Source organism: Geotrypetes seraphini, chromosome 4 (assembly GCF_902459505.1).
Source record: "Geotrypetes seraphini chromosome 4, aGeoSer1.1, whole genome shotgun sequence".
NCBI lineage: Eukaryota > Metazoa > Chordata > Amphibia > Gymnophiona > Dermophiidae > Geotrypetes > Geotrypetes seraphini.
Window position 1 is genome coordinate 141,810,430 of NC_047087.1, and position 123,883 is coordinate 141,934,312.

Genomic DNA, 123,883 nt, shown 5'->3' on the forward strand with positions numbered 1-123,883 from the left:
AGATTTCACAGTTCAGGTCAGATGTCTGTCTCCCTATGCTTCTCCTATCTGTTTGTGGAGATCGGTCCACCTTTTGGGCTAGGGAGCGTTTTGTAAATATGTTCTCCATGTTATGGGGGTAATTCTGAGCTTCTTTGAAGCCTATGTTGACAGTTAATAGTGCTGTTTGTTTTGAGCAGAACCCTTGTCTAGCCTGTCATTGCAGGTGCCTCTACTTCACAGATGGTAGTGCCTCTATGCTTGGGAATGGACTGATGGGAGGAGCTAAGCTAGCCTGTGATGTACCCTAGAGGTGGAGTTAAAAACTTATAATTCTCTTCTGCAGCCCATGTGGGTAAAAGGAAATAACCCTATGGTCTAGAATGTCTCACTTATCTACTGGAAAAGAGCTTACCAAGGTAAGTACATAATCTCCTTCTACATGATTTAATATTCCTGGCTTTGGGGTAAAGGGAGTGATTCTTCTTTAAGAGATTGTTAGTACCAAGAATATAGGGTGAGTTGGGGGGAGAAATAAATATAAGATGTAAATCATTTCAAGGTTTATTAGTGTGGTGATATTGTTAAACATTACCTTGTGTTCCTAAATATAATAATTAAAAAAAAAAAAGCTGTGGCCATGGATCCAAGTGCTTGTGTGTCTACTCTATAAGATGAATTATTTGGTGGCTCAGGTATAGTCAAACCTCGGTTTCCGAGTAATGCGGTTTGCGAGTGTTTTGCAAGATGAGCAAAACACTCCTGCAAACTTCTCGGAAGTTCATGAGAATCTTGGAGAGTGGGAGCCAGAAGGCCTTAAGCATGCGCAGATGCACAAGGCCCTGCAGCAACCCAGCAGAGATCAGCGGCAGGCTCTTTTGGCACCAGCACGTCCTGTGGGTTGGTGCTGCGTGCTGGTGTCCTGTCCGCTCAAGGTAAGGGTTTGGGCCACGGGGGGTGGGGAGGGCGAAGCCAGTTCCCGGGGGGTGGGAGCAGGGTCTTTTTTGTGATGTGGAACAAATCATCCGAGTTTCCCTTACTTTGTATAGGAAACTCACTTTGATACACGAGCACTTTGGTTTACGAGCATGCTTCTGGAACAAATGATGCTCGCAAGCCAAGGTTCCACTGTATTTAATTTTTTTATGATTTCATAGTTTGAATTTTTAGATATGTTTTATATTCATGATGGTGCTCTAAGTTTTAGTGCAGTTTTCTCCTTCATCAACAGTGTCTGCATGCCTTCAGCTTATAACAATTCCAGTGCTGCTGCTGGTTTGTCACCAGTTAAAAGCAAGAAGAGAAATAGTCCAGCAGTAAAAAAAGGTTCACCAGGAAAATATGTTTGTAGCTTCAGTCCCTGGTAGGATATGCCCTCCCTTGTCATCTCTAGGGGATTATTTTTTTCTTGCTAGGGGTTACTTGGGGGGACATTCTACTGGGGATAATTTGCTGCTTAGTAAGGGCTATGTACTGGGTAAAAAATATATTCAACCGTTGGTTGCAGGACTCCCCACCCACTATCTGGTACTGGAGAAATAAATTTCACCTCTTAATGGATTCCATGTTGCAGCATTTCTCTAGACACAGGCCTAAGGCCTTTTTGGTCCTCTAGACACTCTATCCCCATGCTAAAAAGTCAAATTTTAAATAGACTATAGAAACCAGCGGTTCCTTTGTTACCTTCTGTCAATCACTAAGTGGATGGGTTGGGGGGGGATTGGAGGGAGAAGAAGGGATGGACAAACTGTGAGATAATTTTGTAAGCTGAGTCTGGGTTGTAAGAACCAACACCTGGACTCAAATTGTTTTGCCTGTTTGTATCTTTTGGGATTTGGGTCACTGTTAATATAAACCTTTATAGCAGTGTATATGTGCTTGACTTGTTCATTTGAATAAATCATTTAAAAAGAAAAAAAAGTCTCACCATGAGCTTGACCCTGGTTCGTGGATGGGCAAGTCTGCCTATCCAGATCCAGGCATGCCAGAATCCAACTACTTGGTAAGGTAGCCCCTTTAATTCAGCAGAAGAGACTAGGAGTAAACCTCACATAAGATCTTTCAGAGTGCCAGAGAAAACACAGGCTCAGTCCCCTTTAACAGAGCAAACAGCAGTTTAGAGACTGGCCAAAAGGGGAGCCATAGAGAGCCTTGTCCCACTCCAAAGCCATATAAGTTTAGGCAGGGTTCTCAGAGATATAAGAATGAGCTCTTCACAGAACAGGAGGGATGGAGACTGAAAGACCAGCCAGCTGGCCTGAGACCCAGCAAAGCATAAGGACCTGCCTTGGAGCAGAAACCAGCCAAAGCCAAAGCAGGACATTGAAATTTTAGAGCTGGAAGAGATGATTCAGAGGCCGGACACAGAACGCTTCAGCCCAGTTAAATGCATGGAGGTGTTAGAGGAGCTGACACCTGAAGGTGAGCAATTGGAACTTATGGAAACCTGTTGAGACAAAGGGTATTGCTGTGTTTGCTAAAACCCCAACTATAACAAACTTATTAATAAACTCAATCACATATCCCATTCAACCTATATTAAAACTTCTGGGAATAATGATAGACAGATACTGCACAATGCAATCACAAATCAACAAAACAATACAGAAATCATTTGCAGTCATGAGAAACCTAAGGCTAGATCAAAAATTATTCGACAGAAAACAATTCCAGCTCATGGTCCAGTCCCTAGTCCTAGGTCTCCTTAACTACTGCAACATCCTATATCTCCCCTACCCCGCAACAATGATAAAACAACTACAAACAGTACGAAACACAGCCCTGAGACTAATCTATTCACTAAGAAAACACAACCACATCACCGAGGCATATCTCGACTCACACTAGCCCCAATTCAAACAAGAATTCTATTTAAATTCTACTGTCTATTTAAATCCATAAATGGTGACAGCCCAGCCTACTTGAACAATCCAAACTACCACAACCAGACACAGGAGAACCCAGACACCATTCACATACCCTCCAATCAGAGCCATCAAACGGAAAAAACTGTACGATGGCCTACTAGCCACACAGGCAGCAAAACTAGACCACCAACTCTTCAATCTACTAATCATAACCCCAGACTACAAAACTTTCAGAAAAGAAATAAAAACCTTACTATTCAAAAAATCCATGGAGACTGACACCGTATGAAACATTTCAATCTTCTGAAGCAACCTCTGGACAGGTCTAGAAATCCTGTTCTGTAATCTGCCTTGAACTGCAAGGTAATGGCGGAATAAAAATCACTAATGTAATGTAATGTATGCTAAAGAAGACTCACCTGTATGCAAAGAATAAGACAAGAAAGTCCCTATGAACTAAAAGAAAATCCACAGATCTTTGCTTAAGTTTGTTTCTGAATTTTTTCTTCTTTTTTTTTTTCTCCCTTCTGAGACCAAGGCTGGCTCATGAACTGTGCAACTATTGAAGGACAGATAGGGCTGTGGCTAGGACTGTTTAAGAGTGGTTGGACTAGGGTTACCAGACATCCGGATTTCCATGGACATATCCTCTTTTATGAGGCCATGTCCGGCGGTCCGGACAGCTTTTCAAAACCCGGCGCTTTGACTGGGTTTTGAAAAGCTTCCTCCACATTGTGTCAGGCAGGAGGGCATGTGCAGATGCCCTCCTGCCTGATGGGAGCAGGCAGCAGGGGGTGGGACTAGGGTGTTAACAGGACAGGGATGGGTGGAACTGGGAAGGCCTGGGGGGGCGGGTCTAGGGGGTCTGGATTTTACTAATGTAAAATCTGGCAACCCTAGTTTGGACTGTTTAAAGTGTTTTACCCAGGAATTTTTCTTAAAACTGGGAACAAAACTATATTGGACTACAGGATACATCCAGAGGACTGTATGGAAATTAGTGATTTCTTTTCTGGATTGTACTTAATTACAATTTTTTGTTTTCTTCTATTTGAAGGATGCTGGAAAGCGGAGGCTGTTGTGGGGCTAAAGCATGGCATCTATCTCCCTGAGGGAAAGCCAGTGTAAGACTAGGGCACTGCTGAATTTCCAAATCAACTTTGATTATATATTTTTTTATGTACCAGAATGCTTGTTTCTTACATGTTTCTTTTTGCACATGTTTTTACCTTATGTTTTGGAAATAACTACTTACCTTTTTTGGAGGCTTAAGCAATAAAAAAAACCTTGCTTAAACCAAAGCTATTTGACTCTGAGCTTTAATACTGTGTGCTGGGTTGTCTGGAAAGTGGTGTGGCTTCTGTTAGAGCCAGCACCCCCTTGTAGGGCTATCCCCTATTCAGGAAGCACACCAAGAAAGGATTAGTGCCACCTAGAGGGTTGTTTGCACTGTTACCTTTGTGAACCCTGGCTGGCAACAAGCTGTACCTAAGCTTCCCACTCAAAAGTCAAGAGTTGAGGAGAAACAGGGCTTGGCATGCTACCAAAGCACATACACTCAGTCCTCACTGAACTTTAACTCCACCAAACTGCAGAACAGAGGATTTAAGACAGAGAAAATAAAACCTACCCTTGCAAGAAACTATGGCTGAAAGCATTTTAATGGTAATAATTTGGTTTTATATAACACTTTACAGCAAGTGGGATCCCAAAGTGCTCTAAAAATATTTCAGCTCAGCAGCATTCATATAGACACCCCTGGGGTGGATGACAATGTAAACCATTTCAATACGACGAGCCACTTGTATATTATTGTTGTTACCCATTCCAGTTAAGTAAAACAAGACAAACAGATGTAGAAATAACAGCCAGCATCAAGAAAATCTTGCCAGTGGTAAGACTGAAATGCAGACATCCTCAAGCTCAAACCATCAGAACTTTTATCTTTTAAAGATTTGTGCTCTCTGCTGTCATGTTTATATTCTTAGAGTACAATGCAATATGAAAATAGGAAGTATCCAATAATGCCTAAGAGAAAGGAAGAAAGTGCTGTATGCAAGAGAATTACATATACCTGATGGGAGAGGATATCTGATGACTTATGTGACAGGAGGGTAGCAAAAATCAAACAGTGCTCTGTCTATCTCATAACCCTCAAGAATGTATAAGTGAAAAGGAAGAGAGGTAGAGCACTAACAGAGGTCTTGTGTCGGAGAAATCTGGCATAGAAGAGAAAGGGGAAGTATATTTCTAATATTTATTCAGCATATCAAAAGATATGGCATAAAACATACAAAAAGCCCTAGCCAAAACTTCTCTCATGAGAATTCAAAATCTTAATTGAGTATTAAAAGCCATCTCATTAAACTAAAACATTAGCTATTGCTTTTTAATGAAGGACTTCCCTATTATTATTTATATTTTTACCAACTCAGGGGGGTCTTCTATTAAAGATTAGGGCATGTTACCTGCAGAGCACACTTTATTCCTATGGGCCCTGATACAGATAACGTGCTGGAAAGACCCCCCCTAAATCTTTAATTTACAGAGAAAGAGAAATTATATATTTTGGTTTCAGCGGGAAGTTTTTATTTAATATCCAATTCTTAATTGCCATGTGGTTGGTTATCTGTGATGGACTTAAAATAATTTTTATATCCAGTTGGTGTAAGGACAGGGGGGGGGGACAAATGATTAAAAGCTGTAATTATGGTCAGGATCTATAATAACTATGCATTATAAAATCTCTTACAAGAGAGCCAATGACCCACTTTATGACATAATACTCATGTCCTCCTGGTTAATGATTAGTAAATTGACAGGTATTTGACACACTTGTTTTATCAAGAATTTCCCTTGCCTTACCCTTGTTTCTATTTTGAGAATTATTGGCAGTCTAGCTGACTGAAGCTTTCTTCGTGTCCTCTACCTACTTCATGAAGTGTTTTATGAACTGGTGCAATATTACTATTTTTCAGGCATCCAACATTCTCTTTTCTGTACAATATTTAAATGTTTATTACCTTAAACCCTGTAATAATAATCCACTGGAACACAAAATGTATCCTTCAATTTTCAAATTCCTCATCCCACCAACAAAAAATCACAATGCAGTCTGTTTAAAAATATCTTTATATGTATCCCAGCATATGCCATTGAAATATAGAGTTATGAGTAGTGGAACTCCTCCCCATGTGATCTTTTGGGACCAATCAGCAGCAAACTTGCAGCATCCACAGAAATAAGGTGCCAAGTCTCTTCTTTGGAGATAAGAAGAGACTGGACTGGTGACACTCCTCTACTATTTCTTGAATGACTAAGCTGCATCCTCCAGTGTGGTATAGAAATAATATAAAACAACTTCAAAATAAACTCCAGAGTTATAGCTAATAACGCTTTATCTGCCTCCTTTCCTGTCGCCGCTGCTTTTTCTCGTTGGGCTCCTGGCTGGCTGCAGAAGAATCAGCAGTGAACCAAGGTCCTAGCACATTGATCCAGAGGAGGTATAGTGCCCGTCCTGGAGCCTGCAATAGCAAGGAAAGAATAAATCTTAGTGCCTGTACAACTTTTCTAGACTAATATTCACACTTAAAATAATATACATTTATAAAAAAACACTCATGAAGCATGCCATCAGTTGTATTTGGCAAGTGAGCATGCTCCTCATTGAAATGCCTCCTTCTTCTATCACCTCAGGCATATGCCTGGAACCAAAACATAACATCTAAAAATCAGACCTCAATCCTCAATTTTTTTTAATGTCATTATGAGAGAAACAAAAATTAAGTTCCATGTCTAGCACGTGCAGTTCCTAAAAGCTATGTATATTGTATTAATTTTGTTTTTATTAATCATGACTAGCAGCATAGGTTACAGGCTGACCAAATTTCAGACTTGGCACCACAACTGACAGATGTTGGCTGAAAATGCCTGTGCATTTACAGCAGAAACCAAAATCATAGGCCCAACTTGCTTCTTCCCTGGACCACCCACCAATCCCACTCTCTGTACACCCTCTCCTAGACCTATCTTTTAAAAACCTGGTAGTTCAGTGGCCTCTTTAGGGCTGGAGCATCCCAAACTGCTCCTGTCCCCACTGGCTGCAGTGTGAAAACTATGGCAGCACCTAAGACTGACACAGCCACAATTTTGAAATTGGAAATAGCATGAGCAGGAAGTTGTTCTTGCTCATGCCATTCCTGCTTCCAAAATGGCAGCTGCCATTTTCGTAACTCAACCAGCAGGGGCAGGAGCAACTCAGGATTAGAGAATGACATGGGGACAAAGTTTGTCTCCATCCCCGACCCTGCAGGCTCCATCTCTTTCCTCGTCCTATCCCCACAAGCTTTGTTCTTGTTCCCGTGGACTCTGTCCTCATATGCACAAGCCTCGAACTTATGGTGTTATATTTAAATATTTTAAATTAAAGTATAAAAGGGATAATATTCTGTAGAGATGTTCATGAGGGGCCACTGAAAAGTTCTCAGCCCAACCAACAAAGTGAAAAATCACCGGACAGGTGTATAGCCCTTTATGGAGACTGTTCCAGCTTTGTTGGTTGGGCTGAGAACTTTTCAGCAGCACTTCATATATATCACAAATAGAAATAGATTCAGTTCCCTATGAGCAGTAGCGTACCAAGGGGGGAGAGGGGCGGTCCGTCCCGGGTGCAAGCCCTGAAGGGGTGCTCCCGGCCTTGGTGTTCAGTCCCCTCCCCGAAGTACCGCTCGCCCCCCTGGCATTCCCGCACCACCTACATAGCAGCACGCAGCGGGATGGCGATCCCTGCGCTGCTTCCTCCGCCGCGGTCCCGCCCCTCCTCTGATGTCAGTTGGGAAAAGAAAGGGAGAGATGGTGGACCCTGGGGTGGTAGGGAAGGAAGGAGGGATGCTGGATGAAAGGGTAGTGAAGAAAAGATGGATCTGTGGAGGGAGACGAAAAAAGGAAAGATCTCCTCCTGGGGAGGGAAGGGAAACAGGGAGGACAGAGATGGCAGATGGATGGTTAGCATGCAGAAAGAAGGAAGAAGGAGACCCTGGCAAGCAAGTTATCAGAAGACAACCAGAGCCTTGGACCAACAAGATTTGAAAAATAACCAGACAACAAAAGGTAGAAAAACTAATTTTATTTTCTGTTTTGTGATTACAATATGTCAGATTTGAAATGTGTATCCTGCCAGAGCTGGTGTTAGACCGCAAATGTGAGCTAGGATTTAACAGAAAGAGGAAAAGTCCCTTTTGTTTCTTTATTTTACTTACACCACAGCGCTAGTGTGGTTAGGAGAAGCCAAAGGGGGGTGAAAAAGCTATAAAATAAACCCACCAGGATGTTTGGAAAAAAACCCCAAAAAACCCCCAATTGGACAGAAAAGTTGAATCGGAAAAACCAATTCAATAATCGAATCGAAAAAAACTTTTTTTTCTTGAATCGGGCAGCACTAGTTTGCGCTACTGTCTTAGACTTTAGGACCTGGGATTGGGGAGAGATAGCATCCTCAGTACTTTATAATGCAAGTGAAACAAGGATTTGGTCAGACTTTTGAAGAGTAGACTTCAGAAGGTGGTGGTGAACGGTACCCCATCTGAAGCATCGGACATGATCAGTGGAGTGCCGCAGGGCTCGGTCCTGGGCCCGATTCTATTTAACTTATTCATAAGAGATATGACGCAAGGACTTAGAGGAAGGGTATCACTGTTCGCCGACAACGCCAAACTTTGCAACATAGTAGGCAAAAGCTTATTACCTGATAATATGACACACGACCTACTGTTGCTGGAACAATGGTCAACTACTTGGCAGCTAGGCTTCAATGCTAAAAAATGCAAGATAATGCACCTGGGTAAGAGAAACCCGCGTAGAACTTATGTACTAAATGGTGAGACCTTGGTTAGGACCACGGCGGAACGCGACCTAGGGGTGATCATTAGTGAGGACATGAAGGTTGCCAATCAAGTAGAGAAGGCTTCCTCCAGGGCAAGACAAATGATGGGGTGTATCCGCAGAGGTTTCATCAGCAGGAGACCTGAAGTTATGATGCTGTTGTACAGAGCCATGGTGAGGCCTCACTTGGAGTACTGTGTTCAGTTTTGGAGACCACACTACCGAAAGGACGTGCTGAGGATCGAGTCGGTTCAGCGAACGGCCACCAGGATGGTATTGGGGCTCAAGGATCTCACGTATGAAGAAAGATTAAAAAAATTGCGGCTGTACTCACTTGAGGAAAGAAGAGAACGGGGAGATATGATTGAAACATATAAGTACATCACGGGACACATCAAGTCAGAAGATGATATCTTCTGGCTCATGGGACCCTCGACCACCAGAGGGCATCCGCTGAAAATCAAGGGAGGGAAGTTTCATGACGACTCCAGGAAGTACTTCTTCACCGAAAGAGTAGTGGATCATTGGAACAGACTCCCACTCCAGGTGATAAAGGCCAGCAGCGTGACGGATTTTAAGAGAAAATGGGATACTCACGTGGGATCTTTAAGGGAGTAAATTCAGGGGAGGGGATACTTGGAATGGGCAGACTTGGTGGGCTATAGCCCTTTTCTGCTGCTTTTTTCTATGCTTCTAAGAAAAATATTGTATAGGCCGGGGACATGAGACAGCAAGAAACGGGAACTTTTCTTCCTTCTATTTTTGTGAATGGCAAGGCTGAGGATGTCAGAGAGTTCAGTTAAAATATGTGCTTTATAAGAAAATATAATAATGTGTTTTATAAAGTTTATAAGCATTGCTGGCCTACCCGGTGAAGTGTTCCTAATGGTGGTAGTGGTGGCAGCGTGTTAATGTGTTGAGTGGAAGAGGTGGTTTGGGAAATTCTGCCGAGAAAACTCCGGGCCCATTTCCACTCCACTCAACTGGTTCACACACTGAGTGGGTCTTTGGGTGTTGTGCCTGGGTAGTTGTCTTGGGATCTCTTCCAGTGGTTTGTCAGTATCTCCTTGTGGTCCAAGGAAGGAAACTTTGTTAACCTTAGCATTGACCTTCAGAATATGTTTGTAACAGTGCTGCTTGTGTGGCATTAGGCTATGTAGTGATCAAAAGAAAAAACCAGACCTTTGCACATTTTTGGACTATATGGTGGGTGTATGAGGAGATTCACATTTCCTGTACAGCTAAGTCCTTGTGAAGTTACGTTGTTCTTTCTGTATTTGACATCTAGCAAGGTCTCTGTTTGGAAGGAAAAATCTAAGCTTAAAAATGAAGTGGCCAGAAGTTATGGTAAAAGCAGATAGCGTTGCTGATTTTAAGAAAGGTTTGGACAAATTCCTGGAGGAAAAGTCCATAGTCTGTTATTAAGACATGGGGGAAGTGTCTGCTTGCCCTGGATCGGTAGCATGGAATGATGCTACTCTTTGGGTTTTGACCAGGTACTAGTGACCTGGATTGGTTACCATGAGAATGGGCTACTGGGCATGATGGACCATTGGTCTGACCCAGTTAGGCTATTCTTATGTTATGTTCTCATCTGTAGAGGCCTTTGTTTTCACTTCTTATTTTAATGTATTTTTTTTCTGGGAACTTATCAGTGTTTTTTAGAATGGGAACAAAAATGGAAGAGAATTAATGTGTGTGGAATGGGGGGGGGGTTACTAATTTCTTCAGCTAAATAATTCAATCCACCTCAACCAGACATAGGAGAACTCACGCACCATTCACACACCCTCCAACCAAAATCGTCAAAAGAAAAAAAACTGTTCGACAACCTCCTAACACTCGACCCCCCAACTCTACAACCTATTGACCTTGACCACAGACTACAAAACCTTCAAAAAAGAAATAAAAACCCTTCTATTCAAAAAACACATAAAACCGAACTAACACAATCAGAACTGTCCCAAGTATCACCTGCAACTACTCCATATGTACTTCTGATGTCATGACAATTCAGACATAATTTATGTTATGTTTGGAATAATGGTTACATATATGAGGTTCAATAAAAGAAAATTTTCAGTGCCTGTTTCTATTATGACCATTTATTTTTCATGGTTATTACAAAAAATATTTTTTTACATGGAGGGAGGTGTCAAAAAAATGATGGGCCCCGGGTGCCACATACCCTAGGTACGCCACTGCCTATGAGTGTTTTTACATCACCTGGGAAAGTAAATGGACTGTCTTACAGACGGTTATAGAAAAGAATCTAAACTGTGTAGTGGATGAACAGGAAAATAAGTGTTTATTAAATGTTAGAAATGTTCATTCATGCCAGCAACAATGGATGAATCTGTTGCAGTAACAGTAAGATGGTTGAGCAGCTAAGCACATAATAGAAGGACATTGCAGGTGAAAGACAAGACACAAACGATGTAATTTAACAGTAATTCATTGAAATCCAAAAGCAGCTTCTGCAGTTTTTTAAATCATTGAATTCAGTTGCCAATTGTCTAAGATGTGTTAAGTTTTTACATATTGGTACTAGTCTCAAGTTTTTAGAGAATGACACAGGAACGAAGTTTTTTCCTGTTCCCGTGTCCCAATCGCTGTCCCATCCCCGTGTCATTCTCTACGCAGGATGCACCTGCTCCAAAAAAGCCGTTGGACCACCAGGCTTTTTTAATAGTAAGCTTGTGAAAGGATGGCCATAGAGAGTTGAGTTTTCTTTTGGAAGTGAGGAGTCTGCCTCAGGAGGAGGGGTGGTGGAAGTTGTGGGGGGCAGGGTCCACGGTTTCCATTTCAGTCAAAAACAAGTGATATTCCATTTCAGCTGGAACCAAAACCATTGGTTTCAGTCAGCCTCTAGCATAGGGTCAAACTGAGTACCGTATTTTCACGTAGATAACGCGCACCCGTGTAAAACGCGCACATGGGTATAGCGCACGAAAAACACAAATTTATGTACAGAAATTTTTATATACCGCGCACACCCGTATACCGCGCATGCTGCCTGACTCTCCCGTCGCCGCCCGACTCTCCTCTGGCCACCCCGACTCTCCTTTCGCCCGCCCCGACTCTCCTCTGGCCACCCCGACTCTCCTTTCGCCCGCCCCGACTCTCCTCTCCCCCTTGAAGTCCTGTCCCCACCCTGAAAGCCTGATGCCCCCCCCCCGACGTCCGATTCACCCCCCCCCCCGCAGGACCGCTCGCACCCCCACCCCGAAGGACCGCTCGCTCGCACTCCCACCCGCACCCCCACCCTGAAGGACCGCTCGCACTCCCACAGCCTCCCGACCCCCCCCCATCATGTAGAAGCTCCTACCGGTGTCCTGCTGCTTCCTCTTGGCGGTCCCGACTCCCCGACACTATCGGGGCAAGAGGGAGCTCAAACCCTCTTTCCCCCCGACTCCCCGACACGATCGGGGCAAAAGGGAGCCCAAGCCCTCTTACCCCGCCGACTCCCCAACTCCCTGACAATATCGGGCCAGGAGGGAGCCCAAGTCCTCCTGGCCCTGGCGACCCCACCCCGCTAGTTGTTCGGGCCAGGAGGGAGCCCAAACCCTCCTGGCCACGGCGACCCCCTACCCCCACTACATTACGGGCAGGAGGGATCCTAGGCCCTCCTGCCCTCGACGCAAACCCCCCTCCCCCCAACGACCGCCCCCCCCCAAGAACCTCCGACCGCCCCCCCAGCCGACCCGCGACCCCTCTGGCTGACCCCCACGACACCCCCACCCCCTTCCCCGTACCTTTGTGTAGTTGGCCGGACAGACGGGAGCCAAACCCGCCTGTCTGGCAGGCAGCCAACGATGGAATGAGGCTGGATTGGCCCATCCATCCCAAAGCTCCGCCTACTGGTGTGGCCTAAGGCACCTGGGCCAATCAGAATAGGCCCGGGAGCCTTAGGTCCCTCCTGGGGGCGGGGCCTTGGGCACATGGTCGGGTTGAGCCCATGTGCCTCAGGCCCCACCAACAATAAAACCATCCTTCTGGTTGAGTGGGTGGGGGTGGCGTTGAAGGACACTTGGGACAGGAAACTGGAGGCTTCGGTTAAGTCATTTGAGGTAGCAGCTCCGACTCTGCAGGCGGTGGTGTGTAGTTCATATGTGGGTAGGGCCTGTCTACGCTGGGTTCAACATATGGCAGATGACTTGGGGGAGGCTGGTGCTGCCATGCTGTCAGTTTCCGGATGTGGCGGATAAGCATCTTGAAGATGAGAGGGATTGGAGGAAACGCATAAAGAAACTTGTGTGTCCAATCCAGAAGAAAACACATCAGGTTCCAGGCGTTGGGGAAAATACTACCTGGAGCAAAATTGAAGCAACGTGTGATTGTGGGGGGAAGCAAACAGGTCTATCTGAGGAGTCCCCCAAAGAAAAAATATGTGAAGCAGTACTGCAGAGTTGAGCATCCACTCGTGTGGCTGAAGAAACCTGCAGAAGCTGTCTGCAAAAGAATATCGCTTCCCTTGAATGCATAGTGCTTTCAAAAATATATTGTGAGCAATTGCCCAGTTCCAAGTCTTCTGGAACTCTTGACAAAGGAGAGAACCCGTGTCTCCTTGCTTGTTTATGTATGTAATACATTGCAACCTGAACGTCTGTGGTAATTAGGAGGACGTAGTTAGTCACAATGTGCTGAAATGTTTCAAGAGCATCGTAGATTGCTCTGAATTCCAAAAGATATAGATAGAAAAAAATTGGTTCATTAGATTAGCAACTTTAAGTGCGAATATCGTCCAGATAAACCCAGCAAGCATGGTCAGAACCTTCTGATGTGGAGATGTGTGGAGCAAAAATCCCCTGGAAAGCAAGAAAGAGCTCATCTAGCACTGCAGAGACTGTCAAAGTGTAAAGTGTTGAGACAATGGGTTGCGAGCTTGAGACCACTGACATGCAATGTCTATTGAGGAGTCTTGAGATGAAGTCTCTAAAATGGAGTAACATGCATCGTGGAGGCCATGTGACCCAGGAGTACCATTAGATGTCTGGCCAAGATTGATGGGAGAAGATAAGTCTGCTCGCAAGCAATGCTGCTTGAATCAATGCTGAAGGAGAAACTGCCTGAAATAAAAGCTCTGATAAATCGCAGTGTAAAAAGATTAAAGTTGGGATGTTGGAAAAATATTTCAAATCCCCAGTGCTGAAAGAAGAAAATTGTGAATGGAGTCATTGTGAGGACCCATTACGAGGTTGGATCATTGATGAGTCAATCATCCAGCCAGAGAAAACCCGGAGACCCTGTCTGCAACGCTGTTGCCACTACAACTAGGCCCTCAATGACTATTCTGGAAGAGGATGCAAGGCCAAAAGGCAGGACTCTATATTGATAATGGGGCTGTGCTATCAGAAATCTGAGTAATTTCCAGAAGTTCGGAAGCACTGGAATATGAGAAGAAACTTCTTTTCAGATCTAGGCAGCAAAGCCAGTCATTGTGATCTGAGAGAGAAGATAAAGTTATCAGAGGCATCATATGAAACTTGTTTTCCCCTTAGTGGAAATTTGTTCAGACTCCTGAGGTCTAAAATTGGCCTTAGACCTCCCTTCCCTTTTGGAATGAGGAAATACCAGAAGTAAAAACACCAGTTCCTCTGCAGAGATGAAAACTCTTTGAGAAGAAGAAAAGGTACCATCTCCTGAAGAAGAAGAGTCGACTTGAAAAGAGACTCTCTTGGGAGGTCTGGAGACATAGTGATTAAGTGAAGAGAAAGTCACTCTCGAAAAAGTTTTTTGTTTTTTTTAAAATGTAGTGGCCTCCTCCGCCTCTACAGTCACTCCCAAACCTCTGGGCTTTTGGAATCAAAAAGACGATGGAGTAAAAGTCTGGCGAATGTTCATTAAGGAACAGATGTAGGGAGAAAGACTTAAAGCAAATGGATGTCTTCTAAAAAGCACTCTATAAACATTGATGGAACAGTGGAAGACATGTTGAAAGAAAAAACATCTGGTTGATTCCTTCTTTGAAGATAAACAGTGGAAGGTTCTAATATGGCAGGAATCCAATTTGCAAGCTCTACACCCCCGTTTCATGTATAATTGTATCGAAACAACAGGAAAGAGCCACCTTAGTTACAGGCTTTTTATGCTCCAAGGTGGAATCCTGAAGCAGTTGCAAATCGTTTGATGCATGTCAAGTTGCTTGCTGAATACCATATGGAGGAATCTAACTTTACAGACTCTATCCCCATGTTAGATTCCTCCTTAGACCATGGCTAAGTGAATCCAGCCCGATACATTCTAGGTCAGGGAAAGAATCGAGAGATATGATGAAGTTCATTAAATGTTGAGAAGGAAGGTATCCATCAAAAGAAGGCAATTTCCAACAAGATGCTTCACATAGCAGGAGATATAGAAATTGTGATTTGGCACTCTGATCGCCAAGATGGAATATTGGTACAAGGGACAGCCAAATGTACCCATAGTGCGCCTTTCACACGCTAGTGGCACTGAGGCATAGAGTCTCGATGGAGTACATTTTTTTAAAAATCAACTCTACCACTAATGACTGGTATTTATATTAAAGGTCAAAGTTTCTGGGAGCCCCCATAATGGTAAGGGACATTTCCCAGCTCTCATGAAAAGAGTATCCCTCTCAAAAGACCTTTAGAATCCAGATGTGGTTATCAGTTTCCAATGGGGATAATACAATTGGAGCTGAGTCTGAGTGATTGAGGAAGAGGCTGAGAAAGAGGAACAACGAGAAGTTTTTTAGGAGGTTGATCACAATCTAAGTCCCTCAAGTATTCAGCACTGTAGACAGAATCAGCTTCTAGGTCGAGTGATAGCTCTTTCCTAATAAATATAGTGACAAGTCTTTCAGAAGAAGATTTAGCTGATGGTGGATAGTTGAGTGGAAACTTTGTTGTAGACTCAGAGAAGTCCTCAACTGAATCAGATGGTAAGTCTGAGAGATATGAAGGCCTCGATGAAGAAGTGCATTGAGAAAATCGATGCTTACTTTGGTCCCGGTCCCATGCTAGAAAGATGTATGATACGAAGCTGTTGTTCTCTTTGAAGTACATGAGGGAGCAATGTTTTCTCTTTGAAGCATTCGAGGAGGAACGATGCTCATTGGATTGTTGATGAAGAAATGTTTGTTTGTTTGGTTTGGGAAAAGACCAAGAATCGCTTTAGTATCATTACAAAGACCAATTGTGGAAGGGGGGGTAAATTTTCCAAATTTTTATAGGTATCATCAAGCCTATATTTTAAGACAGGGTATGTATTGGATCCTCCCAGATCTCATGGAAAATGTACCAGATTGGCTGTATTTAGAATGGCAACTCCTGTTCCCTTTATATCCAGAACATCTAATTACCATAACAATGCCTAGGAGATATAAAGATAACAGAATCTTTTTAGATACATGGAAAACATTGAGATACATAAGTAACCTATCACCAGAACCAATAGCTAAATCTCTAAATCAATCAATATGGGTAAACTCCAGGATCAGAATTGGCGGATTTAAAATCGTCTGGAAACAATGGATAAATGCAGGAATAAGAACATTGAATGATGTCATATCAGAAGGTTCCTTACTTAGTTTTTCACAATTGCAAAATAAATTTGGACTAAATAAAACACAATATTTTAAATGGATGCAATTGAAGCAAGCCATTCAGGTAGGGTTCCCTGAATGGAAAGATCTTAATACCCAATATAGTTTGCAAGTTTTATGTTTCCAGGCGGATTTCTTGGGACACCAAGCCGCAAAATGGTATAAATTAATATATGGATTTCTAAATAAAAAAAAGAAAACTGGACTTAAGGATATTTGGAGCATTGAGATTGGACAGACAATTTCTGCATCTCAATGGCCAAGATTCTGGTCCTGGAGATTAAGATTAACAAAGTCAGCATCTATGAGTCAAACATGGATATTTTTATTACATAGAGTGTTATGGACCCCGACGCGCTTGCAAAAAATAGATAATACTAGATCTAATAGATGCTGGCATTGTAAAATAGAAGTAGGGACATTAGATCATTTAATTTTTTTTTGTCCTTGCATAAAAGCCTTTTGGAATTTAATTTGGCCCCAAATTAACATATTACTAGAAAATCATATTGGTCTCTCATATGATACCATATTATTTGGTACTGCAATGAGAACACAAAGTCCAATATCAGCAAACAATAACAAATTGCTTTTAATATTGACAGGAGTTGCCATGCAGCAAATCACACAAAATTGGAAGAATTATACCAAGCTAAATTATACATTCTGGTGGAACTCGGTGTGTCACATTTACAAAATGGAGAAAATATTGGCATTACAACAAGGAAATATAAAAAATTTTAAGAAAATATGGGATCCATTGACAAAATATTCTAAAGATCAGATATCTTAACACATTGATAATAATAATATAGGGTTAGGGAGGGAAATATAGAAATTAATATGAGAAAAAATGAAAAAACAAATAACAGGGGAAAGGGATTCAATATATATGATATGATATTGTACATACAACTATAATTATTATAAATTAAATATTATGCTATTCATTTATTGTAAGAATGAAAATTTTATAAATAAAAATTAAAAAAAAAAAAAAAAAAAAAAAGAAGAAATGGACCAGTGGTAAGAGGATCGATACCTAGACATGGCATGTCGATGTCGCTCGGAAGAAACCACCTGCAGTACCTCAGGACCTGGTAGCCCTGTACTTAGGTTGGACCAGTACCAAGGGAGTCGATACTGGAGTAAGCAGTTTACATGCATCACCCAAGTCCCTTCAGAATAGCACATCAAGCGGTACTCAGAAGGAAAGCACCAATATCTCTGGCTTATCTGCTGGTACCATCGTTGCCATGGCTTGCCTCAAAGAGGGTAACCTCAATAAGGATGCACACCTTGAGGTTGAGGCAAGTCAGAAGGTGGTCATCGCTGCTTGGTCAGCATCAAAAGACTCGATGCAAAGTGACTTGCGACACCGATTGGGAAGCTGGCGGCCTCTGAACTGGCTTACCAGACGGAACGATGTCTCTCAACACCAGTGTTGATGACTTCGACGACGAAGGTTTCTGGTCAATGCCCAAGCCGGACCTGAACAATCTTTCCTGTTGAAGTTTCTTGAACATTTCTGCAGGGTAGTACAGCAAGCACAAGTGCCACCCAGTGGTCTGGGCAAAGGGACTTGAAACACCAACTGTCGGGAAAAGAGGTTGGCCTTGGGCACCTGCAACACTCTTTTTCATTTTTTAGCCCATTAGTGGCCTGAAAATGGTTGAAAAGACCGCATCAGCCAAATCGATGGTTGAGGAAAGATGAAGGTCTTGGCAGCTGAAGCCCCTTAGAAACAAAAGAGGAAAAAATGTTCCTCTTCTTTTCTTTTAAAAAGAAGTAAACAAACACAAATTAAGAAAAAAAAATGCGTGAGCGGGAAGGCAAATGGCAAAAACTGAACAACGTTCAGAGACATGACTTCTTAGCTCCGCGTCAGGCGGGAAGGCACTCGTGCATGCGTAGTGCAGGCAGTTTACAAAATCTCTCAAGTTCTTAAAGTGGTGATGCATTTTTAAAGCTGTCTGTACCGGTGCTCCGTGGATGATGTCACCCACAGGTGAGTATATGCTGCCTGCTTGTCCTGGGATAACTACATGGTTCTGCAAGCGATCTTGAAAGGTGAAGAAAACATTGTGGATTGCCCATAACTCCAGTAGGTTGATTTGTAGGGTTTTCTCGTAAGGAGACCAGAGCCCCTGAGTGCTGAGGTCTTTGAGGTGAGCCCCCTAGCCGAGAAGTGAAGCATCTGTTGTAAGGACTTTCTGGAGGGAAGGAGACTGGAATAGTAAGCCTCTGGAGATATTGGATGGAGTGAGCCACCACTGAAGGGACTACTGAAGTTCTGGAATTACCTGAATGTATGCAGAAAGGAGGTCTGAAACCTGAATCCATTGGGAGGAGAGAGTCCACTGTGGTGTTCTTAGATAGAAGCATATAAACAGAACTATGTAAACGGTGGGTGCCATGTGACCCAGAAGGCATAACATCTGCCATGCCTTGAAATGTGTTCAGGAGGAGACTGTCTGACACACGTGTAGCAGATTATCAAGACTCTGTTGAGGAACAAAAGCACAAACCTGAGTGATGTCTAAGACAGCTCCTATGAATTTCAGTTTTTGAGCAAGATAAAGCTGTGATTTCAGGTTGTTCACTACAAATCCCAGGAGTTCCAAGAGATGAATTGTAGAAGTGGTAGCCTGGTGAGCCAGATTCAGTGAGGATGCTTTGCCTAACCATTTTTCTAAGTCTGCGTAGACAAGAAAACCATAAGAGTGCAAGGTTGCAGCCACCACTATTAGACACTTGGTGAATACTCTTGGTACAAAGGCAAGGCCAAAAGGTTGTATTGGAAGTGTCAAGCCCCTACTTGAAAGCGAAGATACTTTCTGTGGGCTGGTATCTGTGGGCTGGTAATATTGAAATGTTGAGTGTAGGCTTCTTTCAAATCATAAGAACATAAGCCGTGCCTCTGCTGGGTCAGACCTGAGGTCCATCATGCCCAGCAGTCCGCTCACACGGCGGCCCATCAGGTCCAGGACCTCTATACTAGCCCTCTATCTATATCCTTCTATCCCCTTTTCCTTCAGAAAATTGTCCAATCCCTTCTTGAACTCCAATACCGTACCCTGTCCTATCACTCCCTCTGGAAGCGCGTCCCAGGTGTCCACCACCCGTTGGGTGAAGAAGAACTTCCTAGCATTGGTTCTGAATCTGTCCCCTTTTAATTTTTCGGAATGCCCTCTAGAGAGCAAAGCCAATCACTCTTCTCTAGCAGGGGTAACAGAATTTCTAGAGAAACCATGCAAAACTTCTTCACTAAATATTTGTTGAGAGAATTATAAGGTTATAAAGTGAGGTTATAAAATTTGCAGATGACACCAAACTCTGCAGCAGGGTTAGAACCACGGAAGACTGTGAGGACCTCCAAAGGGACCTAACAAAACTGGAAAAATGGGCAAAAAATGGCAAATGAGCTTTAACATAGAGAAATGCAAGGTCATGCATGTAGGGAAAAAGAACCTGATGTTCAGCTACAAAATGGGGGGATCATTGCTAAGGGTAAGTAACCTTGAAAGAGACTTGGGTGTGTTGGTGGATACAACACTGAAGGCATCGGCACAATGTGCGGCAGCTTCAAAGAAAGCAAACAGAATGTTGGGTATCATCAAAAAGGGTATCAGGACCAAGACAAAGCAAGTCATCATGCCACTGTATCGTGCAATGGTGCACCCCCATCTGGAGTACTGTGTCCAGTACTGGTCACCGTACCTCAAGAAAGACATGGCAATACTTGAGGGAGTCCAGAGAAGAGCAACTAAGTTGGTAAGAGGTATGGAAAACCTTTCATACACTAATAGGTTAGATAAGCTGGGGCTTTTCTCACTGGAAAAGCGGAGACTTAGAGGAGACATGATAGAAACCTTCAAAATCTTGAAAGGCATAGAGAAGGTAGACAGGGACAGATTCTTCAGACTGAGGGGAGCCACAAATACAAGGGGGCACTTGGAGAAATTGAAAGGGGACAGGTTTAGAACAAATGCTAGGAAGTTCTTCTTTACTCAGAGGGTGGTGGACACATGGAACGCACTCCCTGAGGCTGTGGTAGGGCAGGGCACGTTACAGGGGTTCAAAGAAGGTTTGGATAAATACCTACAGGATGAGGGGTACAGATAGACATAGAGATAGGTACAGGAAAGACAGGGACACTTAACAGGTCATGGACCTGATGGGCCGCCGCGGGTGCAGGCTGCTGGGCGCGATGGACCTCTGGTCTGATCCGGCGGAGGCAACTCTTATGTTCTGATCTCTGGTCTTTTTCGGGATTTACTGTAACTGATTGTATTGCACCGAGCTGAAGAAGGGCTGAGGGCTCCTGGTGAAGAAGAAATTTCTGGAGGGAGTTGAAAGTAGACTCTTTTGGAGGGTGGGTCAGAGGTATTTTCAGACAATGGAGGGCATATTCTTGAGAAACCAACTGAAGAACCCATCCGTCTGATATGATATGGGTCCAACGTTGATAAAAATGGTAGATCCGATCCCCTATTGGCAATTCTGCTGGGTGGGGGAGGAGAGAGAGAGAGAGACTTTGCCAATTGGTGAAGGATATAGGGAAGGATGGACTGCAGCAAGGGTATGCAGGTGACTTCAGGTTCACTTGATGCCTTTTGATCCAAGTGGAGAGCAGAGTTAAATCATTCAAGCAGGGGTTCTTTCAAGGCCTCAAGCAACCTGGGCCCTCAGGTGGGACCATAGCTACTCGACCTGGCCAATGAAAGTATGCCAGGCCCCTCATTCTTTCCAGTGGGAGGCAGACTGTCTTTCTTCTGCAATGAGTGGATCCACATCACCTCAGATCAGTGAGTTCTTGACTCTGGAGGTTGTGAAGAGGAGTTCATCTGTCTGGTTTCGCATGCCTTTATGACCTCTTCACTGTGCCTCAGCTCTAAAGCACCAGGCTGTCACTCTTACCCTTCAGCATCTCTGTGATCTAGGAGTGGTGGAACCTGGACAGACACTTTATTTCATGGTTCAGAAGAAGGGCATTTCCTTTCAACCCACCCTGGACCTCAATGGAGGCAGCTATTTGTCTGTAAGTCCAGTACTTCCAGATGGAAACACTTTGCTCTATCATCGCCTTGGTGCAGCTGGGAGAATTCTTGACTTCCCTGGACCTCATGGAGGCCTATCCTCACTTCCCCACTGCAGATCATCACAAGAGAGAGATACCTGCATTTGTGTATGTGTTAGGGCAGCATTTTCAGTTTTGGGTTTTGCCCTTTGGCTTGATTAAGGCATTTTTTCCCAAGGTGATAGGTTTAGTAGCTGTACACCTCTGGTGTCAGGGATTTATTATTTAAACTGACTCGGCTACCTCACAGGTCATTTCCCTCTTGGAATCTCTGGGTTGGGTAGTGAACCAGCCCAAGAACCATCTGGCCCTGTTTCAATCCCTGGAGTATTTTGGTGTCCGCTTTGATATGGTTTCCTTCCAGAGGAGTGGGTGGAGAAGCTCTGGGCACAGTTGCGCTGATTGTGTAATCTCTGAGCCCCCAGTTTGTGATTACTTGCAGTTCTTGAGTTCCATGGCTAGTATGCTAGAGGTGTTGGCTTGGGCAAGGGCTCCTATGCGCCCAGTTCAGGAGACCCTGTTGTCCTGATCGGCTCTGGCCTCACAGGATTTCCACTGTCCTTTGTTATCCAATGTGAGGCTCAGTCTAGCCTGGAGGGACAGTCCAGTTCATCTGCTGAAGGGGGTTCCTCTAGATTCCCTGCAATGGCTTCTGGTCACCACAAATGGAAATTTCCTCAGTTAGGAAGTTCACTGCTTGGGTCAGGAGGGGCGCAAGGTACACAGTCAAGCGAGGAGGCGTTCTGGTGCCATCAATCACCTGGAATCCCAGGCAATCTGCTTAGCACTTTGGGAATTTCAGTCACTCTTGAGGGAAACTGATCAGTGTGTTGTCAGCCACTGCTACAGCGGTGGCATACATAAACATGCAGAGCGATTCCAGGTGAAACAGTGGCCCTAGAGTCAATATGTCAGTCAGTGGGCAAAGAACCATTTGTAGGCCTTTTCAGCAGTCCACACTGAAGGCATGGACAAAGTATAGGCAGAAATTCTCAGTTGCTCCCTCCTGGAGCTGGGTCAACAGGCCTTTCATCTTATTCTGGATCACTGTGAACCGCAACAGTTCACCTTGATAGCAACCAGGATCAGTACAAAGGTGAAGTATTTCTTCAATTGACAGAGGGAGCTGGCTTCTGAGGAAATAGATGGTCTACATCAACCATGGTTGTTAGAGGAACAGCCTCTGAAAGGCTCTCTCTTGCACAGGATTTACGCATCATTCTCATATAGTACTAGATGTAGGAGTATTAGATGGCTTCACAGACTGTGGTATGTGGTTCTCCAGTGCCTCTGGTGGAGGATCCTCTTCCACTGTCCTGGGGTTCAGGTGAACTGTGGCAGCTAAAGGTTTACCCTGGTGTTTCGGCAGTAGGCGAGGGGGGGGGGGGGGGAAACTTGCTCGGACCTGTGGGGTTTTTGTTCCTTCAGTCCCATAGTTTAACACAGGGTCTTGGACATTTTGGGGGCAGCTTGATGTGTTTGGGGCGCTGTGTGGGGCCTTTGCCTGCCTCTTTGGGACCGGCCCGACCTTTGATGAATAGCTACAAGAGTGTGTCCCACCTGGCCAGGAATTTGATGCTCGGTACTGGTTTGTGACTCATCTGGCCAGGGCCCGGGTGTCTGACCATACCAGGGACCTCTGGGTCCAACGTTCCAGAGGCAATCCTGCCCATGTGTACTCCCAGTTGGATTATCTCCTTATTGATAAGCAGTTGTTTGCTAAAACTACCAGGACGGAGATAACCGAAGCTGCTGTCTTTGATTATGCGCTCGTAGTGCTTATTTTGATTGTAGCCCTTACTCACAAGGCTTCGTTTTGGAAATTTTCCCCTCATTTGTATGCTGACCTGGATTTTCGAGTGTTTCTGATATCTCGGTGGGTGGATTACCAGACCTTAAATGACACTCCTGATGTGGGACCGGTGACCTTCTGGGCTGCTTCTAAAGCGGTATTGTGTGGCCATATCATTGCCTACACTGCAGCTAAACGGCGAGAGCGGGAGGGTGAACTTCTACAGCTGACCCAGCAACTACATACTTATAGGAGGGCGCATATTACTTCATTATCTGAAGTGGACCGTCTCGCATACAAAACCCTTCGAAGTAAAATAGAGGCCTTGCTCAATTTGCACATGGAGCATTCACTTTCCTATCACAGGTATCAACTTTATAGATGGGGGAGCTAGACCTGGAAGCTTCTAGCTAATCTTGTCCACCCTTTCAAAAAATGTCAACTTATCATGGCAATTCGCGATACCCAGGGGATCCGCTATGATGGGGAGCAGCAGATTGCTGAGCAGTTCGTCCGGTTTTACCGAACACTATTTACTGGTAGGCCTTTGGATTGGTCCGCTCTGGATGAATTCTTTAAGGGGCTGGGGATGCCTTGTTTAGAGGTAGCACAGGCAGCATCTTTGAGTGCCCCGATCACGGGCCCGGAGATGCTAATGACCATTAAATCTCTCAAATTAGCCAAGGCACCCGGCCTTGATGGTTTAGGCCCGAAATATTACCGGATCCTTCAGGATCTGATAGCAGAACCTCTCAGTGCCATGTGTAACGCAGTGGCATCTGGGGGAGGAGCATATCCGGATAATCTTGCTCATGTAGTGCTGATCCCTAAGCCGGGCAAAAATCCCGAATTGGTGGGTTCCTTCAGGCCTATCTCCCTTTTTGACCAGGATATTAAGTTACAGGCCATGACTCTGGCGCGACGCCTGAATTGCTTTCTTTCTGGTCTTATTCACACGGATCAGATGGGTTTTGTGCCCGGGAGATACGCCTCGATGAGCTTGCTGAAAGTCTTGGGTGCCATTTACGTCGGAGTTGGGAAAGGTGGCCAGTCAGCTGTGGCGGGGTTCGATATGGAGAAGGCTTTTGACAGCATTTCTTGGGACTATCTTTTTTGGGTGCTGGATTGGGGAGGTTTTTCGGGGAACTTTCTGGCTCGGATAACTGCTCTCTATAATGACCCCAAAGCTTGGCTTTTGATCAATGGGGGGCTCATGAATGCTTTTGGGCTACAGCGGGGTATGCGGCAGGGTTGCCTTCTCTCCCCCCTTCTCCTTCTCTTGGCCATAGAGCCTCTGGCTCTCAAGATCCGGCAGGCAGAAGCTATCCAGGGGATTTGGGGGGGGGGGGGTCATGAATGCAAAATTTGTCTCTTTGCAGATGATATCTTACTGTTCTTGGAAAACATTTCGGTCCATCTACCTAGGGCCTTGGAGGTGATCCGCGCCTTTGGGGCCCTATCTGGGCTGCAAGTTAATTGCAGTAAGTCAGAGCTCTTGTTGCTGGGCCCTCAGAATCTTGGCATGCTTTGGTACCCATTTCTCCTTCACATAAACCCATGCGTTATCTAGGCATCTATTTAAGTACTAGTCCATCTACCCTCTACAATGCCAATGTCCTCCGCCCTCTTGAGACTATTGAGAAATTATGTCTAGCCTGGAAGGATCTTTTATTGGGGCTCTTGGGTCGTGCTGCCCTTGTGAAGATGGTTCTGGTCCCCAAGCTGTTGTACCCCCTTCAGACTATGCCCCTTTAGCTGCATCAGCGGGATGAGCTGCGTTTCTGATTGGTTATCTCTCGGTTTCTCTGAAAGTCTAGAGCTCCTCGGATTGGAGCGCTTAAGCTCTCCTTAGATAAGAAACTGGGTGGCATCAATATTCCTGATATCCGTTTCTATAATGTGGCAGCGCTTATGCGCTGGATTTATGAAGGGTACATGGGGCACATTCGGTATTTCCCCCCGGAAAGGGCGATGGACTGGAGTCAACCCTTTACTTTTCTTAATCTGCTTCATTTTCAGTCCGATCCTTCCAAACGTTATCGGACCTGTTTTCATCTTTTGTTGCCTCTACAACGGGCTTGGCAGTGGTGGTGCAGACAGGGTCTTAGTACCGCGGTATCTCCTTTCTTGCAGCTGGAGGGGAACTCCCAGTTTTCCCTGGGATGGGGTTGCTTGGTGTTTCGGGACTAGGCGTCACAGGGCTGTGTAACTATGGAGCATGTTATGGATCTCTACCCTACTGCCTTTCCTTCTTTCCAACAGGTTCGAGATCGTTGGAATATCCCTTCTCGATCTTTATTCGCTTATCTCCAGCTTCGTCACTACTGGGATGCTGAGTGCCACGAACATCTGGGAGCGTGGGTTAAGGGCCCGCTGGACAGCTGCTTTTCCGTTACTCCACCTCCATTTAATACTCTGTTCTACTGGTACCGCCTTTTGAAATCCTCTATCCCTGTCGGTCCTGGGAGCACTACGGGCGCACTGGGAGGCAGATCTGGGCCAGACCATATCAGAGCTCCAATTCCTTGAGTGCTTTACAACCTTATATGATTTCACGAAATCCGCTGATTTTCATTAACTTCAATACAAAATCTTTCACAGGGCCTATATCACCCGCATGAAGGAGGCTCGTATAGGGCTGTGGGATAGTGACCTTTGTGTTAAATGTCAGTGCTTATCAGGCACCTACCTTCATTTCTTTCTTGAATGTTCTAAACTGACCATCTGGGGGTGGGGCTGTGTTGTGGAATGGGATTATGGCACCCTCTTACTGGGTTTTCAGGGACCCCTTCAGGAACAGGGTCTGACCCTACCATAGTGTAGAGTCCTGTATAATGCCATCCTTTTGGTTAAAAAGTTGATTCTGACATACTGGGTTACAGCAGATACTATTCTGGAGGCCCAATGGAAGAGTAGACTTCAAGAATTGGCTCAATTTGAGATTAGGGCTTACACTAGGTCCTCTCACTTATCTAAGCAGCATTATGTTACCTTGTGGGAGCGATTGCCTGATCTGGTGGCCTGAGTGACCTTTGGTATGTTTACCTTCCGCTTATCCGACTCCCAGGCCATCTTTCAAGCTCTCCTTCATTGCGTGGGTGCTTCAGAGGTAGGGGGTTAGGAGAGGTTGGGTCTACGTAGGGTGCGTGAGGGATTGCGAGTTGTGGTTGTTGGTGTGTCTGAGTATGAGAGAATTGGGTGTAAATGATGTCCGAGTGCTAGGGGGCTTACTTAAAATTAGTGGTTGGGGTCTGGGCTTGTTTGTCATGAGAGAGTTATATTGCCTGCTGCCCCTGTCCTTTGATGTTCACCCTGGATCGGTTCCTCCTTGCTAAGATTCCTTGCGAGGGCTCTATCTGGGGGCTTGGGTGTTTTTTCTGGCTTTTGCTGTACATGATTGTTTTTGTGTTTTCACCTTTGCCTTGTACAGTGCCCTTTGTGGCTCTTTCCACTTATAATAAACATAAGTTTAAAAACAAAAAACCTCCATAAACCATAAAAGCATCACTAGATGGAGGAGGGTGAGAGGAAGGAAAAGTGTCTTTGGAGCAGGGTAAGGAAATAAAGGAAGGGAAATCCGCGAAGCGATAAGACAAAAAGTTGAAAAGAACAAACAGAGCAATAGGGTGAAAAGATGGAAGCAACACAGGGGAGATGAGGGTTTGGCAGGGCTCAGTAGTGTCACCAAGAAGCTGATAAGGTTTGGCAGCTTCAGTCACAGGTGGGTGAAGCTCTTGGTAAAATAAAGAAAAGGCAAGAAAAGCCAGGAATTTCTGCAGCAAGAGATAGGATGGAGAGGAAACTACATTCCCTGACTGGAATGCCCTCCCAAGGAAATGGTAGAGAGGAAAACGGTGAGGGAATTATAAAAAGTGTGGGATGAATACAGAAGATCGCCAATCAAAAAATGAAGGATATAAACTGAAGATCTAAGGCCGGTACTAGGCGCAGACTTGCACGGTCTGTGTCCTGTATATGGCAATTGGATTTGGAAGGGCTGGAGAGGACTTCCACGGGAACTCCAGTAATTTGGAACATTAGGACATTGCTCGGAAGATTTTTATGGTCTGTATCCCACAAGAAAGATGATTTGGATAGGCTGGAGTGAGCGTCAACGACAACTCCAGTAGTTGGTACCTAAGGACTGTACCGAGTGGACTTTACAGTCAATGACCCAGAAATATCAAAGATAAAAGACAATTAATTTAATTGTGAATTTATAATGGGCAGACTGGATGGACCATTCAGGTCCTTTATCTGCTGTGATTTACTATGCTCCTAAGGTGCCTAAGATTCTGCATCTGTACAGAATGGGAAAGGAAGGACAGCAGCAGGAGAAGAGACAGTGATAGGACAGAGGTCTATAAAATACTGAATGGAAAGGGAAGATGTGAATCGCTTGTTTACTCTTTCCAAAAATACTAAGGCTAGGGGGCATGCGATGAAGCTACTAAGTAGTAGATTTAAAACAGACCAGAGAAAATATTTCTTCACACAACATGTAATTAAACTCTGGAATTTGTTGCCTGAAAATGTGGTGAAATCAGTTAGCTTAGCAGGGTTCAAAAAGGTTTGGATAATTTCCTAAAAGAGAAATCCATAGACCATTATTGAGATGGCTTGGGGAAATCCAGTTTATTCCTAGGATAAGCAGCATAAAATCTATTTTACTACTTGGAATCTAGCTAGGTACTTAGGATCTGGGTTGGCCATGATTAGAAACAGGATGCTAGGATTGAAGGACCTTCGGTCTGTCCCAGTATGGCAGTTCTTATGTTCTCTTGGCACTTGTGATAGGGATGGAAATGGATTGGGGCTAAGAGGTATCACCAGAAGAACCACAAAGGATGGATTCATAAGCTCCTTTGACTATTTTGCTCTCATCTTACATTGATCTGCACTTTGTTCTATGCACATACTCAGAAAGATAGATACAAACAGCTTGTTATAAGAGTGCAAGGTTATATCTTTGGTAAACTTAAATGATAGTAACAAAGAGCAACCAATAACTTACCAAGAGCCAGAAATACCAGACATAGAGAGAGAAACAGCTCAGCACCTCGACTATAGCCGTCAGTAAAATCACATCTTTCAGGTGCCTGCAGCATAAGATAGGAAAAGGAAGGGTCATTGGGAGTAACAAAGATTGGAAGACAGCCTGAACTCTTGTGCTGCCACATTTCATGTAGATTCAGTAAGAAATGAGGACAGCTAGACACAGAGTGGAAACTCCAAAAACAGCCCCTCCATCGTCTTGTACTAGATCCTCCATTGCCCCAGGGTACATTAGATAGATTGTGAGCTCACTCGAATAGACAGGGAACATGCTAGAAGTACCTGTATGTAAACCACTTTGAATGTGGTTGTAAAACTACAAAAAGACAGTATACAAGTCCCAATCTCTTTCCCCTTTCCTTGAAGGAAATACAGAAGGCCAGGGTTCTAATGGACTAAAACATACAGAATATGACTTTTTTATACAAAGATTCTTCAGTTTATTGCAGAGATGAACAAACTGTGATCTAAAAGGTACCTCCAGCCCATAGTCACCCTTCATCTTACCCCATTGTCTTTTACTTCCATTTGACTTCTGGGAGAAAGGTAGACTATCAGTACATGCTCTAAGGTAGGGGTGGGCAACTCCGGTCCTCGAGGGCCACAATCCAGTCGGGTTTTCAGGATTTCCCCATGAGATCTATTTGCATGCACTGCTTTCAATGCATATTCATTGGGGAAATCCTGAAAACCCGACTGGATTACGGCCCTCGAGAACTGGAGTTGCCCACCCCTGCTCTAAGGCAAGGATGGGTGACCTGTGTCCCGCAAGACTATGGGAAGTATACATAGAAAACAGCCTGCACAAACATCACCAGTGTTTTGGTGATCTTAAGGACTATATTTTGAAAATATTTTCAGAATAGCTGGAACCTAGTGAAGAACTATGCATAGTTACAAAGATCTCATTAAACTTTTAAATTAATGACATACAGTAAATATAAGGTAATGGACCATTGTGGTAATACTTATGTTCGTTCATTCAGTCACATGAAATATTGTTGGCTGTGAATTATATGACGCTCATTTTCTATGTGTGGCCCACTAGAGATAATACTACCATCTATAACTGTCCACCTCTGCTCTAAGGTCACACAAGCCTATGCATGAAAAAAAAAAATGAAATTGGAAGCAGCTAAATGCAAGGAGGTAGCATGGGAGCCTTGCTGCAACTGTAGCCTATAGTGCACATTCCTGAAGGACATCTACAGGAAAGATGCAGTTCTAGGCTAGGGTTATCAGACGTCTGGATTTCCCTGGACATATCCTCCTTTTGAGGACATGTCTGGGGGTCCAGATGGCTTTTCAAAACCCGGCACTTTGTCCAGGTTTTGAAAAGCCTCCTCAAATCGCGTCGGCCAGGGAGGAAGTCTGTGCATACGCGGACTTCTTCCTTGCCCGATAAGAGCAGGCAATGGGGGGCGGGGCTAGGGCAGGACTGGGGGCGGGATTAAGGTGTTACAGGGCAGGGATGGGCTGACCTGGGCAGGCCTGGGGCGGATCTAGGGGGGGTCTGGATTTTCCGATTGGAAAATCTGGCAACCCTATTTCAGGCTCACCTCTAAGCTAGAGAATGACACAGGGAAAAAAATCTGTCCCCATCACTGCCCCATCACCGGATCACTGTCCCCTTCACCGCCCTGTCTCCGCCGTCCCCTTCCCGCAGCATCCTCCGTTCCCTTTCGCCACCTCACCACCCTTCAGGGGCCCTAGAATCTCCCTCCCTCCCCCTTACCTTCACGGTGTAAAAAAACTTAAGGGAGGGAAAGCGCGCGGCCCCTTCCCTCCCTCCCTACCACTGGTCAAATCTATCTCCTCCCTCCTTTCCTCCCCCTTACCTTCATGACGCTTTAGAAAAGAAACTGATGCTGGCGAAGCCTGCCTGTGCCACCCTGCAGTCGCGCGTGTGTGGGCGGAAGCTTCTCCTCTGACAATTGTCATTTTATAAACAAAAATAAAACAGAGCAAGGTTCAACAAAACCCATCTCCCCTCCCTTTCACAAATATCCCCTTCACTATTGTGAAAACTGAACAAACCAAATTACTCTACTACAGAATTCTACACAGAAAAATCAAGCTTACAGAATACTTTAATCACACATGGCAAGAATAATGTTAGGGGAGTGCAACTAGGGCAACTGCCCCCTGGTCAAGAGAGAGCCCTAAGCCAGCTGGAAGCTAAAGAAGCACAGCCTGGACTTTGCGGTCCCCAGTTATGTCTAATACCTGCTCTAGCAGGATACATATTTCAAATCTGAAATATTCTAATCACAAAATATAAAATAATTTTATTTTTTTTCTTTTTGTTCTTCAAATCACATTGGTCTCAGGCTTTGGTTTTAGGTTCCTTCTGTCTTCATTGTGGCGTGGCTGGCTCCTAAAGGTAAAATAGGCGCAATAGGAGCTGGGGAGAAGATGTCGAGTTTGACATAGGCACAATTTTTTTTACCACAGGAGTAAGACTTTTCACTGCTCGAACGGGGCAGTAAAAGATCTTGTCCCCATTCCCGTGGGACGGTGATGGTCTTGTCCTCATTCTCGCGGTAAACCAGTTGCAAATGTCTTCATTCCTGCAGATTTACTGTGTTGACCCGCGGTTTACCACTGTAAACGGTCCCTGTGTCATTCTCTACTCTAAGCCACAGCCTGATGAAGAGTCATTTGCTGTTGGTGAAAAAACTCACACGACCATGGGGCTAAGAAATCAAAATAAAACAAAAACATACCACAAAATTGAAAAAAGAGCTTACTTATTATGGAACAAATACATGTTTCCCCTTTCCTCCATTCATTGGGAGGTAGGGAGGGCATATAGACTTCTTTCCTCCTTGCACTTTCCCCAATCCTCTGAGGATGTGGCCCTTTGGCTCAAATAAATGAGGATATGGCAAGCCGTCCTAAGATGGATAGTATAAAAGGTATTTGGTTGATATATGCAAAAATAAAAAACAAAACAGTCACCTACTTTCTGATTGTTCTTGGGTTTACTAGCTAGAAATAAAATTGATAGATAAGGAAACACCCATATTAAAGAGTATGTAAGAAAATTTTGTAAGTGATATAGAAATAAAGGATATAGCCAAGTAAAAACCAGAAAAACCAAATTAGAAATGGATAGTGAGAAAATCATAGGAATAATATACATATAATTACATAATTTGCTGGTTAAGCAGGATTTAGGAAAAGATTTAAGTGCATAAACATCTGTAGAGGTAAAGAATTAAAAAGACTTCAAATTCCTGCCTTTGGTTCTCTGACCAAATGGACTGCTTCCCCTCCCTTCTTGTGAGCTAGCTTTCGACGTCGTCCATCATGATATCCTAATCTTTCAACTCTCTGAAATAGGCATAAGTTCCACAGTCCTAGACTGGTTCTCGAAATTCCTACGCTTACGCTCCTACACCATTAACATAAACATTACCTCATCCCCTCCCTGGAAGCCAATATGTGGAGTCCCGCTAGGCTCACCCCTCTCTCCTATCCTTTTCAATATTTACATGTCCTCTTTGAAACTCCTTCATCTATCCCCCCTGGAAACTCTCTACACCTATGCTGACGATAGCCTCATCCTCCTTGAGATCGACTCGAACCTCACTAACCTCGCCGAGAACATAGCCGCATGTATAATGAACCTTCAATCCTGGGCACATTCTGTACAAATGAAATTGAACGAGTCCAAAACAAAACTACTTTGGCTCGACCCAATATTAGGTCATTTACCCACCTCCATCCCATTATTTTCCGGCTCCACTCTTCAGCTTGAGTTTTCAAGTAAAGTCCTTGGCATCATCATAGACTCCTCTCTCTCCTTCAATGACCACCTCAACTTCTTAGTAAAAAAATGCTTCTTTAATCTTCATATGCTGAGGAAAGTGAGATCGTACTTTCATCATTCTCACTTCGTCGTCCTTGTTCAATCCACCATCCTCTCTAGACTGGATTATTGCAACTCCATTTATTTAAGCCTAACTAAAAAAAACACTCCATAGACTTCAGCTAATCCAGAACGCCGCGGCCAAGCTTATTTTTGCTAAAGGCAAGTTCGACCACGTCTCCCCACTCCTGTCCAAACTTCACTGGTTCCCAGTTCACTCCAGAGTTCTCTTTAAATGTGCCTGTTTAGCTTTCAAGATCCTACATGGCATCCTCCCCCTCCCGTTATCCCTCTCTTCTGGAACTCCTCTAACCCTAATTCCACTAGATCCTCCCAAAAACTGAAACTATCATTCCCCTCTGCAAAAGGTATATCACGCGTAGGAAAACTAGGAACATCCCTCCCCTTTAGAACCACAGAACTCTGGAACAACCTCACATCCCCGCTCAGAATTTCAAGCTCCCTCCAATCCTTCCACAAACACCTGAAAACTTGGCTCTTTTCAAAAATCTAACACCTCCCGCTCTTTGGCACCCTGTCCCTCTTTATCTTCCTAGCTCCTTTCCTATAACCCTTCATTGTAGCTCCTTTTCAACCTAACCCTGTAAACCGTGCCGAGCTCTACGCTTGTGGAGATGGCGCGGTATACAAACCTAAGGTTTAGTTTAGTTTAGTTTAGATAAACCTTAGTTTCCCGCCGTTCACAGCTTTGTGTTTAAACCTTCCCTATGTGCTCTTAACAATCATTTAGGTAACTAAGGGCTAGATTCACTAACTTCATGGATCCGATCCGATCCATGAGCGATACGATCCATGAGGTGGCTGGGTCCCTGATTCACAAAGCGTTCCCACGCAAATTATGCCGATCGGAGGCACGTCCCAAACTGGCCACATGGATTGCTGAAGAGCGATCCCGATACATGCGCAGACCATCTTCTTTGCCTGTAGATGGTCTGCGCATGTGCTATTGTTGTGAACAAAATTGCTTTATTATTTTTTAACTTTTATTTTTACTCGCAAGCCTGTGGTTTTAACCTGCGGTTTTAAAGTGGGGCTGCACTGCAGCGTGTTCTAGAACAGAACACGCTACACAGATCCCTTGCACTGGAGATGATGGCAGCTGACGCGCCCATTTCTTTTGCTTCTGGTCCCTATTGATTTAAATTAAAGAATGGGTGGTTCGATTAATGTACAAACACGGGGCAGAGAGTTGGGCAGCAAGAGCTGGAGAGTCGGGGCAGAGAGCAGGGCGGCAAGAGCTGGAGAGTGGGGGCAGAGAGCAGGGTTTTTGCACAAGCTACTGGTCCTCAGCAGTTGCTTCTTCTTTGATCGGCCAGCCCAGCCAGTGTGCCTTCTTTAGTTTAGTGAATCATGTCCTTTCTACTTTGTATGCTGTTTCCCCTCATTTGCATGCGCGGATCAGATCGAATTGGGAAGAAGGTTAGTGAATCGGGTCGAGGTCGTAAAGTGGTCGATAAACTGATTGGAGCACGATCGGTAAGCTTAGTGAATCTAGCCTAAAAGTTTTACTTATTTAATAATGTTTTTATGAATGAATGTATGAATGAAACTTGGGATCACAAGAAATGAAAGGCTTATGCATCTGGGGCAATCAAGCCTAAAGCCCCTTCCTGGATACAGGCCAGCTGGCCGGAAGTATGCAACTCTCCCGCATAAGGCCCCACCCATAAGAAGGGACTTAAACAACCTAGGCCAATCAGAGCCTCAGGCCCCTCCACGGTGCATCCCAGGATGTACTGGGGAGGGGAAGGCCTGCTATTTTGAAGAGATGGGCCAGCTGGCCGGAGGGAGTAGGCATCCCTCCGGCCAGCCATCTGAAAAATAAGGTAAGGGGGGACATCGGAGGCATGGGGAGGGGGTTGCGTGGCAGTGGGAGAGCGTGGGTAACTCTCCTGTTGCAGAAGGGGAGTTGAGGGGCTTTCGGTTGAGCATCTCTCCCGCTGAGGGGGTGTGTGTGTCAGTTGGCAGCGGGAGACACTGGGCAGTTCTCCCTCTGCTGGGGGGTGGTGTCGGTTGGCAGCAGGAGAGACATCATCTCTCCTGCTGCCAAAGAAGGCTATAATGCATAGTGAAAACACACATCACAAGATGCACTTATAATAGTGCTGTCACTGTACCAGCACCAATCGCTGATTTTTGTTGTGAAAAGCCAACGCTGCTCTTGGAGAATGGCTCGGCGATTTTTAAGAATCCAGAGTACTCATTTCAATGTTGAAGAGCCCATTTGCATGGTAGTGTTGGAGACTGCTTGAAAGCTCGCTAAAGACCGAGATAAGCCGTTTTGATAATCCACCGCTAAAATGCATGCAGACTAAACCATCAGAAACCAGTTTAGCGACAGTGTTAAAGTTTTGAGAATCTGGCCTTTAATCTTTGGTTTACCAATATGAGAACAAACAGAGATAACCCATATCTAGACAACTTACACCAATCTGAGGGTATGTGGTCAAGTTCACATTAAGAAGAATTCATATCCCTAATGTGGGGTTTTTTTTGGTTTTTTAAAAGAAATCAATGAAGACTAAGAATATTCTAATGCCTCTATATCACTCGATGGTGCGACCTCTCCTGAGTATCGCTTCAGTTCTGGTTTCCTTTTCTCAAAAAAGATATAGCGGCACTAGAAAAGTTTCAAAGAAGAGCAACCAAAAAGATAAGGAGATGGAACTCCTCTTGTATGAGTAAGTACTAAAGAGGTTAGGGCTCTTCAGCTTGGAAAAGAGACGGCTGAGGGGAGATATGATTGAAGTCTACAAAATTCTGAGTGGTGTAGAACAGGTACAAGTGGATTGATTTTTTACTGCATCAAGATTTAGAAAGACTAGGGACCCTCAATGAAGTTACAGAGTAACTTTAAAACCAATAGATGAAAATATTTTTTCACTCAGAGAATAACTAAGCTCTGGAATGCGTTGCCAGAGGATATGGTGAGAGCTGTTAATGTAACTGGTTTTAAAAAAAGGTTTGGACAAGTTCCTGAAGGAAAAGTCTGTAGTCTGCTGTTGAGACTTGACAGGGGAAGCCACAGCTTGCCTTGGATCGGTGACATGGGATGCTGCTACTATTTGGGTTTTTGCCAGGTACTTGCAACTTGGATTGGCCTCCGTGAAGACAGGATACTAGGCTAGATGGAGCACTATGGGGCCGCCGAGCAGAAGCACCTTCTTCCAGCCCAGTGAGGAAAGGGGAAGGAGCACCGGACCATCCCCCTAACTGCATCAGACTGCAACACACACCAGATGCCGAACCTGCCCACCACGTCACAGCTTCGGCCCTTTTAAGGGGCCACCGAGCAGATGGGCCTATCCCGCTGGTGGGCCACACCAAAGGGCTCTGTGCCTGGCCCTTCGTGTGGACTTCAAATGAAGTTCGCCTGGACCTTGATGCTTCATAGAATCAATCCTAAATCGCCCCTACCAGGCAGACCCAGCATGTGGCCAGAGAGAAGCAGTTCCTTCACCGCCATGTTCTCTTAGTGGCCCATAAGGGGCCAAACAGCAAAATACCGCACCCCAGACCAGCACAGAGAGGAAGAAAGGAACCCAGAACAGCATCCCTCTTCTCACCAACCACCAGATCTCCTGCCATCACCAAACTCACCATATGTATTACCAGTATACTATTGGTAATCCCAGTGATCACAGGCCAGGGGAGATACGGCAACATAAGAAAGGCATACAGGCAGAACACTACCATGGGACATCACAATCCCCCACCTCGACACAAATACATCTACATCCACCTTAAACACAGAACTAATCAACGCAAGATTACATTACATTACATTACATTAGTGATTTCTATTCCGCTTGTGCCTTGCGGTTCTAAGCGGATTACAAGTTAGAAGACTGGACATTTCCAGTAGCATTGCAGTACATGTAATCAAGAATGTGTTAAGTTACAATTGTTATTCTGGACTTTTCCAGGAGACATTGATAGCAGATAGTAGATAGTGATAGGTTGTTTAGACGAATAGAGATAATATTGTCCGGATTCTGTTGTTTAGACGAATAGAGATAATACTGTCCGGATTCAAGGTATTGCTGGTGGTGGTGTTATGGTAATCATGAGAGCATTTTCTAAAACTTTTGTGAGGTTATGATGATGGGAAGTGTTTTTTGAAGAGATGAGTTTTGATTTCTTTAGTTCTATTGATTTGGTCAGTAGATTGGTGATGGTAGTATCGATCTTTGCTGCCTGTGTCGCTAAAAGGCTGTCATATAGTTTCTTTCGTCGTGTTCCTTTGAGAGGGGGGTGAGTGAATAGGCTCTGAGTTCTCCTTAATCTGTGTGAGAGGTTACGGTGTAGTCTGTTGTTTAGGTAGCTGGGTGCTGTTCCATCAATAAACAACAACAAAAAAACTCATACGAGACTTCCTATATGATCACAAGTATGACATACTTCTCATCACGGAAACATGGCTATCTGACAATGACAGAGTTCCGTTAAGGCCACTATGCCTCGATATTACCAAGCCTTCACACATCTTAAACAAAACAAAAAGGGGGCAGAGTTGCAGCCATAATAAAATCTCAACTAAGCCCCCAAGTCCTAGACCAATCTACCTTTAATGGACTAGAATGCCTGACCTTCTCCATTGGCCAAGATGAGAAGAGCATATTTGTCCTGATCTAGAGCCCCACACTCACCAACCAATAACCTAGAAGACCTACTTGCACTAATAGGAAAACTAATCCTTTCCCACAGCCACATATGGATCCTAGGAGATTTCAACTTTCTTGAATTTCCCAAGCTTACATCCAATCCAGCACAAATTTATAAAAGCAACTATCCAGATTTACTGACCAAAATATTTGGTGAATTGGATAGATGGGAAGGCTTGACCCTAAACTGGATTGGATGTATTTCAGCTATTAAAATGGTAGTTTTGCAACAGTTATTGTATGTGTTTATGGCTCTTCTAATTATAATATCAAAGGAATTTTTTTGATTACATACAAGATAGATATTTAGCTATATATGGTAAAACAGGCCTCACAGAGTATGTCACTCCTTGCTATATCAAACCAGAATGTAAGGAGTGATGAGGTGCCTCATTTCCAATTATATTACAAGGCAGCTTTGCTACAGGAGATAGCAGTATGGGTAGCATGTATGAAGAAGCCTTGGTTACCAACTCTGCAGAGTTTCTTGAAAGATATTTCCCTGTGGAGATTGCCATGGGCTCCCTTGCGAGAGATACGAGTCTGGCTGTGCCAGGCAAATCCATATTTGAAAGCAATTTTGTCAACCTGGTATACATGAGTATTTTCACCAGACTTCTCTTTGCATGACACAGGGCTGGGCTGTGAGAAGAGAGGAGCCTATCAAGAGACAGTGGGTTGTGAAGGGCTTAAGCACCCTGGGACAACTATGGGAGGATGATCATGTGGTAACCTTTGAGTATCTCCAGGAGGAATATGGTCTCCAGGCTAAAGACCTCTACTACTATACCCAATTTCGTTTATCAGAAAGCAATCTTCCACCTGGGAGAGACAATGCTGGAGAAGGAACTGCTGATAGGCACAGGAAAAGGAGATAGCTCCCTTCTGTACAAAGCATTACATTAGTCAACAAAAAAAAGTTTTTCTTTGCTACTGAGAACTTAAGAAGTGTTCTTAGTTAATTTAATGACGCTGATTTCAGATCTGTAATTGAAATTCAGCTAGCATGTCAGGTTTCTGAGATACACACACTACTGATTTTTTTAGACAATTTGCCTTATCGGCACAATATTGCAAGTATGAACTGTGTTAAGAAGTTTACTCTGAAAACAAACACGAAGACAATAAGAACACATATTACAGCATATATTTATGCCTCAACTCACACAAAAGTGATGTCAGCATGTTTAAAGATGTTTGTGACACTTGCTTTTACGCTTGTACCGTACATTTGTCTCTATTTACAAGAACCAACAATAGTCTTCCATCATACTGGGACTGAACTTTCCCTGATATCTGCTTTCCATCACCTTGATATCTTGATGATATCTTTCCCCGTGCTCATTGATGACATCACCAAGATTGGGTGGGAAGTTGAGGTGAGAATGTAAGTAGAACATTTAAGTGACATTCTTGCACCCATTAGCTGATATGCTGTCAGCATGTTCTCTACAAGCTCAGCATAATCCTCTGATCTGAGATTACCAAGAAAATTCTGAACCAGCACGAATGCCACCCAAGCTGCTAATTCAGCTGGGTTCAGCTTCTGTTGAAACGCATCATCAAGGATCAGTTCATGGATTTTGGGTCCAACAAAAACACTTTCTTTGATTTTGGCTTCACTTTTCTCGAAACCAAACGTATTTCTTAGGTGCTGAAACGCATCACCATTTTTGTCCATTACCTTGACAAAATTTTTCAGCAGACTCAGTTTTATGTGAAGTACTGGAAGATAAGATTTTCTCATGATGTACTAATGGCAGGTGCTTTACATTATATCTGCCAGGTACGGATTCATCTCAGTTTGGTCATTGTCTCTGCCTATAGTGGTTGGCATCATCACTACTGTTCCAAAAATACAAAAAGCACATGTATTTGGTATACCCCAGTTGCAGACCCAGAAGGAGTGACACAACTTTGAGATCACCACAGAGGTTCCACTGGTGATCTGCACAGCGTGTAAGTTTTAAAAGTGGTTCCATTGACTCGTATGTTCCTTCAACCCAACTGCATGAGCAACAGGAACAGATGGCTTCTGGTTTCCATTGTGTAAAAGTTCCGCTTTAAGGCTTGCTTTGCTTGAATCAATGAATAGTCTCCATTCGTCAGAAACATGTTCATATCCCAGTTTCACCCCAGTCTGTAATTCTGGGAAAATCTCTACAAATCCTTTTTTGATGTTCAGCTCCTCGAAAGGGGTAGTCACACCTCACTAGAATACATGCTAGCTTCTGTCAACGATGAACTTCACCCTCACCCACTGGGCATCCTGCTCCTATACCGCCCACCTACCCCTAGGAACAATTCCTCCGAACTCGTCCTTGAGACCATAACAAACGCCTTCCTCAAGTTCCAAAGATTACTGATCATTGGAGACATCAATCTCCACCTAGACGACATCACCAGCAAGGATACGATTGAACTTATTAGCTTCCTCACCTCCCTTGGCCTCCCCCCCTGCACCATCCCCAACCCACGAAAAGGGGCACACACTAGACCTCATTAGCTTCCTCGATCTTATCGCTCACAAGACGTCAGTTGACGACACTCGCTGGGAACATGTCCCCTGGTCTGACCACTTCCTCGGGCTTTCTGTCTCCCCATCTTTATGTCGCACCTTGGAGTTCCTGGATGAAGCTTTCTCCACTTGATTGGCAGTCTTCATGTCTTCGCTAATGATCACCCCCAAGTCACGTTCTGCTACAGTCCTTGCTAGGATCTCACCATTTAGGGTGTAATTCCTGCATGGATTTTTGCCGCCAAAGTGCATGACCTTGCATTTTTTGGCATTGAAACTTAGTTGCCAAGTCTTTGACCAATGCTCCAGCAAGAGTAGGTCCTGCATCATACTGTCGGGCATTGAGCTTTTGTCAGGCACTGTGCTTTCATCTGTTGTGCGGTTGCTTACTATGTTGCATAGTTTGGCGTCATCGGCGAATAATGTAATTTTACCTCGAAGCCCCTCAGCCAAGTCTCTTATGAAGATGTTAAATAGGATCGGGCCCAAGACCGAGCCCTGTGGCACTCCGCTGACCACCTCAGTCGTATCGGAGAGGGTACCGTTTACCACTACCCTCTGAAGTCTACCTCTAAGCCAGTCCCTAACCCATGCGGTTAATGTTTCACCCAGTCCCATCGAATCCATCTTGCTCAAAACCTGCGGTGTGGGACGCTATCATACACTTTGCTGAAGTCCAAGTACACGACGTCCAGGGACTCCTCTATATCCAGCGTTCTTGTTACCCAGTCAAAGAAGCTGATCAGATTTGATTGGCAGGACTTTCCCTTCATAAAACCATGTTGATGGGGATCTCGTAGATTCTCCTCGTTCAGGATCGTATCCAATTGGCGTTTGATTAATGTTTCCATAAGTTTACTCACTATCGATGTGAGACTCACCAGTCTATAATTCTCAGCCTCCGTCCTGCATCCCTTTTTGTGGAATGGAATGACGTTAGCCATTTTCCAATCCATCGGGACTCTTCCTGTACTTAGGGAAAGATTGAAGAGCACGGATAACGGTTCCGCCAGGATGTCACTCAACTCCCTGAGCACCCTGGGGTGTAGTTTGTTCACCTTGAGTCTTGATAACTCTTCATAGACACTGCTGGGCTTAAACTCGAAATTTAGAAACGGGTCTTCCAAGTTTTCCCTCGTCGGCAGCTGAGGGCCGGATCCCGGCGCCTCGCAAGTGAAGACCGAGCAGAAGTATTCATTTAAAAGTTTGGCTTTGTTGGAGTCCAATTCTACATAGTTCCTGTCAGATTTCCTAAGGCGTACTATCCCATCTGTGTTTCTTTTTCTGTCACTAATATACCGGAAGAAGGATTTATCGCCCTTCTTGATGTTCTTTGCAAGGTTCTCCTCCATTCGGAGTTTGGCCTCCCTGACTGCCGTTTTGACCGCTTTTGACTTTCCAGATAGTCTTCCTTGGATTCTCGCTTCCCTGATTGTTTGTAGAGGATGAACGCTCTTTTCTTCTTTTTTATGAGGTCTGAGATCTCCGCAGAGAACCACTGTGGTCTAATGTTTCTTCGCTGTTTACTTACTGATTTTGACGTAGCGGTTGGCTGCTTCGTGTAAGGTTGATTTCAGAGTTGACCACATTACCTCTACATTATCTGTTTCGGCATGGTTTTGCAGTGTCCGATAGACGAAATCTCCCATGCTTTTGAAGTTTATGCCCTTAAAGTTGAGGACCTTGGTTGATGTGCTTGACTTAGTGAAACCTTTCCTGAGGTTGAACCATATCATGTTGTGGTCACTGGAGGCCAATGTATCGCCTACCAAGACCTCTATGACACTTTCTCCGTTGGTAAATATTAGGTCTAGTATCGCCCGATCCCTAGTGAGCTCTAATACCATTTGTCTGAATCTTGCTCCCTTTATAAAGGTTAATAGCTTCCTGCTGCCACTGGTCGTAGCGGAAAGATTGTTCCAATCCACATCAGGCATATTGAAGTCTCCTAACAATACTGTGTCTCCACGCAAAGTGATATTCTCAATGTCTTCGACTAATTCTATATCCATGTCCTCCTGTTGTCTTGGAGGTCTGTATACTACACCAAGATACAGGCATTTGTCCTTCCCCCTAGCCAAATTCACACAGAGGGATTCCCCGATGTACTTGACATCTGCGATTTTGGTAACTTTGATGCCCTCTTTAGTGTATAGTGCTACCCCTCCTTCCATTTTGCCCTCTCTGTCCCGCTGAATTAAGTTGTATCCCGTTATAGCAATATCCCACCCATGGGAGTCCGTGAACCAAGTCTCGGATATCGCCACCACATCTAGTTCGGCGTTCCTCATTTCCGTCTCTTAATTCCAGAATCTTATTGCCCAAACTGTGGGCATTAACGTACATAGCCCTCCATACCTTATGTTTGCTATGTCTCTGTGTAGATATTCCTGCTTGAGCTAATTGGACTCCTATAATACTGTTTGCAATGTGTGTACTTACCTCTGACTCGGAAATGCAGTGTATAACCTCGGACTCAGAAATGGATTGGCAACTTACCTCGCCAAGTTGGTTACTTGCGCCAGCACGTAAATGGGTACCCTCCCCCAACTTACCTAGTTTAAAGCCCTACGAAGTAGGCGAGCTAGTCGGTGTCCAAAGACGTTCTTTCCCCTTCTGGTCAGGTGAAGTCCGTCAGGTCCCTGTAGTCCTTGCAGCGCCTCTCCATGGTTCAGGAATCCGAAGTTCATCTCCCTGTACCATCCGTGCAGCCAGTCGTTTGTCCTCTGGATACGATCCTCCCTGGCTCTCCCCTTGCCTCTCACTGGGAGGATCGAGGAGAAGACCACCTGCGCTTCTATCCTCCTCAACTTCTCACCCAGGGCTCCAAAGTCTACAGATATGTTCTCCGTGGTGTTCCTGGTAGTGTCGTTCGTTTCAACGTGGATGAGAAGCATGGGGAAGTGGTCATGTGGCTTGATAAGTCTGTCTAGGCAGGCGGTTACATCTCGGATCCTAGCTACTGGCAGACAGCAAACCTCTCTTGATTGCATATCTGGTCTGCAAATTGGTCCCTCTGTGCCCCTCAGCAGGGAATCCCCAATGACTACCACTCTGCGCTTCTTTGGGGGGAGCTGATCTGAGATGAGGAGGCTGATGACAAGGCACTCACCTCAATCGGAGCTGAGCGTTTTTTAGAGAGCCTTGAGATCTGCAGGACTTGGCTCACTGCTGAAGTGACCTGAGGACCTGAAGAGGTAGGAAAGGCTTCTTAGTCGGCTTTCCCACTGGCTGCGACACCGAGGTGGAGTTCAGCGACACCGAGTGCGATGCCGACATGAGTGATGTGACGTAGACTTTGGTGTGGATTCCGATGCTAGAACCGATCTCCCTCCATACCGGACCCGAACAGCAAACGTTGTTGGATTTGACGATTCTTGAGGGTCCTCTTCTGAAGGGAAGAACGGGTGAACGATTCAGCTCTGTGGTCTGGCCCCAAACACTGGAGGCACCAGTGATGTGGGTCAGTGAGGGAAATAGGGCAAGCACACTGTTTGCACTTTTTAAACCCCATTTGTGGATGGGACATGGATGGAAAAATGGCCTCGGCAAAATCGGAAGTCGAGGCTTGAAGTGTGGAAAAGGCCCTGCCGGACCGCGACAGTGAAAAAGTAAAAACATTTTTTTACTTTAAACTAACTAAAAAAAAAACCAAACAAAAATTGACAAAAAAGTCAGAAAAAAAGCCACGTGAGCGGGAAGGCAGTGAAAAAATTCCAACGACCGTTGAAAAGCGACTTCTTAGCTCTGCGGAAACTAAGAAACCATGTGCCCATGTCGGGCAGGAAGGCACTCTCGCATGCATGGTGCGGACTATCGAGAATTTTCCAAATTCTTAAAGTGACAAAGCACTTTTAAAGTGTCCGTACCGGGGCTCCATCGGTGACATCACCCATCAGTGAGAATATGCTACCTGTTTGTCCTGGGATAAAGGCATCTTCTTCCGTTTCCCATTCAGCCACTGTGTTAATCCGGAATAGCAGACAGAGCAGCACATATGAGGTGCCCACGCTTTATCTTGGTCGCCGACTTTTCAGCCAAAATAATGCTTGTATGCATTTTTAAGTCTGCTGGACAGATTCTTTCGCTGATCTTGTGCAGTAAATTGTCCGCAGATAACAGAAATTATCAGGATGGTTAACACAATCTCACCTGTTTATTTATTTAAAAATTTCTATACCACATATTGACTATGTGGTTTACAAATTACATACACAGGCTCTATGGCCTGAATATCTAGTAGTCTGCTCACAGTGGTTTGCGCTCAGGAAGCTTTGTCTAGATATCGCACAGGAGAGTCCACAAACCAATCTATTAGAGGTCTGGTGAATTCCAACTTGTAGCTGCACTGGATGATATCTAGAACCCAGCGGTCAGATGAAATCTGGACCCAGGCCTGCAGAAAGTCTGAGAGTTGGCCCCCTATTTTGAGAGGGATTGCATCCAACCTAGAGTCATTGCGATTTCTTGATAGATGCGACGGCATGGGATGCTGAAAACTAGTTGCATCTGAGTCTGGAAAACCTCTGCCTATAATTCTGGGAAAATTTCATGGAAGAGTAGCTGGAATACTACCGAGTTCATCTGGAGCCACAAAAAGTAGAATGACCTGAGCACCTAGAGCAGGGGTACCCAAAGGTCGAACGCGATCGACCAGTAGATCACAAAGGCAACGCGAGTCAATCGATAGACTCGCGTTTCCTTTGTGTTCTCCCCGTTCCCTGACACTGTAACAGTCCAGATTGCAGAAGTGTCGGGCACACCAGCCTTCCCCCCTCCCCCCGAAGTCAATTCTGACGTCAAGAGGAAGTTACGGGCCAGCCAATCACTGCCTGCATCGGGGAGCAGAGGAATTCTGCAGCAACGGCAGCTTGGAGAGGGGCCTGTTCCCAGATGACGATGGCGGGCTGAGTTCAAGTTGCTGAGTGATAGTGCAGTAGCAGTGGAGGATATTTTTTATGTTTGGGGCTGTTGTAGAGGGAGGTATGTGTTTGGGTTGAAAGGGAAGTTTTGAGAGTGATGAGTCAGTTGCTGGGGCTTCATTTTATCAGGTGGGGCATTTTGATGGCGGTAGGGCAGTGGTGGGGAATAATTTCAGAGTGGGAGCAATTTGGAGGGTGGAAGATGAGAGAACAGGGAGAAACAGCAGAAAGGAGGACTTGCCTAACTGCTATGTACAGTATGCATGCAAGTGTCTGTGATATAGGACCTGGAACTGCTTCTCCCTTTGAAATGCACTGAACCTTTTTTTTTTTTTTGGGGGGGAGGGCTTATTTCATTGGAACCCTAGGTCTGCTTTGGCCCATTTTCAAAATCAATGTATCTTTTTATAATTTTTCCCAAATGCCAAATTTTATCCTATTCTGTTAAACTTTCAGTTATTTTGCCCTCAGGCAAAGAGAGAGACTTTCTCAACCCCTTTTGTACAATTCTTTCCAACTTCTATTGGGTTGGAAAGAATAAGGAGGGAAAAAAAGTTTATTGTAAATGACTGTGGTGGAAGCTCCAATTTAGCCTCGGCTTGGGGAGACAGAAAGACAGACAGGGAGACAGAAAGACAGGGACAGAAAGACAGTCAGGGAGACAGAAAGAAAAAAGGGGGGGGGGACAGAGAGGCAGAAAGAAAGAGACAGAGAGAAAGAAAGGGGGGCAGGGAGAGAGAAAGAAAGGGGAGTGGGCAGGGAGAGAGGAAGAAAAAGTTGAGGGAGGAAATGGAGTATGGCAAGGGACAGACAGGCAGGGAGAGAGGAAGAAAAAGTTGGACAGTCAAAAGAAGAAAGTGCAACCAGACTCATGAAATCACCAGACAACAAAGGTAGGAAAAATGATTTTATTTTCAATTTAGTGATCAAAATATGTCCGTTTTGAGAATTTATATCTGCTGTTTATATTTTGCAATAGCGTTTTTTAGCGCAGGGAGCCTATGAACAAAGAGCAGTGCAGGGCATTCAGCGCAGCTCCCTGTGCTAAAAACCACTATTGCGGATTATTTAAAAGGGAGGGGGTATATTTGTCTATTTTTGTATAGTTGTTACATTGCATAAAGTCATCTGCTTTGACCTCTTTGAAAAAACCCCAGAATATAAATGATAATTAACATTTTCTCTGCGTACAGTGTGCTTTGCAGTTTTTAAAATTTTATTGTTGGTAGATCATTTTGACTTGGTCATTTTAAAAGTAGCTTGCAAGACCAAAAAGTGTGGGCACCCCTGCCCTAGAGGTTCTGGGTCTGCTATCAGGCAAAGTCTCGGGTCAACGGTCTACTACACAAGTCATAAGATCATCCAGACCCTTTCCAAATAACAGCTGCCCCTTAAAAGGGTGTCTGCTGAGAGTAACTTTAGAGGTGGAATCTCCAGCCCATTGTTTGATCCAGAGCATTCTGCATGCAGAGAATGAATAAGACGATGTTTTACTCAAGCAAACAATGTCATAGAGAGCATTTGCCACATAATCCACTCCAGACAAAAGGAGCTGAGGTACGGACTTCTTGCCCTCGCGAGTACGTAGCCTGGACAGATAGACACACAAGGCTGCTTTGACTCCCAAAGCCAAGTCTCAAAAAGCAATGCATTCCATAATGTTGGTGCAACCACAGAGAATATGGATTTATGAGAAGTGTCATAGACTATATCACATAGCGAGGGAAGTTTCAAGTTTATTCGTGGCTTGATATACCGACCATCACAAGTATCTGGGCAGTTTACAATATTAAAAGTTAAAAAGGTCTAATATTATTTGTGATTTGGGTGGGGTAAAATAAAAAGAGGGTAAACCTAAAACTATAACGAATTAGGACTGATTAGAGACGAGGGGGATAGGGAAGTTTTAATTACAATGATAAATAAAATAAAAGGAAGGATAGGGGGAAGGAGAATAACGAGAGGGAAATAGGGGTGTCACTTCTTAAAAGCTTTCCCCTCCCCCCCTGCTTATTGATAGGAATCTTTAAAAAGAATGTTTTGAGATTTGTTTTAAATTTACTTAAGAAATTTTCATTGCAAAGATGAAATGGAATTGCATTCCATAGTGAGGGAGCGACTACTGAGAAAATGGAATTTCTGGTATAGTATAGGTCCTTGATTGAAGGCACTGTCAATAGGTTTTGATTCATAGATCTGAGAACCCTAGAAGGAGTATGTGGAATAATATATTTATCTAGAAAAACAGGAAGGTGAGAAGTCTTGATTTTAAAAGTTAGAAGGAGAATTTTGTATGTAGTTCAGTGAGAGACTGATAACCAGTGTAACTCTCAGAAAAGTGGGGTGATATGATCATATTTTTTGGCTTTAAAAATAAGTTTGATTGCGGTGTTTTGAACAGTTGTAATCTACGGATTTATTTTTGAGTGATACCGTGGTAGAGAGAGAATTGCAGTAGTCTATGTGTGAAATGATTAGAGAATGAATTAAAATTTGGATTGAAGAGGGTTCGAGAACAGAAGTTATGGAGCGGATTAGACGAAGTTTGTAGAAGCAATTTTTGGTCACGGAACCGATTTGATCATGATAAGTAAGATCTTTATCTAAGATAACTCCTAGTAATTTGAGTTTGGATTCTATCTGGAGGGGAATTGAATCAATAGATATTTGTCCAGTTAAGGAGTCTTTATTTTTGTAGGGGAAGAGTATCCCTCGTGATTTAGCTATGTTTAATGATAGTCTGTTAATTCGGAGACAAGAGCTGATTTTGTAGAGTTTGAGATTGATTTCGGCCGGGTTGAGTGGATGAAGGAGTTGAATATCATCAGCATAAGCAAATGGAGTGAATCCGATAGATTGAACTAGTGTTAAAAGAGGGGCTAGGAAAATAATAAATAGTAGGTACACTGTAAGCTTGAATGATTGGGGCAGAGGAGGTTCCTTTAGAGTGGACTTGAAAGTTCTAAAAGCAAAGTAAGAAGAGAACCAGAGGAGAACTGAATCAGTTATTCCGCTATCTTTAAGACAATTGAGGAGTAAGTCATGGTTGATTGTGTCAAAGGCTGCCGATAGATCAAGGGAGATAAGAAACATTGATTAGTGGATCTTAAAAGACCTAGTTGTAGAGTAAGGTATGATTTACTAAGACATGGCTCTTGCAACTTTGAGGGACCCCTCTGGAGAATCCCACTGTTTTATGACTAAGACATTAATGTCCGGATGCCAGGAAAATGTATTAGACTGAACCCTCATGAGAGAGGATGAAAAAGATGGAACTAGCTGAGAATCTAATGCAACTCCCGAAGGGACTCGGAAATGAGATCCAGCAGAGCCATGGGCTTAAAGAAGTGCAGGACCATAGGATCATCCCCAGGATCCTTAGCCACCAGAGAATCCAAAGCACCAGACTTCAGGCCTGCGTCCCCCGAAATAGCATCCTGAGACATAAGGGAACAGTGAGAGACCCATCATCATCTGTGTCCCCATCTCTGAGGCCTTGAGTAGTGAAAAGACTGAGAGGTAAATGCATCCAGTGGGACCAAGTCCTCCCATTCTGCTCCTGCTGTCGTGTGGAGGGTTGCTTGACTTTGGAAGATCAATTTGTTGTTGGGGATTTTTTTTGCGTTTATTCTGTGCATGTGTCCATCGCTATCACCAGCGAAAGGTACATGCAAATTTTCCAAATCTTCACTACTCACCACCAACCTTATTTGCATGAGTGTTTTTTGGAGAATGGCTCGCTTTTTTTTTATATCATCACTATAATGGCTGCAACAGCAGCCCATCGGTTTTTAACATGTATTTTTGAGAATCTAGCCCATAGTGTTAGACATGCCGAAAAGTAGAAAGCATGCCAATAATGCTGCCTGCTTTCCACAGCCCTAACGAGCTGCTTATATATTGAGGCTACAAATCAAGTCCAGTTTTTGCCACCTGGGATTTATTAAACCCTTGTCATATCTAGATATACAAACATATACATTAACACACACTAGATATAAAGCATGTACAATAATTCTGTTTAAAGTATGTATGTCTGTTTAAAAACAGGTATTAGGCTCTCTGACTAATGCAGGCTCTGAGCCTTTGGAAGTATGGAGTCCAAGAGAGCAGTTCCTGCTCACCTGGGCTGGTGTGGACACTCACTCTGCCATCCCTTGTTCCATATTCAAATCAATTCCACCATCAGTCAGGTTACCATCTTCAGCAAATGATGGCTGTGCCATGGCACGCATCGAACGGTAACTTGCACCATAGATAACTAAGCTAAACATAAGAACAGCCTGTGAGAAAAAGGACAAAGGTGATTAGTTATGGTGTGTAATCATTTGGTTTCTTCCATAATTATACTATTCCTCTTATCTGGTACCCATAAATGTACCAGTCTCGCTTTGCACACAGCCACATGAACACATATCTATTTATATTAAAAAGAGGGCGGGGGGGAACAAAGGAGATCAGTCACAGCTATACTTGCATCCAAAATCTACACAAATACAAGTACAAATAAAAGAACACATAGCTTGTGCCATGCAAAATACATCAGATATTATCAAACCAACATGAAGGTTCATTCATCCAATTGCAATTTCAGAAGTAGTAGTAGAATATGCCTGCGATATATACATATATTGGCATTTTATACCTGTACAGTGTCACTTATATTAATTGTAATTACCCTGAAAAGCAAATCGGCTAGGAAGAGGTTAATATATACAGGAACAGAATGTATCTAAATAGCAGATGAAGTTTAATGTGTACTAGTGCAAAGTGATGCACATAATGAACCTATAGTTAAAATTATTGTTCATAATACTGGGCGCTGTATTAACAGTTATTTCTCAGTTAAAGGATTACGGATGGAGGCATTGTGGAGAAAGCACAGTTACTTACCGTAACAGGTGTTATCCAGGGACAGCAGGCAGATATTCTTGACTGATGGGTGACGGCACCGACGGAGCCCCGGTACGGACAATTTTAGAGTGATTGCACTCTAAGAACTTGGAAAGTTCTAGTAGGCCGCACCGCGCACGCACGAGTGCCTTCCCGCCCGACAGAGGCGCGCGGTCCCCAGTTAGGATAAGCCAGCTAAGAAGCCAACCCGGGGAGGTGGGTGGGACGCAAGAATATCTGCCTGCTGTCCCTGGATAACACCTGTTACGGTAAGTAACTGTGCTTTATCCCAGGACAAGCAGGCAGCATATTCTTGACTGATGGGTGACCTCCAAGCTAACAAAAAGAGGGATGGTGGGAAGGTTGGCCATTAGGAAAACAAATTTTGCAAAACAGATTGGCCGAAGTGTCCATCCCGTCTGGAGAAAGTGTCCAGACAATAATGAGATGTAAAAGTATGAACTCCTCAGTCTGCAAGGCTTGCAGATTTCCTCAATAGGAGTGGAACGGAGGAAAGCTACAGATGCTGCCATGGCTCGGACTCTATGGGCCGTGACAGAACCTTCCAGTGTCAGTCCGGTCTGAGCATAACAGAATGAAATGCACGCTGCCAGCCAATTAGACAACGTACGTTTAGAAACAGGACGTCCCAATTTATTCGGATCAAAGGACAGAAAGAGTTGGGGAGATGATCTGTGGGGCTTAGTACGGTCTAAATAGTAAGCCAGAGCCCTCTTACAGTCCAAAGTATGTAGAGCCTGCTCTCCAGAATGAGAGTGAGGTTTCGGAAAGAAGACAGGCAGAACAATGGATTGGTTGAGATGGAATTCAGAGACAACCTTCGGGAGAAACTTTGGATGTGTACGCAGAACCACCTTGTCATGATGAAAGACCGTAAAAGGTGGATCCGCCACTAGTGCATGTAGCTCACTGACCCTCCTGGCAGAGGTAAGAGCAATAAGGAAAAGAACCTTCCAAGTGAGGAACTTGAAAGAAGCGGTAGCCAAGGGTTCAAATGGAGGCTTCATTAAAGCGGAAAGAACTACATTGAGATCCCAGATAACAGGAGGGGCTTTAAGAGGTGGTTTCATATTAAAAAGACCCCGCATGAACCTGGATACCAAGGGATGAGCTGAGAGGAGTTTTCCATGGACTGGCTCATGAAAAGCCGCTATAGCACTGAGATGGACTCTGATTGAAGTGGACTTGAGGCCAGAGTCTGACAAAGAAAGAAGATAATCCAACAAGGTCTCCACTGCAAGGGCAGTGGGATTATAATGACGAAGAAGACACCAGGAAGAAAATCGTGCCCACTTCTGATGGTAACATTGAAGAGTGGCCGGTTTCCTGGAGGCATCCAGAATTGAACGAACAGGCTGAGACAAAAGCGTATCATGAGAAGACAGCCCGAGAGATACCAAGCTGTCAGGTGCAGAGACTGTAGGTTGGGATGTAGAAGGGTTTTCTGATGCTGTGTAAGCAGAGAAGGATACAGAGGCAGAAGAAAAGCTTCCCTGGAACTGAGTTGAAGTAGAAGGGAGAACCAATGTTGCCTGGGCCACCTCGGAGCAATCAGAATCATGGTTGCTCGATCCCTCTTGAGCTTGAACAAGGTTCTCAACATGAGAGGTAGAGGAGGGAAAGCGTACAGGAACAGATTGGACCAGTCGAGGAGAAATGCATCCGCTGCCAGACGGTGAGGAGAGTAGAGTCTGGAGCAGAAAAGGGGCAGCTGGTGATTGTGAGGAGCTGCAAAGAGGTCTATCTGAGGAGTGCCCCATTGAGCGAAGATTGATTGTAGAGTTACAGGATCGAGTGTCCACTTGTGAGGCTGGAGAATTCTGCTGAGCTTGTCTGCTAAGGAATTCTTCTCTCCCTGAATGTAAATAGCTTTCAGGAATAGATGGTGATTTATGGCCCAAGTCCAGATCTTCTGGGCTTCCTGGCATAAGAGGCGGGAGCCCGTTCCACCCTGTTTGTTGATGTAGTACATCGCAACTTGATTGTCTGTGCACAACAGGACAACTTGAGGAAAGAGAAGATGCTGGAAGGCCTTGAGGGCATAAAACATCGCTCTGAGTTCCAGGAAATTGATGTGATGCTTCTTTTCCTGGGCTGTCCAAAGGCCTTGAGTTTGGAACTCGTTCAAATGAGCTCCCCATGCATAAGGAGAGGCATCGGTGGTGATGACTAGTTGATGAGGAGGTTGATGGAACAGAAGACCTCTGGATAGATTTGAGTATACCAACCACCATTGTAGAGACTGACGAAGAGATGACGTCACAGATATGCGACGTGAGCAAGGATCCGTCGCTTGGGACCATTGAGTAGCAAGGGTCCATTGAGGAGTGCGTAGGTGAAGACGTGCGAGGGGTGTGACATGAACTGTGGACGCCATGTGACCCAAAAGAATCATCATTTGCTTTGCTGAGATGGAACGCTGTGGAAGCACCTGCTGACATAGAGATTGAAGCGTTTGAAGACGGTTGGATGGCAGGAACGCTCTCATGAGGACTGTGTCCAAGACAGCTCCTATGAATTGAAGTCTCTGAGTGGGGATGAGATGAGATTTGGGTAGATTGATCTCGAACCCCAGAAGTTGAAGAAACCTGATGGTTTGGTTGGTGGCCAGGAGAACAGTCTGAGACGTATTGGCCTTGATTAACCAGTCGTCCAGGTAAGGAAAGACCTGAAGGTGGTGAGATCGTAGAAAGGCAGCCACCACAATCAGACATTTGGTGAACACTCTCGGAGAGGAGGCAAGACCGAAGGGCAGCACCTTGTATTGGTAATGACAACGATTGATCATGAAGCGTAGGTACTGTCTGGAGGCCAGATTGACCGGTATATGAGTGTATGCTTCTTTGAGATCGAGGGAACATAGCCAGTCGCCTTGATTTAGAAGAGGATAAAGAGTGGCCAGAGAAAGCATTTTGAACTTTTCTTTGACCAAACATTTGTTGAGATCGCGGAGATCTAGAATGGGTCTGAGATCTCCTGTTTTTTTGGGGACTAAAAAGTAACGGGAGTAGAATCCCTGCCCCTTTTGATCTAGAGGAACCTCCTCTATGGCGTTCAGAAGGAGGAGGGATTGCACCTCCTGGAGAAGAAGGAAAGACTGAGGAGTGTGCAAAGCAGACTCTTTTGGTTGACTTGGAGGAGGTAGAGTCTGAAAGTTGAGAGAGTAGCCGTGGTGGATGATGTTCAGGACCCACTGATCTGACGTGATAAGTTCCCAACGGCTTATGAAATAAGTAAGGCGTCCTCCTATAGGCTGTGGAAGGTGGGTAGAAGGAACAAGACTGGCTATGTTCTGGAGAACCAAGTCAAAAGGATTGTGTAGACTTTTGTGAAGGTGTAGGTTTTACCTGCTGCTGTTGTTGAGGCTGTCTAGCAGCTGGTCGTTGTTGTCTCTGACGTCTAGGGTGTTGTGCAGCTTGAGGCAGAGGACGAGCCACAAATCTACGTTGGTAGGAAGATTGTGGACGAAAAGGCCTGGTTGGTGGAGGCTTCTTAGTTTTAAGAAGCGTGTCCCATCTGGTCTCATGAGCCGATAGTTTCTGAGTAGTGGAGTCCATGGAATCTCCAAACAGCTCATCCCCCAAGCAGGGTGCATTGGCTAGCCGATCCTGGTGATTGACGTCGAGTTCTGAAACTCGAAGCCAGGCTAGCCGTCGCATGGCCACTGACATGGCTGTGGCTCTGGAGGTCAGCTCGAAGGTGTCATAAATGGATCTGACCATAAACTTACGAAGCTGTAAGAGAGAGGAACAAGTTTGGTGAAAAGCAGACTTTTTCCGATCAGGAAGATATTTCTCAAAAGCAGTGAGATTTTGAATCAGCTGCTTAAGATAGAAAGAGAAATGAAAGGCGTAATTTCCTGACCGATTGGCCAACATTGCATTTTGGTATAGCCTTTTTCCAAACTTATCCATGGATTTGCCCTCTCTGCCAGGAGGGACTGAAGCATATACACTAGCTCCCTTGGACTTTTTTAAGGTGGACTCAACCAAAAGGGACTCATGAGGCAATTGGGGTTTGTCAAACCCAGGAATAGGAATGACCTTATACAAGGAATCCAATTTTCGGGGAGCCCCAGGAATAGTTAAGGGAGATTCCAGATTCTTATAAAAAGTCTCTCTCAAGATGTCATGGAGAGGTAACTTAAGGTATTCCTTTGGAGGCTGGTCAAAATCCAAAGCATCTAGAAAAGCCTTGGATTTCTTTGACTCAGCCTCCAAAGGAATGGAGAGAGAGTCACACATTTCCTTTAAAAAGGAAGAAAAAGAAGACACTTCTGGTCTAGAGGAGGGTCCTAAAGCAGACTGGTCCTCATCACCAGAAGAGCATTCTCCCTCAGAAAGAATAGGATCCTCTGAGTCACCCCATAAGTCAGGATCCCGAACCTGAAAACTCCTGTCTCGAGACTCCGGTGTGGAAGGCTCTAAATGACGGGATTTGCGAAGAGACTTCCCTGACCTGCCTGACTCGGTACCGGGAGATGTCACTGTACGTACCGGAGCTGAAGTCTGTACGGCTTGATGGTGAGCTCTCGGCTCCGGTGCAAGAATCGGCATGGACACCGAGGAAACAGATTGTACCGGTACCGACAAAGTGGACGTCGATAAAATAGGACGGTCCACTATCGGTACCGGTGGCTCAGACCGAACTGGTACCGGCAAGTTCGGTGCCAGGAACGAAGGCAGGAGGTGCTGCAATTGTTCTTTGAGTTGCGCCTGTAGAACAGCAGCTATACGGTCCTCGAGGGAAGGCACCGGTACCATTTTTTTCTTTAATGGTACCTGCGGTGCCGCTCTACGCCCCGAGGATGAAGACCCCGATGTAGAGGGGCTCACCTCTATTGGGGCGGAGCGCTTCCGTGGGCGCCTCAAGGTCGGCAGGATTGGGCTCGCTGCCATCGAGACCGGAGGACGCTCCAACGGGGAAGGCTTCTTAGCCTGCTTACCTGCAGGAGTCGACACCGACGCGGTATCGCGTGGTGTCGATGAAGTGGGAGCCGACTGCGCCGGTGCCGATGTCGGTGCCGGTGTAGAATCAGACATTTCGGCACCAAACAGTAATTTCTGTTGAATTTCTCTATTTTTAAGAGTTCTCTTTTTTAAAGTAGCACAGCGGGTGCAGGTAGACGCTCGATGGTCGGGACCAAGACACTGGAGACACCAATTATGAGGATCAGTTAGTGAAATTGGTCGTGCACACCGCTGGCACTTTTTGAAGCCGGGTTGAGGGGGCATGAATGTAAAGACGGCTTCAGCCAAATCGAAGGCCGAGGCCTCGATGGTGGCTAAAGGCCCCGCCGGGGCAAAACCGAAAAAGAAGGAAAAAAACAATTGGGTTTTTTGTTTGTTTGTTTTTTAAAACAAAGAAAATAAAGAAAAAAGGAAAGGAAATAATATTTCCTCAATAAGTTTACGCGAGCGGGAAGTTACACAAAAATTCTCTCACAACGGCCGTTGAAAGAGACGCGTCTTCTTAGCTCCGCGGAAACTAAGAAACTGGGGACCGCGCGCCTCTGTCGGGCGGGAAGGCACTCGCGCGTGCGCGGCCTACTAGAACTTTCCAAGTTCTTAGAGTGCAATCACTCTAAAATTGTCCGTACCGGGGCTCCGTCGGTGCCGTCACCCATCAGTCAAGAATATGCTGCCTGCTTGTCCTGGGATAATACAGTATATTAAAATCTTAATCTTCTCAGTGTGCAGTTAGGAATTATTTAGAAAGGAAATTAAAATAAAACTGAAAACCACAGTACATCAGCAGTGTAGAAGTTTCCTTAATGCCCAGGCATCTAAAATCTGGTTCTTTGTGCCTGATTCTATAAACAGCGCCTAACCACACCTAACTTGTAGGCTGTCATTTACTATGCTATTGTAACTTGCAGAAGCCAGTCCACACTAGGCATCCTTTATAAAATCACACCTAGCAGCACCTAGGCATCCTTAGGTGTCGGTAGGCATTGCCGAGGTAGGCACCAGTATGTATTAAACTAGGTTTTATCTGCCTGATTTATCTGACATTCAAACTTGAGAAAAGATAAAACTTGGGCCTCAGTAAGTTATTTCATTGTCCTTCTCTTTTTTATTTCAGTACTCTGCTTTTCGGCAGTCAGTTTAGGCAATAATGTAGTCCTTAAAGTCTCTGGGCTAGATTCACTAAAGTCCACAAAAGTCCTATTCGTGTCCTATCCGTTTCCGAGTCACTCTGGCTGATCGATTCAGTAAAGCTTGTCCAAGCAAATGATCACATCGTAAACACGCTCCCACGTCTCGCTGTAACATCGATTGACGCGCGTGCGCACTGTCTCCTTGTTGGTTTGAAGCACATAACGCATGCACTAGCTCTTTAGGACTTCAATGCATAGAAATGGGGCGGGGTTTAATCACGGATGTCATTGGCGGACTCTGAATGCACCTACAGTAAAGCATTGTTGTGAGTGAGCAGTGGAATTCTTCAAGTTGGTTCTTTTTTTACGGATCGATCTCGAAGTTTATTGCACACTTCCAAACAGCTTAACATTTTTCTCAGGAAAAGAACTGTTAAGTTGCTAGAAGGCACAACAGTTAACAGCAGTTGAATGTGCTGGGATCATGCGCTGTTATATACAGCCTACGAATCTTTCTGCCGTGAAGCACAAAGCAACCAAAGGCAACCCCGTGACATCATATGCACGTGACAATCTAGCTGGAAGAAGGGGGGAGGGATAGCTGGCCCTTAAAAGTTATTTTTGATTTTTTTAAAAATTTGGCATTGATATAAGAAATGTATAATGTGCAAGGAGAGCATGGGGTTAATCCGTGATTTTCTCGCCATGCGCATTCCAAATCTGATATTCACTTGCTATACGCATTTTCAAAAAATCAAAAAATATTTCTATCGCTTATGTATATATTTAAAGTTTAGATATATTTTGGATTTTTTGCGGGGTACATATATTTTTTATGGGATTCTTAACATGCACGGGGCAGTTGCTAGGCAGGAATAGTTGACAAGGATGTAAAGCGACTAGTCCTCAGCAGTCAAAACTTTTTGGAATGGAAAGGCCAGTCAGTTTGGATGAAATAGTTTCATAAATCGAAGCCTTAAGAAATTTACATGCCTTTTTACTCATTTACATGCGCAGATCGAATCGGGTGCGGATGGTGTCTGGAGGAAGGTTAGTGAATTGAGCCGTAGTAGGAAAGGGAGCGCGAACCGAGCGGTACATGATCGGTTTGCTTAGTGAATCTAGCCCTCTGTTGGGATTTTATATAAAAAGTGTTTTAATCTAGATTAGTATTATAGGTTGCATTTCAAAGCTTAAGGTAAGATCAGATTCGGGCACAGATAACAGTTGAGGAAAGTTTTGTTTAGTGTTTAACTCCTACCCACCCTGGCCTGATCTCAGATTTATAGCCCTTGAACCAATTATAAGGCTAAAAAAAGTAATTAGCTAATCTCTATTAAGAGCAAATTATTAACTAAGAAATAGTCTAAGAAATCCTTGATTGGTAACCTACCAATTACAGCATTACAAAATAATAATAAAATGTCCTGAACTCTTTGGGGAGGACAGGATAGAAAACAAATTAAATAAATAAAAATTAAACATTACCATGACCTAACATATAACTAGCAATCTTAGGGGACCTTAGTGCACATACTCCAACTCCCGTAACAACTTATAAGAACATAAGAATAGCCTTACTGGGTCAGACCAATGGTCCATCTAGTCCAGTAACCCGTTTTCACGGTAGCGAATCCAGGTCACTAGCACCTGGCAAAAACCCAAAGAGTAGCAACATTCCATGCTACCGATCCAGTGCAAGCAGTGGTTTCCCCCCGTGTCTGTCTCAATAAAAGACTATGGACTTTTACTCCAGGAAATTGTCTAAACCTTTCCTAAACCAGCTGCGCTATCCGCTCTTACCACAATCTCTGACAATGCGTTCCAGAGCTCAACTATTCTCTGAGTGAAAAAATATTTCTGTCAGCATAGCTATTGCTAGCAATCAGCATTTTCAGTTGGCATAACTAATGTCAACAAAGGCCTATGGGAAATTTTATCAATCTGACTCTGGCATGTGAATGCAGATAGACCCTGAGGATAGGGAGATGGTTTCAAGTAGCCCTGATTAAATCATGATTAGCTAAAAGGTGTTAATGTCTGATTAAGAGGGTGCTTAGGACAATGGGTCCAGGTGCACAGATAACTAAAGTTAATCAGAAACTATTGTCAGAGACATACTGGAAATACATATATGACTTCAGCCTACTATTCGTCTGTCTAGCACAAGTTTACTAAGGAGGGGAAGATTTAACTTCTATTGAAGCTCAATAGTTTCTATATTCAGAATAAGATTCCAAGCTATAAAAGCCTCCGCTCTGCAACACACATCGCTCTCTTTCTCTGTCTATCTCTTCAAGTTTCAAGTTTATTAGGATTTTATATACCGCCTATCAAGGTTATCTAAGCGGTTTTTACAATCAGGTACTCAAGCATTTTTCCCTCTCTGTCCCGGTGGGCTTACAATCTATCTAACGTACCTGGGGCTATGGAGGATTAAGTGACTTGCCCAGGGTCACAAGGAGTAGCGCGGGGTTTGAACCCACAACCCCAGGGTGCTGAGGCTGTAGATCCAACCACTGCACCACACACTCTGTCTATCCTTCTCTTTATCTATGGAACCCGAAGCTTAGACCATCACCCCATCTCCCTTTCTCTCTCTCTCTCTCTCTGGCTCTCCCTAGAGCTTCAGACTCTCTGTCTCTTTGCCTCTGAACTCTGTAAAGCAGGGAAACTGCTTTGCTCTCTCCTTAATTGTAATGCCTATGAACACTACTTTCCTGTAAGCCTATTTCTATAATATATTCTTTATGCAATCACCTCTGGCTGTGTTTCTTATTTGATTCTACTCCTGGTGAATCTTCTGTGAGGGAACTGAACCTGGGACCTGGCGTTTGTAAGGGCGCCTCTCACGTAACCCACCAACCTAACATTGTGGAGGGACCCGACACTTACAATCCTTACATTTTGGGGGCTTGTCTCGGTCCTTCCTGACGATTTCATTTGGGTAAGTAGAATTCAATTTTTTTTTCCTTGTATGCACTGTGCAATAGGATTATTGGCTGCCTAAGACAAGGTGAGAGATGGTATTTTCCACTCAAAAGACATTGTGCAGTATAGACAGAGTGAGATAAAAATCAAAAGACCTTGGAAAATCCTTAGATTGATTGTACTTTAGACTGGATGACACACTGGTAAAAAGTTCCAGTAATATTGTGGGGTTTTATACTTGGTGAGATTTTACTTTGTATTTTTGATTGATAGACAGAGTGAGATAGAAATCAAAAGACCTTCTGGAACCCTTAAATTGTTTTAGACTGGTTGACACATTTGTGAAAAGTTCCAGTAATATTTTGGGTTTTATATTTGGTGAGATTTTACTATCAAAAGTCTTTGTAGTTTACCTGTGCCAGTTTGCATTTTATGCTTTGCTAGAGGGTGTTGCATGTAAGAATATTTGAGCTGCTCTGAAGAAAAGCATGGTCCAAAATTCATACAGTCACTCAATTTAGACACGCTATACTAATAACTTTTACTTTTTTACCTTGTGCTTTTAATTCTATTTCTTGTCAGTCTCTGCCTGGTGAAAGGCCCAGTGCACACTGGACTGGAACAGGCAGCTGGCATCTCTCCTCTTCTAACAGACTTCTTATATTTTTTCCTGCTAAACTTCTGCCTGTAAATTTCAGGTAATAACCTTTGCGTTTAAAGTGTGGGCAAGTGTGGGCATAAGTGTATTATTTATGCCAATGACTCTTGCCTAACACGCTTTACCTCGTTTTTCTACCTATTAACTAAAGTCTCCCTCCTTCATCAGTGGGAACATTTCAATCTCAAAGGCTACACACAGACAGAGATGAGCAAGGCCCACGTACCAAGGCAGACTGCAGCCTCAAATATGAACCCTTTTGATTTTCAAGAACTCACAGATATTGTACACAAATATTTGGACAAGAAGGGGGGTCCATATGAGGGTAATTTTCCATACCAATTTGTAAAGATGGGCATCGAACAACTATTTCACTGCACCTCTTTGCAAGTACTTAGAACTCTTTCACCCCTGCCAATCGATACACTAGAGCAGTTTGCATATAGGGTGTGGGTAATACACGCTGTACTTAAAGAGAATGAACACTGGCCTATTTCTTCAGATTATGGTCAGAGAGAACATAAGGAATTTCTATTAGAATTATTATCCCCCGAGATTACTAAACACCTTCTGTTGAGGACCCTAAAACTACCCCTTTTGACACTTTACTGCTCAGGATTGGGTCTGTATGGAAGACCCAGCCAGCTCAAATTATCTCAGTATCAGAAGCTAGGAGGTGGCGTGCTGAGGGAGCACCCCAATACAAGAAAACACCACACACAGGAAATAGAGGGCATGGCAGAGGTAGTTACAGAAATGCCTCCACTTACATTCCTTTCCATGAACTCAAAGACCAAAAGGAAAGATTAGAAAAAGAAAAAATTAAATGGGAACAGGATCGTCACACAATGCAGATAGAATTGGACAGAGTAAAAAGTGATTTAACAGCTAGGAACGACAGTGCTAGTGCATAGGGATGTCCTGACTTTCTGTTTCCAAATGCCAAGGTGACTCAAACCTTCACAGCCCTGCCAGACTCCTATCGCTTTCCTGTGGACTCACTTTTGGAGATGCAGGATAAGGGAAAGAAGTCAGACTCAGAATTCAGCTTGAGGTATGTGGCACCTTTGATATTGGACACTTGCAGCTGCCCCAATGTTAATACTACCATAGAGGATCAGGATAAATTAACTTTAACAGGTGCCAGAATCAGTTTTACAGTTAGAGCGCCTCCTACTGGAGATCAGAAAAATATGGAAATTTGTGAGATTCAGGGTCTAAATGACAAAGCTTCAAAGTGTGTGTCTATCCCACAAAAGGAACAAATGAAAGACATTGTAGAAACTACTGCCAGCATGAGTGAGAATACAGGCAAAGAAATAGTTGAGGTGGCTGGTCTTGCATTGAGTACAGGAATTCTAAATGCTTCTAAACCTTTGGTTCATGAGGTTATTCCTGTGCAGTTAGCCACACAGTGTAGCATGCTAGTGCAGCAGCATGATCATAGTGTAACTCACTCAGAGGCTGCAGATGTTTCTGTTTGGGCACAAGATTGTGGGAAAAGGTACACTGAAATTTTGTTTGAGGCCGAAGATCCTCAACCACAAACACAGCATCCAGTACTTCCTCCAGCAACAGAACTGGTGCCTAAGATGGAGAAGAAGGGCCTGAGTGGACCTATCTCTTTAGCATATGGCTCTACAGCTTGGTCAGATGCTAAACCAGAGGGCTCTGTTAGGCTCACTATACACTCTCAGGCCCTAAATAAGGTTTCAAAGCCTGTAGCACCAGTGGCAGCCTCTTACTCTGACATTACTGTGAAATTTAACCCTAAATGTACATTTTTCTCTGTCCTAGACATAACTAATGATTTTCAGAATTTGACCCTTGCTTCTGAATGCCAGGACACGACAGTGCAGACAAAAGAAGACAAATCTAGCCTGCACCTAACTTCTGCACCGCAGTGCCCACTCCTCCGAGTGTAGTGGGACCCAGATGGCAGACATGTGGTCCAGGTCGGCCTGAATGGAACATGGATGAAGTTTGCTTTAAGTGACCTTGAGGATTCTGCTAATTTAACATGTTTGTTTTTTTTTCTTTTTCTTAGCAGCAGTTCGGATATATACATAGCCATCCCAGACCAGTTTTGGCACAAAGATATTTCTAGTGTTTTCCAAGGATCCTCTTTATCACTGCAGAGATAAAGACGTTCCAAGGAAGATATCGGGAGCCCCTCTCCAACAGGGCACCTGATCACAGTTACACCCCTCCCCCAATCCAGCAGGGGAGAACACTTTGAAAGAAGCAATGCTAACGGCTCACCGAGACCAGCAGCAGTATTGGGAGCCCCTCTCCAGCAGGGCACCTGATCAGTTACACCCCTCCCCCGATCCAGCAGGGAAGAACACTTTGAAAGAAGCGATGCTAACGGCTCACCGAGACCAGCAGCAGTATTGGGAGCCCCTCTTCAGCAGGGCACCTGATCAGTTACACCCCTCCCCCGATCCAGCAGGGGAGAACACTTTAAATATATATTTTTTTATTTCTCTTGATACTTATTTTTTATCTCTATTTTTTATTTATTTTATTTATTTATTTGTAATTCTATCTTTAAATTTATTTATTCATTACTTAGTGGAATATTCATTTCTATCTCTATCTTTATATTTTATCTTTATTTTTCATAAATTGTCTCTTCAGGTACTTTAGTTAGATTGTGAGCCTTTGGGACAGTTAGGGAATTTCCAAGTACCCATCTTATTTTTTTTGTTTTTTTTATTGTATCTTTTAATGCATTCATTTTTGTAAACCGCTTAGAAACCTCAAGCTTTATGCCTTTTCTGAATATGAGATGGTTATGATATGCATTCTCTCTCTCTCAGAGGTTTCAGTAGGCGATATTCTGGCGGAGAAACAATAAACCTCAGTGGTTTCACTGCGGAGATCTCGGACTTCGTTAAAAAGAAGAAAAAAGCATTTATCTCCTGCAAACAATCAGGAAAAAAGGAGACAAAAGAAGACTATCTGGCCAAGTCTAAAGCTGTCAAAACAGCAGTCAGAGAGGCCAAACTCCAAATAGAAGAGAATCTAGCAAAGAACATTAAGAAGGGGGATAAATCCTTCTTCAGGTATATTAGTGACAGAAAAAGAAACACAGATGGGATAGTACGCCTTAGGAAACCAGACGGAAATTATGTAGAATCGGATTCCGATAAAGCTGAACTACTAAATGAATACTTCTGCTCAGTGTTTACCTGCAAGGTGCCGGGGTCCGGTCCACAGTTGCAGACAAGGGAAAGCTCGGAAGACCCATTTTGGAATTTCGAGTTTACGCCCGGCAGCGTCTACTGTGAACTATCAAGACTCAAAGTGAACAAAGCTATGGGACCAGACAATCTACACCCCAGGATGCTTAGAGAATTGAGTGATGTCCTGGCGGAACCGTTATCCGCGCTCTTCAATCTTTCCCTAAGTACATGAAGAGTCCTGTTGGACTGGAAAACAGCTAACATCATTCCACTCCACAAAAAGGGATGCTGCGAATTACAGACCGACGAGTCTCATATCAATAGTGAGTAAACTTATGGAAACACTAATTAAACATAAATAAGATACGATCCTGAACAAGGAGAATCTACGTGATCCCCATCAACATGGATTTACAAAGGGAAGGTCCTGCCAATCCAATCTAATCAGCTTCTTTGACTGGGTAACAAGAAAGCTGGATATGGGGGAATCCCTGGACGTCGTGTACCTGGACTTCAGTAAAGCTTTTGATAGCGTCCCACACTGCAGGTTATTGAGGAAGATGAGTTAGATGGGATTAGGTGAAATATTAACTGCATGGGTCAAAGACTGGCTAAGCGGTAGACTTCAGAGGATGGTGGTAAACGGTACCCTCTCCTAAACGTCGGAGGTGATCAGTGGAGTGCCGCAGGGCTCGGTCTTGGGCCCGATCCTATTTAACATTTTCGTAAGAGACCTGACTCGGGGGCTTCAAGGTAAAATAACATTATTCGCCGATGACGCCAAACTATGCAACATAGTAGGCAAAAGCACATTGCCTGACAGTATGACGCGGGACCTACTCTTACTGGAACATTGGTCCTTGACTTGGCAATTAAGCTTCAATGTCAAAAAGTGTAAGGTCATGCACCTTGGCAGCAGAAATCCGTGCAGAACTTGCACCCTAAATGGCGAGACCTTAGCTAGGACTGCAGCAGAACGAGACTTAGGAGTGATCATTAGTGAAGACATGAAAACTGCCATTCAAGTGGAGAAAGCTTCATCCAAGGCTAGACAAATGATGGGTTGTATCCATAGAAGTTTCATCAGCTGGAAGCCCAAAGTCATAATGCCGTTGTACAGATCCATGGTGAGACCTCATCTGGAATATTGTGTACAATTCTGGAGGCCACATTACCAAAAAGATGTGCTGAGAGCTGAATCGGTTCAGCGAATGGCCACCAGGATGTCTCAGGACTCAAGGATCTCCCGTATGAGGAAAGGCTGAGTAAATTGCAGCTATACTCGCTAGAGGAACGTAGAGAGAGGGGAGACATGATTGAGACATTCAAATATATCATGGGCCGTATCGAGGTGGAAGATGATATCTTTTTTCTTAAAGGATCCACGGCCACAAGAGGGCATCCGCTGAAAATCAGGGGTGGGAAATTTCATGGCGACACCAGAAAGTATTTCTTCACCGAAAGGGTAGTTGATCATTGGAATGATCTTCCACTGCAGATAACTGAGGCCAGCAGCGTGCCAGACTTTAAGAAAATATGGGATTGGCATGTGGGATCTCTTAGGGGAAGAAGTTAGGGGGGTGGGTCATTAGAGTGGGCAGACTTGATGGGCCGTGGCACTTTTCTGCCGTCATTTTCTATGTTTCTATATCAAATTGGAGAGGGGGGTTGCACTATATATTAAAGAGGGAATTGAATCAAACAAAATAAACATTCTGCAGTGCAGAAATCAAACATTTCTATCCATATGGATTCAAATTCCATGTGTGAAGGGAAGGAATATACAAGTCTGATCATACTACCCTCCCCCCTCCCCAGGACAGAATGAGCAGACAGATGAAGAAATGTTTTCAGAGATTAGGAAAGCTGGCAAATTGGGTTAACAGTATAATAATGGGTGATTTCAATTACCCACCATCTTAAGGAGAGAGTACGAATAATCACCACACCCCAAAACACATACTCTATTTATAAACTAAGGAGCCCTCTCAATAGATCTCTCCCCAAAAAGCAAGAACAGAAAGTAAAGAACAAAGGACAAAAAACACAGGAGTTGAGAAAAAAAATCCTCAGTTAATCTTCATAGGTAACCCCCCTCCAAAAAAAAAAACCCACAAAAACCCCTCTATTTAAAAGTCCAAAATTCTCAAAAAAACAAACAAAACCAACTCACACTCAATAATGCAGCATTGTACTAGGCAGAAAAACTCCACTATCAGAGATAATTAGGTCCATATCAAACATTCAGACACCATAGTTCACATTTCATAGTAGCATTGAAAAGGAAAATTTAGCTGCAATCCACGCTCTCAAAACTTGCCCCTTTCAAAAGATTGACCATTCAGGTACTGTAGTTTGCCTGCATTCAAAAAAGGCCATCCATTCAATCTGGGCATTCAAGCCCATAGGCTGTACAGAACAACAGATAAATTCATTGCTGTTCCTTTTGTCTAAGAAGCCGCCGCCAATAATCTCCTCTCCTAATAGATTGTGGACAATACTCTAAAGCACGGGTGTCAAAGTCCCTTCTCGAGGGCCTCAATCCAGTCTGGTTTTCAGGATTTCCCTAATGAATATGCATGAGATCTATTTGCAACCAACAAAAAGAAAACCCAACAAAGTCTGCAGTAAGCAATACACAAACCAAAACAAAGAAAAACTGTAGACAAATATACAAGAATACAGGCTAAATTTATTATAACAAAATTATGAATGCGGTTAGTATTACCTCCTTAAACCAAACCAAAGGACCCGACACAGTCCGTGTTTCGGTTAACACGCCTTCATCAGGGGTCCTAATAAACCAAAATAGAACAACTCAAAATGTGCATAAGGAATAAAAATATATATAAAACATATAAAACAGAAATGCATATGATATGTGAAATGTATGGATATGTGAAAATAAAGTGTGCAAAAAATATATCACAAAACATTAAGCCAGAAACCAACCTAAGTGACAAAAAAGGACTACAAATAGCATGGAATGACAAGTGTATCATGCATAAATTTGTGTTATAACTGATGAATGATGTAAGGGTGAACCATAAGCATGATGGAAAACTGAAAAAGAGGAATGTGCAAAAATACAGATGTAAGCAGACGAAGAAAGAAACAAAAAGAATACAAAAAGGAATAAATGAATGAACCTACCCAAATTGATAAGGTATCAAATAGAACCGCAAACAAAAATTGAAGAAATGAAAGAACCTACCCAAATTGATAAGGTATCAAATAGAACCGCAAACAAAAATTGAAGAAATGAAACTTAATTAGTAATGCCTTATGAAGATAACATAAAAACAAAATCATATAAACAATAATAAAAGCATATATAACATCCGTGCTCAAAGAAAAGACTGAGAGTATGAAAAAGTGAGTCTAGGATAATGGGTGTAAAGTGTTAAGGCAACATGGAGGCATGATACTAGCAATGGTACAGAGGATGAAGATACCAGATGATGACTGAATAAATGAATTAATATGAACAAATCTAGGCAAGTTTTATTAAAAAACTAACAAAAAATACTAACATAACAGTGTGAGGAAGGGAAAGAGGGACATATAAAACATCTGACTGAACTGCAGAAATAAAGATTGGAAATGTAAAATGTGTGCTATACATAAAAAAAGGAATACGAGTGCTATACATAAAATGTACAACTCCAGAAGGAGTAAAAACCTACGACTAAAAACTGGAAGACACCAGCGAACTCCATGACAAGGAGCAAACTAAACGAGGTAAAACAATAGACTGTAAAACATCAAACCAATTAGACGCTAATAAAATGTAGAGCTTACCTTAGCCTGTTCAAGTAAGACAGCAACCGTAAAACAATCTCTGTATGAACTTCGCCGTAGCAAAAAAAAGACGCTGCGGGACGAGGGAGCTATAAAGGCAGGGGTCACGTGGGATCAGAGAACGTATCCACAAAATGAGACATAATGACGTGAGGGAAAGGGGCATCCTGGCCATACTCAAAAGATGTTAAAAAAGGAGCGATAGTATAATTGCCTGGTAGAAGCAAAGATAAGAGAATAAGCATACCAACCTAAAGACTGAAAAATGTGTATAAAAGAGGCATATCCAGTCAAGCTAAAGGTTAAATCTAAAAGTAGGTAAGATACAAATATTAAATAATAAAACGGACCCTAAAAAGTGAATGACCAGACTGAGGTCTATGACAAATTGGATCGAAAAATAAGAAACTACAATGAAGAAGACATGAAAATACAGTACAGCTGATTGCATGCATTATTAAATGAGAAGTAAATGTCTGAGATAGTTCAAAACAGAAAAAAGAAATCAATTAAGCACAAAGAAACATTAATGTAAATAGTTTAAATCATGAAATGGCTATGTCTATAAAGAATACATGAAAAAGCTAGAGGCATAATTAATTTGAACCTAAACAAGGGAGTGTCAAAAGGAATCATAATCCATGAATTTATATAAATAAATCTATCTGTGGCAAATAATCTCATGAGATTGAAATATCATGTCATACATACAATATCTTAAAAAAAATAAAATAAAATTTTATATATATATATATATATATATATATCTAATATAATAAAATGATAGGCCGCGCATGCGCACTAAAAAAAACGTGTTCCCTGGTCCGTTGCGAAAATACGAGTGCGCATGCGCGCCTACAACGTCACCACAGCCTGCTCTCGGTCTCCACCTCGCGCCGCTGCAGGCCCCACACTCGCAACTCACGCATCCGCTGCAGCCTAGCAACTCCGACCACAACCTTCCCCCCTCAACCGCCTATGCCGGCTCAGGCTGGTGCGTTGAGGAGTCGGAATGCAGACCCGGAAGAGCGAAGGAAACCTCACACTGAGCAACTGTATTTACACTGTGCAACGAGCCTCTGCCACGGTCCCGGGTTCCTCTCAGCCCACCCTTCTCGCGGTCTGGCCGGCTACCTTAGTCCTTTGCCGCCACCGCCACCCCCTTCCTTTCCCTTCCCGCGGTCGACAAAACTCTTGCCTCCAGCAGCCCCCGCAGCACTGTAAACACGCTGCTTTGCGGCCTCTACTGCCTTCATTTGCTCTTCCGTTTCTCTGATGACGTCATCAGGGACATTGAAGAGCAAATCGGGGCAGTAGAGGCCACGAAGCAGCGTGTTTACAGTGCTGCGGCGGCTGCTGGAGGCAAGAGGTTTGTCGACCGCGGGAAGGGAAGGGGGTGGCGGCGGCGGCAAGGGACTAGGGGAGCTGATCAGACCGCGAGAAGAGAAAATCGCGTGGGCCACGAAGAGACAGGGAGGAACTGGGAAGAGGGAAAGGGGCCTGCTTTGTGGTAAGGGTGTGCTTGGAGGCACACAGCTTTGCTTGGGGGGAGACAGAAGGGGGGCCATGGAGAGACAGGGAGGAACAGGAGCTGGAGAGGGAAAGGAGCCTGCTTTGGGGGAGGGGTGTGCTTGGAGGCAGACAGCTTTGCTTGGGGGGGGAGACAGAAGGGGGGCCACCGAGACACAGTCAGGGAGGAACTGGAGGGCCGGAGGGAAAGGGGGTCTGCTTTGGGGGGGGGGGGTGTATGCTGGGAGGTAGATAGCTTTGCTTGGGGGGGGGGAGAAAAAATGGGGGGCCACGGAGAGAAAGTCAGGGAGGAATTGGAGGGGTAGAGGGAAAGGGGTCTGCTTTGGGGGGGGGGAGGGGTGTGCTGGGAGGCAGACAGCTTTGCTTGGGAGGGGAGACAGAAGGGGGACCACGGACACACTGTCAGGGAGGAATTGGAGGGGTAGAGGGAAAGGGAGCTGCTTTGAGGAGAGGGGTGTGCTGGGAGGCAGATCATTTTGCTTAAGGGGGGAAGACAGAAGGGGGGCTATGGAGAGACAGGGAGGAACTGGAGGGGGAGAGGGAAAGGGGGCTGCTTTCTAGCACCCGTTAATGTAACGGGCTTAAAGACTAGTATATATATATATATATATATATATAATAAAATGCTAGAGCGCGCATGCGCTCTCGAAAATTCGTGCGGTGTGGCGCTGTGAGGTGTGTTTCTGTGGCAACATTCTAACCTCACGGCGCGCGACTGTGCTCTCTCTCTTCTAACCTCCCGGCTCCAGCGGCGTAGGCAGCACTATAAATACGCTGCTTCGCGCTCTTCTACTGCCGATTTCCTCTGCTGCGTCTCTGATGACATCATCTGAGACAGACGCGGCAGAGGAAATCGGCAGTAGAAGGCCGCGAAGCAGCGTGTTTAAAGTGCTGCCTACGCGGCTGGAGTCCGGAGGTTTGTCGGCGGTGGGAGGGTCAGGAGCAGGCCAGATCGGGCAGTAAAAGAAGGGGGAGGGGTCGAACCGAGCAGGGAAGAGAAGGGAAAGGGGGGTGGGGAAAAATGCTGCTACTGCTTCTGCACAGGAAAGGGGGGGAAAGGAGGGAAATGCTGTTGCTGCTGCATAGGGAAGTGGGATGGAAATGCTGCTGCACAGGGAAATGAGGAAAAATGACAGACAGACAACGGGAGGGAGACAGAAAGAAAGAAAGATACAGCGGCAGAGAGAGGAACAGAAAGACAGACAGAGAAAGGGGGCCAGGGAGAGGTAAAGGGGGCTGCTTTAGGGGGAGGGGTGTGCTTGGGGCAAACAGCTTTGCTCTGGGGGGAAGACAGAAGGGGCCATGGAGAGACAGGGAGAGGGAAAGGGGGCTGCTTTGGGGGGAGGGGTGTGCTGGGGGGGAGACAGAAGGGGCCATGGAGAGATAGGGAAAGGGGGCTGCTTTGGGGGGAGGTGTGCTGGGGACAGACAGCTTTGCTCGGGGGGGGGGAGGGAGAGACAGAAGGATACAGACAGCGGCCAAGGAGAGAGAGATAAAGAAACACTGACAGACAGACATCTATTCGAGCACCCGTTAATGTAACGGGCTTAAAGTCTAGTATATATATATATATATATATATATATATATATATATAAAACATGTCATAAAAAATGTAATAATAACTACATCATAACTCAAATATATATTGCATATATGTGTGGAAACATCATAACAAATATCTAATATAATAAAAACCTAAGCCACGAATGCGGTCTCCCACCTGCGTGCTCCTGTTTTCCGTGAGCTGTAGGGCACCGCAGGTAGGAGTGCGCATGCGCGCGAATCTCTCTCTCTCTTCCCCCGAGGCAGATGTCTGCAGCCACGGCTGTCGGCGGCTGCAGGCCATGGCAGCTGTAGGCCGCGGTGGCTATCGGTGGGTGCTGGCCGTGGCGGCTGTCGGCTGCCGGCGACTGCAGGTCACGGCGGGTGAGTACGGAGCCATGAGCAGCGGGTGGCGGTCAGCCCGAGAAACCCCTGACCTACAGGCCGTCAAAGCGTGAGCTATGCTGTAATAGCAGCAAGCCAGCATCGGCAGAAAGGGGGGAGGGGAAAAACATCCATAGAGGGTCTGATCACACTGTCCAGAACAATGAAAAGGAACCACACATTGCTAGAATTAGCTTCCGTCTTTTTTCTTGTTGCATTTTTTATTGTTTAGCCTGCTCATTTGGTTTTTTTTTTGGCTTGAACCATAGCGACATCTACTGGTGAAAATGAAGTACTAGAGGAGTGCATGCTACGCAGAAAAACAGCCACCTACCCTAAGCAACACTGCAGAGTAAGGGAAACATCACTCAGCTTAGTGTTAGACCCATAATAATACCATAAATGTTAGGAAATTCTACTTTACGGAGAGGGTAGTGGATGCCTGGAATGCGCTCCCGAGAGAGGTGGTGGAGAGTAAAACTGTGACTGAGTTCAAAGAAGCGTGGGATGAACACAGAAGATTTAGAATCAGAAAATAATATTAAATATTGAATTAGGCCAGTTACTGGGCAGACTTGCACGGTCTGTGTCTGTGTATGGCCGTTTGGTGGAGGATGGGCAGGGGAGGGCTTCAATGGCTGGGAGGGTGTAGATGGGCTGGAGTAAGTCTTAACAGAGATTTTGGCAGTTGAAACCCAAGCACAGTACCGGGTAAAGCTTTGGATTCTTGCCCAGAAATAGCTAAGAAGAAAAATTAAAAAAAATAAAATAAAATAAAAAATTTAAATTGAATCAGGTTGGGCAGACTGGATGGACCATACGGGTCTTTATCTGCCGTCATCTACTATGTTACTATGTTACAACTGCAAAAAAACAAAACAAAAAAAACACAGAAGAAGAGCAAAGTAGCTACACTATCTAATATAATAAAACACTAAGCTGCGCATGCGCACTCCCATCTGCGTGCTCCCGTTTACCATGTGCTGTAGGGCACAGCAGGTAGGAGTGCACATGCATCTCTCTTCCCCCGAGGTGGATGTCGGCAGCTGCAGATCACGGCGGCAGTAGGCCGCGGTGGCTGGCGGCAGCTGCAGACCGTGGCAGCTGGCGGCTGCCGGCGACTGCAGGCCGCAGCAGGCAAGCACTGAGCCACCAGCAGCAGGTGGCGGTCAGCCTGAGAAACCCCTGACCTACAGGCCGGGGCGAAGTTTCTTTTTAACTTAAAAGATGCCTATAGGGAGTTTTAATGGATAGCCAGTCAGTAAAAGTAGGAAGGAGATAGGAAGAAAGACACAGGGACAGGGGCAGGGAGAGAGACAGAAAGACAAACACACAGAGGGTGCCAGGGAGGGAGAGAGACAGAAAGAAAGACAGCGGGAGGAAGAGAGACAGAAAGAAAGACAGACATATATTCTAGCACCAGCGGGAGGAAGGGAGACAGAAAGAAAAGAAGAAAGACACAGGGACAGGGAGAGACACAGAAAGACAAAGGGGGCCAGGGAGAGAGACAGACAGAAAGAAAGACAGCGGGACAGAAAGAGGCACAGAAATAAAAACAGACAGACATATATTCTAGCACCCGTTAATGTAACGGGCTAAAATACTAGTAAAGGTACATAATATGCAAAACATAAATACAAAAACATCTAATAAGATATTCCATAGTGATGAATAGGACATTAATAAAAACGGTGTACACATAATGGAATGCATAATGATAAAATGATGAAAATGATAACACTCCATACATAAAAAACAAATGCATATTAATATATCATGACAGTAAGACAATGATAAAATCAATGTACCCATGGTTGAATACATATGATAAAATGATAAATGAGCCTGCATCTCAATAAATATTAATAAAAGAATATAAAATAGTGAATTAAAGACAAAAACCATGATAAAAATGAAAGTAACACAATACATCTGAAGTAAATGACTATGTCTAAAAAGATAAACAGAAGATGAATGAAAGAACAGCATCCAAGCAAAGGAAACTAGTCTATAAAACGGACGGTAATCAGTATGAAGATTGAGACCTGCTGGAGTGATGGTATTCATTTCAAATATGGCCCTCTGTTCCGCTTGTAATAAAATATGATCTATATCTCCACCTCTCCTCCTAAGGGCTCCTTTTACAAAGGTGTGCTAGGGCCTTATCGCACAGAATAGCACGCGCTAAATTGCCACGTGCGCTAGCCGCTACCGTCTCCTTTTGAGCAGGCAGTAGATTTTCGGCTATCGCACACTATAGTGTGCGCTAATCCGATGCATGCGATAAAACCGCTAGCGCACCTTTGTAACAGAAGCCCTAAGTTTAAAGGTTTTAAAACGTAAAAGAAGCCCTAAGTTTAAAGGTTTTAAAAACGAAAAAGTGGAGATCATTGATAGTATGGCCGAATTCTTTCCAATGTACTACTAATGGAGCTGTTTTAACCTCTCTAAGAATGCAACTCCTGTGTTCTATAATCCTGGTTTTGATTTTCCTCTTGGTTTTCCCAACATAAAGAAGTTTGCAGGGACAAACTATGATGTATACAACATGTTCTGTATTACAATCACTACTGAAATTGAGCTTGTATTTCTTGCCAGTCTTTGGATGTACGAAGGTTGTAATGCTGATGGAATATCTACACACTGAGCAGCTGGAGCAAGGTTGATGTTCAGTGTGATTACCTTGAGTTATGGTGATGTGAGTAAGGGCAGAAGGTACTAATTTATCTCTAAGGTTAGGATTCCTGGTCAATGCTATCGTTGGTTTTGTATTTTCAAAACATTTGTGCAATTCTAAAATTCGCCAGTTGTTCATGATGATGCGCTTTACATCACCAGAAAGATGTGAATGTCTTAAAACACAAGTGAAGTCTGGTGATTTGCTGTCTCTTTTTCCAGTATTAAGAAGATCTTCTCCATGTATTAATTTTGACCGAGTGTATCCACAAGGATATCCTCTTATGGCAAATCTAGGGGCCATGGATGGAGCCTGCCTTTCAAATTCCTCAGGTGTCAAACATAATCTCTTCAATCGTAGAAACTGACTATAGGGTAGGTTCCTCTTAAGAGGTTTTTGATGAAAGCTAGTATAATGCAAATAATTGTTCTTTGTCTGTAGGTTTTTTGTAAATGGTAGTTCGAAAGCTTAGTTGATCCTTGGAAATCATGATATCCAAAAATGCAATATGATTATCATTACGATCCATTTTGAACTTGAGATTCCTATCACAGGAATTCAACCAATCAAGAAAAGAATATAACTTGGGGATACTGCCTTTCCATAAAATAAACACATTACATTACATTACATTAGAGATTTCTATTCCGCTATTACCTTGCGGTTCAAGGCGGATTACATAAGATATAAAAATGGGGGTTACAAAAGATATAAAAAATGGGGGTTACAATGGAAGAATAATAGTCATTTCTATATAACGTTTATAAAGCCTTATTTATTCCCAATATTCATGTGTGCTTAAAAATTTATTTTCAAATTCAGCTATGTACAAATTTGCAATTTCTGGGGCCATAGAAGCTCCCATGGCCATTCCCTTAATTTGTAAAAAGAACTTATCTTGGAAGCAAAAATAATTATGTGTGAGTGCTAAGGTAGCAACAGTGATAATAAATCTGTTTGGTATCCTATCATATGTATTCCTATTTCGAAGTGTTTTCTCAATAACTTGTATAGCCTCCATTTGTGGGATAATGGTATAAAGTGATTCGATATCCAAAGTTACCAAAATCAAATCCTCTAAATCTCCATTGAACTCATCCATAATATTAATAACATGCGCTGAGTCGCAAACATAGGAGGGTATGAGTGGGATGTATGGACGTAAAAAGAAGTCGGTGAAATCTGATAAAAGTTCTAAAACGGATCCATTGGCCGAGATAGCACAGTTACTTACCGTAACAGGTGTTATCCAGGGATAGCAGGCAGATATTCTTAACGTATGGGTGATGTCACCGACGGAGCCCCGATACGGACACTTTTAACTAGAAAGTTCTAGTTGACCGCACCGCGCATGCGCGGGTGCCTTCCCGCTCGACGGAGGAGAGCGTGGTCCCCAGTTAAGATAAGCCAGCTAAGAAGCCAACCCGGGGAGGAGGGCGGGTCCTAAGAATATCTGCCTGCTGTCCCTGGATAACACCTGTTACGGTAAGTAACTTTGCTTTATCCCAGGACAAGCAGGCAGCATATTCTTAATGTATGGGTGACCTCCAAGCTAACAGAGGGGGAGGAGGGATGGTTGGCCATTAGGAAAATAAATTTTGTAACACAGATTGGCCGAAGAGTCCATCCCGTCTGGAGAAGGCATCCAGACAGTAGTGAGTAGTGAACGTGTGAACTGAGGACCAAGTGGCAGCCTTGCAGATTTCCTCGATGGGCGTGGAACGGAGGAAAGCTACGGAAGCAGCCATAGCTCTGACTCTGTGGGCCGTGACCTCACCTTCCAGTGAGAGACCGGTCCGAGCATAACAGAAGGCAATGCAGGCAGCAAGCCAGTTAGAAAGCGTCCGTTTAGAGACAGGGCGACCTAAACGGTTAGGGTCGAAAGATAGAAAGAGCTGAGGGGATGAGCGGTGAGCCCTGGTGCGATCAAGATAGTAAGCAATGGCGCGCTTACAGTCCAGCGTATGCAGCGCCTGTTCCCCAGGATGAGAGTGGGGTTTGGGAAAAAAGACAGGCAAAAAAATGGACTGGTTGAGGTGAAAGTCCGAGACCACCTTGGGAAGGAACTTAGGATGGGTGCGCAGAACCATCTTGTCATGGTGAAAAACAGTGAAAGGTGGGTCGGCAACCAGTGCATGCAGCTCACTAACCCTCCTGGCAGAGGTGATGGCAATGAGGAAAAGCACCTTCCATGTCAGAAATTTGAGTGAAGTAGTGGCAAGAGGCTCAAACGGAGGTTTCATGAGGGCTGACAAAACCACATTCAGGTCCCAGACGACTGGAGGAGGCTTCAGAAGTGGTTTGACATTGAAGAGGCCTCTCATGAACCGGGAAACCAGGGGATGAGCCGTAAGAGGTTTTCCGAGGATAGGCTCATGGAACGCAGTGATGGCACTGAGGTGGACTCTGATGGAGGTAGACTTGAGGCCAGCGTCGGACAGAGAGAGCAAATAGTCCAGTACAGTTTCCACCGCCAATGAGGTGGGATCGTGGTGATGCAGTAGACACCAAGAGGAGAACCTGGTCCACTTCTGATGGTAACATTGGAGGGTGGCCGGTTTCCTGGAGGCATCCAAAATGCGACGGACAGGCTGAGACAGATTCTGTGGAGAGGTCAGCCTGAGAGAAACCAAGCTGTCAGGTGGAGCGAGGACAGATTGGGATGTAGTAGAGACTGATGCTGCTGCGTAAGTAGAGTAGGAAACACAGGAAGGGGAATGGGCTCCCTGGAGCTGAGCTGGAGCAGGAGAGAGAACCAGTGTTGGCGAGGCCACCGAGGAGCGATGAGAATCATGGTGGCATTGTCTCTGCGGAGTTTGAACAACGTCCGCAACATCAGAGGAAGTGGAGGGAAGGCATAGAGAAACCGACCCGTCCAGTTGAGCAGGAACGCATCCGGGGATGAGGAGAGTAGAGTCTTGAACAGAAAAGGGGCAGTTGATGGTTGTGAGGAGCTGCAAAGAGGTCCACCTGAGGAGTGCCCCACCGATCGAAGATGGAGTGGAGTGTGGTCGGATCCAGAGTCCACTCGTGAGGTTGAAGGATGCGGCTGAGATTGTCGGCCAGGGAGTTCTGTTCGCCCTGGATGTAGACAGCCTTGAGGAAGATTGCGGGCCGTGGCCCAGGTCCAGATGCGGATGGCCTCCTGACAGAGGAAGGGAGAACCGGTGCCGCCTTGCTTGTTTATGTAATACATGGCGACTTGGTTGTCTGTGCACAGGAGAAGAACCTGAGGGTAGAGAAGGTGTTGGAAAGCTTTGAGTGCATAGAACATGGCCCTGAGTTCCAGGAAGTTGATATGATGTTGACGTTCCTGAGGGGTCCAGAGACCCTGTGTGCGAAGTTCTCCCAGGTGGGCTCCCCATGCGTAGGGGGAGGCATCCGTGGTGATGACCATGGAGTGAGAGGGTAGATGAAAAAGCAGACCCCTGGAAAGATTGGAGGAGTTCAACCACCATTGAAGAGATCGCTGAAGAGACGATGTCACACAGATGGGATGAGAAAGAAGGACCGTGGTCTGAGACCATTGGTTGGCTAGAGCCCACTGAGGTGTTCTGAGGTGGAGTCGTGCCAGAGGGAGCACATGGACCGTGGAAGCCATGTGGCCCAGGAGGACCATCATCTGCCGAGCAGGGATGGAGTGATGAAGGAGTACCTGGCGGCAAAGATGGAGCAGGGTCTGTTGACGGTCGGAGGGGAGGAATGCCCTCATCAGAGTGGTGTCGAGAACAGCTCCAATGAACTAAAGTCGCTGTGTGGGAAGCAGATGCGACTTGGGGTAGTTGATCTCGAACCCCAGAAGATGGAGGAAAGAGATGGTGTGTTGAGTGGCTTGTAGCACAAGCGGAGACGTAGGTGCTTTCAACAACCAATCGTCCAAGTAGGGGAACACCTGGAGGTTGTGAGACCTGAGGAAGGCCGCCACCACAATAAGGCACTTGGTGAACACCCTGGGCGATGATGCGAGGCCAAAGGGTAGCACTTTGTACTGGTAGTGATGGTGCTGTATCTGAAACCGGAGGTAGCGACGTGAAGTCTGATTGATTGGAATGTGAGTGTAGGCCTCCTTGAGGTCTAGGGAACATAGCCAGTCGTGTTGAGAGAGAAGAGGGTAAAGCGTGGCAAGGGAGAGCATTCTGAACTTTTCCTTGACCAGACACTTGTTGAGGTCCCTGAGATCGAGGATGGGACGTAGGTCTCCTGTCTTCTTGGGTACCAGGAAGTAGCGAGAGTAGAATCCCTGACCCCTTTGGTCTTGGGGGACTTCTTCGATGGCATTGAGAAGAAGGAGGGATTGAACCTCCTTGAGAAGGAGGAGGGTTTGAGAGGAGTGAGAAGCAGACTCTACGGGAGGATTGTCTGGTGGAAGAGTCTGGAAGTTGAGAGAGTAGCCGTGGCGAATGATGGTAAGGACCCACTGGTCTGACGTGATAACCTCCCAACGGCTGAGAAAAAGTTGCAGGCGTCCTCCGATAGGTTGAGGAAGAGGTAACGCTGGTGAGAGACTGGCTATGCCCTGGAGAAAGGAGTCAAAAGGGCTGAGAAGGTTTTGACTGAGGGAGAGGCTTGGCAGGTTGATGAGATTGGGAGCGAGCCTGAGTTTGCTGTTGCTGACGAGGTCGGCGAGGTTGTTGCAGAGGTGGATGAAGAGGTCTGGCTGAGAATCTGCGTTGGTATGAAGACTGCTGTCTATAGGGGCGAGCAGGCGGAGTCTTCTTCTTCGGTTTGATGAGAGTATCCCACCTGGTCTCGTGAGCAGAGAGTTTCTGGGTGGTGGAGTCTAGGGACTCTCCGAAAAGTTCATCACCAAGACAAGGTGCGTTAGCTAGGCGGTCTTGGTGGTTAACGTCGAGGTCGGAAACTCTCAGCCAGGCCAGACGTCTCATGGCAACCGCCATGGCCGAAGCTCGAGAGGTGAGCTCGAAAGAATCATAAATAGAGCGCACCATGAATTTGCGGAGTTGGAGCAGACTGGAAATGTGTTGTTGGAAAAGAAGGACCTTACGTTCAGGAAGATACTTTTGTAATGAAGAGAGTTGTTGAACCAGATGCTTCATGTAGAAGGAGAAGTGAAAGGTGTAATTATTGGCTCTGTTTGCAAGCATTGAATTTTGATAAAGGCGCTTGCCAAATTTATCCATCGTTTTGCCCTCTCTGCCAGGAGGGGTAGAAGCATAAATACTGGATCCCTGGGTTTTCTTCAAGGTGGATTCGACAAGAAGAGATTCATGGGGTAGTTGGGGTTTGTCAAACCCCGGGATAGGGATGACCCTGTAGAGACTATCCAGTTTTCTAGGGGCCTCCGGTACCGAGAGAGGGTTCTCCCAATTCTTGTAGAAAGTTTCCCGTAAGATGTCGTGGACGGGTAACTTTAGAAATTCTTTGGGGGGTTGCTCGAAGTCTAGGGCATCTAAGAAAGCCTGTGACTTCTTAGAGTCAGATTCCAATGGGATAGAGAGAGCCGCTGACATTTCCCGAAGAAATTTGGTGAACGAGGATTGTTCAGGCTTGGAACCGGTATCGATTGTGGAGGGCTCCTCGGCGGTTGAAGAAACCTCATCGTCGGTACCGGGTTGGGATTCTTCCCAGAGGTCTGGGTCCCTGACGTCGGTGTGTATAGGACGGGACGGTGGTGTGGATGGTTCTGCGTGGCGAGTCTTAGAGAGAGATTTGCCAGAACGCATGAAGACAGTACCGGGGGAAGAAGAGCGGTGCCGGTCTCGGGGGGCTTGGCGACGGTCCCAATGTCGGAGAGGATCGGCATCAGAGTGTAGTTGTACGAGAGGGTTGATGGGTTCCGCCGCGAGCACCGGCATGGATGTGTTTAATGGTACTGATGGAGTCGACTCCGGTGGTATGGTGCGAGGCTCGGGCCGGTCCGGTACCGGAAGGAGCGGGGCCAATATTGTTGGCAACAGGTGCTGTAGTTGTTGCTGTAGCTGCTCCTGTAATTGAGTTTGGAGTATGGCCGCAATGCGGTCGTCCAGAGGAGGCACCGGTACCGCTTTTTTCTTTTTCGGTACCATAGGTGCTGCTCTACGCCCCGGCGATGAGGAGGCCGATGACGAGGCACTCACCGAAATCGGGGCGGAGCGTTTACGGGGTCGGCTGGATGCCGGGAGGACCGGTGTCGCCGTCGTGGCAGGAGGGCGCTCAAGGGAAGTGGAAGGCTTCTTAGCCGGCTTACCTGACGCCATCGACCCCGAGGAAGGATCAGGCGGTGTGGAGGTAGTCGGTGCCGACTTTAGCGGCGCCGTCGATGGTGTGGAAGATTCCATGGCAGATCCGGTGCCAAAAAGGATGTTCTGCTGGATCTGCCTATTCTTTAACGTACGTTTTTTAAGAGTAGCACAGCGGGTGCAGGTGTCAGCCCGATGCTCTAGACCCAGGTACTGTAAGCACCAATTGTGCGGGTCAGTGAGAGAGATCGGGCGTGCACACCGCTGGCACTTCTTAAAACCCGGCTGAGGGGGCATGAATGGAAACACGGCCTCCGCAAAATCAAACCCGGAGGCCTGTATGTTGGCAACAGGCCCCGCCGGGGCCGGCCAGAAAAATAAAGGAAAAGACAAATTAAAGAATTTTTTTTTTTTTTTTAGACGAAAAAGAAACCCGAAGGGAAAAAAGCAAAAAAGGAAGAAAATTACGCGAGCGGGAAGGCAAAGTAGAATATTTCAACAGCCGTTGAAAGCACATGCGTCTTCTTCGCTCCGCGGAAACGAAGAAACTGGGGACCACGCTCTCCTCCGTCGAGCGGGAAGGCACCCGCGCATGCGCGGTGCGGTCAACTAGAACTTTCTAGTTAAAAGTGTCCGTACCGGGGCTCCGTCGGTGACGTCACCCATACATTAAGAATATCCTGCCTGCTTGTCCTGGGATAAAATAGATATTCCTGGTGGGTCTATGATCGATTTATGAATCTTATGTAAAACATATATTGTGGGAATTACCGGATTTTCATTTATGAGGAAAAGTTTTTATTTTAATGTAATATAGCCTGAATGGAATGCGGCGTCAACTAATTCTTTGATCTCTCCTAATAAGCCTGAAGTAGGGTCCTGATCCAAAGGCATATAGAAAGTTACATCATTAATTTGTCTGAGAATCTCTTGGATATATTTTTCTCTATCCATAATGATGATACCTCCACCTTTATCTGCAGGCTTAATTACTATATTTTTGTTTATTTTAAGGTCATTAACTGCATCTCTTGTTTTCATTGTATGTAAATAGATCTCATGCATATTCATTGGGGAAATCCTGAAAACCAGATTGGATTGTGGCCCTCGAGGAAGGACTTTGACACCCCTGCTCTAAAGCCACACATCAGAGAAATGAAAATTCATGGTGATGGTCCAAGCAATGAGATACCAGAGACTCCTCTAGCCTCCATGCATTTAAACATGACTGGTGTTTCAGCAAATGTGGTCCATCACCATCTGCCCCCTTCTTTCTCCACCCCACGTCCATCACCATCTGCCCCCTTCTCTCTCTCTGAGTTACTGTCAGGTCTGCAGGGTTTTTTGACACATGCAAAATATCTGCCCCATAAAAAAAAAAAGACAGGCAGGCCTGTCAAAAAAAAAGTGCCCCCCCCCCCCCCCCCCGGAGAAAAAAGCAGTAGGGATGCCAACTCCTTCCTGCCATCAGCGTTTATATATATTAAAAAAAAAAATGCTGCATGCAGCATGGCATTCACCCCCCCCCCCCCCCCCGATCAGCACAGCCCACCCCTGGCACCAAAAAGTTGAGAGCAGGAGGGAGTGCTCAGTCTCTCCTGCTCCTAGGCCTCCTACCCCCGGCCCACCCACCCCGGTACCTTTAAAATAGTTCCCTCATCTTCGGGAGCAGGAGGGGTGCCCAGACCCTGCTATGCCACTCTTCGCCCAATAGCCCAGAGCAGCAGGAGGACTTTCCTCCTGCTCCCGAAGAGTCTTAGGTCTTTTGTTTTGTTTTTGATTTGTCAATACAGACTTTAAAATATTTTTTTCACTCTGGCTAATACTTTATTTCTCACAGTTTCTCCAGTATTCAACAGCTCTGGAGTTCCTGACAGCTATTCAGCTTGAGATAAGTTTTATTTCAAACAACTGGCACTATCCCCCACCCTATTGCTGTCAAACACTGTTAAAATATAGTAGAATGTAAGACTTTCTTAACAGAATGGCTTCAGCTCTAAGCCCCTTTCACATCTCCATATCGGGGCTCAAACTCCACTTCCAAATCAGTGTAGTCCATATGTTCAGGTTCGGTCATTTGTTCTCCAAGAGGGATCTCAGCAATTGCTATCTTACTAGGATGGGCACTTCTAGTCTCTCAATTGAACATCAGCTCTATACTTCTGGACCTGCTAAAAGCCATTATATACTTTTGTGCACTCAGGGAAGTTCTTCATCCTCAGGGCTCCCCACCCCCCTTCATTTGCCCTCTTAAAGAAAAGCTTCTTGGGCACTGAAGTTCTCCACTCCCTCCCAGTCCTAATCCATCCAGGATTTCCATATCCCCTTGTATGCCCTGTTCTTCAGGAAAAGCTGCTTTCATCTGGGATGAGTTTTTGTGGGGGGGTTTTATAAGGCCGGTTCAAGAACCTGGGCTCCGGCACCCTCCTTGTTATGACAATATCTACAGAGTAAGAGGAATCTGAGCTGGGACTTACCCAAGTCCAGAATGTGGTAGAAGCATTGAAGATTACCAAATTTACCACTCCATAAATAACCTAAAAATGAAAAGGATAAAGTCAATAAATCAAGATAAATTAGTCTCTTCCTCACTGAAAACAGAAAAGCAATCTAAGAGGATATGGCTCTCACATCTGATCACAAACAATGATATTCAGGCAGTCCCAGAGTTACAAATGTCTGACTTAAGTATGACTCATAATAAGAACGCGATTTCACTAAGCAGTATTTCTAGTAACATAAACTACTACACTTCTGCAGAAAATTAAAGAATGATGCATAGCCACATTAAGAACAGTGTGTGGTTGTGCATGCTGTACCTTAGAGGGAACACTGAGGGTCAGTTGGCCCTTTTGTCAGCTGGGAGCAGAGGTAAGCAGCAAGAATCTTAAAATCCGATTTAAGAACAGCTTTATAAACGTAACTCATTCTTAACCCAGGGACTAGCTGTATAGAATGTTAGTGGCACTTACGGTAAGTCTCCAAAATGAGACTTATGCAATACCACTACTGCATTTATGAATTGAAGAAGAAAAAGCCTCAGAATATGCCAGTGCTGAAACATTATTTCAATTTTATTAACACAAATGCAAAAATAAACTCTAAACAATAAGGCCCTGATTCTATAAAGGGCACCTAAGTCATGCCTAAAGTTAGGCATGCTTTAGGCGTCTAACCTAAGTAATTAATGAGCCAATTAAGGTAATTGGTACTTGGTAAACGGTAATTGATACTTAGGCATCCAAAGGATGTAGACGCCACTTTGTAGCCGCAGCCACAATCTCATGGATGCCCATGTTTAAAACTCAATAGGCATGGGCATGGTTTGTGCAATGACTCAATTTGGACGTCCTTTGATTCATTTACATAACACTAAGCGACCTAGGGCGTCCATATCATGCCTATATTGTAGGCAAATTAAAACTAGGTCTACTTTTGAGCTTAGTTTGGGCTTCAAATAGACCTGAGTTCTATGGTCAGAACTTAGGCACTCTTTGGACGTTCTTCCGGAACTTAGGCACAGTTTGGGTATCCTTAATGCGATCTGCTAAATAGCTCTCTGGGGTTTTATTTTTGCTTTATTAAGCTCAAAATACATTTAATAAGGCACCACATAAACAGGGCACATCAAAACACATATATTGCATGCAAAACCTATTTTTGTGGACAAACAGCAATGTTATTTGCTAATTGGAGGAAAAGATCCATTAACTGAAGCACAGCACATGAAACACATAGCTTTAGTTATCTTGCTAAAAAGCTACCCTTTTTTCAGACTAAACAATGCTCCAATCAGCTCATTCTTGAAATGACAAAAATATATAGATTGCATACATAACTTCATTTGTAAAAGCTTAAAAACAGAAAAAAAAAACCCAGATACAGATCATAGCATGGCTTCTACTTCATTGCAAATGGAGGTTTGCAGCTGCACAATGCTGACCTCATTGTGAGATCATTAAGGTGCACTTGCAAGGTAGAATGCCACAATTAAAATATGTGCTGGGGAGCTGGTTGGGATTTGAACTTATGGACTTTGGAAGAGGAGCAAAAGGCTTTTACTTATTGAGCTATAGCAGTTTCCAGGCAGGTGTCTCTGGTTGCCCTGTGATATGATAGTTTAACAGATCTCTAAGCTATCATATCACAGGGCAGTCAGACACCTGCCTGGAAGCTGCTATAGCTCAATAAGTAAAAGCCCTGTGCTCCTCTTCCAGAGGTCATAAGTTCAGCTCTCCAGCTTCATATTAAGGACATCCAAACTGTGCCTAAGTTCCGGAAGAACGTCCAAAGAGTGCCTAAGTTCCCTCCATAGAACTTTATTTGAAGCCTAAACTGTGCTCAAAAGTAGACTTCCTTTCAAAGCCTAAAAGCCTGGGCCAATCACACCTTAGGCATTGCGGACCCGCTATGCCTAAGGCCCGATTGGTCCAGGCTTCTAGAGCCTGGGCCAATCAGGCCTTAGACTTAGCGGGGATAGGCCAGGAAGGGGCAGGCCTGTCAGCTGGACGGCAGCAAGACCCGTCCAGCCAGCCAACATTTAAAGGTTAGTTTGGGGGGGGAAGTCATTAGCATGGAGGGTCTGGCTTTCCGGCAGGAGGGGTTGGGCACCCTCCTGCCGGTGATTGGGAGTTGGGGGGGGGTTCCGGCAGGAGGGGTTCGGCACCTCCTGCCGGCAAACTACAGTTTCGGGGGGCAGGGGCGGCTTTCTGGCAGGAGGGGTTCAGCCCCTCCTGCCAGCGATCGGACAGGTGGTCACTATACTTATCCCTTGCCACAATAAGTGTAGTAGCCGCCTCTACTCTAACCCAATTCTCTAACCGGCGTCTGTAACATGGACGCCGGTTACAGAATCGGGGTTAGTGTAGACCCGATTCTGTATAGGACACCTCTCCCAGGCATCCTATACAGAATCAGGGCTTCATAGTATATTACATAGCCTTGGTTCTTATAGCCTTATGGGATGCAAATATCTAAGTAGGAAATTTCTGCCGGTCTGTGCAGGGCTGGCAAGATTAGGGTGACCATAGGTCCCGTTGTCCCCACACACAGCTTCGGGACGCTGAAATGTCCCGTTTTCAGGGACAGCGTCCCGAAGTTGTGCTCGGGGACAACAGGACAGGCGATCACTTCCTGTCGTGCCAAAAAAAAAAAAAAGCCTCCCTCCTTCCTTTCACCCGGTCCGCTGCTATCTTACCGCCCTGCTGCTGCTGCTAAAGCCGACAAGAAGTCTTCTTTCCGACGTCAATTCTGGGGAAAGGAAGGAGGGAGGCTTTTTTTTTTTTGCACGGCAGGGAGGGAAGGAGGTAGGCAGGCAAGCAGGCTGGCTGGCTTTGGCCAGGGAGGTAGACAGGCAGGCAGGCATCGGGGGTGGGGGTGGGACAAAGTCTGGAAAGCAGTGAGAGGGACATGGGAAGGAGGCACTAAAGACATGGGAAGGAGGCACCGGGGGCACTAATGACATGGGGAGGAGGCACCGGGGGCACTAAGGACATGGAAAGGAAAAAGGGAGGGAATAGAAAGGGACAATTCTTGGGCCTGAGTGCAGAAAGAAAGAAATGAAAGAAAGGATACACAGACAGAAGGAAATGCAACCAGACTCATGAAACCACCAGATAGCAAAGGTAGGAAAAATGATTTTATTTACAATTTAGTGATCAAAACGTGTCAGTTTTGAGAATTTATATCTGCTGTCTACTTTGCACTATATTTGTCTATTTTTCTATAGTTACTGAGGCGACCGAACTTGCGGAGATGGGGACAGAAACGGGTTTTTTAAATTTTAGTCCTAGTAGTTTGCCGGTCCACAAAATAATTATTTTATTTCTGCCGGTCCACGGGTATAAAAAGGTTGAAAAACACTGATCTACAACTTGTATAGCCCCTCTCGATCCCCTCCCTTCCTTCTCTACTCAAACCAATTAATTAGGTCTTTGTGGTTGAGCCAACGCAAAGCACATGGGTCTTGTTATCATCCAAATCATTCAAAATGGAGAAAGCCATAATATTTCCATATCAGTAAAAAGGTTTTCCTTTGTTTAAATTAATGTTTAGCTTGCTGCATTTCCAATAAAAACACCATGTACAATTTGTTTTTTCCAGTACCAATAAGATAGTGGCAATGAATCCACCCAATGATTAAACTATGTAACAAAATTTTATTTATTTATTTTTAAAATTGCTAAACCATTTTATTCTAAAACAGTTTACAATAAATTACGTACATAAAATATTGAAACAGATCAGAATAGATAAAAAGAAAAGCAGAAAGAACCAATCTTTACACTAGGTCAAATGCTCAAAGAAATGCATTTTCAGCAGTTTCCTGAATGAACTCCTATCACCACATTTCCAAATTTGGCCAACAAGGCCATTCCACAGTTTTGTTCCTGGGTAATAACTGTTACTTCTTAATTGCCTATGCCACAAAAGTATAGAAAATGACTATCTGTCCCCTCAAATTTTGATTTTGTCACCATAACATCGATATTTTAAAATGTACTGACCCCAACAATTTGATCAGATATCTTGGTCTCAATGCTGAGCTATTGATGTCTAGACTCAAGCATTGAAAGTGTGTAAGTCACAGATTAAAGGAAGCGTCACCAAGATTTTTCCACCTTCTTCACCCATCAAAATGGACTAGTCTGTTTGAGGTAACTGGAATTGCCTGTAACCTGAAAGAGTGGAGTCTCTTCATTGACAGCTCATCCAGGAGCATTAAAGCAGTGCTACTCCATTACGGGAACAAGTACCACCCAAATTCCATTCAGTAGCCTGCCTCTTCTCTTCCAGTAGCCCGCCTCTTCCACTGGCTCACTCAGTGGCACCTCAAAGAGGATTACAACAGCATCAAGACCTTACTAAGCGCCTTGAAGTATAATGAGTACAGCTGGAAGGTCACTGGAGGCTTCAAAGTGGTGACATTCCTAATGGGTATCCAAGGTGGTTTTGCTAAGTTTCCCTGTCATCTCTGCCTTTGGAACAGCAGTGAAAACAAAGGCAGGACCAGCTACAGTGGACCAAGTTCTCTGTGGGGAGAAACAACAACAAATGGGAACCACCGATGGACGGAAAGGAAAGGGCCTGAAATAAAGATGGGCCTATACCAACGTCCACCCGGGCAAACCGGAGATATCGATGAAGAAATGGAAGCCGAGATGAAGCGAGAATGCAAAAGCAGTAACACGGTTATTATGGGAGACTTCAAATACCCCGGGATAGACTGGAGTCTTGGAAGCTCAAAATTCGCTAGGGAGACAGAATTCCTGGAGGCTATACAAGATTGTTTCATGGAGCAGCTTGTTAGAGAACCAACGAGAGGAAATGCCACTCTGGATCTAATCCTAAATGGGTTAAGGGGACCTGCAAAGGAAGTGAAGTAGTGGGACCGTTAGACCATTGGGAAACAGCGACCATAACATGATCAAGTACAAGGTTGAGGTAGGAATTCCGAAAGGAAAGAGAACCATAGCGACAACTTTCAACTTCAGGAAAGGAAACTACGAAGCAATGAGAGAAATGGTAAGGAAGAAACTTAGGAACACTTCCAAAAAATGGCAAACGGTAGAACATGCTTGGTCTTTTCTCAAGGACATGGTGAGCGAGGCGCAAAATCTGTATATCCCCAGATTCAGAAAGGGGTGCAAAAAGAGTTGAACAAAAGACCCGGCTTGGATAACTAAAATAGTGTGGGAAGCGATAGGCAATAAGAAAAATTCATTCAGGAAATGGAAAAAGGACAAAACTGAGGAGAACTGGAAAGAGCACAGAAAGTATCAAAAAGAATGTCACCGAGTGGTTCGAAAAGCCAAAAGAGAGTATGAAGAGAGGCTAGCCAGGGAAGCACGAAATTTCAAACCGTTCTTTAGATATGTTAAAGGGAAGCAACCGGCTAGGGAGGAGGTGGGACTGCTGGACGACAGAGACAGGAAGGGAGTGGTGAAGGAGGAGAAAGAAGTGGCAGAAAGACTGTACTTACAAATGAAAATACATACAACATACCGGAACCTGAGCAATTCTTCAATGGAAATCAAGCAGAAAAATTAACATCCATGGAAGTGAGCCCTGAAGATGTACGCAGACAGATAGAAAAACTAAAAACTGACAAATCCCCGGGTCCATACGGAATCCATCCAAGGGTTCTGAAGGAATTAAAAGAGGAGATAGTGGAACTACTGCAGCAAATTTGCAATCTATCCCTGAAAACAGGCGTGATCCCGGAGGATTGGAAGATAGCCAACGTTACTCCCATCTTTAAAAAGGGATCAAGAGGTGACCCGGAAAACTACAGACCAGCGAGTCTGACCTCGGTCTTGTGGAAAATGGCGGAAGCACTGATAAAAGAAAACATCATTGAACATTTTGAAAGAAACGAACTTCTGATAACCAGCCAACATGGTTTCTGCAAGGGGAGATCGTGCCTAACTAACTTATTGCACTTCTTCAAAGGAATTAACAAACGGATGGACAGAGGAGACCCCATAGACATCATATATCTAGATTTCCAAAAAGCTTTTGACAAGGTGCCCCATGAATGCCTACTCCGGAAACTGAACAACCATGGGGTGGAAGGAGACGTACATAGATGGATCAGAAACTGGTTGATGGGTAGGAAACAGAGGGTAGGAGTGAAGGGCCACTACTTGGACTGGAGAAGGGTCATGAGTGGGGTACCGCAGGGCTCGGTGCTTGGGCCGCTGCTATTTAATATATTCATAAATGATCTAGAAACAGGGACGAAGTGTGAGATAATAAAATTTGCGAACGACACCAAACTATTTAGTGGAGCTCAGACTAAAGAGGACCGCGAAGAATTGCAAAGGGACTTGAACAAACTAGGGGAATGGGCGACGAAATGGCAGATGAAGTTCAACTTTGAGAAATGTAAAGTATTACATGTGGGAAGCAGAAACCCGAGGTACAACTACACGATGGGAGGGATGTTATTAACTGAGAGTACCCAAGAAAGGGACTTGGGGGTAATGGTGGACATGACAATGAAGCAGTGCGCAGCGGCCGCTAAGAAGGCAAAAAGAATGCTAGACATAATCAAGAAGGGTATTACAACCAGAACGAAAGAAGTTATTCTGCCATTGTATCGGGTGACGGTGCGTCCACATCTGGAGTACTGCGTCCAATATTGGTCGCCGTACCTTAAGAAGGATATGACGATACTCGAGAGGGTTCAGAGGAGAGCGACACGTCTGATAAAAGGTATGGAAAACCTTTCATATGCTGAGAGATTGGAAAAACTGGGACTCTTTTCCCTGGAGAAGAGGAGACTTAGAGGGGATATGATAGAGACTTACAAGATCATTAAGGGCATAGAGAGTAGAGAGGGACAGATTTCTTCAAACTTTCGAAAAACAAAAGAACAAGAGGGCATTCGGAGAAGTTGAAAGGGGATAGATTCAAAACAAATGCTAGGAAGTTATTCTTTACCCAATGTGTGGTGGACACCTGGAATGCGCTTTCAGAGGGCATAATAGGGCAGAGTACAGTACTGGGGTTCAAGAAAGGATTGGACAATTTCCTGTTGGAAAAGGGGACAGAGGGGTATAGATAGAGGATTACTGCACAGGTCCTGGATCTGTTGGGCCGCCGCGTGAGCGGACTGCTGGGCACAATGGACCTCAGGTCTGACATAGCAGAGGCTTTGCTTATGTTCTTATGGACCCCGGAAGGTGCTGATCATTGAACATCAAATCTATACTTTCAACAATTTGTCAGAGCTCTAGAAGGAATCGGCAGCCTTCAAATATCCAGAAGACATCTTCCCAAATCTGTCTGAGGCAAAGGTCCAAGCTGGTGTCTTCATCAGACCACAGATAAAACAAGATCCTGAAGCAATATTCCCTCTAAGCTGCATACCAGTTCTGGGTCACTGTGTAGTCTAATCACTAGAGACACTGCTATTCTGTTTTCTCACTGCTGTCCCTCTCCTTTACTGCAAGCTCTTCATCCCTCACCACAGACTGGCACCTCTTCATTCCCTGTCCAGCACTTCATCATCCTTTTCTCCGCCAGAATGCAAGTGCACATGGCAAGTCACTGACACAAGCAACACTAAATGCAAACTGTTTCTGGGCTCACAGGCAGTGGTGCATCATTGGCAGGACGTGGCAAAGGAAAGGCCCTAGCAAGGTTGATCCAGAAACAGCCAGTATTTGGTGCTGCTTGTGCTGGTGACCTGCCACACTTGTCTGCATACCAGCAGAGAAGCGATGATAAAGGGAGGCAGGAATGAAGCAGTGCCAGAATTTTTTATAGTGGTAACTGAACAGTTATCATGGTTCAAAGGATGAGGAAGAGGGTCAGATGATGGATGGATGGATGGATGTGGGGAGGAGAGGGGGACAAATGCTTAATGGAAATAGGGAGGGACAAGAGGCATATGCTGAATGGAAGCAGGGAAGAGAGAGGAGGCAGACACTGGATGGAAGCATAGAGAAGGCAGGGGCATATGCTGGATGGGAGGAAGAGAATAGAGTTAGAGAATAAGAGGATGTGAAATAGGAGAGCCAGGGTGAGTGAAAAAGGTGGAAAGCTGTAGATAGACACAATGAAAAAGGTAACTTGAGGATTGGATAGTAAGAAAAAAATTAAATCTGGACAGAAACAAAAAACTGAAGAAAGTTGAAAGGAAAAGGAATAGCAAAAACTGACAAAATGGGCAGGAAATCCTAGCAAAATGAAGAAAGCAAAAATCACCCAACACAACTGAAAAAAGTAAATTTTATTTTTAGTTTATGAAAAAGTAGTGTGGTAGCCATGCTAATAAATGCAGATGACATCCAGCTGCTCCTCCCCTTAGGCGAAAACCGGCCATCCCAAATTGCTAACCTCGAACTCTGCCTCACTGACATGAAAACTTGGATGTCAAACAACAAGCTTCAACTTAACGCCTCCAAAACCGAACTCCTATGGATCAGAAACAAAAACACCAAATACCTACGACCTACACTAACATGGGATTCCACTCTACTAACGGCAGCAGATCAAGTTCGCAGCCTGGGAGTAACCCTAGACGGACACCTATCCCTATCTAACCACATATCCCAAGTGGTCTCCACCTCCTTCTACTACCTTCGCCAACTGAAAAGGATCAAACCCTACATCTCCACACCAGACCTCGCCCAACTCCTATACGCATATGTCCTCTCCAGATTGGATTATTGTAACTCCCTATTTAATGGACTAACCAAAAATAATATCAAACGCCTCCAACGGGTCCAAAATGCAGCCATCCGCCTCCTACACAACCTCAACTACCGCGATTCCATCTCCCCGGCACTCCATGCTGAACACTGGCTCCCGATTAGCCAACGCTGTACTTTCAAAGCCCTGGCAATTGCTCACAAGAGAATCTACTCCACCACCCCCTCCTACATAAAATCCAAGCTTCCCATCTACAACCCCACTCGCACCCTCCGCTCAAAGTCAGAGATACGCCTATGCACCCCCCCCGGAAGATCCCTGCTCACAGAAACTGCCCACAAACGATCCTACAGCCACTTCATTCCACACCTCTGGAACCAACTCCCCCCCCAACTTAGACAACAGAACTCATTATTAACATTCCGTAAATCGGTAAAGACCCTCCTCTTCAACTAAGATCTCCTCTGTCTTCTCCCCCCCTTAGGCCCCACCCTCCACTCTCCTATCACCTTCCCGAACTTCCAGTATGACCCTCTCTTACTCTATCCACTAACAAATTGTACCTAAACGCTTATAACTTTCCTTAAACTAAACTACTGTATTTCCCCCTTCTCTCTTTCTGCATACTCTCCCTGTATTTAATTCTCTCCAAAAACTATAAATCCAATCCCTAAACCTGTTGTACTACTTATATGTCTAGTTACTCCCCACTGTGTATGTTCATTTGTAAACCGTTCTGAGCTATTGGGAGGACGGGATAAAAATCTAAATAAATAAATAAATAAATAAATAAATAAAAATAAAAATGTTAATAACTAAAAATAGAAAATGGAAATAAGATGCTATCTTATTGGATTAATTTTAATACCTTCTTGACTAACTTTACAGACCAAAATATTCCTCATGTCAGGACAGTATACCATAATAGGGCAGTGACCTAATGGTCCCCACTATTATGTTTCAGATTTTGTTTAAAATTTGCACATACAATAGTCAGGGTACTACGAGAATTCTCCTAAGATTTTAAATTCCTAACTGTAATAGATACTGAGCTAGACCCACTTATCTGGCTGGATGTTTGCAGCATTATGCACAGTGATGAATTGTCATTTTTAGCTGCTTGTAAAATTGAGAATAATTAGTCAAGTGCTAATTTTTGGTAGTCCAGCATAACTTTTTGTGCTAGTTGAAATGATGCTAATATGAGCATCACGGATACAAAAGCCCACCTGAAAATGTTGCAGTTTGTTGCAACAGATTTTGATCAATTTATCAGTTGCTATAGCTCCAGAGCAAGAGTAAATATATAGACTTCATCGATTATTCTTGCATTGGACAGTACACTCTCAAATTTGCAGCACTTGTGCATGAATAGCTGCATAATAACATTCCTTCAAATTTGGCATCTTTGACACAAGAGGCTGAAATTCGTCAATTTTCTGGGTCAATTTAAAAAAAAAAAAAAGTCTGCCTATATCTTTCTAAAAGTAACACTGTTTGAAAGAGAGAATTTTACTCTTTAATACATGCCTTTTGGTTTTGCAATGCCACTGTCATAAATGTACAAATTCACCTCAAAGTTAGGAATGCTTAGCAGTGCGACATGAAATAACTGTTCCAGCAGAATGGAATTCACGCGAGATGGGGTCATACTGGACTTAGTGCTTACAAACGAGGAAAGTGTTTCTGATGTTACATTGGGTGATCATCTGGAAACCATGGTACAGTTTAATATTAAGATGGGTATAGAGAGGGGCTCATTCAAAAGCAAAGGTTCTAGACTTTTTTAAAAACTACCTTTGTTCGGATGGGGGATTACATCAAGGAATTGGTGTCTGGATGGAAACGTCTGGAAGAAGTGGAAATACAGTGGGCAAATCTGAAAGGAGTACTTGTAAGAGCGATAAACCTTTTTGTGAGGCAAGTAAGTAAAAGTAAGTGGAAAAGAAGGCCACTTTAGTTCTCCAAAGTAGTAGCTGAGAAGGTAAGGAATAAGAGGTTAGCTTTCATAAACTACAAAAATATCACAGAAAAAGGAAAACAGGCAAAAATATCTGGAAAAGTTAAGAGAGGGTGGTCATGTAGTCAGGAAAGCAAAGATACAAATGAAAGAAAAAATAGATGACACGGTAAAATAGGAAAACAAGACTTTTTTTAGATATATTAGTCAAAAGTGGCATTGAGAGACTCAAATGTGAAGGGGAGAAATATGTAGAAGCTGATAAGGAAAAGGCTGAATTGCTTAACAAATATTTCTGTTCTGTGTTCACAGCTGAAGCACCAGGAGCGAGACTGCAGAAGACAATGGGATGGAGGAGTGATCGATTTTCAGAGACTTATGTTCGTGAGGAGCTAGCTAAAATAATCTCTGTGACCAGTACGGAGGCTGGTGAAAGGGAAAACAGGCAGAGACTTTTTAACTAAGTATGCCTGATAAAGCATATCCACAAATTCTGGGGAAAAAAATATCCTCTATGGTGGAAGCCAACCTCTGCACATCAGTTTTGGACTGTTTGGAGGATTTGTGAGGTTTAGTGACAAAGACGTGCCTGTGTTTCGCCAAAACATTGCCAGCACTTGCCCCAGGGACCCGAGACACTATTTTCACAAGAGTCGGGGCAGAAGGCACTTGAAGACCCTCCTAGGAGGTCAAATGGGACTGAATCTGGGCAAGCCACACACCCCTTGCGGGCCGCAGCACACATGGAACACAGCTGCACATCCACCAGACATCCACCGCAAATGAGGTATGAATCCATGACATCCTGTCCTGGGGAGGTCATCTACGTGGGTTTCTTTCAAAAATGAAGCTGGCAAGTATAAAAATAACTTTAAATCAAATCTGGAAAACTCCAAGATGGCTACTGAGGGCCTGTTTTAACTAAAAATAACCTGTGAAAACCACAGAGAGCCCTCAAAAAACAGAGAGTTTAGGTGGGGGATTTTAGGTGGGGGGGGGGCCATAGGGCATGCAGGGAAACCACCTAAAAACTCCTTTTTAAAGACCTCCCAAAATCTCCAATTCAAGCTGTTAGCTTGTGCTCATGGAAAACATGCTGGCAAGAAACACTGCAGCAAGTACTCACTGTAAAATGTGCTGAATAGAAACACACTGCAGACAAGAGCAGAAAACTACTTCAAGGGAGATCTTCTGCCTCAAAGAGCTGGAAATCCAGATTTCACCTCTTCCGACTGCCCCACTGGCCTGACCCTCACGACCGGAAACCTCCACCACACTCGGACATGCCGCGCAGATGTCTTTCAAAGGTATGCATTTTGGCTCCAATCCCAGTCGCACCTCCATGGAACTGCTCAAGAACCTGGGGTGAGCAAACTCCCAAGGGAATGGTCCCAGAGTCCCAATCTGAAGTGCAGGCTGTCCAGGGAGCTTACTGCCTAGCAGGGAACCCCCCAGAAGCAGATACTTTCTAAAGGTCTGCGATCTTCCACAGTCAAGTATGTCCTCGCAGGGAACCTCCACAGTATAAGGGTGGAAACCGTGAACAAAAAATACTAAAATTCCACAAAATTAAACACAAGCAGAAAAAATAAGCTCCTATAAGCCTGGCTTGTAAGAAGAAAAACTGATAAGATAAGAATCATGATCAGAGATGAGGTATGAGGGGGAGGAGTTTGAAACTTTCTACAAAGTCCTGGCAGGTGGATGGAAATAACCCATTGGTTCTGGAATAAAGTGGGATTGTAAAAGAAGCCAAATTAGACCAAATCCTTGAATGGACTGGAAGCCAATGAAAGGCTGACAAAACAGGTAAGATCCAAAACAAAAAGATACCGTGGAAAGGATGTTCGTGATGCAAATGTTTATTGCAAGTTATAAAAGGCAAACTCATCCACAATTACACTGATGCAAACCCTTTTAGCTTTATTCATTTGGATATAAGAGATTGATATTGTGGTGTTTGGGCTTTTTTTGTGTATCATTATATGAAGTGTCATTCTCTAAACAACAGAATATAATCACGTTTGTAGGTTCAAATTTATGACCCATTTTTACCATCCAAATTTGGTTTTTATCCACTGTGTGGCCATTGTCTTGGGACCCCTGAGGAAGGCTTTTTCAGCCGAAACACGGACCATGTTGGGTCCGCATCAATGTAATTGTGAATGAGTTTGACTTTTATAATTTACAATAAGCATTTGCATCAAGAAAATCCTTTCCACAGCATCTTTTTGTTTTGATCTTCACTGCTCATTGTGGAATAGCTGGGTTTTTGTTGTGTGCCTTTGACAAAACAGGTAAAACATGTTCCCACTTAGCATTTTATGCTAGTATTCTAGACACTACATTTTGCATCCTTTTTAGCTCAACCAATGATTTCTTGAGGACACCAACAGAAAAGGCATAGTAGTGCAGGTAGCTTAAAAAACTACTTAATTCGAGAAGTGCATTTCCTTAATAGTTTATTACTATACAGGAAAAGGCCTCAGAGATGGAGCCTATGCACAGTCATCGACTGGATTGATCAGCGTAGTTGCCACGCTCCTAGCTCCAATCATCCTAGCACCAAAAACCCATTTACATTAAATAAGTGTTTAATATTTAAATATTATTGTGCCATAAAATCTTAACTTCTAAAAATGTAAATATTTTTTAAAACTTTTTCTTCTTATTATCACCTTCTATGTTCATTAAATAGCTTCGAACTAGCACACTTATACATGCACAACTCTTATTTGCCTGAAAAAAGTGACAACTGTCATTTAAATTAACTTAGTTTAGCACAGTGTTTGGTCTCAAGAAATGCCACTTCAAAAAGGCCAAATTACAAATATACCATTGATATATCGTAGCCAAAGTTTAACATGTTCAAAAAAATGTGACTGGTAAATCCAATCCCATTCAAATTTATCCATGAACAGGTTGGCAACCGATGGAGCCATGGTTATGCCCATTGCAACACCGGATTTTTGATGAAAAAGAACGCGGCCCAACGTTTCGCGGGAATGTCTGCAACCGCTGCTTCAGGGCCAAGTTCTAGGCATTTCAAAATTCCTACATACAAGGAAAAATCTTGTTAGAATCATCATTAAACGACCAAACAGAAATTCTAAAAGTACTATAAACTTACTGCACTGTGTTTTCCTGTCAACTGTTTTCAGATGAAACCTCAAAATGGCGACAGCCTCTATTTGAAACAACCGGGAGCGTACTGATGTCATTAGCCCCTACAGTTCTAATTGGAGCAATAGTATTTTCGAAATCTGTAGTAGCATCTCAGATTGCAGAAGGTCCAAAAATTTGAACTTATAAGAAAACCCACAGACTAATAAAAGTGTTGCCACTCCATGTTCTTGTTTAAACCATTGGGATACAAGGTATCCAAGCGGTGAATCCAGCGCTGCTCACGTTGGGCTAGAAAGCGCCTGAAGTCACCGCCTCTATTCCCTGGTTTAACTACTTCCAAAATTAATGCACGTAATGACATGAAAGTGTGATTGAACATAATGCAATGTTTTGCAAGAGGAGCACCCATCACCTTATTGTTAATATTACTTTTGTGTTCAGCTAAACGAACACTAAACTTTCTGGATGTTTGCCCAATATATATTAGATTACATGGGCATTTTAGAATATATACGACTCCCTGAGTTTTGCAATTAGATGTGTGTTTCAAAATATATTCCTTTTTGTCCCTTGGATTACAAAATTTCTTGGATTACTGTAATCATTGGAAAATTCTATTGACCCTAACAACACGATAAGCATGCCACACAAGATGAGAGCATTACGTGTGTGTTAACATATACTAAGAACAGTCATATGATTGCGAGTTCCCTTAGGAAATGTTGGGAGATACTAAGGATATTGGGAGTTTTCAAAGATTGCCCTTTAAGGATAGCTTATCGTAGGACCCGTAATCTGAGGGAGATATTGTGTCCTACAGTTTTACTGAGTCCTAGGTCTGATATAGATAGCCAGCATTTGGGTCATCTCACATGTGGCAAATGTCAGATGTGTGCAATAATGTTATGCACGACGAAATTTTGTAATCCAAGGTACAAAAAGGAATATATTTTGAAATACACGTCTAATTGCAAAACTCAGGGAGTCGTATATGTTCTAAAATGCCCATGTAATCTAATATATATTGGGCAAACATCCAGAAAGTTTAGTGTTCGTTTAGCTGAACACAAAAGTAATATTAACAATAAGGTGATGGGTGCTCCTCTTGCAAAACATTGCATTATGTTCAATCACACTTTCATGTCATTACGTGCATTAATTTTGGAAGTAGTTAAACCAGGAAATAGAGGCGGTGACTTCAGGCGCTTTCTAGCCCAACGTGAGCAGCGCTGGATTCACCGCTTGGATACCTTGTATCCCAATGGTTTAAACAAGAACATGGAGTGGCAACACTTTTATTAGTCTGTGGGTTTTCTTATAAGTTCAAATTTTTGGACCTTCTGCAATCTGAGATGCTACTACAGATTTCGAAAATACTATTGCTCCAATTAGAACTGTGGGGGCTAATGACATCAGTACGCTCCCGGTTGTTTCAAATAGAGGCTGTCGCCATTTTGAGGTTTCATCTGAAAACAGTTGACAGGAAAACACAGTGCAGTAAGTTTATAGTACTTTTAGAATTTCTGTTTGGTCGTTTAATGATGATTCTAACAAGATTTTTCCTTGTATGTAGGAATTTTGAAATGCCTAGAACTTGGCACTGAAGCAGCGGTTGCAGACATTCCCGCGAAATGTTGGGCAGCATTCTTTTTCATCAAAAATCCGGTGTTGCAATGGGCATAACCATGGCTCCATCGGTTGCCAACCTGTTCATGGATAAATTTGAACGGGATTGGATTTACCAGTCACATTTTTTTGAACATGTTAAACTTTGGCTACGATATATCGATGATATATTTGTAATTTGGCCTTTTTGAAGTGGCATTTCTCAAGACCAAACACTGTGCTAAGCTAAGCTAATTTAAGTGACTTTAAGTCACTTTTTTCAGGCAAATAAGAGTTGTGCATGTATAAGTGTGCTAGTACGAAGCTATTTAATGAACATAGAAGGTGATAATAAGAAGAAAAAGTTTTAAAAAATATATACATTTTTAGAAGTTAAGATTTTATGGCACAATAATATTTAAATATTAAACACTTATTTAATATAAACGGGTTTTTGGTGGCCGATGAATGGAGCTAGGAGCGTGGGAACTACGCTGATCAATCCAGTTGATGACTGTGCGTAAGCTCCATCTCTGAGGCCTTTTCCCGTATAGTAATAAACTATTAAGGAAATACACTTTTCAAATTAAGTGGGTTTTTCTATTATAGTATTGGACTATTCCTACCACTTGGGTTAATTTATTTAGCTTAAAAAACTAACCATATCACAGTTCAAAATTTCTCGGGGCAAAGATAGAGCTGCACATATTGTACTGGTTGCAGACTGAACCATGTCTTTTAGGTACATTCGATATCTGAGCATCAAGTGTCAACTTAGTATCTTATTTGATTCTATCTCCTGGAATTTAATGTGAATACCATTCTCAACTTGAATCTTTATTTCACATGCCTTAAGGAGAGTATTAATCAAATTACTTTAGACTGCCTCAGATATGAATTAAACATTAAGGCCTCTACAAAAATAGAATTATCTTCTGCATCTAAATGTTTATTGACAGTTTATATACCGCTACTAATGACTAGGGGAGTCAATTCAGAGCAGTTTATATGAGCTTTGCAATGGTGTTACAATCTGCTATTGCGGTTTAGTAAAAAGGAGAGCTAATTTATTTGGCTAAATAAATTTTTTTCTAAATCTAGATTATTTGGCTAAAGCATTCTGTAATCTCCATGTTCCCCAATTTCTCCTAATTTTATGTGCATTAAAATTTATTGTACTTATTTGGATTTAGTTCACAACCTTTCAGTAGTAACTCAAGGTGTGTTATATTTAATAATTTATTGATTATGGTTTAATAATGTCTATTGAAACCAATCTACGAAACGCAAATTCTGTTTATTAGTGCAGGGAGCCGCATTGAATGCTCTGTGCTGCTCATAGAGTTCCTAAGAGCATTGGGGGCAGCGCAGAACATTCAGCATAGCTCCCTGCAATAATACCCACTATTGCGGTTTAGTAAAAGGGAAATGGGATAGACTTAGAAAAAGATTTTATACAGAAATCATATTCACCTGATAAACTGGATTTCATATAATGACCAGAAAAAATACTATAATCTTGGAAAAAGGTGAACAGCATATCATTTTACAGTTATAAAAAGGCCTATTAGTGCACCCCTAATTCTGCACAATATTTCTTTATGATCAGCTATTATTGCTATAATCCCATATTCCCCCACCCAATGCTTTCCTCTCTCTCCCCCACCTTATATTTCTCTCCCTCCCCCTTTTCTCCACCCCATGTACTTCTTTATTTTTCTCTTTCTCTCTCTCTCCCTCCCTCCCCCCCCCCGATGTTCCCCAGTCTCTCTCCCCCCTTTTCTTCTCACAAAGCTGCATGTCCCCATAGTGGCTAACTTTGGATCCCTGAGTAATATGGTTTGACAGCAATGTAATAATGAACAGATATAACAGTGTTTGAAGATGATGTAGACTCTTAACCAAAAATGAGTATTTATGTAGTGGAAGAGGAACTTAATGGACGATAAGACCTTGTAAACAAGTTCAGAACAATTCAGTGTTCTGCTCATAGTGGACAAAAGTATATGACCTTTTTCTTTAATAAGCATGAGCATTCTTAAATAAGTAAAGAGCATTTATTTTGGGATCAGTTTCATCCACTTTGTTAAATTTAGCACTAACAGAAAACACCATGCAAACTATGATACCTCAAGACCGAGGCAATAGAGAGAGAAAATAATACTCTTACATTTGCTCCCAAAATAATCCACAGATAAAACTTCAGAGTCTCCTTGTTCTCCTCATAGATCTGTTTTTTCCCTTTTGTTCCAACCTTTCCTTTGGGCTAGAAAAATGATAAAAGTTGTTTAGAACTCTCAAACTGCATTGCCAAGCCAATTTTGAACCCTGTAGAATGCATGTATGTTATGTAAAAACAAAATATACAGGAGAAAAGTTAAGGCAAATTCTCCTACCTACTAAGTACCAATATCTGTCTTACCATTCACGCTAATTCCCCCACCTGAGCACTGTGTATAGATACACCTTCTTGTCCAGTTTGTCTGTCTTGACTAGACTGTGTAGGGACTGTCTCTTCTATGTTTTAATATGCAGCACTGCATATGTCTAGTAGTGTTACAGAAATAAGTAGTAATAGTAGTAAATTAAGTAGCAAAGTGCATTTTCTCTATGCACTGAAGTCAGCAGTAACTGTTTCACTTGGAGGGTTCGTTCCAACTATAATCATGTTACAGGACCAACTTTAAAGTAAATAAAATAATTATTACATAAAAACAAAGCTGAATGTGGTAGTGTACCAATACGAATCTGACTTCGGTATCGGGAAAGATGGTAGAGGCACTGATAAAGGACCGCATCACTGATCACCTTGATGGACACAATCTGATGAGGACCAGCCAGCACAGCTTCAGCAAAGGAAGATCTTGCTTGACAAACTTACTGCACTTCTTCGAGGGAGTAAACAGGCAGTTGGACAAGGGTGACCCGGTCAACATCGTATGTCTAGATTTTCAGAAGGCGTTCGACAAGGTCCCGCATGAACAAATGTTTCAAAAAATTGCAAGCCATGGAATCGAGGGTGATAGACTCACGTGAATTAAAAACTGGTTGGCGGATAGGAAACAGAGAGTGGAGATAAATGGACAATACTCGACCTGGAAAAGCATCATGAGTGGGGCGCCGCAGGGTTCGGTGCTCAGGCCTGTGCTCTTCTTCAACATATTTATAAACGACCTGGAAATTGGTACGACGAATGAGGTGATTAAATTTGCGGACAATACAAAGTTATTCAGAGTAGTGAGGACACAGAAAGATTGCGAAGACCTACAACGAGACATAAACACACTCGAGGAATGGGCCGCGAAATGGCAAATGAGGTTCAATGTGGATAAGTGCAAGGTGATGCATGTCGGTAACAAAAATCATATGCACGAATACAGAATGTCTGGTGCTGTATTCAGAGAGAGCTCCCAGGAAAGAGACTTGGGAGTGCTTGTGGACAAGTCAATGAAGTCATCCACGCAATGTGCGGTGGCAGCAAAAAGGGTGAACAGAATGCTAGGAATGATTAAGAAGGGGATCACAAACAGATCCAAGAAGGTTATCATGCTGCTGTACTAGGCCATGGTACGCCCCCCACCTGGAATACTGCGTTCAACACTGGTCGCCGTATATGAAAAAAAGACATAATACTACTCGAAAGGGTCCAGAGAAGAGTAACAAAAATGGTTAAGGGACTGGAAGAGTTGCCATACAATGAGAGGCTAGAGAAACTGGGCCTCTTCTCCCTTGAAAAGAGGAGACTGAGAGGGGACATGATAGAAACATTCAAGATACTGAAGGGAATAGACTTAGTAGATAAAGACAGGTTGTTCATCCTCTCCAAGGTAGGGAGAACGAGAGGGCACTCTCTAAAGTTAAAAGGGGACAGATTCTGTACAAACATAAGGAAGTTCTTCACCCAGAGTGGTGGAAAACTGGAACGCTCTTCCGGAGGCTGTTATAGGGGAAAACATCCTCCAGGGATTCAAGAAAGTGTTAGATAAGTTCCTGCTGAATCAGAACCTACGCAGGTAGGACTATACTCAAATAGGGAGGGCACTGGTCTTTGATCAAAGGGCCGCCGCTGGTCTGACCCAGCAGCGGCAATTCGTATGATAAAGATGATTAACAGGTTGTCCTTTACCATTTTGACTCTTTAATGCAGTGTACTCATTATTTCTGACCACCAGTACTGTGGTACTACCAAAGACACCTTGAATTTCTCTTTTGTGTCTGCATTTTTTCCTCAGCAACATAGGAATGGACACTAAAGTGAACTCAATGTATCAGTAGTCTCACCCAATCTGGAATTTTTTTTTTTTTTTTATGCTCTTAAGAACCAGGCAACTGTAGGCAAACGTAGAAGCTTATACAGTACTACTGGAGATATCAAGATAAATAAGCAATCAAATCCGCTCTCACCTCCAGAACGTGAATCTAACCTAATACATATTAGCAACACATGACTCCAAACAGCCTTTATTTTCAGAGCTTTTGAAATGTCGAGAGCTGCGGTGAAGAGCCCAGTTCCTCCAGAAGTCTACCGCAATCGGGGTTAGAGACGCAGAAACACATTAACACTCACCGCCATAAGAGAAGAAATGAACTCGCGAATCCACTAGACTTCAGTACAGCTTGAGACCGGGTATGAATCCGCAAAAAAATGGTTACCCACTTTTTAGGCAATGAAAACCACCAGCTCAGCAGTACAGCAATTTCCGGTCGCACACTTATGACGACCCACCAGCACAGGCGTTCGCGTTCAGTAGCAGACACATGAATAGTAATATGCTTTAAAGTACAGTGTATATGCCACCGAAGCTTTTGTATACACGTACAATATCTTAACATGTTAATAAAGAATATGGCCAGGTAACTGACACTCGGAATGTCAAGGGGTGTGCCGCGATCTCGCTCTTTTAGTGGGATACGGTTACTGCTCAAGAGAACCTAAAATAATAAAAGGCTTAGGAGGGCCACTTGGGTCCAAGTTACCTCTGCTACGTTTGGCGGGGAGGAGGAACATCGCGTAGCTTCCTCCGTTGGTCAGTGCTAATCCCCATAATATTGCAACTAAAATGCGGACACTGGCGCGGAATGGCAAGGGACGTTGTAGTAGTGCTTTTAAGGGAGATTCCTTGCAGCCCTAAGACAGTTCTAAGATGAGCTTGTAGAAGTGTAAATAAACACTAGCCTGCGCTCCAATTCAACAAATTGTTTATTAATATAGACCATAGACAGCATAGGAGCCAACTTTTCAAAATGTTTTGGTGGGCTAAAGCATCGCCCAAGCTCCGCCCCTGACCCCACCCCCATAATAGTGCTAATTGTAATGCCACTTTCCCATTCATTTTTCATATATACATACAATATAATCTTATTAACAATACATAATGGTTAACCACAAAATTAAACTACACTATATGCTTCTCAACATTCATTCCTACTAGGCTGAGGGGTGGTAGACTCAGTAATGTTGGGAAATTCTTTACAGAGAGGGTTGATGCATGGAATGAGGGAGGTGGTGAAGAAAACAGTGACAGAATTAAAAAAATGCATGAGATGAACACAGAGGATCTCTAATCAGAAAATAATGGGTATATATTGAAGAACTAAGGCCAGTACTGGACAGACTTGCACAGCCTGTGTCCTGTATATGGCTGTTCAGTTGAAGAAGGGCTGGGGAGGGTTTTGATGGGCTGGAGTGAGGTTTGATGGAGACTCAAGTAGATGGAACTAAGAACAATACCAGGACGAGCTCTGGGTTTCTAGCCCAAAAGCATCTAAGAAAAAGGAAAATTTAAATTAAATCATTAATTTTCCATGTCTCCCCTTCCCCTCATCCCTGTGCACCATCTCCTCCCTCTCTCTCCCCCTCCTATGGTTTGACATTTCTGTATTCCTGCTTTTCCCCTCCTGTGGTCTCACATACTGTATTCCTCCTTTCCCCCTCCTATGGTCTGGCATCTCTCCCCTTCCCTTCCCCCGTCTGCGTTTCACCCTACTATCATTCTTTCCCGCTCCCACCTCACCTCTGAGCTAAGTTAAAACAGCTCCAGAGTGCCCTGCAGTCCATGCATTTCCTCCCCTTCTGTCCCTCTCCTTCCCTTCCCAGTTTCCTTTCAATCTTTTTCTGAGGGGCCCTAGCGCAGCAGCCATTCTCACAAGCTGCCAGTACTGCCCTGAAGCTTTCCCTCTACCACAGTGGTTTCAAACTCAAACCCTATGCAGGGCCACATTTTGGATTTGTAGGTATTTGGAGGGCCTCAGAAAAAAATAGTTAATGTCTTATTAAAGAAATAACAATTTTGCATGATGTAAAACTCTTTATAGTTTATAAATCTTTCCTTTTGGCTAAGTCAATAATAATATTGTAATTTATAGCTAAAGAGACATATGATCAAGAAACTGTTTTATTTTACTTTTGTGATTATGATAAACATACTAAGGGCCTCAAAATAGTACCTGGCAGGCTGCATGTGGCCCCTGGGCTGCAAGTTTGAGACCACTGCTCTACCACGATATACCCCCTCTCTGTCGCAACTTCCTATTTCCGCCTGGGTGGATCACGGCACAGGGAATGCTTCAGGGCAGTGCTGGTAGCTTGTGAGAATGGTTGCCACACCAGGACACCTCTGAATAAGAAGACTGAAAGGAGACCAGGAAGGGAGGAAGTTGGATGGAGGGAGAAGAGATGCCCGGAACACATGTCAACACTGGTCATGTGAGGTCTCAAAAATATTGGGGGTGCCTATGATAAATAGCGGAATGCTTTTTTGTTTGGGGGGGGCCTAGATCCACCTCAGACCCCATTCCCATAATAATAGTACTAATTGTAATGCCATTTCTTCCATTCATTCTTCACATACACACAATATAGTTTTATAATCTGTCTTTTCTTCCTTCCAATATGGCTATTCTTCACTATGTTTTCTTCTCCAGTATGGCTATTCTTATGTTCTTATCTTTTTAAATTAACCTTTATAAAGTTTTTTTTCCATGTATTATTTTACTGAAAGAGGCTGAAATATTACTTTGGGGGAGGGAGGGGGGTTTAATAATCTCTACTGGCAGTGGGAGGGAAATTACTGTCCTTAGTTAATCCCTAAATCTTGAGGCATGTTTCTCACTTTTCAATTCAAAAATCCTACCCATTACATAAACACACTCATTACAGCAATTCAGCACTAAGCTGGCGATCTGAGATGAATGAGAGGGGAGGCTTTCACTATGTTTTTCACTTACCGTATTTTTTGCTCCATAAGACGCAGCCTAGATTTAGAGAAGGAAAACAAGAAAAAAAACATTCTGAACCAAATTCTCCCTGCCAGGCTCTGCACCCAACTCCCACACTCCTTGCCAGGCTCTGCACCCTGTCCCCCCTCCCTGCTAGACTCTGTACCCTGTCTCCCCCCCCCTCTGGTGGTCTAGTGGTAGGCTGGAATAGGGCAGGCTGGGACAGGGCGCAGGGCAGACCGGGTCAGGGCACAGGGCTGGCCGGGATAGGGCACAGGGCAGGGATAGGTCAGGCAGGGACAGGACAGGCAGGCTTAGTAGCAGGCAGGCAGGCCTGGTGGCAGGTAGGCAGGCCTAGTGGCCTGGTGATAGGCAGGTAGGTCTGGTGACAGGTAGGCCCCTCCCAGCAGGGCCCCCCACACCGAGACAGGCAGGCAGGGCCCCCCCCCCTTTTACCTCAATTCCTCCGGCAGTCCAATGCTGCGTCAGAGTCAAAGCGGTGCAGAAGGCAGGTGTGAGCTTTTTGCTTCCTGCTTTGTCCCGCGCTGCAGGAGTCAGCTGGAGGAAAGGACAGGAGGGAGTCAGCCAGAGGAAGGGCCCTGAGAGGAGGGAGTTGAAGAGAGATGTTGCTGCTTCGCCGGCTCTTTCCCAGTCCACATGTGCTACCTTGCGGTCAGCGGGAGTCCTCACGTTTCAAGCAGTGGCAGTGGTGGTATTTAACCTCTGCACCATCAGAGGTCCTTCTCCCTTTTGTATAGCTGCGCCGGAGCTGAAAACTTTTTTTTTGTTTGCTGTGGCGGTTTTATGCTGCCTTCCCCCGCAGGTGCCGAAAACAGGGAGCTGAAGAGATGTGCTTCAGCAACCTTTCCTATGTACAGGCATGGAGCAGAGCGGCGCTGAGGGTAAGCTTGTAGACAGCGGTGTCTATACAGAGGGAGTCAGCGCTAGACCGCCGAATGAATTAAGGTGGGAGGGAGGGGCTCTATAAGACTCACCCTTATTTCCAACCAATCTTTGGGGTGATAAAAGTGCATCTTATGGAGCGAAAAATACGGTAATAGCTCTTTGAGACTCTGGCCTCTCATATGCCCTTAACTGGCATTCAGCACCATTGTAAACCTTGCTGATTTGGAAAGTTTTGTTCAGATCAACTGGTACCTTCCAAATAGAAAGTGGCGCAGGGACAAAAATTTATCTCTGACCCCTCACCATCCCCACAGTGAAGTGCATTTTTCATCCCTTTCCATTTACCATCCCCCACAGTCTTAATTTTCTTCCCACATCTTCTCGCTCAAAGCAGAAAGATGATTTTATACAATTTTATGAGCCTAAAGCATTTCCAATAAACATTTTAAGCCAGACCCTCACCAAATACAGAACAAGGGGTCACAAATTAGAAAAAAAAATAAGTATAAAAAATTGAACTGGGAACTCCAAAAAGTAAAACTAAGCAAATAACATTGGAGAAAAACAGAAATGCATTTCCTTTTCTGTTGAACACATTACAAAGGCATCTGTTATATACATTCCCCAAAGCTAACATACTGTATTTCAGTCAATAAATTCAAAATAAAATACTTTTTTAACCTTTATTGTCTGGAGAGTGACGGCATGGCCTTTATTGGGTGCTTAGGGCTGGGGTGGGAGAAGGGGGGACAGTACTGCATTTGCTTTCCTGCGATATGGGGGGTGACAAACAGAAGGTGGGTAGCTTTAATGTCAAACGCCAACTGCTATTAAAAGAGTTGAAGAGGTTAACGTAGATATCAGTTTTAATCAAGAGACCCATTTTGTGAAATCTGGGGAGAAACTGATTCAATATAGAGACTACCTGGGTAGAGTGTGGGCTTCTAATAAGAGGGAAAGGAAGAAGGCTGGAGTGGGCATTCTGTTCACTAAATATTTAAAGGTTGCTCCAGAACAGGAATGGAGGGATGAGGGGGGGCATTGGGTTATATGGTTGGGATGGGTTAATGGGGAATTGGTGACCTTGGTAAATCTGTATGCGCCTAATACACAGCAGGGTAAGTTTTTTATGAGGTTTTGGCCAAGGTACTGCTAGTAAAGAATGGTGCTTTCAATTTGGTCATACACCTCCCCAGGTGGGATTCTACAGGGAGGGGGGGCAGTCTGAAATCTGATAGGCAAAGATTACGGCATTTTGTGGATGTCCTAAATATAGTGGATGGGTGGCGGTCTCAACACTGGATGGGGAGGGATTACTCTTATTATTCCCCGGTGCATGGGGTGTATACCGGCATTGATATGATATACTTGGATAAAGGGGGGAGGGGGGCAGGCTTCTTCACTCCCATATTGAGGATATTGGGCGGTCCGACCATGCTCTGATTTGGATGGATGTAAGCTGGGGGGGTCCCGCGAGTTAGGACAGATACTGGAAGTTAAATGATAGTTTATTACGAGATCCTTTGTTGGTTCAGAAGGTGAAGCAGATCATTTTAGTTTTTTTGGAGCACAATATTGACCAGTATTCCCCTATAACAATTTGGGAGAGCTTGAAAGCGGTTCTTCGTGGAGATCTTATATCACTGGCTACTCATAAGAAAAGGACCAGGTTATGGAAGGAGAAACAATTGTGGGAATCCCTGAAGAAGTTAGTCGATCAACATAAGTGGGGGCCTGAGAACGCAGATTCAAGGGATCCGGGCGGAGTTGGGGAAACTAGAAGATGAAGAAATAAAGTTTAACCTAGACAAACTTCGCCTCTGGTTTTTTGAGTCCGGTGATCGGGCAGGGAAGTTATTAGCCCACCACCTCAGGCTTCAACAAACACAATCTAATGTCATGGCTATTCAGGACCAAGTGGGATCAATGTTAACAGCTGAGGAGGCCATTCAGTTCCGCTTCCGGGAATTTTATCAGGAGCTCTATACTTCTGAGGGGCAGGGGTCTGAGGAGAGTTATTTATCAGACCTGGGTCTGCCCTCTTTGTCAGTGTTGGAGGCCCAGGATTGGATCGGGATGTCGCAGTAGAGGAGGTACAAACTGTGATCCATCAGCTTAAAACAGGCAAATCTCCAGGATTAGACGGATTTACAGGATTGTTTTACAAGAAGCTTTTGATGCTGGTAACACCTCTATTGGTGCAGGTGTATAATACTTTATGGGATGCCGTTTTTTTATGAGGCTGGCGGGTATTATGATTCTACCTGAACCAAGGAAGGATAACACTCAATGTGGGAGTTATAGGCCAATTTCACTTTTGGGCATTGACATTAAAATATTCGCCTGTGTGTTGGCGGACAGATTATCCCATCATATGCCTGCACTGATTCATCCTGACCTAGTGGGGTTCATTAGAGGGAGGCAGGCAGCTGATGAAATTCGTAAGGTCCTGAATCTGGTATGGCAGGCTCATCATAGTGGAACCTCCTGGATGGCAGTGGCAGTGGATGCCGAAAAGGCTTTTGACTGCATGGATTGGAAGTTCATGGCAGCGGTGCTTCGATGTATGGGGTTGGGGGCCCACTATGTGTCCTGGATTTTGTCCCTGTATAATATGCCGATGGCCTGTGTTAAAGTGAATGGGGTATACTCTGCCCCCTATGAGCTGAGCAGGGGGACAAGGCTCTCGCCTCTGCTTTTTGCTTTGGTAATTGAACCCCTCGCACAAAAGATTAGGTGGACAGGTCAGATACGGGGTTTACAAACTCAGGGATGTGAGCATAAGTTGTCTCTCTTTGCTGATGATATCTTAGCTATTGTAGAGGGGTCGTAGAGTTCACTCCAGATGTTGCAGGATCTTATGACGGAGTATGGCGCATTGTCGGGGTTCAAAGCTAATATGAACAAAACGAAGATTTTGAATATCTCGGTTTCTGAATCAGCTGTCTTGGGGATAAAATGAGCAGTACCCTTCTGCTGTGTTAAGGGACCTATTCGATATTTGGGCATCCAACTAGAAGTAGATTGGACATCCCTGTTTCAACTTAACTATATCCCGTTGGTGGCGGCCCTCTCGAGAGATATAGATTAAGAACATAAGAATTTGCCTCCGCTGGGTCAGACCAGAGGTCCATCCCGCCCAGCGGTCCACTCCCGCGGCGGCCCCTCAGGCCCATCACCTGTGCAGTGGAACCTGACTATTCCTATAACCTAGCTCAACTCCTATTTGTACCCCTCAATCCCTTTATCCTCTAGGAACCTATCTAAACCCTTTTTGAAGCCATGTAACGTGCTCTGGCCTATCACGGCCTCCGGAAGCACGTTCCATGTGTCCACCACCCTCTGGGTAAAAAAGAACCTCCTAGCGTTTGTTCTAAACCTGCCCCCCTTCAATTTCTCTGAGTGCCCCCTTGTACTTGTGGTTCCCCACATTGTGAAGAATCTGTCCCTGTCTACCCTTTCTATGCCCTTCAGGATTTTGAAGGTTTCTATCATGTCTCCTCTAAGTCTCTGCTTCTCCAGGGAGAATAGCCCCAGCTTTTTCAATCTATTAGCATATGAGAAGTTTTCCATACCCTTTATCAGTTTAGTTGCTCTTCTCTGGACTCCCTCAAGTACTGCCACGTCCTTCTTGAGGTATGGCGACCAGTACTGGACACAGTACTCCAGATGCGGGCGCACCATTGCACGATACAATGGCATGATGACTTCTTTCGTCCTGGCAGTGATACCCTTTTTAATAATACCGAACATTTGGTTTGCTTTTCTTGAGGCCGTCGTGCATTGTGCCGACGCTTTCATTGTTGTGTCTACCATCACCCCCAGGTCTCTTACAAGGTTACTTACCCCTAGCAGCGATCCCCCCATTTTGTAGCTGAACATCGGGTTCTTTTTCCCTACATGCATGACCTTGCATTTCTCTATGTTAAAGCTCATTTGCCACTTTTTTGCCCACTCTTCCAACCTTGTCAGGTCCCTTTGCAGGTCTTCGCAGTCTTCCACGGTTCTAACCCTGCTGCAGAGTTTGGTGTCATCCGCAAATTTTATAACCTCACATTTTGTTCCCGCCTCCAGGTCATTAATAAATGGTGGGACAAATTATATGTTTCATGGATGGGCCACATGGAGGTGACTCGGATGTTGATTTTACCTAACTTTCTGTATTTATTTCAGGTATTGCCCATTGAAATACCTAAGCAGTATTTTCAGCGTTGGCATAGGCAAATGTCCTGCTTCGGTTGTTTTTTTTTTTTGGGGGGGGGGAGAAAGCCCCGGGTGGCCTGGAATGCTGTGTTTAAGTTTAAGGCAGAAGGGGGACTGGGTGTTCCTCATCTGGAACATTACTATCAGACGGCGCAATTGAGGGCGGGGGTTGATTGGCATGCTAAACCTTTGAAGCTATGGGTGGAGGTCGAGCAGGGATTAATGGAGGGCTGTTTAGGGGAGCAGGCCCTGGGTGACCTGCTCTGGGTGGAACTGGGGGAAAAAGACCTTAAGGCTATATCTAGTCTGTTCAATAGGTGGACTTTGCAGGTTTGGAAAGGTTAGCATGAAAAGTTTTGGGTAAGGTTAAAGGGTTGCACTGGCTATCTTTGCGGGCTACACCTGATTTCATACCAGGCAGGGAGGGGGGAATTTTTAGATGGTGGGCTCAGAAAGGATTGCAGTACTTTGGCCAATTCCTAGAGGGGGAGTCCATCCGAGCATTTCCTGAGCTTCAGACTTTATAAGCTGGACTCTAGGGATCTTTTCCCTTACTTGCAAGTGAAAAATTATTTAATGAAAGTTCTGAATTTGAGCAGATGTTAGGCACTCCAGTACAACGAGGTTGTATCTCTCTGTTGTATAAACTGGTGCATCGAGATGGGGGAGGGAAACCCTCTTATTTATTGACCTGGGGAGAGTGTTTGAGGAGGCTGAGTGGGAACGGATCACACTCCGGATCCATCACTTGGCTGTGGCATCAGCCTTGGTGGAAAATGCTCTAAAACTTTTGGTGCAGTGGTATATGACCCTGGTTATTTTGAGTAAACTGTCTGCCACGAGCACCGATCTGTGTTGGAGAGGATGTGGGCAGCAGTGAAAGTTTTTCCACATGTGGTGGAGCTGCTCGAAGATTCAGGTTTTTTGGCAGCAAGTATTTTGCTATGTAGGGAAGTTACTCCAGGTACCCTTAGTGGAGAGGGCAGAGGCAGCAATACTTGGGATGTTTACGGGGGAAGTGGAGGTCGATGACACCCAGGATAGGTTGGCTAGGCTTGCATTCAGAGCGGCTAGGCTGACTGTGGCTCACCACTGGCAGCGTGCCACTGCTCCTACTTTGCCCTTAATGAGGGAGAAATTGGGATGGGTATATGAGACGTATCGGCTATCAGCCCTATTGACTAGGAAATGGTAGCAATATCTTGATATTTGGGATACATACTTGGCAGTGGAGGGAACGGATTTGGGGAGCGCTGTAGGGGAGTGATTTGCTAGATTTTGGACCTGAATGGGGGGTTGGGAATATACTTGGGACCTTTCTGTCTCCTATGTTGTTCTGTTTGTTTTCTCTTTCTTTGGATATTTGATCACCTAATGCGTTGCTGTATTGCTATGGCCGTGGGAAATTGCTGTTCTAGATCTGCTGTTACTCTTGGGGGGGGGGGGGAAGGAGGGATAGTTGGGGATGTTTTGTGACTGTTTTAACTCATCACGAGGTTTGCAGGTATTTCTGATTTGGCTACTTTATGCTGTGATGATGATTGTGTGTATTGTTTTTTTATTATAAATAAAGAGTTACAAAAAAAAGGAAATGCTGTTGCAGGACATGGAACCTGAGGTATTTCCTGTGCTCCAGAAAAATGGGAATATGAAGATAGGCCTCTGTCAAATCCAGAAGCCAGAAATTCCCCTCGCACTACTGAGGTGATCACACACCGCACTGTTTGAGGGCCGCATTGACCGCTTTGAGATCCAGGCTTGGTCTCCAGTCCTCGGAGCCTCTTTTTCGCATGATGAAGTATAATGAATATCTGCTAGAGCCCGAATCGGACTCTGGGACACGCTCTATAGCTTCTATAACCAGCAATCTCTGGACAGTGGCATTGACCTTGGCTGCTTTGTCTGGCCTTCCTGCCAGAGAGCCCAGAAAAAATTCCGGAAGAGACCGATAAAACTCGCCCCTGTCCCGATAAAACTCATCCCTGTCCAGCACCCAGCGATCTGAGATGCTGGTCCTCCACTCCTTCAGGAATGCTGAAAGCCTCCTTCCAATATGCTGAGGTCCGGCTGAGGGCATGGCATCATAACTGCTTCTTCGGGGTGGAAGCAGAGTGGACTCCCAAAGATTGCGGGTGCCAAGCTCCACCAAATCACGGTTTGTTTTACTGATAAGATCTCTGATTTGAGGAACCTCCAGAGTACTAACAATATTGTCTGGAGGAACGAAAAGTAGGCCTGCGTCCTGGGAAAGAGGAACCCTGACGTTAACAGAGACGCCATTGTAGGCATGCTAATAATTTCCAAGGGAAAACCGCCTCCTGTGAGCCCTTCTTGGAGCTCTTGGTGAATTTGCAGGCTTTAGATCAGTGGTTCTCAAACCTGTCCTGGGGGACCCCCAGCCAGTCAGGTTTTCAAGATATCCCTACTGAATATGCATGAGAGAGATTTGCATATAATGGAAGTGACAGGTATGCAAATCTCTCTCATGCATATTCATTAGGGATATCTTGAAAACCTGACTGGCTGGGGGTCCCCCAGGACAGGTTTGGGAACCACTGCTTTAGATGCCAAATTGCAGCTGCATTTCGCTGGAAACGTGGTTGCGCTGTCCCCTGGGCCATTTTTGCCTGGCCCTGGATGGATTGAACAGTAGAACCCCCTAAAAGGGATAAAGGGAGCTAAGGCCAATGCCACAACCCCCCTCCACACACACACTACGCAGCACGTCAGCCATAAATGGGGCATGAATCCAAAGTATCCAGCCCTGAGGAATCCATCTAATGTGTTTTCTTGCAAAAACAAAGCTTGCAGAGGCAGAAAATAACTTTTAATTCAGATCGGGAAAATTCAAGATGGCCATCATGGGAGTGATTCTACTGATAAAATAGCTCAGGAAAATCACCAAAACACAGTAATTTTAGGATTTTTGGGGTGGGGGAACTAGAACTAACTTCCAAACCACAGCAAAACTAAATTTGGAGATCCCACAAAATCAATCTCACAGGCTGTCAGCCTAGTACTCACTGAGCCATGCTGTGTGCTGGGAGCTCCAAGATGGAAGCTGAAACAGCCTCTGCCTGAGCCTCTGCCTCAACAAGACTTGGAATTTCAACTGCCAGTCTTCTGACTGTCTCACGGACCCAATGCTTAGGCCAGAAATCTCACCACACCTGGAAACACTGCACATACGAACGTGTGGAGGAACGAAGTCGGCCCCGATCCCTGATACACTTCCGTGGAGCCTTGCAGCCTGTGCTCAAACCAGTGGCGTAGCAAAGGTGAGTGGCACCCGGGGTAGTTGTGCCCCTCCACCCCCTCCAACTCCTTCCTCACCCCCTCTGCTGCACGCATGCCCCCCCTTCCACTGTACCTCTTTAATTTTTCTAGCACGAACAGTATCATGAACTTGCTGCCCACGTCATGCCAGCTCTCCCTCTGATGTCGTTTCCTAGGCACAGGACCCGAAAGTGACATCAGAGAAAGCAGACACCAACATGGGCAGCTAGTTCGAGATGCTGCTCGCATCAGGAAAATTAAAGAGGTATGAGGGAAGGGAAGGGGCACATGTCCATGGTGGGGGGGCAGATAGGAAGATGGGTGCCAGCGCCCTCATCAAGATGGCACCTGGGGCAGATGGCACCTGGGGCAGATTGCCCCCCCCCCCCACACCACTGGCTCAAACTCTCTAGCGCAGTGATTCTCAACCTTGTCCTGGGAACCCCCCAGCCAGTCGGGTTTTCAAGATATCCCTAATAAATATGCATGAGAGAGATTTGCATATAATGGAAGTGACAGGTATGCAAATCTCTCTCATGCATATTTATTAGGGATATCTTGAAAATCCGACTGGCTGAGGGGTCCCCAGGACAGGGTTGAGAACCACTGCTCTAGCGGATGAACCTGATCTGTGAATGCAGGCTGTCCAGGTAGGAGCACTCCAGAGCAGCCAACCTCCTGGAAGCAGACTTTGCCAGTAAAATCTGTGATCTCCTGCAGCCAGAGCTGTCACTGCGGGGAACCTCTGCAGCAAGGAGTGTGCAAAGCAGCAAAAACACTAAAAATAGAGAAAAATAAACATGAGCAGAAAATACTAGCTCCTACTGTCTCGTTTGTAGGAGGGCAACTGGAAGTCAGAGGGCAGTCCTGAGGTAAGAGGGGAGGGTCAAAAATATGTAAATGAAGCTTCCTACAAGAGATCTCGCAAGATGGGATACATAACCCACTTGTCCAATAATAGAGTGAGATTGTACATGAAGTTTAAGTTTCAAGTTTATTTTAGATTTGTTGGATCGCTTATTTAAATTTACTAAGCGATTTACAAAAAAAATAATACAAATAACAGGTTAGTTAAAATTTAATACAATGTTAAAAATAAAATTATACAGACTAACGGACACATAAGGAAAGAAGGGTAAAATTACAATTGTATAAAAAAAAAACAAAAGGATTTAAAGGTAAAAAACATGAGGTAAGGGAAAGAAAAGAGGAAAAAGATAAGTTGAGGAAGAATTAGGAAAATTAGTTTCCTACGTTATATGCGTCTTTAAAAAGGAAACTTTTTAAGCTACTTTTAAACTGCTTCAAATCTTTTTCTACTCTAAGATACTGAGGCAAGTTATTCCATAATTGTGGGGCTATAACAGAAAAAATATCAGTACGACGAGTTCCAATAATTTTTAGTGATGGAACTGTTAGAAGATTTTGGTTGGTTGATCTTAAAGTGCGAGGAGTACAATATGGGATAAGTAGTCTGTTGATAAATTGAGGTTCATTTGAGATCAATGTTTTAAAAACTGAAAGTAGTATTTTAAAGGTAATACGATGAGAGATAGGGAGCCAATGAGATTCAATAAAAAGTGGTGTGACATGGTCAAATTTTTTACAATTATGTATTAATTTGATTGCTGTGTTTTGGACTATCTGAAGACGTTTTTTCTCTTTCTGAGAGATATTTAATAGTAAAGCATTACAATAATCCAGTTTTGAAATAATGAGTGAGTGAATAAGTATGTTTAATGATTTAGGCTCTAAAAATTTTGCAATTGATCTGATCATACGCAATCTAAAAAAAGATATTCTAATTGTATTTGTAATATGTTCATGAAAAGTTAATCCATCATCAATTGTAACTCCTAATATTTTTAGGGAGCTTACTAGGTTTATTTGTGCATTATCTAAAATAAACAAAGAATTTAGGTGTATATCTTTTTTCCAAGGGAAAAAGAGTGCTTTGGATTTTTGAACATTTAAGGCTAACATGTTTGAGTTTAGCAATTGTTTAATTTCTCCTAATTTTTTATTTATATCAGTTATTTTATTTTTGTTGTCTGGATTCAATGGATACAGCAATTGAATATCATCAGCATAGGTAAAAGTGGTGAATCCTATTGATTGACATATACAAAGCAGGGGAGAAAGAAAGATATTGAACAAGAGTGGTGACAATATTGATCCTTGGGTGATACCATAACTAGTGGAGTATGGATTAGAGACTGTATTTTTAAAGGTAACTGTAGAGGATCGATCAGAAAGAAAAGAATGAAACCATTCAAGGACTTGACCACCGACACCAATTGATTTTAGCCTATTTAATAGTAATACATGGTCGATAGTATCAAAAGCTGCTGATAAATCTAAAGAAAAAAGAATTATTGAATTTTGGTGATCTAAATGGTAAATTATGTTAGTGGTCAGTCCAATCAGTGAATATTCAGTCGAGTAATTTTTCCTAAAACCGGTTTGATGTGGATGAAGGACATTAGTTGTTTCAACAAAGTTTGTTAATTGTTCGAATACGAGCCGTTCGGTTAATTTTGCTAAGAAGGGGATATTGGCGATAGGTCGATAATTAGAGGCGTTTTCAGGTCCTATTTTATGATCTTTTATTATTGGAGTAATTGAAGCTTTTTCCAGGCAGATGGTAACTGACCTGATTCTAAACTATTTCGGATAAGATTATGAATATGAGATCCAAAGCATGGAAAAAAAATTTTCAAAATAACTGGCGGAATGATTTCATCTCGTATGCCTTTTAAATTAACTCTTGAAATGAGCTGTTTTACTTCTTCTAAAGATGGGAGATTAAAGGAGAGACATTTAGCAAATGGTAGGAGATGGTCAGTGGTATCATGAAAGAGTGCTTTAGATTTACTCAAAGAAAATGAGTTCCGAATGTTTTTTATTTTATTATAAAAATTATCGGCAATTTCTTGTGCAGTTATATTAGTAGCTGAATTTGGATGAGAGTTTTTAGAGTTAGGGGCAAATGATTTAATAATAGAGAATAATATAGATGAATTTTTTGTTTTCAAATTTTTTTTAGAATAATAGTTTTTTTTTGTAAGGTTTATTTTAGCTCTATAGAAAAGTGCATGTTCTCTATAAGATTGTAGATTAGCTGATGATTTATTTTGAAATGTATTTTGCACTACTAGAAGTTTATAAATTGGCAAGCAAGAACGCAGAGATATTCTTGATTTGGACTCTCGAACAAGTCATTTCTTTGTACAATGTCAGACTCCCTTTTGTGATACTTTGACTCTTTACCTTACAGAAAAACTTGGTCTTGAAGTGCTTGTTTGATAGCTTGAATGTTTCTACTTTGCTTTGTTTGTACTGATTGCTGCTGCTGCTGCTCCTGGAATTGGTTGGGTCGAGGGAGGGAGGGTGGTGGGGTGTGTGGGGGATAGGGGTTTAGATGGGTTGTTTGATGCTGTTTAGTTGGAGTTTACTATCTTCTTTGATGTATTTGTTTGCAATCATGCTCACTGTACTGTTGTGAAACTTTAATAAAAATGATTTAAATATAAATTGGCAAGCAAACTCCTTCTGGTTCCAAGATGTGGTGCTTACCTCTTTCAGCTTGCTTTACATTCCTATTCGGGTGTCATTTATCTAACCCCTTGGTTGATGTGGTCTAGGTGACTGCCTAGACCAAGAGTGTCAAAGTCCCTCCTCGTGGGCCGCATTCCAGTCGGGTTTTCAGGATTTCCCCAATGAATATGCATGAGATCTATTTGCATGCACTGCTTTCATTGTATGCTAATAGATCTCATGCGTATTTATTGGGGAAATCCTGAAAACCTGACTGGATTACGGCCCTCGAGTAGGGATTTTGACACCACTGGCCTAGACTATGACTGGGAAAAGTGGACAACAGGCAGGCACACTAGTATTATTTGGTTGGGACTAAGATGGGACTAGGATTTACCTTGGAGGCTGAGCAAACCAGACTTCACACAATAATGTTGACCACATCAGTTCTTTTAGCTGAAAACCATAACCTTTACTGTCCTTCAGTTGCTGAGGATACAGCTACAATCATTTCAAACAGATGGCCAACAGCTTTTCTCCAGTAATACAAATATAGCATGCAAATATTCCTTATTTCTCCTTGTTGTTCAAACAAACTCACCATTTTGGTGAGGGCTTGGTTTGTACAACTCAATTGCTGGTACACTTAAGCAGATGTTAACTGTTATCAAGTTTAATAAGATCAGTAGTATCAGCAGTATCATATATTTCAATGCGTATAACAATTTTCCAATGCATAAAAATAAAAAAAAGGGTGGACAAAAAATAACATTACATACAAATCATATAAGTTCTAATACAAACTGATACAAACTAATACAAAAAGGGTAAATAGGATGGACTACAGTCTTAAAAAAAAAAAAGAAATATTTGGGGAGGAACATATTGGATGGGATCACATAAAGTCCATTAGGATCTGAAGATTTTATATTTGGGAGGTTAAGCTGTCTATGTATTGAATGCATCCTTATACAGAAAGCTTTTTAAGGAGCGCTTGAATTTTTCTAAGGATGGTTCATTACATGGGTACAGTGGTAAGTTGTTCCACAGCTGAGGAGCTATGACTGAGAAAATGGTAGAGCTCCTGGTCCCTATTATTTTTAGAGAAGGAATAGTTAGTAAATTTTGTTGTATTGATCTGAGAGCTCTAAATGGAGAGTACGTTATCAAAAGTCGATCCAAAAATATTGGCGCGTGTGATTGTTGAATTTTAAAGGTAAGCAATATGATTTTAAAAGTTATTCTATGTGTAATTGGTAGCCAATGTGCAGCCTGTAAAAGTGGTGTAACGTGGTCATATTTTTTTGATCTTGTAATAATTTTTATTGCTGAATTTTGGATTATCTGTAACCTTCTTATTTCTTTATTGGTTATACCATGATATAAAGTATTGCAATAATCTAACTTGGAAATGATTAATGAATGAATAAGAGTATTGAGAGCTTCAAGTTTTAGAACGTTTGATAATGATCTGATGAGATCAAGATTTCATTAGTTGGTAAACAGAATCCTTGGTATCTAGGTGATGGACTGAGGATCTGCAGTAATGATATTATCAAATGGTAAATAGTTCTTTTTACCTCCTACCAGCTATGAATGACTAAGGCAGGATGCATGGCTGACAATAAAATAGATACTCTGAATGAATCTCTTTCCTCAAGACTAAACAGGGGTGGGAAGGTTTCCCATATTTCTCCACTAAAACCAGGCTGCAATAGGGTTTTAGGTCTGTTACTTAACCCTTGGTCCTTGAATCCTTGCTTCTTAGCAAGTGCCTTTTAGTGCCAACTTGTGAGAGTATATCAAGCTGATTCTACATTCAGGATTTCTCCATCAGGCATGGGTCAAAGGAGGAAGATGGAACCCAAGACAAATTTGGCAGGCAAACAGGGAGCTTATAATATTTAGTGGGAGGTCATTGCTTCCACTAGAATCTTCCTACCCTTCTTTCAGTTTCCAGAGGATCCTACACTATTCCCCTTAGTTCGCTACCTCTCTGGAAGCTTCTAGAATGAACATGTGATTTATTGGCAGGTGCAGATAAAGAAAATAACAATAGATTCACAGAAAGCCCACAACAGAAATTGGCTCCATGTTATCTATCTAATCAAGGACAAAGGCCTAGAGATGAGTGCTGGAATAGAATCAAGCGGCCTCTTTCTATTGGCTATCAGAGCTGCCATAAACCAGCAATGGACTGAGTGAACTCAGAAGTTTCAAGTTTATTAGGTTTTTATATACCGCCTGTCAAGGTTATCTAAGCGGTTTTACAATCAGGTACTCAAGCATTTTCCCTATCTGTCCCGGTGGGCTCACAATCTATCTAACGTACCTGGGGCTATGGAGGACCGAGTGACTTGCCCAGGGTCACAAGGAGAAGCGCAGGGTTTGAACCCACAACCCCAGGGTGCTGAGGCTGTAGCTCCAACCACTGCGCCACACACACACACACAGCATAATAATAATAATAATACATAGAGAATTCAAGACAGCACAAACTGCTGTTGAAATTCTTATGATGTTACAAGTCATATTTGTGTACAGTCAGCATTTCAGCCAACCTTTTATGAATTGCCCTTAAAGGAGGGCAATTCCTATATACATTTTCCCATTGTTATTAAAATTAATCTGAGTAGAATCAAGATGGCATCGGAGTGAGTCGAGCTATCAAGTGGCTCCTGCTCTGTTCGGCAATTTTTCTACCTTTTTCCTTAGAGATTTACCTGCTATGCCTAAGCGCAGGGGTAAGCAGAGGAGTGTGCTTCCTGCCTCCTCTTCCACTTCTTTGACTCGGCAAGCGGCAATTACAACCTATGCCGTTCCAGTTGGAGTAGGCGCATTCGCTGACCGAGGAGGGCAGACCTCGGTCTTGGAAGGCGACGTTTCGCTTAGCCCATTCGGGCCTGGAGTTCCTCCGCGTCCCGGGATGATGTCAGGGACGCCCTCAGACATAAGAACATAAGAACATAAGAAGCGCCATCTCCGGATCAGACCTTCGGTCCATCAAGTCCGGCGATCCGCACACGCGGAGGCCCCGCCAGGTATACACCTGGTTTATTTATAGCCACCAAATCTTTATATGCCTTTCTCAAGGAGATATGCATCTAGTTTGCTTTTGAAGCCTGGGACTGTCGATTCCGCAATAATCTCCCCTGGGAGAGTATTCCAGATGTCCACCACTCTCTGTGTGAAGCAGAACTTCCTGACATTAGTCCTGAACTTGTCCCCCCTTAGCTTCATTTCATGTCCTCTTGTCCGTGTCAAATTGGACAATGTAAATAATCTTCTCTGCTCTATTTTGTCGATTCCTTTCAGTATTTTGAAGGTCTCGATCATATCCCCCCGCAGTCTCCTTTTCTCAAGGGAGAACAATCCCAGTGTTTTAAGTCGATCCTCATATACCAGTTTCTCCATACCCTTCACTAGTTTAGTTGCTCGTCTCTGCACCCTCTCCAGCAGTTTTATATCCTTCTTTAGGTAGGGAGACCAATGTTGGACGCAGTATTCCAAGTGAGGTCTGACCATTGCCCTATAAAGCGGCATTATTACTTTCTCCGATCTACTCGAGATCCCTTTCTTTATCATGCCCAACAATCTATTTGCCTTCTTTGCCGCTGCCGCGCATTGTGCCGACGGCTTCAGGGTCCTATCTATCAGTACACCCAGGTCTCTTTCTTGTTCACTTTTTCCCAGAGTTGCACCTGTCATTTTGTACTCGTATTCCTTATTCTTACTGCCTAAATGCATTACCTTGCATTTCTCCACGTTGAACCTCATTTGCCATTTCTCCGCCCATTTTTCTAACCGACACAAATCGCTCTGGAGTTCCTCACTATCCTCCTGCGATCTGATTGCCCGGCAGAGTTTTGTGTCGTCTGCAAACTTGATGATCTCACTGGATGTTCCGTTTTCCAAGTCATTGATATAAATATTAAAAAGGATCGGCCCAAGTACCGAGCCCTGGGGTACACCACTAGTCACTTTCTCCCAGTCAGAGAACTTCCCATTTATGCCCACTCTCTGCTTTCGGTTTTCCAGCCATTTGCCTATCCATCTTTGTATATCTCCCTCTATGCCATGGCTTTGTAGTTTCCTGAGAAGTCTTTCGTGTGGAACTTTGTCGAACGCTTTCTGGAAATCCAAGTATATTATGTCCACCGGCTTTCCACTATCAATTTGCTCGTTCACAGTCTCAAAGAATTGGAGTAAATTCGTCAAACACGATTTCCCTTTCCTGAATCCATGTTGACTGGGTTTCATCAAGTCGTGTGTGTCCAAGTGCTGAACTATGCTATCCTTGATCAGTGATTCAATCATCTTGCCGGGGACAGACGTAAGACTCACAGGTCTATAGTTGCCCGGTTCTCCTCTCGATCCTTTTTTGAAAATTGGTGTGACGTTTGCTTTCTTCCAGTCGTCTGGTATCTGTCCAGTTCTGATTGACAGGTTTGCAAGTTTTTGCAATAACTCTCCGATTTCAACCTTCAATTCCTTCAAGACTCTCGGGTGAATTTCATCCGGTCCAGGGGATTTGTCACTTTTAAGTTTGTCGATCTGGTAGTATATCTGATCCAAGTTCACTTCAACTGTGGTGAGGCTGTCCTCTATTTCTCCTGTAAACAGTTTCTCCGCTTCAGGTATTGTTGAGGTGTCCTCCTTCGTAAAGACGGAGGCAAAGAAGGAATTTAGTTTGTCTGCGATTTGTTTATCTTCCTTGATGTACCCTTTTATTCCCTTGTCGTCCAGGGGTCCCACTGCCTCTTTTGCAGGTTTTTTCCCCTTCACGTATCTAAAAAAGGGCTTGAAGTTTTTGGCCTCCCGGGCTATTTTTTCCTCATAGTCCTGTTTTGCATCCCTCACCGCTTTGTGACATTTCTTCTGATCATCTTTATGTTTGTTCCAGGCTTCGGTTGTCTTCGTGCATTTCCATATTTTGAAAGAGTCCTTCTTTTCTTTTATGGCTTCCTTCACCTGTATGGTAAGCCATGCCGGTTCTCCTTTGCCTTTAGTTCTCCGATCTTTAGAAATCCTCGGAATGTAGAGATCTTGTGCTTCTGCAATAGTATTTTTCAATAGGCACCATGCCTGATCTACTGTTTCAAGTTTGTCCACCATCTTCTCGAGTCGTTTTGTTACCATGGCTCTCATGCAATCGTATTTACCCTTTTTAAAGTTTAAGGTGGTGGTTAAGGTTTTGGCATGTTTCCTTTTCCCGATGTCCAGTTTAAAGTTGATTACATTGTGATCACTCGTTCCCAATGGAGCCCTGACTTCTACTTCTGTTATCGGTCCCTTGAGACCATTTAAGACTAAGTCCAAGATGGCGTCGCCTCTTGTCGGCTCTTTTACCATTTGTGTCAGTTTGAAAGTGGCCCCCACAATATTAGGCAATGCAAACTGGCACAGGTAAACTACAAAGACTTTTGATAGTAAAATCTCACCAAATATAAAACCCAAAATATTACTGAAACTTTTCACAATTGTGTCATCCAGTCTAAAACAATTTAAGGGTTCCAAAAGGACTTTTGATTTCTATCTCACTCTGTCTATCAATAAAAAATTGAAATAAAATCTCACCAAGTATAAAACCCCACAATATTACTGGAACTTTTCAACAGTGTGTCATCCAGTCTAACGTACAATCAATCTAAGGGTTTTCCAAGGACTTTTGATTTCTATCTCACTCTGTAATCCTATTGCACAGTGCATAAAAAAAAACTTAAATTCTACTTACCCAGATGAAATCATCAGGAAGGACCGAGACAGAGCCCCCAAAATGTCAGTTTGAAAGTGGCCCCCACAATATTAGGTGGTAGGGGTTAAGTGAAAGGCGTACTGACAAACGCCAGGTCCCAGGTTCAGTTCCCTCACAGATGACTCACCAGGAAGTAGAATAATAGACACGACCAGAGGTGATTGCATAAAGAATATATTATAGAAATAGTCTTACAGAAAAGTAATATTTATAAGCATTACAATTAAGCAGAGAGCATTACACTTAAGCAGAGAGCATTACACTTAAGCAGAGAGCAAGCAGTCTCACTGCCTTACAGAGGTCAGAGGCAGAGAGGGACATAGAAGCTTGTAGTTCTAGGAAGCTTCGTGTTAGATAAATAAAGGGAAGGATAGACAGAGAGAGGGAGAGTGAAGACCGAACCAGAGTGCCGAGCAAAGAGCCAAGAGGTAGTTAGATAGAAAGAGAGAGAGGTCTAGCTTGATAGAAAAAGAGAGCTGTATGTGTGTTGCAGAGAGCAGGCTTTTATACCTTGGAATCTTATTCTGAATAGAGAAAATATTGTATCTCCCAGTATCTTTCTGTTTAGAACTTGCAAACTGTTTGAGACAATGGTCAATTTAATAGACAAAGGAGGGTGAGAAACCTGATGGGATTAAGTCTCTGGCTTGATCTGTGCACCATTATCCTAAGCACCCTCTTAATCAGGCATTAACACCTTTTAGCTAGCCATGATTCAATCAGGGCAATCAGGGCTACTTAAAACAGTTTCCCTGCACACAGAGTCTATCTGCATTCCCATGCCAGAGTTAGATCGATATAATCTCCCAGAGGCCTCTAGGCTGACAATTTGCTCCAGGAAGCAATCCCCTAGCACCTCCAGGAACTTGGCCTCCTTGCCGCAGTTGGAGGCTCCTAGTTTCCAGTCTATTCCTGGGAGATTGAAGTCTCCCAATATAACTACATTGCCTGTCCTGCATACTTGTTTGATTTCCTCCATCATTTCTGAGTCAGTGTCTACCGCCTGTCCTGGGGGACGATAGTAAAGGCCAATTTTTGTATCTGCGCCATTTTGACCAGGAATTTTGATCCAGAGGGACTCCAGCTTCTCTTTCCTGTCTGTTGTAATCATTCCAACAGAATCTATTTCTTCCTTAACATATAGGGCAATACCTCCACCTTTCTGCCCTTCTCGATCCCTTCTATATAGTTTGTATCCCTGTAGTACTGTGTCCCATTTGTTTTCTTCATTCCACCATGTTTCTGTTATGCCAATGATATCCATGTTCTCATGTCTTGCTATCATCTCTAGTTCTCCCATTTTGTTTCCTATACTTCTAGCATTTGTATATATGCATCTAAGTTCCCTTCGTGTTACCTTTTTGGACCTTCTACTCTTGGCTGTCCTTACAGTTTTATTTACGGTATCCTTTACTGCTCCTGTGTTATCTTCCATGTTTGCTGTGTGGTCTTCCCCTCCTGTGTCTGAGTTGTCCCTTCCTGCTTGTTCTCCTTTGTTAGCTGTGAGGTCGACCTCTCTTATGTATGAGTAGTAGTCCTTTGTTCCTACGTCGGGGCATCCTGTTGTCCATACCATCGACCGGTGGTCGACTGTCGGCTTTCCCCTGTCCTTCAGTTTAAAGCCTTCTCTATTGCTTTCTTCATGTTGCCTGCCAAAACTCTTGCTCCTTCCTTGTTGAGGTGTAGTCCATCCCTTCTGTAGTACTTGCTTTTTCCCCAGAACGCCGTCCAGTTTCGCACGAAGTCGAAGCCTTCGTCTTCGCACCATCGTCTCATCCAGGCGTTGATTGCTTGCAATTCCCCTTGTCTCTTTCCATCTGCTCTTGGTACAGGGAGGATTTCAGAGAAGGCCACCTTCACCTCCCTGATCTTCAGTTTTCTTCCGACAAACAGGAAGCGCCGGAATTGATGTCTCCGACGGTGCTGCAGGTCTCACCCCTGACCCCGGATGGGAACCACAGCTTGCTGACTCTTTCACAGTCAGCATTGGAAGTCGGAGGACCTGAATGTCAGCATGAAGCGGAAAACTAAACTAAACTAAACTAAATTAAACCTTAAGTTTATATACCGCATCATCTCCACGGAAGTAGAGCTCGACACGGTTTACAAGAACTTAAAAATGAGAAAGGAAGGGAAAAGGTTTACATAAGTTTAAATAGAGTGGAAAGTAAGGGAAAAGAAATTACATGTTAGAGAAGAGCCAGGTTTTTAGTTGTTTGCGGAATAAATGGAGGGCGCTCAGGTTCCGCAGAGGGGTAGTAAGGTCGTTCCAGAGACCTGTGATTTTGAATAGAAGTGATTTTCCCAGTTTACCTGTGTGAAGAATACCATGTAGGGAGGGGAAGGATAGTTTTAATCTTTGGGTGGTCCTGGCGGAGTCAGGGTGCGAGGAGTTAAAGAAAAGTGGGATTAGGGAAGAAAGGATGCCGTGAATAATCTTAAAAGCCAGGCAAGGGAAAGGTGGAGATGGAACCCTTGGTGGATCCCCCGGAATAGCTATCCCTGCTCCCCTGATTAAACCAGTGGTAATAGACATGGAAGCATTATGGAGCACTTTGGAGACTTTACACAAGATATGCTCCCAGTTTATTGTTTCCACACAAAATTCTAACATCAAATTTAAAACTTTTGAAGAGAAACTCCAGCAACAGTCTCATAGAATGGACAAACTGGAGAAATCTGTGGCACATAGGAAGATTACTACTAATTTACAACTTAAGGAAAAAGCTTTACTTACTAGGAAAATTGAAAATTTGGAGAACGCTAATAGGAATTTGAACTTGAGACTTTTAAATTTTTCTGTTTCCAAGTTTCAGTCTCCTAGCGATTTATTTCAGTCCTTTTTAAATATAGCTTTGAAATTTCCAGAAAATAATATGCCACCATTACAAAAGATATATTACTTAAATTTACCAAAGGAGGATAAAGATAAAAGGAATGCATTACCAGGAGAATTGGATTTCACTGGAATGCTGGAGACATCTCAAGAAGAAATAGTGACTAGAGCTACTT

General features: G+C 44.0%; 1 protein-coding gene across 4 annotated transcripts; it reads right to left on the reverse strand.

Moving 5' to 3' along the window:
* Positions 1–5,960: 5,960 nt before the first annotated feature.
* On the reverse strand, positions 5,961–101,108 carry TMEM208 (transmembrane protein 208). 4 transcript variants are annotated; one of them, XM_033942433.1, is made up of 6 exons: positions 100,954–101,108; positions 98,147–98,242; positions 80,603–80,662; positions 48,366–48,502; positions 28,180–28,264; positions 5,961–6,370 (listed from the first exon to the last, which is right to left on the reverse strand). In XM_033942433.1, the coding sequence occupies exons 4-6, from the start codon at positions 48,491–48,493 to the stop codon at positions 6,233–6,235; spliced, it is 351 nt and encodes a 116-aa protein (XP_033798324.1). In that variant the 5' UTR covers positions 48,494–48,502; positions 80,603–80,662; positions 98,147–98,242; positions 100,954–101,108; the 3' UTR covers positions 5,961–6,232. The 4 variants fall into 4 exon arrangements, with proteins under 4 accessions (XP_033798324.1, XP_033798322.1, XP_033798325.1 ...); XM_033942431.1 differs by lacking the exon at positions 100,954–101,108 and adding an exon at positions 100,544–100,925; XM_033942434.1 differs by lacking the exon at positions 100,954–101,108 and adding an exon at positions 100,381–100,493.
* Positions 101,109–123,883: the final 22,775 nt, after the last annotated feature.

Bases quoted from the DNA above. Each gene is read 5' to 3' on its own strand.
- TMEM208 (XM_033942431.1), bottom strand. The intron at 80,663-98,146 runs GTAAGAGTATTA...TTTCATTTTTAG, and splicing joins GGATTATTTTGGGAGCAAAT to GTTATTTATGGAGTGGTAAA. The intron at 48,503-80,602 runs GTAAGTCCCAGC...TTTTTCTCACAG, and splicing joins CTACCACATTCTGGACTTGG to GCTGTTCTTATGTTTAGCTT.